This window comes from Apodemus sylvaticus, chromosome 1 (assembly GCF_947179515.1).
Source record: "Apodemus sylvaticus chromosome 1, mApoSyl1.1, whole genome shotgun sequence".
Taxonomy (NCBI): Eukaryota; Metazoa; Chordata; class Mammalia; order Rodentia; family Muridae; genus Apodemus; species Apodemus sylvaticus.
In genome coordinates, this window is record NC_067472.1 from 162,526,704 (window position 1) to 162,662,260 (window position 135,557).

A 135,557-nucleotide genomic window follows, 5' to 3' on the forward strand; every position below is an offset into this window, starting at 1 on the left:
CAATGCCATGCTGTGTCAGCTATCGGGAACACAGCGACCTGCCTTACATACTGGAGGTCTAAGCTGGAATTCTTCAAGCATGAACAGAGAGGCACACCCTACATAAACCTGTTACAGGGCTGTATTCCTTCCATGGCAGATTTCAAAGTAACACCAAAAGAGGGGAGTGAACCGAGACCTAATTTAGAGAAAAATAAATTATGTATGTGTAGCCTCCATCGACACGGCTGTTCCCGACTCTAATGTTCAGCAAGCTGATTAAACCAAGGCAGCTCTGAGCTCTGGGCTACGTGACCAGAATCCCATTAAGGGAGACTGCTTGCCAGGGAAGAAGGCTTCCGCTTCCTCCAGGCTCTTCCAGGTTCTGAGTGTTCCCTCTGTGGTTATTTGTCAGCAGAAGGGAAAGAGGCAGGGAAAAGAAAAAAGGAAAAAGAGAAAACGGGAAACGAAGCCTCTTTATGCGCCCATTTTTGCAGACATCTTCTAGAAAAATTATTGCACCTTGCCTGACAAATGCAAATAATATTTTATCCATTTACCTGATCACCATAATACTCTGGAACAGTCATTGTTTGTCAGAAAATTATATTTGGACTTCAAGAATTATCTGGTGGTTTTAATTACGTTTCTCAATTTTCACTGTTAAAAAAAGAAAATGGGTTTATGTAAGTAAAGTATAGTCTACATTTAAAGTTGAGGAGTATGTATTTCTCTGCACTGAAATGTTATTGTTTGGAAGGTGTAATACCTAAGATACTGTGTTTTTATAATTTCTCATACCCTGCCTCTGTACACTGAAACCAGGTTTGATGTTTTATCAGGGCATGTCTGTGTATGACTGAAATGAACACAAACCCCTTATGTTTATTTTTACTATTTCTAATTATATGTGATCTCTCCCCCCCCACCCCGCTTTTCCCAATCTTTCTCTCTCTCTCTTCTCTCTCTCTCTCTCTCTCTCTCTTCTCTCTCTGTCCCTCTCTGTCTCTCTGTCTCTCTGTCTCTCTCTCTCTCTCTCTCTCTCTCTCTGTGTGTGTGTGTGTGTATGTGTGTATGTGTGTGTATGTGTGTCCCTGTGGAGGTAAGCACATCTGAGTGTAAATATCCTTGAAGTCCTATGGCTTTGTAAACCCTAGGGCATGGAGTTACAAGTGTTTGAACCATCTGATATGGGAGCTGAGAATTGAGCTTGGGTCCTCTAGAAGGGCAGAAAGTACCCTTAACTGCTGGTAGTCTGTTTCCTCCTAAGTCATTGGAAAATATTGCTTCATTGATAGCACCATGCAATAACTCTAAACTATGTTTAATGAATGTCAGAAAACCTGTGAAGTATTTCAATTATTCAACTTGCCTTTGCCATCTAACAGTCCAATCAGTTCACATAAATCTTTGCAACAATTCCACAGAACAGGACTAACTGGCTGGCTGGTAGCATGTAAATGTGATGCCTTTGTCTGCCCTCATCACAAGCGATGCTGGGTCACACACAGTCTCGCCAGCCTTTCCTGTTCTACCATGTCCTTCTACATATCTTTGGGAAGGGTGTCCCTATGATCTGGTATGTGGTCTTGAGCTGTCACTCTTTATCTGTCTGTCTGTCTGTCTGATATGTGCATTGTATGATATGGGTGTGTGTGCATGCTATGTAGTTTGTGATGTGTGTGTGAGTATGTGTGTTTATGTGAGTGTGGTATGCTATGTAGTATGTGATATGTGTTTGTGATGTGAGTGTGTGATGTGTGTACTATCTAGTGTATAATATGTGTATGATGTGAGTATATATGTGTGATATGTGTGTGCAGTGTGGGTGTGTGTTATATAATGTTTGATATGTATTGTTTGTGGTGTGTGCTACATAGTAAGTGATGTGTATGTTGTGTGTGTGGCTGTATTACATGTGTCATGTGTTATGTGATATGTGCATGTACACAGATACAAATAGAACTATTCGTCCCCATAAAAAGCAAAAGGTCTTGGTTAACAGAATTATCTGGTACATTTAGTCATGGCATTGATCATGTATTTTCTCTTGGGAGGAACATACAGTACACACTACATTCTCAATCCTACACCATCCTAGGAAGCCATTTCCATGCTAAGCCTGGACCCTCCCATCTGATGAAAGGGAGAGAAAAAGTTTGTGACACCTGGAGAATGCTGGGGTAATAGGGAGTGTGTGTGTGTGTGTGTGTGTATGATTTTTCTTTGTGAACATCAATGAAGACAAAGAGTTTAATCTTCAGTTGTTCAGTATTATCTCCTCTGTTGTTCACCTTTCACGCCTCCCCCTGAGTAGTCCACACTTGTTTGTGTCTTTCACTTTTCTGGGCACTTCTTTTTTTTTTCTGGTCCTCTTTTTAAAGCCTATATTAAAATATATTTTTAAAAGATCTCCAATTCTGTCTCATAGAAGTAGTCATTCTTCATTAGAATGTAAAGTTACCAAACTATTTTTTAAATAAAGTGAGAATACTTAATTGGTTCTGAACTTAGAAATCATTTCAAAATTAAATTAAATATTAACATAAATTAGCCTTGGTTATACAACAAATGTGCCCAAGTGCCTAAACCTTTTCTGTAACTACTGATTGCTAAGAGGCAGTGATGGCAGGAAAGACTGGAGGGTAACGGTATCAGCTCTGAAGGGTATCAGACACTGAAAGTGAAGTCACACAGACCAACCAATGCCAGGAGAAGAGAGCAGAGATCCACCTCTTCAAGAAATGGCTGTCATCTCTGAATCTGAGGACCTACTTGAAACCACCACACTTCCTCTACCTCGGTGATAAGATGGAAACTTTTCCTGTTTAATGTGAACCATAACTGGGCAAGGTTGGGAATGATTATATCTCAGTTTCGTAGATAAGCAAGCTGACGTTAGAAAGCTTAAGCATCTCCCACTCCGTGTGATTACAAAGTAGCTAGGCAGAAACTAGGGACAAAATATTTTGGATCACCAAAATAAAACATTATTTTCTTTATACAGATCTTTAAAATTGTCTTTGAAATTGATAATCGATTCCTACAATATTTAGCAATTGTTTGATCAGTCATAGTAAATGTATTAGGTTGAAAATACATATTTGGATAAAGTGAAATAAAAGAATCCATGGCTTATGAGCTAGATCAATTGAAACAAGTTAATCCAATCCTGCCATGTTTTGCTGTATATGCTACATTTTCATTATGAAACAATACGTCATCCGAGAAGAATAAGTCTTAGAAAGTGGGAAATAAAAAGCATAACCACTTGACCAGCGTAGTTGAAGATTTTGGGAGATTCTAGGAGTCTTGTGTGAACATATCTTGGTACCTTTTTCACTCTACTATGTTTTTGGTGCCCTATGTTTTATTTTCAATTATCTCATGAATGTATTGAGAGCCAAAGAGTTCCATAGATGGGTAACATACTGTCTCTTCTGCCAGCAATGGCTTGAGTTGAATTTACAAAGGGGATAAAATTGCAGTTGTAGAGCAAATCCAGAAAAGGGAGACAATGTCTGAAGGCCCAGACAAGGTTTCGGTTACAAGCAGTGAAATATCAAAAAGACTTAAACAGAGAAAGAAGGGAAAGGGAGGAAGAAAAGGGAGATAGGTGCTAGGTCTCAAACTCACTTGGGACAAATGACTGACTGAGGTGCTCATTAACATATCAAAGCAGACCTGGCCACCAAGTTCTCCCAGCATCCCTTATACCCTAGCTATTACAGGGCCATCCTGGCTAGCAGACCCTGTCCCCTACCCTAAAGTTCTTCTGCCAAGGGCCTTGGGTTACCCTTTGGTTGACCTGACCCTAGCTGACCTACACAAACAATCCAGTCACTTCAGTTACAGGGTCCTTTTCTCTCTTGCCTAGTCTCTTCTTGGTCCAAGCTGCCCATCTTGCTCAGCATCTGCCCTTCTTTCTTTCCTCCCTTTCTCCTAGTCCTGGCTCAGTCTAGTCCTGTTCACTTCTGGACTTTCCCAGATGTCCCTGTCTCTGACTATGTTTCCCTTTTATCTATTTTTATCCCTTTTATTTGCAAAAACCTTTCTCCTCCACTATGCTCAGGAGCAATCACATTCTTTCCTTTTGTTTCTTTTCATTGAACAGGGAGGGTAATGCAAATGGAGAGGGCAAGGGAAGGAGGGGGATCCACTAAAACAAAAAGTGAGCCTGCCAGTGTCTGTGTGTGTAAGCTCAGATTCATGGGATGAAATGAAGAGGCCAATGTGGTAACAATACTAATGGTAACAATTCAGAGGTGATTGCATCATGCAGCAAGAGCCCTAAGAAAGGGCTTTGAGGATGGGGGGTGCATCCCAATTTTTCTACTCCTCACAAGTGAGGACACTGAGTTCACTCTGTCTAAGAGATACATTCCTGGGCATCATTTTCACGGCAGAGACACTGAACATTCACCTGAATCTGGACATCATAGTAGCTTGGTCCTGGCAATTCCCACACTCTAGAAAGGTGAAAAAAAATTACTATCAGACATTGACCAGACTCGTGAATTTTCTTAATGCAACAGTAATGGATAGGTTGTGGCTTTTAAACTGGAAGGTTTTAAAGGAGAAAGAATAATGGGGGTAAAATGGACTTTGTTTTGGGGAGAATAAGGGAGTCAGCTGTGTCCGAAAGATTGTAATCACATCTCGCTATCACACAAGAACAAGGAAACGCCTGTCCACTGGTGCTTTCATTACCAAGAGTGCTACCAACGGAGAGGTAAGAGCTGATCTGCAATGATTCTCAGAAGAACGTGTTTAGAAGGGAAGGAAGATACTGGAAGCAGAGTTCAGAACCTTTGCCATCCCATCATCCTTGGCTGCTGTAGATGGTAGATTATTTATGTTGATTTGTTGACAAAGGGAAATGTTTTACCTCGTAGGTACTAAACTCAAATTCCATCTGTGCATCTGAGGGCTAAAGACAGCACACAGGTTTATCAGACCATTGCAGTGAAGACTACGATAAATCAAGGCAAGTTTTTAGCACAGTAGTGGTGCCAACACAATTACTATTATTTTTAACTATATTGTTGACCCATGATTCCAACAAACACTGCAAAGTTAAAGATTAATATAGAGTGTAAATGATGTACACATGCTGAATCATGCACGGTACTGAGATCTTTAAATGTGCTTAATAAAAGAGACCTTAGTGATTACACTCAGATCTGCAGAAAATGCAAAATCAAGGAATGGTGGTGGACATCCCAACATTACATTTAACTGACACAGTTTGAGCTAGGACAACTAATGTCTGCATTCAAGGACAGGAAGCTGTTCTAACTGGATCAGGGTTTCACAGGGCCAGCACCAGATCTGTAAGAGCAGAGAAGACTGCTTTAAAGACTGACACTGGGTCGGGTCGGGGTTGTGGCTGGGGCAGGGCTGGGGCTGGGCTGGGCTGGGGCAGGGCTGGAGCTGGGCTAGGGCAGGGTTGGGCTGGGGCTGGGGCTCAGGCTGGGCTGGTAGGGTTGGGCTGGGGCTGGGGCTGGGCTGGAGCTGGGCTGGGCCTGGGCCTGGAGATGAGGCAGGACTAGGGTAAGGTTGAAGCTGGGGTTCTTCTTCTTCTTCTTCTTCTTCTTCTTCTTCTTCTTCTTCTTCTTCTTCTTCTTCTTCTTCTTCTTCTTCTTCCTCCTCCTCCTCCTCCTCCTCCTCCTCCTCCTCCTCCTCCTCCTCTTCTTCTTCTTCTTCTTCTTTCTTCTTCCTCCTCCTCCTTCTCCTCCTCCTCCTTCTCCTCCTCTTCCTCCTCCTCCTCTTCCTCCTCCTCCTATTCCTCCTCCTCCTCCTCCTCCTCCTCTTCTTCTTCTTCTTCTTCTTCTTCTTCTTCTTCTTCTTCTTCTTCTTCTTCTTCTTCTTCTTCAAATTGGATATTTTATTTATTTACATTTTAAATGTTATCCCCTTTCCTGAAACCCTTTATCCCATCCCCCCTCCACCTGCTTCTATGAGGGTATAGCCCCACTCACCCACACTCTCCCACCTCCCTGCCCTTGCATTCCCCTATGAATACCCAAGACACAATTCACAGACCACATGAAGCTCAAGAAGAAGGAAAACCAATTGTGGGTGCTTCAGTCCTTCTTAGAAAGGGTAACAAACTACTCACTGGAGCAAATATAGAGACAAAGTGTGGAGCAGAGACTGAAGGAAAGGCCATCCAAAGACTGCCTGACTTGGGATCTATCTCATAAACAGTCACCAAACGCAGACACTATTGTGGATGCCAAGAAGTACTTGCTGACAGGAGCCTGATATAGCTGTCTCCTGAGAGGCTCTGCCAGAACCTGACATATACAAAGGCAGATGCTCACAGCCAACCATTGAACTGATCACCGGGACCCCAATGGAGGAGTTAGAGAAAGGACTGAAGGAGCCGAATGGGTTTGCAACCCCATAGGAAGAACAACAATATCAACCAACCAGATGCCCCAGAGCTCCCAGGGACTAAACCACCAACTAAGGAGTACATATGGAAAGCCTCAGGGACCCAGGGACCCAGGGAGAAGTTTCTAACTGAGCTCCTTTCTCACTGAGGAAACCTCTACCTTTCAAGGAAGCCCCAACTCTTTGCCAGCTTTCCCTCAACCTAACTTGTACCTGGTCCCAGAGAAATCCACAGAGCAGTTCTGAATATCTAAGCTGTCCAGTATTGTGTGGTTTGCTCTACTAAAGCAACATTTGGTTTTAGTGATGTATTTTCACCTACTGAAACATTTTCCCCCACAGTTTGCTAGACTATTAAAGCCTCCTAAATAATCTCTCCATAAGTAAATAATTTCTTAAACACTTGGTTAGAGTTGACTAACTTGGAAACATTAAAGCAGTTGTCAGAATCCCTGAAAGCGTTAACTTTCAAATTAAAGTTTCATTTTTTACCTCTCAGTCACTTTTTAGCTGAATAGACTAGAAATCTGAAGTCTAATTTGATATCACACCTGGAAACTGCAGAGAGTGGCTTGCCCAGGGAGACTGAGAACACTGAGGAAAAACAGAGGTAAAAAGGTCTTTGAGGGTGCTGGGCATGGGGGCTTAGAATCTTGGAGGGCTTCAAATGAGATTTAATCAAAATGAAAAAAAATAAAATAACCCATATCTTGCAGCCATAAATAACAAAATAGCAACTACTGGTGTTTGATGTGACAGCCAGGCACAAAGAGAAGAGGGAAAAGGGGATTTTGTCTTTTCCACTTATAAATCCATTAATTTTTCATGATGTACTCAGCCTTGGAGAGATTTTATATACAAGAGGGGTTTTTATGAGTTCCCAGGAAGAATATATGGGAATCAATAAGTTGTCAAACAATTGGATGTTTCGTGTGGATGAAAACCCACTATGTTCATTCTTTAAACAAAGAAATCAGGCAGAATCTATTGTATCTTCTGTGAATGCTTTCATTCAAATCCGAGACAAAAGGCTTGCTGCTGCTAAGAGAGTCAAGGTCTAGGATAGCGATGTACCCTCTTATTATCATTCTTTTCTTTAAAATATGCATTCGTGTCCCTGGAGGAAAAGCCTTGTGTTCACCCAGCTCCAGGACCTGATTAATGTCTCAGGGTGTGATGTATATTTAAGTCAGATTTGTGGCCCATTAGCTGTACAGGCCCCATGCCTCTGCCCACTGCTCTGCTCTGCTCCGTTCTGCATTGCACAGGATTCATAAGCCTGCCTCTGTTCCCATAACACTTTATAAACACATCAGCAAATCACATGTGTATCAAGGAGAGGTAGGTAGAAGGTCATGAATTTATAACAGCCTCAGGCTATTCCGTGACAAATTAAATATCACCCTGACTACTGAGGTCCTTCCCATGCAATTGGTCAGAAGGAACTGCAGACAGATTGAAAAAAAACCTCAGTTGCTGGCCCAAATGTTATATACTGTAATCCTGAACGAAGCAGAAAATTACACAATGTGAAGCCTCTCATTTCTACAAGATTGTTGCCTGAGATTTTCATAGGAAACTGGCTTTATGCTGAGTCTTAAAAATCGTAGCCATGGATGGCTGGTGGGGTTGAGAGATGGTCAGACAGAACCGTGTCTGTATTCCCAGACCCTCACATATTTTCATTTTTATGAAGAATGGGCTTCAGATTACTTAAAAATACAAAATGGAGAAGTTGTCAGTTTGCATAAGAATTCACATCTCTTTTATTTCACTTTCTCCTCACCTGTAGAAACCCATCAGACACTAGAACAGTGGTTCTCAGCCTGTGGGTGGCAATCCCTCTGGGGTCACCTATCAGATATTCTGCATGACAGATATTTACATTATAGTTTATGACACTAGCAAAACTACAGTTAGGAGGCAGCAACAAAAATAATTTTATTGTTGGGGCATCACCACAACATAAAGAACTACAGTTCTTTATGTTAAAGGGTCACAGCATTAGGAAAGTTGAGAACCACTGCTCTAGAATGTGGGTAGAAAAGAGGTGAGAAGCACACAGGTTTTCCCAAAATGCACTGTGTTTACCCTAATTTTCAACAGGTTTTAGTTTCTTAAAAAAATCTTGTCTCCCCCTGTAATCTGAGGGATTCCAATTAAGTCTGGATTCAAAATCTACGTAGACCTGTTCAATGGTAGTTAAGTCTAGACAGGAACCCACTCTCCTGAAGGGTCCTGCAGCCAACTGTAGGATTTATCTGTTAAAGCAAGTGGCTTGTAAAATAAGGTGTTATCATTTATGTTATGTATATATACTCCCAATAAAGTAAAATAAGGCTATGCACAAGAGCAACAATATATTTTCTTTCTTACGTTAATTAAAACGGAAGTTGTTTCCTATGCTTAGATCAGTGTTGAAAGCTTTCAGAGCTGAAAGAGATCCTAGATCATGCCTATGAAGGGTATTCCAATGGTGAGGTCTACAGATAGTTTTAACAAACCAATAAGTAAGGGAGGTTTCAGAATCTTGACAGTTATTAGTTCTGTCTGGTTTTCACCACAGGTACTTCCAGGCTCCTGTTTGAGAGGCTTCTTCTACTGGACAGATTGTTCCAGTTCTAACCAGTGAGCTCAGAATCAAAATGAAAGCCATCCTGGAATGTGAATATTCCTTTCTTTCTAGACAAGTCACCTCCAATTTCCACAATGGTGTGTACTGTTATTTCTGAGTGACTGTGTAGCAAATATCCTCTTTATTGTCACGGAACCACAATAAACAGAAAGATGAGAGTGCGAGTGAGGTTTGGATGTGGTTGTTCTTGTTATGTAATCTTACACAGCCTGACTTGTTTGAAGGTCAGTTTAAAGACTACAGATGCACACGGATTTCTATACCAGGAAAACTTTCAAGGCTTGTAAGAAACTTAAATATTCAAAAGAGAGATTGTTGGGAGAGGCTTTTTCCCTTGTATCTATTTACTGCAACTGCAGAATATCAGGATGTCAAAGACTTCATTATTTCACAAGCAACTAGGGAAATAAAGGTGTGGGTTGTTTTGTCCAATTTAAGCAGTTTATAAAATACTTCAAGTTCAAAGAAAGGATGTCTTCTACAAGATTATATTCAGGTTGGTAGATAGTTATCAGCAGACATGGAAGGTATGTAGGCAAGGTAAAGTACCTACCTTCACAACTGCTTCTAGTATTGCTATTTACCACGCCTCTTATGTAAGTTTTCAAAGGATCTAGTGTAGTATTCCCTACATAGCATGAGGACCCAAGCCCAATAGCCAAGCTTGGCGACATGTACTTATAATCTCTGCTGGAGAGGCAGGTGAATGGAACTTGCAGACCAGGTAGCCTGGTCTACTAAGATGAACTTTAGGCCAGTGAGAGAGCCTGCTCCGCCCCTCCCCCCCAGGTAAATTAAATCAGGTATAAGAGGTGGAGAGGAAAGTCACTGTTTAAGAGCTCTTTGCAAAGGAATTGATTTTTGCAATAATAAATTAGAAATTTATAAATTTGTAATAAATTAAAAATAAATTTATAATAAACAAGTTAAATAAACAAGATAAAAATTCAATTACATTTTTCTTACAGAGAATTAATATAAGGAAATCATGAAACATTTCCAAGACGAAATCTGGATTCAGTGCTTTGGTTTTGATTTGGGATTGCATATTTTTTCTTTTTTTCTTTTAATTTTTTATTGCTTATTTTATTTATTTATATTTCAAGTGTTATCCCCCTTCCCAGTTTCCTCTCCACAAGCCCTCCATCCCCTCCTCCATCCCCCTGCTTCTCTAAGGGTACTCCCCTACTTGCACATCTTGGGTTGGGTGTTTTGTTGTTGTTTTTGTTTTTGTTTTCAATGTGGAAAACAAAAACAAAGAAATCTAAGAGATAACTTTGGAGCTGTAGCTCCCGGGTCTCTTCAGTAATTCCATTCCTTTTCTAAAAACTGAGAGAGAGAGAGAGAGAGAGAGAGAGAGAGAGAGAGAGAGCCTGAACTGAAAGGAAAAATGCCCAGTTGCTTGAGCTTATTTTTATGCTACAGAAGACAAGCTTGGAAGCATTTTCTTTTGATGGATGCAGACACACTGGCAGAAGTCCCACACCCCCAGCTTCACAAATCTACCACAGTGAAAGCTATGATGCCTCTGTGGCAGAGGGAGGTGGTCCTTGGGCAGTCTTTGGGTTTAAGCACAATACAATAGGAGAGGAACAAAGGCTGCTTTTCCTGTATATAAAAAAAGAAACTGAATATGGCCATACATTTCTTAATTGAGAGAATTTTCAAAATCCATTTCTTAAGGTTACTTTGGAGTCAGCTCTCTGCCTGCCCTCTGGGCTTCACTGCAGTGTAAATCATCAGGTGATGCCTTATTACAGAAAGTGCAGACAGGTGCTAACTGTGGCTACCTTAAAATGCAGCTGCGCAAAGAAGCCTTTCCAGGGCTCTAGGAAGTACCCAGATTGCATTGGGTTCCTTACCCTGGTGAAATGAGATCTTTAGTTACCAAGTAATGAAATGTGATTAAAATATAAATAATTTAAAAGATCGGGGTATTGGGCTGAACACTGGTGTGTGAATAATTTCGTGTCATGCACCAGGGAGTTTACTGGTAGGCAGGCACAGGTGGGGAGTAGAAAATGCTAAAGATTGCCTTGAGGGGATCAGATATAATGGCTATAACAGAAAAACCTCCTTTCTTTTCAGCCAAAAATCCTCCTTCAAAAGCCGGCTGCTGCTCTGCTACCTTCTGTGGAACAGATTGGCTCAAGAGAATAAGTTGCTCAGTCCAGCAAAATACCCTCTGCCTCAGCAGGCACGTGTCACTGAAGCACCAGCCTTGGAGCAGTACCCACAGAAAAAAGGACAGTGCATTGGGCTAAATAGGAATTGGAATACAGATGATCTTGAAGTATGACTGCTGTGTCAAAGGGCTCCACAGGAGATAGCGGGATGTGACAGAAGCTCCAACTAGGACTTGGATGGACGTAGACACTTGAACCTTGAAATCCACCTCTTCAGGAACATTGTTTTCCCCAGACAACTCCCTCCTACATCAAATAGAATGTCTACACTTGTTAAGGTCCATTTGTCAATAAGCAGAGAATCTCTGTTAGTTAAGCATTGTGGTCTTTGTCTCAGATGCATATAGGATTTTTCAAACATCTGTCTACGGCCCAAAGAGATGACTCAATAGTTAAGAGCATGTGCCCCTCTTTTGGAGAACCTGAGTTTGGTTCCCAGAACGCCCATCAGTGGCTCACAGCTGCATGTAAGTCCAGCTCCAGTGAGTCAAATGCCCTCTTCCTGTGTTCATAAGCACAAGTCAACCAACCAAAGCAAAACCATCTGGTTGAATCCCCCTTTCTGGCTCTCTAGTCATGTCCATACCTTGCAAGTATATTCATCTTGAAGGTCAGCATCTTTTCTTCCTTGCCATACACTTCTTTCTTATTTGCCTTTGCTCTGATTTAGTGAGTACACTCTCAAGAATGTGTTCTAGATCTGACAGCCTTTTAAAATCTTACTCCCAGAACTGTGATTCTAAAGAGAAAACAAGAGCTGTCATCATTCAGAATCATGCATCCTGAAAGGTGGTCTTCCTAAATGTCCTGTCATTGATTTGTAGGAGAACAAGAGACATCCACCTGTTAACCAAGCTGAGAGCAGAAAGTGTGGATCAATTTTCTTATGCCTTTCACTAATTAGTATAGTTTATAAACATGTTTTGGAGTCTGGTAAAGCTGAGATGTGTGTGCACATTGCAGTTTGGTGAAAGAAACAGATATTCAAACAAATATTGAAAACACAGAGCAGAAGGACAAGGGATAGAAGCAAACTCAACTGTAGAAGACAGACAGGTGAACATATGACTGACCAGGAAGATTTGCTGATGGGGTCCTGGAATTAGAGATGGAATTCCATTCATGGAAGAGAAAGGAAGCATACACACAATGGTCTGATAAAGGCATGGGTTAAGGGGGCATACCTAACCACAGAGACAGAACTAGACTAGGAAACAAGATTCTACAGGTTGCTACAGGCTGTGTTTGGGACTCTGAGGAAGCCGCATCAATAACTTCATTTGTTTTCTACATCTGCTTTGACAAATTACTACAAACATTATGGTTACAAGTAATGAGGCAGTTTCTTTCACAACTTTAGGATTGGAATCCTACAGTCAAGCTCCGATGACTAAAATGACACAGTCAAGATACAAGGGAAGCCATGATATCTCTGAGGTGTATGGAGAATAATCTCACTTTTCTTACTTTCTAGATAGTAATTCCTAGTTTGACAGCATTTCTTAGATGGTTTAAATTGTCTCCTTTTTCTGACCCCTTCATTCTGGATCTGTTTTCTCCTCTAATAATGCACAGTAATTGGGTTATGAATTCTTCTTAAAGCTATAGACACTATTTTCCAAATAGGATTCAGTTCTGAGATCTGAGGCATATGTGAATTTAGGAAAATATTATGAAAAATCAGTACAGTAATCAATGTCCATTTTGAAGCACAGAGTAGAATATCCTGATAGTGACAATTCAGGAAGCATCAGTATTGTGCATTGTCTCCAAGCTCTTAATAAGCATAGGTGCCCTGGCTACTTCAAAAGTAGCATACACTAGTGTGCAATGGTAGTTCAGGTATCAGGCAGGAGTGAGAGGAGGTGATAAAGACATGATAATGGTGGTGGTGGTAGTGTCAATGATGATAGTGATGTTGATCATGAAGATGAGAATGTTGATGAAGATGAGAATGAGGATGACTACAATGAGAATAGCGGTGATGATGATTATGATGGTGATGATGAAATTGAGCATGATGATGATGATGATGATGATCTTGGCCATCATGATAAGATCAGAATGTTCCCTTGCTTAAAGCTCTCTGATGGTCTATGCGGTCTATGCATTGCTTTTACATGGCTTACAGAATAGCCATGATGGTACAAATGTCATATTCTTTTCTCAGTGAAGCTAAAACTTCAGCTAGATTAATGTTCTCAACCTTGCTTAAATAGGCCATGCTCTCATGTCTATCATTGTAAAGACTGTATGTTCTGACCTAAATCCCACTCCTATATTATTGACCTTTTCCAAAAATTTGCAGCCAAGTTCTTAACCACCACTAACTCACCACAAGTCACATATAAACATATTCAAGCATACAGACCTTTCCTCCTGTGAATATAATTAATTTTCTGAGGAAACCTCTGCATCTAATGTTAAAGAGGAAATAACCAGCCATGTGTATTTATTTCTGTGTTAGACGTGCACCGAGGAAGATAATATAAGTCCCTGAGAAGTAGTTTCTGAGTTAAGGCTTTACTTCTTTGAACAGGCACCATGACCAAGGCAACTCTTATAAGGACAACATTTAATTGGGTCTGGCTTACAGGTTCAGAGGTTCAGTCCATTATTATCAAGGCAGGAACATAGCAGCATCCAGGCAGGCATGGTACAGGAGGAGGAACTGAGAGTTCTACATCTTCATCTGAAGGCTGCTAGCAGAATACTGCCTTCCAGGAAGCTAGGACTAAGGTATTAAAGCCCACACCCACAGTGACATATCTACTCCAAGAAGGCGACACCTCCAAATAGTGCCACTCCTTGGGTCAAGCATATGCAAACCATAACAAGTAGCATCCAAAATGTTGCATGCATTTCATAAATAGCTAATCAAAAATAAATGAATATTCCAAATGACTATGTCCATGGATGTATAAATGTTTTAAATTTGCTTTTGCAGTGGACTTTCATGACACTGCCTTGATGTAAGGATCAATGACACTTAGAGAAACTCTTGATAAATATCAAATAAAAGCATAAACTCGGGACAGCAAGGGACATTCCCAAAACTTGCAGAAGGGTTTGTACCATCTGCTCAACCAAACCCAGATGAATAAAGTCATAACCACCTTTTCAAGACTATGTGAACTTTACAGCGGCAGAAAGGTGCTTATGGCTGGCCTGCACTGTGCTAACTCTCACACACAAAATTCCCCAATGATCTGTATGAAATCAAAGTTTTGAATAGTTTAAACCAAAAACTTCCATCCATTAGCTCCCATGATGTTTTCACCAACAGTCACTCCCTCAGTCAGTAACACATTGATTTCCAAATGGTGGAGCACCCCATCTCCAAATCGCTTCATTAACCACCAAAGAAGGTGCAGGAAGGCACCAGAGCATTTCCTGTCCTTTTTTATTTAATTAATAAGTTGCTAAGCACTGAGTTCTTATGAATGTTTAGAATGAGAAACTTGTGGGTTTTTTTTTTTTCTCTTTTAAGATCACGGTCTCATCAAACTACTAAAAAATAAAAATACCTGGTGAGCAGCTTGCACTGCTGATGAGATAGTCTGTTTCAGCAAAGCTAAGCAGGACACACATCCTAATGAGCTCCCCCAGTGAATATTCTGGTTTCATGAAGATCTGCTGTATTTGAAATGAGCAAGAATAGTTCTTCAAATGGAACCTTAGGCCATAACTAGTATGGAGCACTGAAGTGAGAGAGGATCCTATACACAGATCAAGAGAGCAAAGACAGCATTTACTTTTAAAATGGATTTATTTTATTTATATGAGGACATTGTCTTTATCTTTAGACACACCAGAAAGGGGCATCGGATCCCATTACAGATGGTTATGATCCAACATGTGGTTGCTGGGAATTGAACTCAGGAGGTCTGGAAGAGCAATCAGTACTCTTAACCACTGAGCCATCTTTTCATTCCTCACAGAACATTTTTGTTTTTACATTTAGCATACAGAGAAAATAATCTTCCATTAGTCATGCACTTTGAGCACCCCAGTGAGGTAGCAGTGATCCTTATATTGTGAGTGAATGTATAGGCTACTGACAGGGTATAATGGTGGGGTAGCGGGTGACTGGGCACTGCTTTTGCTAAAACTAATTTCATGACAAATGTTAACTGGAACTGGATTATGCAGAAAGGAATGGATGAGGTGCTCACTTGTTTAGTGATTAAAATATTTTATTTAAGAAAGTAAAACCTAGTGCTAGAGAGAAGGTTCAGTAGTTAAGAACACTGGCTGCTCTTCTAGGTGACCCAGGTCTAATTCCCAGTACCCACATGGAACTTGAGAACCATTTGTTATTCCAGTACTAGGGGCTCCAGAGCCTTCTGACCTGCCCAGGCACACATGTGATACACATGCCTACATGCCAGAAAAACACGAGGGAAAAGGGGAAAAGAAAAGACAGTCCCAAAATATGATTAATTGCTAGCCTGACAAAGAAGAGATATTAACTTGATTTTAAACTTAAACAAATGTGTACTACACCACTTGGTGGGATTGCAGGGACTTTGTGCCATAACAGTTAGGAGTTGATGCTTTTCCAGAAACATTTTGCTATCATAGCTTTAAGACTGTGACAGGTGAATGCTAAATGATTCCTCCATATAAGAAGGGACCTGGTTTATTTTTATGTGGTGTGTAAATGGTAGCCTTGCTGTGGAGAGAGCATGATCCTGGATAGGACCCTATCCCCAGGACAAGGTCCCTTACTATGTAAAGCAGGCTGGCCTTAAACTTACAGGGACCCATTTTCAGATGCCTCCCACTGCTAGGATTAAAGGCCTGGCCCACCACACCTCAGAGTGTTTTTGAGACAGGACTCTGATAAGGAGCATAATTCACAGACACTAAAAACCAGTTCAGATAGGAATGATTTTAAATAGTTCCGTTACAAGGAAGTGTTTTCAAAGTTTATCTCAACAGATGACTGGATTATGAAAATCTGCTCCAAATACCATTATTTGAATATCATTTGATTCTAAAGAAAAATAAAATCACAAAATTCCAGTAAATGGGTGAACTTAGAATATGTAATAGTAAGGGTGGTCACCCACTCTTAAGAGAAAAACAAAAAAGCAAGCAAACCAACTCTATTCTCCCTAAAATGCAGAAACAAATCCACAACATAAACACGTAATCTAGTAAACAAATGTACCTGTGGCATAGAATACCATTTAGAAAGGTGTAGAAGGAGGGGTGATTTTTTTAAAAGGACAATATTCTCACTCATAGGTTCATATATATAACACACTTTCTCCAAGCCCTTTGGATGTTCTTGTAAAGTTTGTCAAATCCTCTGGGCACAATAAATCCTTAAATGGGCAGTGTTCACATGTTATTCCATGAGGAACCATTACCTTGCTGAAAAATTTGAATTTTAAGCTATGTTTTTCATTGCTTGAATATTCTGTAGGCTATAATTCTCTGCAAGTTCTATTAAAACTAGGGTAGGGTATTTATTCTTTGTGTTTGTTTATTTTTGGTTTTTTGTTTTTTGTTTTTTCGAGACAGGGTTTCTCTGTGTTGACTTTGCTGTCCTAGAACTCACTCTGTAGACCAGGCTGGCCTCGAACTCCGAAATCTGCCTGCTTCTGCCTCCCAAGTGCTGGGATTAAAGGCGTGCACCACCACCGCCCAGCTGGGTGTTTTATTCTTTAAAGATGAATTTTAGCTTTCCAAGTAACACTATGATGATTGCGATGGTAAAAATAATCATAATTTGTTGAACATTTTCTTTAGGTTCTTCTCAGCCATTTGTTATTCCTCAATTCAGAATTCTTTGATTAGCTCTGTACCCCATTTTTAAATAGGCTTATTTCTTTCATTGGAGTCTGACTTCTTGAGTTCTTTGTATATATTGGATACTAGCCATTTATCAAATGTAGGATTGGTAAAGATCTTTCCCCAAACTGTTGGTTGTCATTTTGTCCAATTGACAGTGTCTTTTGCTTTATAGAAGCTTTGCAATTTTATGACGCCCCATTTGTCAAGTCTTGATCATAGAGCATTAGCTATTGGTATCCTGTTCAGGAACTTTTTCCCTGTGCCCATGTGCTCCAGGCTCTTCCCCACTTTGTCTTCTATTAGATTCGGTGTATCTGGTATTATGTGGAGATCCTTGATCCACTTGGACTTGAGCTTTGTACAGGGAGAGAGGAATGGATCAATTTGCATTCTTCTACATCTTGACTGCCAGTTGAACCAGTACCATTTGTTGAAAATGCGGTCTTTTTTCCACTGGATGGTTTTAGCTCCCTTGTCAAAGATCAAGTGACCATAGGTGTGTGGGTTGTTCAACACCCTTAATCATCAAGGAAATGAAAATCAAAACAACCCTGAGATTCTACCTCACACAAGTCAGAATGGCTAAGATAAAAAACTCAGAGGATAGCAGATTCTGGTAAGGATGTGGAGAAAGAGGAACACTGCTTCATTGCTGGTGGGATTGCAAGCTGGTCCAAACACTCTAGAAATCAGTTGGTGGCTCCTCAGAAAATTGGACATAGTACTACCTGAGGACCCAACTATACCACTCTTGGGCATATACCCAGAAGATGCTCCAACAGGTAATAAGGGCACATGCTCCACTAAATTCATAGCAGCCTTATTTATAATAGTCAGAAGTTGGAAAAATCCCAAATGTTCCTCAACAGAGGAATGGATACATAAAATGTGGCACATTTACACAAGCTATTACTCAGCTATTAAAAACAAAGAATTCAAAAAATAAAAAAAACCCAATGAATTCGTGAAATTTGTAGGCAAATGGATGGAACTAGAAAATATCATTCTGAATAAGAACACAAAAGAATACACATGGTATGTACTCACTGTTAAGTAGATATTAGCCCAAAAGCTCGAAATACCCAAGACCACAGAAGCTCAAGAAGGAAGACCAAAGTGTGGATACTTCAGTCCTTAGAAGGGGGATCAAAATACCCATGGGAAGAGGTTGAGAGACCAAGTGTGCAGCAGAGACTGAAGGAAAGGCCATTTAGAGACTGGCCCACCTAGGGATTCATCCCATACACAGTTACCAAACTCAGATACTATTGAGGATGCCAATAAGTGCTAGCTGACAGGAACCTGATATAGCTGTACACTGAGAGGCTCTGCCAGTGCCTGACAAATACAGAAATTGATGCTCACAGCCAACCAATGAACTGAGCACAGGGTCCCCAATGGAGGAGTCAAAGAAAGAACCCATGTTGCTGAAGGGGTTTGCAGCCCTATAGGAGGAACAACAATATGAACCAGCCAGTACCCTCAGAGCTCCCAGGGATTAAACCACCAACCAAAAAATACACATGGAGGCACCTGTAGTTCCAGCTACATATGTAGTAGAGGATGGCTTTTTAGGATATCAATGAGAGGAGAGGCCATTGTCTTGTGAAGACTTGATGTCCCAGTGTAGGGGAATGCCAGGTCAGGAAAGTGGGAGTGGGTGGGTTGGTGAGCAGAGGGAGGGCAGATGGGATGGTGGATTTTGGGAGCAGAAAGGAGGAAAGGGGTTAACATTTGAAATGTAAATAAGGTAAATATCTAATAAAAATCTAAAAATAAATTCTTAATTTTAAAATTTCTGAGATGTCCTAAAATGTTGGTTTATTGTCATTGACTCTCAAAGAGGAGCATGTCAGAAATAATGGATAAACTCATTTATGTTATCAAAGTTATAATTCTTAAAGGTATCGTTGATGCTGGATAAGCATAATTAAAATTATATTAGAGTGATAATTAGTGGTGAGTCCAACAGGCCCTGGGCAGGAGCCTGCAGGTGTCTGCTTTGGGATCTGAACAGCCTGGGCCACAGCACTCAGTCTCCAGGAAGTGCAAGAAGCTGGTGTGCACCGGGAGGCAGACTGGGAGGACACAGCATGCTACAGCAGGTCGGCCCCACAGAGCTTAGGTTCCAGTCCTGAGGCCTCTGATGGGAGCCTTCAGATCTCCACTTCAAGATCCAGAACAGCCTGTGCTACAACACCACATCTCCAGGCCGTGCATGAGGCTAGAGGGGCACCCAGAAGGCTGGCTGGGAGGAGTCAGTGTGCTCTGGTGAGTCCAGCAGATCCAGGGCAGGAGCCTTCAGGTGTCTGCTTTGGGATCTGAACAGCATGGGCCACAGCACCTTGTCTCCAGGCAGTGCAGGAAGGAGGTCAGCTGTGCACCAGAGGCCAGCTGGGAAGAGGCAGCTTGCACTGGTGTGTCCAGGATTGACAACAAGACCAACTAACACCAGTGAGAACTAGATGGCAAAAGGCAAACACAGGAATGTCACTAAAAGAAATCAAGGCAATATGGCAGCATCTGAACCCAATTCTCCTTTAACAGCATGTCCTGGATACCCCATCACACCAGAAAATCAAGATTTGGATTTAAAATCACTGGTCATGATGCTGGTACATGAACACATGAAGGACATACTTAAAGAAATTTAGGAGAAAATGGATCAAAAGTTAGAAGACCTTACAAGGGAAACACAAAAATCATTGAAAGAAATTCAGGAGAATACAAAAGCCACTAAGGAGGAAACGCAAAAATCACTTAAAGAAATACAGGAGACAGGAGGCCAGCCTGGAGAAGTCAGTGCGCTCTGGTGAACACAGCGGGGCCCCAGTAGGAGCCTTCAGATGTCTGCTTTGGGATCTGAACAGCCTGGGCCACACCACTTGGTCTCCAGGAAGTGCGGGAGACCTGGTGTGCACCCGGAGGCAGTCTGGAAGCACACAGCTTGCTCTGGTGGCACAGAGCTTAGGTTCCAGCCCTGAGGCCTCTGGCGGGAGCCCTCACATCTCTCCGCTTCTGGATCCAGATCAGCCTGGGCAGCAACACCACATCTCCAGGTCCTGCAAGAGGCAAGAGGGGCTTCCGGGAGGCCAGCTGGGAGAAGTCAGTGTGCTCTGGTGAATCCAGCAGGCCCGGCAGGAGCCTTCAGGTGTCTGATTCGGGATCTGAACAGCCTGGGCCACAGCACCCTGACTCCAGGCAGTGCAGGAGGTAAGCTTTGCACCAGAGGCCACCTGGGAAGAGGCAGCTTGCACTGGTGAGTCCAGCATTGACAAGACCAACTAACACCAGTGAGAACTAGATGGCAAAAGGCAAACACAGGAATGTCACTAACAGAAATCAAGGCAATATGGCAACATCTGAACCCAATTCTTCTTTAACAGCATGTCTTGCATACCCCATCATACCAGTAAAACAAGATTTGTATTTAAAATCACTGGTCATGATGTTGGTACAGGAATACATGAAGGACATACTTAAAGAAATTCAGGAGAAAATGGATCAAAAGTTAGAAGCCCTTGCATGGGAAACACAAAAATCATTGAAAGAAATTCAGAAGAATACAAAAACCAATAAGGAGGAAACGCAAAAAACACTTAAAGAAATACAGGAGAACTTTGGAAAACAGGCTGAGGTCATGAAAGAGGAAACACAAAAATCGCTTAAAGAATTACAGGAAAGCACAAACAAGCAAGTGAAGGAGCTAAGCAAAACCATCCAGGATCTAAAATCAGAAGTAGAAACAACTAAGAAAACTCAAAGGGAGACAACTTTGGAGATAGAAAGCCTTGGGAAGAAATCAGGGGACAGAGATGCAAATATCAACAACAGAATACAAGAGATAGAAGAAAGAATCTCAGATGCTGAAGATTCCATAGAAACCATGGACTCAACAGTTAAAGAAAATGCAAAATGCAAAAAGCTTGTAACCCAAAATATCCAGGAAATCCAGGACACAATGAGAAGACCAAACCTAAGGATTATAGGCATAGATGAGAGTGAAGATTTACAACTTAAAGGGCCAGCAAATATCTTCAATAAAATTATGGAAAAAAACTTCCCTAACCTAAAGAGAGAGATGCCCATGAATATACAAGAAGCCTACAGAACTCCAAACAGACTGGACCAGAACAGAAATACTTCCTGTCAAATAATAATCAAAACACCAAATGTACTAAACAAAGAAAGAATATTAAAGGCAGTAAGAGAAAAAGGCCAAGTAATATATAAAGGAAGACCTATCAGAATCACAGCAGACTTTTCACCTGAGACTATGAAGGCTAGAAGATCCTGGGCAGATCTCATGCAGACTCTAAGAGAACACAAATGCCAGCCAAAACTACTATATCCAGCAAAACTCTCAATCACCATAGATGGAGAAACTAAGATATTCCATGACAAAACCAAGTTTACCCAATATCTATCCACAAACCCAACCCTACAAAGGATAATAGGAGGAAAACACCAATACAAGGAGGGAAACTTCACCCTGGAAAAAGCAAGATAGTAACCTTTCATCAAACCCAAAAGAAGTTAACCAATCAAATTTTAAAAATAACGTCAAAAATGACAGGAAGTAACAATCACTATTCCTTGATATCTCTTAGCATCAATGGACTCAATGCCCCAATAAAAAGACATAGACTAACTGACTGGATACGTAAACAGGACCCTACATTTTGCTGCATACAGGAAACACACCTCAGGGTCAAAGACAAACATTACCTTAGAGTAAAAGTCTGGAAGACAATTTTACAAGCAAATGGTCTCAGGAAACAAGCTGGAATAGCCATTTTAATATCAGATAAAATTGACTTTCAACCCAAAGTCATCAAAAGAGACTCTGAGGGACACTTCTTGCTGGTCAAAGGAAAAATACAACAAGAAGAACTCTCAATCCTGAACATGTATGCTCCAAATGCAAGGGCACCCTCATTCATAAAAGAAACTTTATTAAAGCTCAAAGCACACATTGTACCTAGCACAATAATTGCGGGTGACTTCAACACTGCACTTTCCTCAATGGACCGATCAGGAAAACAGAAACTAAACAGGGACACAATGAAACTAATTGAAGCTTTGGACCAATTAGATTTAGCAGATATATATAGAGAGAGAACATTCTATCCTAAAGCAAAAGAATATACCTTTTTCTCAGCACCTCATGGTACCTTCTCCAAAATCAACCATATAATTGGTCACAAGACAGACCTCAACAAATATAAGAAGATCGAACTAATCCCATGCCTCCTATCAGATCACTATGGAGTAAAAGTGGTCTTCAATAGCACCAAAACAACAGAAAACCCACATACAAGTGGAAACTGAACAATATTCTACTCAATGATACCTTGGTCAAGGAAGAAATAAAGAAAGAAATTAAAGACTTTTTAGAAAATAATGAAAATGAAGACACAATATACCCAAATCTATGGGACACAATGAAAGCAGTGCTAAGAGGAAAACTCATAGCCCTGAGTGCCTCCAAAAAGAAAATGGAGAGAGCATACACTACCAGCTTAATGACACACCTGAAAGCCCTGGAACAAAAAGAAGCTATTTCACCCAGAAGCAGTAGAAGGCAGGAAATCATCAAACTCAGGGCCGAAATCAATCAAGTAGAAACAAAGAGAACCATACAAAGAATCAACAAAACCTTGTAATTTTATGAGGTCCCATTTGTCAATTCTTGCTCTTAGAGCATACGCTATTGGTGTTCTGTTCAGAAACTTTCTCCCTGTACCGATGTCCTCAAGGGTCTTCCCCAATTTCTTTTCTATTAGCTTCAGAGTGCCTGGCTTTATGTGGAGGTTCTTGATCCATTTGGATTTGAGCTTAGTACAAGGAGACAAGAATGGATCAATTCGCATTCTTCTGCATGCTGACCTCCAGTTAAACCAGCACCATTTGTTGAAAAGGCTATGTTTTTTCCATTGGATGTTTTCAGCCTCTTTGTCGAGGATCAAGTGGCCATAGGTGTGTGGGTTCATTTCTGGATCTTCAATCCTGTTCCATTGATCCTCCTGCCTGTCACTGTACCAATACCATGCAGTTTTTAACACTATTGCTCTGTAGTATTGCTTGAGGTCAGGGATACTGATTCCCCCAGATTTTCTTTTGTTGCTGAGAATAGTTTTAGCTATCCTTGGTTTTTTGTTGTTCCAGATGAATTTGATAATTGCTCTTTCTAACTCTGTGAAGAATTGAGTTGGGATTTTGATGGGTATTGCATTGAATATGTATATTGCTTTTGGCAAAATGGCCATTTTAACTATATTGATTCTACCGATCCATGAGCATGGGAGGTTTTACCATTTTTTGAGGTCTTCTTCCATTTCCTTCTTCAGAGTCTTGAAGTTCTTGTCATACAGATCTTTCACATGTTTGGTAAGAGTCACCCCAAGGTACTTTATACTGTTTGTGGCTATTGTGAAGGGGGTCATTTCCCTAATTTCTTTCTCAGCCTGCTTATCCTTTGAGTATAGGAAGGCCACTGATTTGCTTGAGTTGATTTTATAACCTGCCACTTTGCTGAAGTTGTTTATCAGCTGTAGGAGCTCTCTAGTGGAGTTTTTTGGGTCACTTAGGTAGACTATCATGTCGTCTGCAAATAATGATAGTTTGACTTCTTCCTTTCCAATTTGTATCCCTTTGACCTCCTTATGTTGTCAAATTGCCCGAGCTAGTACCTCAAGTACAATATTGAAAAGATAAGGAGAAAGGGGGCAGCCTTGTCTGGTCCCTGATTTCAGTGGGATTGCTTCAAGTTTCTCTCCATTTAGTTTGATGCTGGCTACCAGTTTGCTGTATATTGCTTTTACTATGTTTAGGTATGGGCCTTGAATTCCTGTTCTCTCCAAGACTTTAAGCATGAAAGGATGCTGAATTTTGTCAAATGCTTTTTCAGCATCCAATGAAATGACCATGTGGTTTTGTTCTTTGAGTTTGTTTATGTAGTGGATTGTATTGATGGATTTCCGTATATTGAACCAACCCTGCATTCCCGGGATAAAGCCTACTTGATCATGGTGGCACATTTTGATGTGTTCTTGGATTCGGTTGGCAAGAATTTTATTGAGTATTTTTGCATCGATGTTCATAAGGGAAATTGGTCTGAAGTTCTCTTTCTTTGTTGGATCTTTGTGTGGCTTTGGTATCAGCGTAATTGTGGCTTCGTAGAAGGAAATGGGTAGTGTTCCTTCTGTTTCTATTTTGTGGAATAGTTTGAAGAGTATTGGTGGTAACTCTTCTTTGAAGGTCTGGTAGAATTCTGCACTGAAACCATCTGGTCCTGTGCTTTTTTTGGTTGGAAGACTTTCTATGACTCCTTCTATTTCTTTAGGCATTATGGGACTGTTTAGATGGTCTAGTTGGTACACCATCAAGAGGACAAATCGGCAACCAACAAATTGGGAAAAGATCTTCACCAATCCTACATCAGATAGAGGGCTAATATCCAATATATATAAAGAACTCAAGAAGTTAGACTCCAGAAAACCGAACAATCCTATTAAAAAATGGGGTACAGAGTTAAACAAAGAATTCTCACCTGAAGAACGTCGGATGGTGGAGAAGCATCTTAAAAAATGCTCAACTTCATTAGTCATTAGGGAAATGCAAATCAAAACAACCCTAAGATTTCATCTTACACCAGTCAGAATGGCTAAGATTAAAAATTCAGGAGACAGCAGGTGTTGGAGAGGGTGTGGAGAAAGAGGAACACTCCTCCACTGCTGGTGGGGTTGCAAATTGGTACAACCCCTCTGGAAAGCAGTTTGGCGCTTCCTCCGAAAACTGGGCACCTCACTTCCAGAAGATCCTGCTATACCACTCCTGGGCATATACCCAGAGGATTCCCATATAAAAAGGATACATGCTCTACTATGTTCATAGCAGCCCTGTTTATAATTGCCAGATGCTGGAAAGAGCCCAGGTATCCCTCGACAGAAGAGTGGTTGCAAAAAATGTGGTATATCTACACAATGGAGTACTATTCAGCCATTAGAAACAATGAATTCATGAAATTCTTAGGCAAATGGATGGAGCTAGAGAACATCATACTAAGTGAGGTAACCCAGACTCAAAAGGTGAATCATGGTATGCACTCACTAATAAGTGGTTATTAACCTAGAAAATTGGAATACCCAAAACATAATCCACACATCAAATGAGGTACAAGAAGAAAGGAGGAGTGGCCCCTGGTTCTGGAAAGACTCATTGAAACAGTATTCGGCAAAACCAGAACGGGTAAGTGCGAAGGGGTGGGTGGGAGGACAGCGGAAGAGAAGGGGGCTTACGGGACTTTCGGGGAGTGGGGGGGGCTAGAAAAGGGGAAATCATTTGAAATGTAAATAAATTATATCGAATAAAAAAATAAATAAAAAAAAAAGAATCAACAAAACCAGGAGCTGGTTCTTTGAGACAATCAACAAAATAGATAAACCCTTAGCCAGACTAACCAAAGGACACAGAGACAGTATCCAGATTAACAAACTTAGAAATGAAAAGGGAGATATAACAACAGAAACTGAAGAAATTCAAAAAAATCATTAGATCCTCCTACGAAAGCCTCTACTCAACACAACTGGAGAATCTGGAGGAAATGGACAGTTTCTGACACCAAAACTAAATCAGGATCAAATAGATCAACTAAACAGTCCCATAACACTTAAAGAAATAAAAAGGGTCATAGAAAATCTCCCAACCAAAAAAAGCACGGGACCAGATGGCTTCAATGCAGATTTCTATCAGATCTTCATAGAAGACCTAACACCAATACTCTTCAAACTATTCCACAAAATAGAAACAGAAGGAACTCTACCCAACTCGTTCTATGAAGCCACAATTACACTGATACCAAAACCACACAAAGATCCAACAAAGAAAGAGAACTTCAGGCCAATTCCTCTTATGAATATTGATGCAAAAATACTTAATAAAATTCTTGCCAACCGAATCCAAGAACACATCAAAACGATCATCCACCATGATCAAGTAGGCTTCATCCCAGGGATGCAGGGATGGTTCAATATAAGGAAGTCTATCAATGATATCCACTACATAAACAAACTCAAAGAAAAACACCATATGATCATCTCATTAGATGCAGAAAAAGCACTTGACAAAATCCAGCATCCTTTCATGCTAAAAGTCTTGGAAAGAACAGGAATTCAAGGCCTATACCTAAACATCGTTGAAGCAATATACAGCAAACTGGTAGCCAACATCAAACTAAATGGAGAGAAACTTGAAGCAATCCCACTAAAATCAGGGACTAGACAAGGCTATCCTCTCTCTCCATATCTTTTCAATATAGTACTTGAAGTTCTAGCTAGAGAAATTAGACAACATAAGGAGGTCAAGGGGATACAAATTGGAAAGGAAGAAGTCAAATTATCACTATTTGCAGATGACATGATAGTCTACTTAAGTGACCCGAAAACCTTCACCAGAGAACTCCTACAGCTGGTAAACAACTTCAGCAGAGTGGCTGGTTATAAAATCAACTCAAGCAAATCAGTTGCCTTCCTATACTCAAAGGATAAGCAGGCTGAGAAAGAAGTTAGGGAAATGACACCCTTCAAAATAGCCACAAACAATATAAAGTATCTTGGTGTGACTCTAACCAAACAAGTGAAAGATCTATAGGACAAAAACTTCAGGTCTCTGAAGAAGGAAATCGAAGAAGACCTCAGAAAATGGAAAAATTTGCCATGCTCGTGGATTGGCGGGATTAATATAGTTAAAATGGCCATCTTGCCAAAAGCGATCTACAGATTCAATGCAATCCCCATCAAAATCCCAACTCAGTTCTTCAAAGAGTGAGAAAAAGCAATTCTCAAATTCATCTGGAATAACAAGAAACCCAGGATAGCTAAAACTATTCTCAACAACAAAAGAAATTCTGGGGGAATCAGTATCCCTGACTTCAAACAATACTACAGAGCAATAGTGTTAAAAACTGCATGGTATTGGCACAGTGACAGACAAGTCGACCAGTGGAATAGAATAGAAGATCCAGTAATGAATCCACACACCTATGGTCACTTGATCTTCGACAAAGGAGCCAAAAACATCCAGTGAAAGAAAGATAGCCTTTACAACAAATGGTGCTGGTTCAATTGGAAGTCAGCATGCAGAAGAATGCGAATTGATCCATTCTTATCTCCATGTACTAAACTTCACTCCAAGTGGATCAAGGACTCCATGTAAAACCAGACACACTGAAACTAACAGAAAAGAAACTGGGGAAGACTCTTGAGGACATGGGCACAGGGGAAAAGTTCCTGAACAGAACACCTATAGCTTATGCTCTAAGATTAAGAATTGACAAATGGGACCTCATAAAATTTCAAAGTTTCTTTAAGGCAAAGGACACTGTTAAAAGGACAAAACGGCAACCATCAAATTGGGAAAGGATATTCACCAACCCTACATCTGATAGAGGGCTAGTATCCAATATATACAAAGAACTCAAGAAGTTATACCCCAGGGAACCAAATAACCCTATTAAAAATGGGGTACAGATCTAAACAAAGAATTTTCACCTGAAGAAATTCAGATGGCCGAGAGGCACCTTAAGAAATGCTCAACATCATTAGTCATTAGGGAAATGCAAATCAAAACCACCCTGAGATTTCACCTTAAACCAGTCAGAATGGCTAAGGTCAAAAACTCAGGAGAAAGCAGGTGTTGGTGAGGATGTGGAGAAAGAGGAACACTCCTCCACTGCTGGTGGGGCTGTAGGATGGTACAACCGCTTTGGAAATCAGTCTGGCGGTTCCTCAGAAAATTGGGCATGAAACTTCCGGAGGACCCTGCTATACCTCTCCTGGGCATATACCCAAAGAATTCCCCAGCATGCAATAAAGACACATGCTCCATTATGTTCATAGCAGCCTTATTTATAATAGCCAGATGTTGGAAAGAACCCAGATGTCCCTCAGTGGAGGAATGGATACAGAAAATGTGGTATATTTACACAATGGAATACTACTCAGCAATTAGAAACAATGAATTCACAACATTTTTAGGCAAATGGTTTGATCCAGAAAATAGCATCCTAAGTGAGGTAACCCAATCACAAAAGAATACACATGGAATGCAATCTCTGGTAAGTGGATATTAGTTAGCACAGTAGCTCTGAATACCCAAGGCACAAATCGCATAACAAATGACTCCTATGAAGAAGTACGGAGAGGGTCCTGATCCTGGAAAGGCTTGATCTAGCATTGGAGGGGAATATAAGGACAGAGAATAAAGAGGGAGGTGATTGGAGAATGATTGGAGATAAGAATGTTTATGGGACATATTGGGAGGGGGGATCTGGGAAAGGGGAAATCATTTGGAATATAAACAAAGAATATAGAAAATAAAAATATTTTTAAAAGAAATTCATAATTAATATTTTAGGTTGGAACTAGCTTGTTTTCTACATGTACCGTTACATAAAATGTGTTTTCTTCACATGTACGATACTGCATCAAAATTTACATGAAATGAGAAGGAAACGAAACAGTGTGAAATCGCAGTGAAAGTGATATACTGCATACTACTGAATAAAAAGCAACTGAAGAGAGGGAAAACAAACAAAAAAATTTATTCGAAAAAAAAAATAATCTGAAGACCTCAGGAGAATTATATTAAGTGCTCATCTCCTCTACTCTGGACTAGGCAGGTACTGCTGGCTTCCCCTGTGTCTCTGAGCTATGACTCCATCCACTTACCCATACTTTCCACCCCTGAAGATGAGTTCTAAACCTTGTTTTTGACAATATTTGCATTTAACAATGTGTGTTTACATCTTTGAATACATATGTTTCCTCAACACTCTGCCCATTTTACAACCCACTAATGCTCACACGGACCATGAAGTCACCCCAGTAAAATGTAATAACATGGAAAACAGTGCCCAGTTTCCCAGTTTCTGCAGGACAGAAGTCCACTTTGATGGATATCTCTCAGATTGCATAACCATGTTCTTTCATACACATGTGGAAAATTCATTGTTCAAATCTTTTACATATATATATATATATATATATATATCTTTTTTCATTTGATATATTTTTATTTACATTTCAAATGATTTCCCCTTTCCTGACTCCCCACTCCCCGAATGTCCCATAAGCCCTCATCCCTCCCCCTGTTCCCATATTCACCCCTTCCTACTTCCCTGTTCTGGTATTGCCCTACACTGCTGCACTGAGCCTTTCCAGAACCAGCGGTCACACCTCCATTCTTCTTACCTTTGGGAAAAATCACTAAGCAAATTCAGGTGACCTATGCCTTACCCTCAAACCATGTGATTTTAAACTAGGTCAGCCTCACACTCAGAATCCTCCCCAGATACTGACTCTGCAGATGAGTGTAGACTCATTTCTGGCCTCCTAATCGTCTTTGTCAACTATGTTTTACGCACCAGAGGAGTTAGTAATTTGATGATGGCTCTGAAAGTCAGTCATCTTACATAACACATTTTAGGAAGGTTTAGTATCTTTGCTACATTATTCCAAATTCCTACATTCAATGTGGTTCAGATAAAATGTTTCCTTTTGTTTGACTGATCTCCCATATTAAGAGTTTCTTGATAGAATAGCTTGTCGTGTGTGTGTGTGTGTGTGTGTGTGTGTGTGTGTGTGTAGCTCAACTTCTAGAATAATCTTTAATCTTTAATGTATGGAATTAATGGTGGTAGAGGAATGAAAGATAAACTACAGTTCTATATTGGGTCCAGACACCACCATACTGGAATGCCAAACAGTAGGCTAGTAGCTTCTTAGCATCTGATTGGTCCTGGCACTGATGAAGAACTCATCTCAAGGAAAACAGTGGGAACCCTGTTTAGCCCATGTGAACCAAACAGCTGCTTATCTTCTGAAATGCCTTTTACTCTTTGTATTGCTTTCTGGTATTTTTTTTTTTTCATCTCAAATGCTGTTATATTCATTAAGCTATGCTTTTCAGCTTTCCAACCTTATGGAATCATGTGGTAAAATACTTCATTTTCTTTTTGATAAGAGATAACACTATTTTCTGGGTCCATTGCTTAAGTTACAATTTTTTTGATTTAATATTAGGGTATAATGAGTTGCACAGCTTTCTTTAAAGGAAAGAAAATGCCCTTGGTCATTTATGACTCAAGACTTATGCACATCAGAGGAAAAAAGCTATCTCAAAGATGATAAAACACACAAATTTCACACCATATTGATGAAGTGTCCTTTTACTAACTTTGTCACCCAAATTACACAGCCTTAATCATCTCTGTGAACTTTCTATTTCCGAGTTTGAAAAGTAGCTAACTCTGATTTTTTTTCTTTCCCCTTTTTGCTTTGGCTGGTTTCTTCCTGATATTTTGGTGTCCCTTTAAATTCTGCTTTGTGTAGACACTGTTCCTGACACAAGAGTTGGGTCACTGTCTGCCCTTTCTTATCTGCCCCTATAGTCTTTGATTTGGCTTTAATATAGCAAGTATTTACAAAGGGGTCTCTGCTGCCGATGAGTCTTAGAGAATCCATAAGGACAATGAAATTAATACTAGACTTTTGCTTGCTTTCCCTACTTCATTGACATTTGTGTCAGCAACGCAACTGTTGAAAAGACTATGGACACCTCAGAAGGAATCAAAACATCAACACCAAAGTCTGCAGGGTCCCTGAATTCTCTACCCAGCAGAAACAGGATAAAAAGCAAAAATGAAATAACCACAAAACAGCCATGGGAGAAGGTCTTGAATGAAACAGCAGAAGGTTTTAATGTTATTAAGTATTCAAACATGCTCATGTAAGTCTTCAATGTTCTATGTGATGAGTCAACCAGACCACACCAAGAACATGTCACTGTACACATCGAATGGGAAGTATAGCAAAGAAATACCTTCCTATGACTGAGAATTTAATCTGCCATTTTAAAATGGAATGGCAGGTTATTTAAAGGAACAACAGAGTAACATCTGTTTAGGAAGCATTTTTCTTTTAAAAAAAAACACAGCAGGACTATTACATTAAGTAAAACAAATGATGGTGCTTTTTCCCAAATGATAAAATTTTGAGTTTGTGAATAAGATTAGAATTTTGAAAAATGAGTATGTTTTCCTGGTAGTTCTATGGACATGTTTGTGTGTTTTGATATCATATAAATAAATACTTCAATGTGTAAAATATATATAAACTGAAGAAATAGTATTTTATAAATGACTAGTGTATGGTGTTATAAAATGATGATTCCTTGGAAGATCCATTGATGCTGAGAGGAACAGATTGCTGGCTTGTGATTTAATAGATTATGAAGTTCAATCATATGGTTTTAAATTTTAAATTATTCACTACAATTAATGATTGAGAAACTTCCACTTGTCAAGTTTCTCATATAGTATCAAAAGGCAACCACAATTATGTGAAAGGTCTCCAGGCATAGCCTTCCTTTCCATCTTCACTCATCCTTTTGTGCCCATGGAAGAATAGTTATAGAACACTCTTCCCACATACATAAGAAGCCCACTGACACTCAAGACCCTGCTCTGAAGTGGTAGAGTATCTATATACAAACCACACACATCCCCCCAGTAGATTAACTCATTCCCAGATTACTTTGTGTTAATAATTCCTAATACTGGTAAATGTAAGCTGTGGAATCTAGTGTTCAGAGAGTAATGGGGATGGAAATGAATCCCTGTGAGGCATACACAAAGCAGACATGCCTTTGTAAGACTTCTGCTGTGGACTTGTTTAAGTCTGTAAACTCAGAATTCTGGGATAGAAAGGCTTTAGTGTACTCACCTGGTGATGCTATTCTTCAAACAAAAGCATGTCCCAACAAATTGAATGAAGAGACAAACAAGAGATTCCAACCATGTTCATTCACTGGTATATCAAAGAGATTAGCAAAAGGGTACCATGAGGTCATTCTTCAATTTATTTTTCCATTCAAAGATGTAGCCATTTTAATAAACTATTTTAACATTTATATGTCTCAATACAATGAATGTTATTTTTAGATAAAATAAGATGGAATTTTGTTGTTACTTCTTAAAATAACACTATCAAGAGATATGGTACATGTAACTAAACATTTTTAGTTATTCTATGATATGATATTTTTAAAGAATCCCAAAACAAAGAAAGTTGTTTACCCATGCTTAATAGCATCTATTTCAAGTTTTAATATCTATTTATTTTAATGTTTACTGTTTATCTTACTGTTTTGTCATTAGTGACAAAAAGAGCATGAAACAGTTACTGCCATATATTAGACAGTTAATAAACATTTGAGCACATGAACAAATCCATCATAGATGACAAAACCAAGTTTTATGCCAAAGGTCACATAGCTCTCAGTAGGTCAGCCAAGACTCAAATTGAGCACCAGATAATTTCATAGTTTATTTATTCTAGACAGTTGTCTCTGCAGCAAGGATTTGGAAGGGGTCTAGTCAAAGCCACCTTCTGTTTTATTATCAAGAATCTCTGAGCTTTCCAGTGCATTAGGATACTCTGGATTTGAGAAAATATTGGTTTAGAAATACAGAGAACCATACAGGATATTCAAGTTCAACTTCTTTGAGCCTTGCCCATGGTCATAGAGTTGATTATTCAAAAAGCTGAGTTGCTGACCCCTGCCTGGGCTTCCATCACTTCTATCTGGGTACATGAACCCAATACTGTGAGGGTCACACAAAATGATTTTCATTTTTTCTGTCTCACCCCAGACCAGAGATGATGAAGAAAGATATGAAAGATATGAACCCCATCATGTTAAGTGGAAGGGTTTGACTTCTGACCATAGTAGGTCTATTTTCCTATCACTAATGCCTAGCCTACACATTGTTTAAGGGTGTGCCCTGTTGAATGACACCCAGGCACACACAGGAGTCCCTTCCAACCTGCAATCTGCAGAACTTGAAACACATTCTAGTCATTTTGCTAGGTACCTAGCAAGTCCAGTGAGAAATCCTGGACCTTTTGAAATCCTTGTGCTAAATCTCTGTGATGATTTACATCTTTACATTTGTCACTTAGCCATCAAAGTGAGGCTGAGTGCTGCAGCGGGAAGATCGGAAGTAGGGGCACAATTAATGAGAAGAAACATGTTCAAGCAGGCAGTGGTGGCCCATGCCTTTAGTGCCAGCACTCAGGAGTCAAGAGACAGGCAGCAGTCTGTGTTTGAGGTTAGCCTGGTCTACAGAGAGAGTCTAGGACAGTCAGAACTACACAGAAAAAAAAATTGTCTTGAAAAACAAAACAAAACTAACAGTAACAACAAAAACATGTTCATGTGTGTATTCACATGAATCATAGCCAAGAAAATGAAGAATAAAGAATGAGCCCACACCTGCACATTGAACTAAGAAAGTTCAGAAAGATGCCTGTCTCCCATTGGTTCCAGTGCTCAGAGAAATAGCAGTGATCAATGCTGGACTTAAGCACTGAGTGGCTTCTTAGGGATATAAGCTCCCCGGCTTCTGGCACACAGCAGATGATCAATACCTGATCATTGAATGACTAATTTTTCCCAGTCCTGTACATATATCATCCAATTCACCATAGGTATTCTTTCTCTAATCTGGATATACTAAAAACTAAGCCAATCCTGCTGTGTGTGGCAGATGAGCTTAACTTTGAAAATTATAGAGATCTGGGTACTTCTTCTTGGAAGATTATGTATTATCCACAGACAGGCTTAAATCTAGATCACAGCTAGCAAATGAAAAATATTTATCCAGCTTATAGCCTTACTATAAATTGTGAAATATTAGCACTTTGAAAACTGTAGACATTATCATTGGGATATTGTAGAAGAGAGATTTAAAGATCCTAGATTCAAAGTTATTAAGTTTTTATTTTTTATAAAAAGAACATTTAAACCTTTCCTAAGTGCTGTGGTCTGAATGTGTGATCCCAGTCCTGTTACTATGGTAACCACAGTCACCAGTGTAGTTTCAGGAGACCAATCAAATCACCAGGACAGAACCCTACTGTACCTTCAAAAGAGATGCCCAGAAATCTACCTGGCCCAGCCACATTTGGACAGTAAGGGTCCGGGAAGCAGCTCACAGACACTGAACTGACTTGTACATGTTCTTCGATTTGGACCACTGTGAGAAATAAAAGTATGTATAAGGCACTCTGTGTATAGCTCTTTGATGTAGAATCCTGAATGACATCTGCAAACTCTTTTTTGTACCGTAGATATTAATCCTTTAATTTCCGAGTTTTAACCCAACTAACATCCAGACAATCTACATGCTTGCATTTTTTTATTTTTGCTGACTTGATTTAACATAATTCTTTGTTGTCTGAAAATACTAGATGGAAAATTCCAGATCCAAACAGCAGTGTAAAGTCATGCATCCTTCTTAGTAGCACTTTAAACCTTCATGCTGTCCTTCTATCCTCCTCAGGATGTGAATCACATCCTGCACAGGGTTTTCACACTGATGACAACACACACTCATTACTCTGTACCTTCTTCATCATGGCCAACTGCTGTGAGTAACAGGGCTGGTGTTAACTAGCAGGAAACATTAGCTTACACTGTGTCACGATGGTAACACTATACGCCTACACTTCTTATCTCATCTTGAAACCATAGATCACATCACATCGCCACAATAAAGAGTGGGCAGTACTGAGAAAGAGGAGGAGAGAGTAGGTCGGTAACTATAATTACAGTATTTTATTACATTAATTGTTCTTAATAGCTTACTTATTAATAATTACTTAAGAATGCTTAGCTGATACATTTTTACCGTAAGCACATAATATAGAAAGCACTCATTGCTCTCTATGTACTTAGGATTTCAGGTATTAGTGAAGTCCACAAAGCCATCTGCATTTGATGAGAGAAGACTATAAAACAAATCTGTTCTCAAAGTGATGATCAAGTGAGACCTGGAGGGAGTGATGTGTTGAAGAAACGCCAACATTTTACAAGGACCAAATCTCAATACCTTAAGATTTTGTAATTGGTTGTTAAATATAAATATTATTAAAAATTAAGTTTTAAAATGTACAATTATACACATTATGTTGAAAATGAAAATAACAACACTCAAAACCCACCCCTTCTAGCCTTCTGTTGTGATGACAAAAAGAGAAAGAGGTAGGAGAATATGGTATATGGTGGTGTGGGGGAAGGGGGTACCTCAGCAGGCCCATGCTGAGGCATCCCTTCTGCCTGAGGGACCAGACAAACGCTGGTATAGTATAGAATAGAGTTTATTCAGGGCATGGGGATGGGAGTTAAGGGGGTAGTAGAGACAGAGAAAGGCAGAGAGGGGGAGAGAGTAGAGAAACAGAGGCTGGCCATGACCACATGGAGGGGGGAGGTGAGGAGAGCCCAAGAGAGGGCAAGAAGCTGAGAGTGAGAGAATAAGAGATGCAAGAGAGAGGAGGGGTTGAGCAGCCAGCCCCTTTTATAGTAGACCAGACATACCTGGCTGTTTCCAGGTAACTGTCAGGAGGAGTGTACCTGGCTGTTGCCAGGTAACTGTGGGGTGGAGCTTCGATAGAATCCTAACACCTACATTTTGATGTTGCCCATGCTTTTGAGTTCATTGAATCTCTCCTATTTGTTTGGCAGAAGGACAGCAGAAGCAATTGCTGCTACTAGACTGTCACCATCTTTGATTGTCACCTATATTGGAAGTATTGATACCAGAGACATTGCAAATGATGCTTTTGAGACCCATGGATGGGGGAAAATAGAACATTCACCCTCACATGTGAGGGTTCTAGAGCATTTTCTAGTGTTCCACCAGTTCTGTAGTGGGAGAGAGAGAGACAGACAGAAAGAGAGGGGGGAGGGAGGGAGAGGGAGGGAGGGAGAGAGAGAAAAAGAGAGAGAGTGATTATGGATTGTGTCCTCTGTTTTTGAGGCCTTGAGGAATTAATTCTTGACCTCTTTACTTGCATGAGTCAGTGCTAAATCTCTTGGTCCCAGTGTCTGTTTTTAGCTTTTAGATTCTACAGCTATGGCAGTGATAAATGATCTTTGCTCCCTGTTTAAAGGAAATAAAAGTAAGCTGGTTGTATTTATGTCTTTAGGAATATATATGTACATATATATATGCATGTAACAACAAGTAATGAAAAAAGGGACCATGAATTTAAAAGAGTAAGGAGAGTTATATGGGATGGTTGGGGGAGAAGTGACAGGAATGGGAAAGGTATCATTATATTATAACCTCATAAAGAATAGTTTTTAAAAAATATATGCCTTATTTCTTATGTCACTAACAATCCACTTCACTGTATTAATGATCTTTTCTAAAGACCTCCTTTCAAGTTTTAATATCCAATGACATCATTGTAATTACAGTAGCCAGTGTTTTCAATCATTCAAAGGTCAGGACAGTTTCTGTTTTAGACTAAACATCTAGGCTTGTAGCAGACACTCAAACACAAGCTAACAAAAGTCATGGAGGGTCACCCATCCATCAGGTAAAAACCCAAGTGCTCAAAGCAGTGATGAGACAGAATTTAATCAACTGAACCATTACCAGGCCTGCTCTGCACCCCCTGCCTCCCAGAGTGAAGACAGCAATGTGTGATTTATGGCCCACACAGACATGGAGGATTAGGTTAGTGTGAATGACTATTCGGATTGTCAGAGTTGGTTTTGTTTGTTTGTTTGTTTGGTTTGTTGTTGTTGTTGTTGGCAGTGGTGGTGGTGGCGAATTTTGTTTTTTGTGAGAGGGACCATTTATGTAGTCCAGGCTGACCTCAAACTCAGTACATTCTCCCCACCTCAGCATCCAGAGTGCTGGGATGACAAGCCAGAGCCACCAAACAAACTGCCTCTGTTTTGACTTGCCCAACCACTGGGAGAAAATGCAAATGGGATATAGCAGGAAAGACCTTCACTGCCTCAACCAGCAGCCTTCCTGTGCACCTCGTTTGTGTCTCCTGCCCTCATGTAACCCGAAGGCCCTAGGGAGACAGAATAAGCTCTCTTATTCCAGCTGACTCCCCAAAGCACTGCAAGCTGGATGGAGCCTGTAGGGCCACAGATGGACACTGGGCCACCCCTCTTGGTTCTGAGCTTGTTCACAAGGCCAAGGCCAGGTCACTTTTACATTCCCCTGCTTCTCCGCAGAAGGTTACCTCAGCCTGACTTCTTGTATGTGGCCCTCCTCGCCATGGCAACCTCCGTCTTCAGGTGGTCTTTATAGAACACACAAGGGCACTGCCTTCAGCTTGTTACCATAGGATTTCATGAGGTTTTTTGAGCTGTAGACTACTTCCATAGATTAGAAACAGACAAAACAAAAGAAAAGTCTCACGAGAGCTCCCCTCCATTCCTGGGGGTCAAATGTCCAGGGATCCTATTCTCTTCTTCCAACCATGTGCCATAGAACAAACTGGAAGGAAGAAAAGTCTGACTGCCACCCCTGTTTATAGACAGCACTGCCACACCCGGATGCCGAGAGATCTCCCTTTCCTCGCTGTAAAGCACAAACACAGCCAGCAGGTAATATCTTGCTCATAAATGCTACATATGAGGAAACTGGTACGATTTTCCAGGAGGTAAGATTTTAAAGAAATGATAACAGGTTTGACCAAAACACACTTGTGGATTTTATCACAGCACCATTATGCATTCTTTTGCTCATTTGTTTGTCTTTTCATCATGTTAAATACAAAAAGAGTGGAGTAGCTAGTAATATCAGTTCAGGGAACCTCAGGCAGTGTGACTCGGCCTGTAATTTCAGTCTACAAGAAACTGAGGCAGAAGGATTATCATATATTTTAAACCAACAGGGTTAGATTACAGTGTTAGAACCACAGGGTTAGAGCCACAGTGAGGGTGGGGCTGCCTTGGTCAGAGGATGAGGCATTGCCCTACCAACAATAAAGAAACCAGTGCAGTGATATTTTTGTAAAGTTTTATTTATTCTTTGATAAATTTATATGCATATGCACTGGTCATATCTACCCCAAGTACATCCTCTTCTTTCTGAAGGCACCCTCCAACTCTCAGCACAGCCCACCTTCCACCTTCATGCTTTCTTCCTTTGTCCCCTTTTCTTCTTCCTCTATATCTATGTATGTGTATGTATATATGCATGTATGTATGTATGTATGTATGTATGTATGTATGTATGTATGTATGTATCTGTGCGTGTATCTGTGTATGTATATATCTATCTTCATCATCATCACCATCATTATCTATCTATCTATCTATCTATCTATCTATCTATCTATCTATCTATCTATCTACTTAGTCTATCTAGTCTATCCATCCATCTATTCATCTGTCTATCTATCTCTAGTTCTAGCTCTAGTGATGTGGAAATTTCTGGTTTCTTAAAAAACTCAGTTGTGTCACATGATATTTTTCTGGAATCTGTCTTGTGAGAGGGCATGTGATGTTTTGCTGAAAACAAACACCTGAGAAGGCGTGTGATATTTAGAAAGAATATATATAATAAGCCACAAATAGTGAGAGAATACTCTTGCACTGTTAACTGTTATGCTAGGTGAGCTTCCCCTCTTTGCTGGTCTTTGTTGATCTGTGCTAACTTTGTTGCTCTTCACTTTGTAGAAAGAAATGCCAAAGAACTTTGTAGTATTCCAGCAGATTCTGATTGCTCTTGCTGACTCATGCTGATTCAGCAGAGCCTTGCTGTTTCTCCTGGATTGTGCCACCTCTGCTGATTTGTGTTTTGTGTTTGCTATTGAACTAGACTACTAATATCCTGACAACAAAAAGTGGAATCGCCCAAGTAACAACTTTTAAACAGGTCCACAACACACTTTCCTATTAATCTTCTTTCCCTCTATCTGGTAAGTTTGTTAGAAGAGAGGTTGAAGAGTTTAAGAACCCTAAATAAAGTGGGTTTTAAAAAAATCTAAACCTACACTCTAGCCCTAACTCTCACTCTCTTTTTGTAGCACATTGAGTCCAATTAGTATTGCCTGCTGGAATGCTATTCTTTCTTATTGGCTTTGTCTCATCCCAGTAACCATAGCTGTAGTGAGTTCATGGGCACAGTGGCCAAGTCATGTCCAGAAAACAGCATTTCAACACACCCCTTCCCATCTGCCAACTCTTAGATTCTTTCCACCCTTCTTTTGAATGTTCCCTGAGTGTAGTGTTTCTGAGGTAGAGGAGTGATTCCGATGCCTCATTTAGTGTTGAGAACTCGACACTCATTAATTCTCAGTGCTTGGACCAGTTATGAGCCTTTATACTAACTGCTGCCCATTACAGAAGATGCTTCTCTGACCAAGATTGAAAGCAACACAAATCTATAGATATGCATATGATGTAAATATTTTTGACAGTCTGATAACATGTCCATTTAGCAAAACAGCAGTAGTAGGTTCCCCCACTCCTAGAGCCTGTGACTTCCCCAGCTGTGGGTTTTTGTCCAGGTTTGCTGTACAGGGCATGAATTTTCCTCCAGTAGAGTGGGTCTCAGGAATTGATTGATTACTCACATATTTTGATTCCACTACTGCATCAGTGGGCACACTTGCCTGGAAGGTTAGCACTGCATGGTTCAGACTTCCCCATGGGTAATACTCACTGGCCTGCATAGCACCTTCCAGAGATATGAAGACTAGATGGGAGTGATGGGGCTTTCAGGTCAGTCCCAGCTTGCTTTCTCTCCATCTTGCAACTAAAGGATGTTGTGTGTTCAGCAGCACATTATGGTAAGCAACCAATATCATAGGCAACAGTCTGTGTTGTTTTACAGACCTCTCATAGTTTCTAGTGTACTAAAACATGTTTTGTTTCTATTATGTCACTTGGTTTAAAGTATTTCATAAATAAATGTAACTATAGCAATATTACCACCATCCGTTTACAGACAGACTTCAATTAAATATATTTTCCAAAGGAAAATGGAAATGTTCACAAGGAGGAACTATGCTTAACTTGAGTTATTTACAATTACTATTTGTCTCCTTCCAATGTCAAAGTATATGAATCAAGTTTGGAAGGAATAGTTTTTTTAAAAAAAATCTATTCTATACCATAGGAAATGAAATGTTTCTCTTAAAATAAAAACATTAATATCAAATCTTTTTAGTATCCCAAGACTATAGTAAAGATTAGGATATTCATCTTGGTCTGTACCCTGGATGTAAAATTTGAAATTGAAGAGTAATTGTTGTATTGAAATGAAGGAAAATGTGAGGAAAGGCCTGGTTCTAACATCAGACTTTGAAAAAAGGAAATCAATACTCCCTTTCCGTGGCCTCTGTATCTGGACTTCAGAACAGTGGAGAATGAATACTAACTGCTTGAGCCTCACATGAACCACCATCTTTCATAAAATTAGGTGTGGTCCAGAAGCTTTTCACAATCGCTCATTATCAAGAAGGAAACCCCTGATTCTAAGCAAGGGTCAGGTTGAGAGATTCTTGAGCAGTAGTAGCCTAATGAAATCCAACAATGCTTTTAAATATTCAAGAACTTGCTTTCAGTTACCATATAGGGGTAAAAATAGGTAAATATGTATAGATTATCTAAAAAAATTAATGTAGATTTTCACATTATTTTATAACAGTAAAATGAAGAGCCCATATAAATGTCTGAGAGCTAGAGAAATTATGTTGCAGCTGGCTGATTAAAAAAGCAAAAAGCTGCTATAGCTGTTGAAACTGAAGATGTGCAATGTCCCATCATAGCAGAAGTGTTCATATGACAGGTGTGGTAAAAATAGATGGGAGGAATGACCCAGTTTCTGTAAAATAACTTTTATTGTATACAATATTTAATACATTACATACAGAACTGAAAATTTACAATCCAGAATTACAGCTTGCTGGTTAGTGTTTTATTTTAACTACTCTATAAATCTATTTATTATGAGATAGTTATTAATAAAGCATCTACAAAGGATATTTATTTGGTCAGTATCTAGGTCAAAGTTCTCCATGTTGTGATCAGTTTTGAGGCATGTGGATTGTAGCTAACTTGAATCATTTTCTTTCTGTTTTGAAATTCAATCTATTTTATGTGTATTGGTGCATTCCTAAGCATATGTCTCTGCATCATGTACATGTCCAGTGCTTGTGGGGGCCATAACATCAGAGCCCGTTGAAACTGGAGATACAGTTGATTATGAGCTGCCATGCTGTTCCTGGGAACTGAACTATGGTCTTCTGAAGAAGCAATGAGAACTCTTAAACTCTGAGTCATCTCTACAGATCGTCAAATCCCTTTACAGCATGTATCTTGTTAATTCCAGTGATTAAAAGATGATAGATTACCTGAGTCCACTCACCCACTCTACATCTGAACTTGGACCTCATGTTTCTTCCACACCTGGTTTTCAGAGCACATTGAATTTACCTGAAAGTGTCTATGTGCTTGGAATGGAGGTTTGAGTTTTCATAGATTCCCCCATCTATAAATGGTGAAAGAGTTGTTAAAATGATTTGAAAAGACACAGGGATTATCCTCTTGGAGTAGATACCCATTGGTTTTGTCATACCTTTGTGTGAAATTTATTGCCAAATCCATCCTAACTCACTGGTGCTATGAACCACAGTACTGATTTCTCATTTATCTCCTGTAGTTGACTATTGTGCCCCTGCAACAGTGACTGCAGACAGTCTTTGTATGCGGTAGAGGCTGTGATACCTCCTTAATTCATTGATATGGCTAACATCACTCTGATATTCTTTTTTGATAGAGAAATTAACGTAGAAATTTCTGGTTTCTTTGGAGAACTGGTTGTGTCATGTAATGTTTTTCTGGAACCTGTTTTATCAAAGGATGTTTTTGTTGAAGCAGACATGTGGGGAGACATTTTGCCAATTTTCTAGAGGCAGCCTAGACAACGGGCATATGATGTTTTGCTATAATAGATACTTGAGAGAATATGAGATGTTTGGAAAAGACATACATATAGTCCAATGGGCATTGGACAATGCTGGGTGGTATTGATTTGCCATGCCATTCTTTGCTGATCATCGTTGGGCTTTGTTGAGGCTGGGCTTCAGTGATTGATGACCCTGGGTGCTATTCATACACATTACTGTCCTTTGTTAGTCATCGTTTGTCATGATTTCATAGAGAAAAACACACTGAAAAGCTTATGGTGGTGTTCCAGTGGTTTCTTGCCATTTCCAACTTGGGCCAATTGGCAGAGCCTTTCAGTTTCTTTTAGATTGACCTGCTGTTGTTAATTCTTGAATGGATTTTGCAAGTCCAGCAGTTGCTGATTCGTGAATGGTGTTTGCAAATGAATCAAGGTGTCGATGCTGATTTGTGTGAACTGAACTGTTGATATCCTGACAACACAGATTGGATTTACTCCAAAGAACTATTTCTAAACAGGTCCACATCCTTCTTTGCTCTATTAACCTTTCCTTCCTACTACCTCTGGTGGGTGATGAAACAGAAAAGACATTAAAACATTTAAAAAGCCTTATCAAAAGTAGGTTTTTAAAAATCTAAGCCTACAAGAAATACAATGAAGTCCACACATTTAAGCAATCTAATCTTGAGTTCCTATTATGTACAATTAATAAACTCTTGGCTTTGAACCCAGGAATCATGGCTATAACTCTTACTGTTGCAGGTGATTAAAATCTTTCATCATTGTTGCAATGACCTTTTTGATTTAGATTAGATTCTTCTCTGTAGAAGGTCCCTTCTTTCTGCCAAATTTTGAATCTTCTTTCAAAACCCAGATGTAATGCACCCTCTCAATCATCATAGGCAAGTGCAAGGATTATCTGTTATTTTATGTCTCTTGATGGTACTCTTGGGACATAATTAACCATTTTCAGCCTCCACCAGTAATCTGTGAGCTTGAAAAATCCATGTTAGATGTCTGTTTCTTTTCATGCATCCATTGCCCAGATCAATGTTGGAAACACACAGCGTACTTGTGAGTATAAGTGTGAACATACATTTCTGTTTACTCATGATTACTGGGTGTGGCATTGACACTAGCCCACCGCTGGATGAAGTGTCACAGGTGGCTACACTTGATAAGTGGCCAGATGACCTCTTATAATGTGAGCTCAGCTACTACAGGGCATTTATTTTTTCTTTCCAAATTCCGGTTAAATGTGGAGTGAATGTTAGGAGGATGGATGAAAATGTTATCAGGAATTAATTATTATGGTTTTCCTGTCAGTCTAGTCAGAAAAAAAAAAGAAAAAGAAAAGAAAAGCCAAAAGGTCAGCCATAGAATGGCTAAATTTAAGAAAAAGGTGGGAGCTCCATAGAGGAACAAACAAGGAGATAGCTTGGCGCTCTTTGGTCAGCAATCATAAAAGGAAGCTGAGACATCTCCTAAGGTAGTCCCCTCTGTCTCTCCCACCTCACAAATGCCATCAGTACAGGCCTGGTGGTAAGAATATAAGCCAGTGTTGTTGAAAAATAAGATCTTACTCTGCTCTTCTGAGTCAGTGTACTAGCTGGATTGATAGAAGTGATGGAAGGACCTGGTATTCATGCAATAAAATGAATACATGATAAATATTTAACAGAGGTATACCAATATACCTCACTCTTAATGTTTGCCTCACCACATTGCTGTCTCTGCATTTTTATTTCATTTTCTCCAAATGTGTTTTTGGAAAAGCTTCAAATAAGCAAATGTATAAGATGAAAATCAGCATGCTTCAAAGCTTTGGTTTAAGCTAGCTTTGGGTCTTTGCTTTACTTGTAGCCACATTTCTAGGGGAGTCTAAACTATCCACACAGATGCCAAATGCTTTGAAGGTCAGGGTTAACATCCCAGAGACCACCCCCCCGCCCCATCCCTCATTTGGAAAGAAATACAACCAATTTTGTGCTAACATATTTGCTACATTCTAGTTACAAAAATCGAAATTTGGCTATTTAAAGATTCATTTGGCTGCTGCTGAGGACATCTGCATTGTGGGACTGGCACAGGTTTGGGGGATCACTCTGAAGGCCACAACATTCTCATGGCTGTTTAGTGATTCCTTGTTGTGTTTCTCTCCACATAAGTAACAATTCCTCATAGAGTTAACTCATGCAATCAGAGTTGCAACCAACTTGAGTTACCTCACTCATTCCATGAATCCATTCACCTATACTGAATAAATTCTTGGATCTCATGTTTCTTCCACAAATGATTCAGAGCACATAGAATTTGTGGAGTGTCTGTGTGGAGGTTAGGGTCTCCAGGTATTTATAAATGGTGGAAGAGTTGTTCAAGTACTTCTATAATGGAGAACACACAGGGATTATCTTTTTAGAGCAGACAGCCAAGGCTTCCATTACATCTTTTCATGGCATTTACTGGCAAATCCCTCCTAACTCACAGGGGCTGTGTAGCCTGCTTTCTCATCTCTTCTAGTTGTCTACCATACATCTCCAGCAGTGACTGCAGATGAGATCTTTGTACATGCTAGAGGTTGTGATACCTGCTTAGCCCAACATGGTTAAGCTTCACTCTGACATCCTGTTTTGATAAATAATATGAAGTACAAACATTTAAGCAACCCAACCCTACAGTTAATAAGCATTTGGATGTGAACATGTATCATGGCTTCCCTTGTTCTGGAAAGACTCAGTGAAGAAGTATAGGGCAAAACCAGAACGGGGAAGTGGGAAGGGGTGGGTGGGAGGATAGGGGGAGAGAAGGTGGCTTATGGGACTTTCGGGGAGTGGGGGACTAGAAAAGGGAAAATCATTTGAAATGTAAATAAAAAATATATCGAATAAAAAAAAATAAAAACAATAAAAACAAAAAAAAGAAATTGAAATTAGGTCTTAAAATAAAGATGACATTATTAACGATCAAAAAAAAATGTCGCAGAGCATGCTATGGCTTTAACAGCTTTCATATGTATGAAACATAAGAGCTTTAGAACCATTTAATAAAGAAATCTTAGGAGAACATCCCATGCCAAGGTCTTATTACATAGTGGTTGCTCCTATTATTCTAAATTTTCACCTAAAATTGTTTCCAAAAGTTGAGAAAAAACTTGGTTTACTCAGGAATTTATTGGATATCTTTATCTCCTGATGCTATATCTTACTACATTAAACTTAATAAGCATTTCATCAGTAGTAGCGGTGTTCAGGTCAAAAGTTCATGTCTGGAGATGGTTACAGCCAAATAACTCCTGGTTATATTTTTGATATAAAAATCTTGAGTTTCCAAATGGGCTTCCCTTTGCCTTGTTTACTCCAGAGCATTCTTCAGAAAATACAAGGTAAAGGAATAAGACAGGCATTGAATTGAAATATATAACTAACTCCTTGTCATCATAGGAAGTCAGTTGTGTTCTGACTGTCTTTGAATGGCAAATAATTCGTAGTTAACTGTGTAGGAAAAGTTGTAGTTCCAGGATTTTCTGACTCTTAATCATTACCTTTGGATATTTGTACATGAACTGGTCTGGCAGATAGGCTGTGTGTCTTTAAATAATACCAGTAGGTTGGTAGGATGGCTTATACCTGAAATTTCAGGTTTCAGGAGCTTGACACAGGAAGATCACAAATTAGAGACCAGAAGCTGTTTCATTTTCATCTCCATTTAGTTTGAAAGTGAAAACTGAATGAATAAACAAAGAAATGAAGAAGGAAGAAGGGAAATAATATCTTTAAAATTTGTTAGATGAAAAACTATCTCCTAAAAAATGTAAATATGCATACATGTTAACTCATGTTTGAGAAGGATTATAATAGAATTCAAAATATCTGTGTGAGCTAAAAGGAAGGTACTTATCTGGATTTCCTTGAAGGAACAGCTGGAAGAATTTAGGATGGTCTGTTTATATAAAATGCAATGATATATTCATATGTGGAACTGCACCATGCAAACTAATATATCTTAGCAGAAAACATAGGTATTGTAGGTCTTTTGTGAAACTACCCACGTGAGTATTATGAGCTTAGGGAGTCAAGTGTGAATTTCCCTTCCTCAGTTTTTCCACATAGCTTATCTGTAGTAATTTCTTTTATATGACTATAAAAAAGCTATAGAAAGTATCAAATATCAAGACATATATGGAAGATACTTTAAGAGTTGAACTATTATTTGACTTAAAATAAAACACATTTCCCTTTTGGAAAGCTTGGTGTCAAAATGTCTGTGCCCACATCCCATAACCAGCGTCTATAACAACTAGTAATACTTGTTGCTCTGCCCTAAAATGAGCATGAAGTTGAAACGATGGTTTAAATCAGAGGAAAACTGAGACATGAGTATTTCCAAAACAAGCAAATCCAAGGATTGATGTAAATGCAGGATGTGCCTGTTTCTTCACAGGACTGTGCTCATCGCCCATTCATTAAACTGGTGCCTAATTTGAAGCATATTTTCCTTCAAAGAAATGACTGTTTACGAAAGGAAACAATCCCTTAGTCCCTCTGTGCAAATCAAAAGAGAAGCCCAAGTCCTTGTGTGGTTTATACTTGAGATTTTGATTAAAAGGTACAATGAAAATCCCAGGAGAACTTAGCTCATGCAGAGGATTTGAATTGAGCATATTGAAAAAAGATTGGGAAAAGTCTCAAAATGCATTTGGCAACCAGATCTTTTTTCAATATGTGACCATGAACCATCTTTTCTTTCTGAGTCATGGAATAAACAATCCCCATGAATGTAAAAACCAGAAATTTTCTAAGCAAAGGCCACATCTGTTTTCCGCTCGAAGTTAAACTTCATCTCTGGGTTTGGCAGCTGATATAGTCTCAGGTTGGAAGGAAATTTAGTCCAATTCCCTGATACGGCATGCAAGGAAAGTAAGACACGGGGACTCCTCTTTAATTGTCTCTACCAATTTTTCCAGATCTGTTGGAAATGAGACCTTGTTGAGGTCTCATTTCCCTTCCACTTAGTGAAAAATGTTCCCTTACTACAGAGATTTCCTTGATAGAACTTAATGTAACTTTTGCTTATGTAATTAAAAATTTTGGCTTTTTGAATTAGTGTTTGTTCTGCAGACAGAACCCTGATTAGATCTATGCTTAAAGTTCTTACTGAATAACATGGGTGTGCCAGGCATATATATGGAGTATGTATGTTTACATGTGATATATATGTGTGTGTGTGTGTGTGTATGTGTGTGTGTGATTCCAATATGTATACCAATGAATAGCTAATGAGTCAGTGTTTTGAAAACATGTAATTGCACATATATGTGTATTATTTCATTTATAAATGAAAGGTCACAATTTCGCAGATATCAGACAGCATATATGTTATTCTATGGTATCTACTTACTATTCATGTGACTGTGTCATGTCCCATTACATTTGAAAGTATTCAGCAAATGGAGACTAGAGCAGAAGAGGTGAAATGTTTGCCATAGTTGTAAACAATGGCACTTTACGCTCTAGGGTTTGTAGGTTGAGCAGACATTTGATCATTGCAAGTTACAAGCCAAATACACAAAACAGCTGCAATTGTGGAACTAAGGTGTCTTGTCTGGTAGTGTGGAAATAGCAGATATATTTGGCATTTTGATAAGGATGCATGTTCCCAGGGATAATGTTCTGAATCAGGCGATCAAGTAGACATTGTCACTCAGCTGTAAACAGAGGCCACTTTTCCTTTTGACCTACAGAGAAACTTGACTCCCGGTGATGGCATAGAATTCAGATGAGGTCTTAGAAGGAATATAATGTGGGGTGGCTTGCATTCATTTTTCCCTATTCGGGGAAACCCACTTGTTTCTCACATGTAAAATAATGTGTTTGTTTTTTTTTTGGTTTTTTGTTTGTTTGTTTGTTAAATTTTAGGACATAATTCTTTGGGCATGCCCCTCCCACCCTTTGACCCTCTAATGAATAATAAACACATACAAGAGTGTAAGAGAGAAAAAAAGTAAGAATTGTCTGATTTCTTAAAACTTTCAAAACAAGATAGATAAATACAAGGACCTTATAAATGCTCCACAGGTGCTCCAAGTTAGAAATATGTCTGTTAGAGTCTTTACGTTAAATCTACTCATTCCAACAATAATCAAGCAACATTGAGAAGATATAAATTCTGGGTATTATACTGTTGTTTCTGCTCTGAATAAGTACATGATCATATAGAGACTGTAGCAGTAACCATTCATTTAAGAGCTATCAGCTTATTTTATAATCATATGTTATTAGAGCATTGGGCCAAGAAGAGAATTCAAGATGCACACCAGACTCCATTCCATATTAGCTGGTGGACCATCTGGCCAAATTCATCATACTTATGTAAGCTAGCCATTTTGTAGAGTCCATTTGTCTGTTGCGTTCCAGTGAATGACCATTTCTTTCTTTCATTCACTCATGTATTTTGTAACATATTTACTTCTTTAAGGGGCGGGGAAGATAGTTCAGAGCATTAGCATTTATATTAAAAAGAAAAATATCTGCATGTTGTGGGAATTGGTATGCTTATAACCACAAGACTGAGATGATAGAGACAGGAGGATCCATGCTACTAGGTTATCAGACAGCCCGGCTGAGTCACTCAGCCTTGAGTCTCAGTGAAAATCCCATCTCGAAAACTAAACACAGACACATTAGAGTTCTCAAGAGAAACAGCACGAGTTTGAAATCTGGCCTCCATGTGCATCCCATGAATAATTTCTAGTGTACTTGCCACAAGAGAGCTCTGTTACTTGGCATGTTGTGGATGTTGCCATGAAGTGGTCTTGTAGATGCCAGCTAATATTTGTAGTCAAATAACTTTAAGTAAAGGAGATTTCCCTCAAAACCCCAAAGCTTACTGGAGAGGGACTGTGGAGTAGAAGTCCCCACCTACACCCGTATCCCTTACCCTGCACCTGAAGCCTGGACTAGAGTCGTCACATAGAAAACTAAAACACTTTCCACAGAACTTCTGGCCATTTCATATTTTATTTGACAAAATGTTTATTGAGGTCATTTTCCCATATTTAAAATTTGGTTATTTAAAAACTCAGGAAACAGCAGGTGTTGGCAAGGATGTGGAGAAAGAGGAACACTCCTTCACTGCTGGTGGGATTGTAAGATGGTACAACCACTCTGGAAATCAGTCTGGCGGTTCCTAAGAAAACTGGACATGACACTTCTGGAGGTATCTCCTGGGCATATACCCAAAGGACTCGCCAGCATGAAATAAGGACACATGCTCCACTATGTTCATAGCAGCCTTATTTATAATAGCCAGAAGCTGAAAAGAACCCAGATATCCCTTAATGGAGGAATGGATACAGAAAATGTGGTATGTATACACAATGGAGTACTATTCAGCAATTAAAAACAATGAATTCATGAATTTTTTAGACAAATGGATGGAACTGGAAAATATCATCCTAAGCGAGGTAACACAATCACAAAAGAATACACATGGAATGAAATCATTGATAAGTGGATATTAATTAGCCTTGAAGCTCTGAATACTGAAGATACAATTAGCATATCAAATGATTCCCATGAAGAAGGAAGAAGAGGGCCCTAATCCTGGAAAGGCTTGATCCAGCATTGTAGGGGAGTACCAGGACAGAGAAAAGGGAGGGGGAAAGATAGGAGAATGGATGGAGAGAAGAGGACTTATGGGACATATGGGGGGGGGACTGGGAAAGGGGAAAGCTTTTAGAATGTAAACAAAGAATATAGAAAATAAATTTAAAAAAAAAGAAACTGAAAAAATATTTGGTTATTTCTCTTGACTTTTCAGTTTTACACATTTCTTATCTATTTCAGATATTAAGCCCTTGTCATGTGTATTGGGTACAAATATTTTTAACAATGTCTCAAAATTATTTTGATTCTTTTGTTTCCTTTGACTCAAATATGGCTTTCTGTCTTCTTGTTGCTAATTTTCACTTGTTGTCTGTGTGTTTAGTGTAGGTTCCAAAACAGTCACCACCAGGAACACCTCATATGTGTATTCTTATAAAGACATGACTTCAGAGCTGATATTGGGTTTTTGACAGGTGTAGAGTCCAGTTTTGTTTCACATGGAAGCACAAGTCCCACAACAGTATTTAGTGAAGGCTCTCCCTCTTCCTTGTGTGTAGTACATTTTCTAAGGTTCATTACAGGTTCCCACTTGAGTTGTTTGTATGCTCTCTGCTGAACTGCTCTGTTGTCAATGGCCCTGAGACATTTTGCCTAACACAGCTTGGTAATATACGTTGAAGTCAGGAAGTATGAGGCCTCCAACTCAATTCTCTCAAGACCAATTTAGGCATCCAGTGTCTTTTGTGATTCCATAGCGAGTTGGGTGTTAACATTGTTTACAGTCAGAGAAATAAAACCAAACCACTATTAGACAGACACTACCACATACTTGTTCCAATGACTTCTACTGAAAAGAAACAGCAAGTGTCACTAAGAGTATGGAGAAACAGAAACCTTTGGAGTTTGTAAGAATTTAAGTTTATTATGAATATCACTGTGGAGGTTATAAAAAAGTAAAGGAATATAGAACTTCTGAATGTAAAAGGACAGTCCCTTTTCTGTATATGTGTCCAAATAAAATGAGATAAAGACTTTGTAGAGATAACCACATAGACACATTCACTAAAGTGTTATTCACATTAATGCATGCCCATTGGTGGATAAATGACTAGGTATACTAGTGTGTGGTGTATGTGCATGGGTATGTATGTGCTCATGCATGTGTGTGCACATTTGTATGTGTATTCATGTGTGTACATGTGTGTATGTATGTTGTGTGCATGTGTGTGTGACTAATATACAACAGTTTAATATGACATCCTAACATTTGCAATGACATGGATAAAACTGGAAGCTATTGTTAAATGCAATAAACCAAAGAAAGAATGAAGAAAATATTCTTCCATGTTGAATGTTTTAAAAATTGAACACACATGAAAAAGAATAGAACAGTGGTAACCAGGGGACACAGAGTGTGCTGGGAAGACATGAGCCAAACGTACAAAGCTGTGAGCACATTTCAGAGTCAGTGTTGGGATTTCAGGAGCAGTGTCATGGCTAGGGCTGATAATTTTGGATTGCAAATTTGATATTTTGAAGAAGAGTACATTTCATATATTTATATTGCACAAATATACCATCACATTTCCCAAAAGTGCCTCTGTGAGGGAGCTGGCATCTATACTTTTGAATATTCACAACCACTTTGCAGTGCATATGCATATAAGCACATGATGTTTTAGATTCTAGATGTAGGTAGTGTTTGTAACTCTGCAGTGTCCAAGCTTTCTTGAGACTTTAGCTCGCTGCTCTACCTTACAGGCTTTGAACTTGCTGAGCTTCCTAAACCTACGAACACTAAAAAACTCCATCTCTACCTCTCCGTTTGTTATCAGACACTTTGCCTTGTCTATCTATTTAATACACTCTTTAACCTGTAACTAGAGGTAGATCCAGGGATCATCAGTCTTAATGATAACTATGGGGAACTTCCTGAGAAATGAGATATGATGCAGTAACAGAATTATGCTGACTGTGGGAGAAATGTGCACAGGAGGCAGTGGAACCAGCTTCTTCACTACAATATGCAAATGCCTTAGTTTTTGTAACCATCTGTCGGATACTCACTGTTTTTCCTTTTTCTCAGAAGAGTGGCTTGTTTCCTGTTTCAGGCTCAGAGTATACTAGGAAAACTCCAGGATACATTACCATCCATAGTAGAGAATTAAAGCACTTTATGAATGTATATGAGTAACTTTTTAAGCAGGAAGCTCCTCGATTTGATTTAATGTGATTTCAAGGAATGTGTGCCTTTCAGTTAGATACGTCTTTTTAATTTTCAGCTGCACAGTGCACCGTCACACACTTTTACCAGGAAGAAAATATAAAGAAACAGTGTAAAGTGCATTGTACCACGAGACAGTTTGTCATGGTACTGATGAGCCAAGTCTACATGAGCAGCATAGTAATGTTCACTAAAAAGAAATGGGGACTGGGAGATGGTCCAGTCAGGAAAGGGCATGCCTATGAGCACGCATACCTGAGATGGTTTTCCTGAGCTTACATAAAATCAGAAAGATGGTCACAGTGCCACATTCTTGTGATCCCAACACAGGAGTGTCAGAAACAAGTAGGTGCCTGGGCTTCGCTGGCTAAGTAGTCTAGCCTCCTTAGTGAGTTCTGAGCCAATGAGAGACCTTGCCTCAAAGAAAAAATGTGGGTGCCTCTTGAGGAAGAATACCTGAGATTTCTTCTCTGTCCTCCATGTGCACATACATACACACATACATAATTGCATTTGTATACACACACACACACACACACACACACACACACTCAAAATAACTAGACCAACAAAAAGAAAGCAAAATTTAAAAAAAAAAAACAACACAAGAAATAGCAAATTGGAGTATCTTGGTACTTTGAGAAGTTGCTTTCCTTTCCTTTAGCTTCATTATCAAGCAAATGTTCTACCATATCTTCAAGATATTTAGCTTTATGATTCTACTGTCCTCATAGTCAATTTTAAATGTTAATGTGTTTATTTATTTCAAAATTTTAACATAAATGCCATGCATAGAAATTAAGTTCTCCTTGTGTCTTCTCTTTAGTTGTAGTTAGCTAAGCCTTAATAATTACTCTGTTGGTTCGGGGATGAATAAACTAGTGCATAAGTGAATCCAGATGTGATCACACATGTGTCTACCATCTTGTCACTTTCTTCTTAAATAAGTCAAAAGTACTTCTATCCTTCACACTACTGAAGCTGAAACACATGAAGCATGTACATTTGGTGTATTTGATGAAGAAGGGTAAAGTGGATGTTTTTATTTTTTCAGAAATTCAAAGACTCGCATCAGATGATGCAAGTGATTATTGGTGAGTGTATTAGTAGGGAACCTGCTCAGACTTGGTATATTTCTTTCTCTGGGATTACTGTATGGGCACTAAATACATGGTATCTTGAAGATAAAATATGTTGTCAGAATCTCTCCGCATCCATTTTTAGCACCATAGAACCGCTTCTCTTTCATTTCTGCTGAGATCTACATGCTTAGGTGGACTGGACCACCAAGGGTTATGAAAAAATCAGCATGCACTTGTGAAACTCACTTTTTTAGCATGAAAGGTGTGATGTTTTGTACTCTGTGGGGGGAAAGGAGGATAATATAGATGTGGGGAAGTGAATTACATCAAAGGTTTGTGACCTACAACATCTAAAGAATCCCTGTCTTTGAGTTTAGCTCTGGCTCATGAAGCCAGAATTCAAGTTCAAGGCAGAATTGCTTGCAACTCTTGTCTGCTCTTAACTCCACAGGGAGACAAGAATGGGTCCTATTCACCTTTCAGGGCTAGGATTCTGGCATCCAGAGAAGTCTACTGACAAAAAAAATTAACCAAGTTAAATGCCAGTAAGAATCAGTATTTCCAACTTTAAGCAGCAAGCCTACTTGACTTCCTAAGCTTCCCATTGTACTAGTTCTGTAATGTATGTGTAAATGATGTGTTTCTTCATATGTGATACGGAATTGTTGTAACTCTTCAGTTACACAACTGGATATTGTGTAGAAGGCTTTGTGTGTGTGGTTGAATATCTCTCACAATTCAGAAACTTTTTAAAGAACCATGATCTAGCCCTTCTAAAAACTACTGCTCACCAGTCTTGACAGAGCTGTTGTGTGGGTGTGTTACAATCTTACTCTGGCCACAGCTACTGGTACAAGGATCAACCCTGAGACTTTGGGAACAACAACTGAAGAAGGCAAACTGTCTTTGAGTACTTTCTAGTCAAAGATACAAAATGCAGAAGCAAACTCTTTGGCGAGTAGGACCATCTCATCTGGGAGTATACAGGAAGATGCCATCATGCCCACAGAAGTAAGCATGAGCCTCAGTGGTGTTCAGATTGGATTTGGATGTCTGGTTTCCTTTGGTGCAGACATAGGTCCATGTCTGCATATCCTAGGCCTTTACATTCTGTGTTGCTTTTCAATTGCTTCCCAATACACAGCCTGTTACACTAAGACTGGTGGGTTTAGGGCTCCTGTTTCTTCATAATTTCAGTGTCATTTGCCACATGGTTTCTCTCTTTTCAGCAATGGCAAACCTTGTCACCCTCACCTTCAAGATAAAGAAGCTGACATTCAAACATGACCAGTGTCTGCCCAAGTCAAAACACTGATAAACTTGCAAACCAGCATAGGATATGGGTGTGGCCATTAATATCTCTTTTCAGCCAAACATCCTGCCTTTTGCTTTTCTCTTTCTTCCCTTTCAGCTAACTCTCATGGAATTTCAGTCAGTCTGTCATCAAGCAAGTTTCAGGACACTTTCCTTGACTCCAAAAATAAAATCGTTGTGCCTTTCCTAAACCAAGCGGTCTTGTTCTATACTGACAGAAAGAAACATACCATTCCTTTGCTAAGCTCTCCAGCAGAGTCCCCTCCCAATTCCCAGGAGTAGTAGCTCTGCTCTAACTTAAGGAGTGAAATGGAAAAAGACAAATGAGCTAGACACAGTTTAGACACTGGTGAATCACATACCTATTCTGCAGTGTGGAAAATAATGACTTTCATGAAATTCGTGGTTTTCAATTTAATCAGCCTGCCCTTGAACTCACCGGGATAAAGTGCTATTATTTTTACTTTTACCTTATAACTTATTTTTATTTTTTTTAGTTTTTGTAGTTCATTCTTCATGCCCAAAAAATATAAACACAAAGAGATATGCATAAGAAAGTATGCATAGTTTATAGCAAATAATTTTATCTAAAGTAATATTTTTAATATTCTTCAAAATTGAAAGGATTAGAAAGAAAAAAACAGAAGCTATAATATTTTAAAAGTTACATTTTGACTAATTCATCTTGAAGTAGACCAAATTGAATGCATTTTAAAAGATACATCTGTTTGGTTTTGTATGGACACATATTTGTTGCATGTACATCTGTACACAACATCTGTGCACAGAAGACGGGATTGGATTCCCTGGAACTAAAGTTATGAATGGTCATGGGCTACAGTGTGGATGCTAGGAACTGCACTGTGTCGTTCGCAAGACCATCAAGTTCTCTTAACCACTGAGACATTCTTCCAGACCCCAAATTACATGAATGTTTTGACAATGGGAAGTTTAAAAAAATTATACATTTTATAATATAATCTAACACACATATCTACTGCTTCACATACTAATTTTAAAAAGAAATAGTCGATGCTTTTTAATTTTAAATAATACACTTTAGTCACGATAATCAATATGTTGCATAGTAGATTTCTTGAGCATATTCCTAGCATATCATTAAAATATGGTAGCCATTGATCCTGCCTTTTTCCTGTAAAAATTGTTTCAGGATGCTGGTAGCTCACTGATTTCCCTTGGGGTTCTATGGGATTAACTCACACAGCATTTGAGTTACTGAAAATCCAACTTATTTCATGCAACATAATGTGCATAATGTATTCATGTAGAAGCTATGGTATCATGAATGACAGGGTTTCTTGGGGTTTTTTTTGGGGGGGGAGGAGTTAAGTATATATAGACATACACACAGACATGTGTCCTGGGTCTGCAAACAATGCTGATTTTGTCCATTGAAGCACTGACAAAGTGCTAAGGCTTTGTCCATATCTTGGCTGTAGTGGACAGTGCTAGAGTGAGCAAAGCAATGCAGGTATCTCTTTGACATACTATTTAAATTTCATCTAAACATACAGCCAATAGTAAGGCAGCTGTATTATATGGCATCCTTATTACACATTTATGTTTGATGTGTACTGAAGCACTTGTTTACTAGTATGGAGCCTGTGTGGAGCCTAGAGCATGGTATCAGTTGTCTTCCCCAATCACTCTCCACCTTAAATTTTTTTTTTGCGAGATTATTTTTTATTCGATATATTTTTTATTTACATTCAAATGATTTCCCCTTTTCTAGACCCCCACTCCCCGAAAGTCCCATCAGCCCTCTTCCCTCACCCTGTTTTCCCACCCAAACCTTCCCACTTCCCTGTTCTGGTTTTGCCCTATACTGCTTCACTAAGTCTTTCCAGAACAAGGGGCCACTCCTCCGTTCTTCTTGTACCTCATTTGATGTGTGGATTATGTTTTGGGTGTTCCAGTTTTCTAGGTTAATATCCACTTATTAGTGAGTGCATACATGATTCATCTTTTGAGTATGGGTTACCTCACTTAGTATGACGTTCCCAAGCTCCATCCATTTGCCTAAGAATTTCATTAATTCATTGTTTCTAATGGCTGAATAGTACTCCATTGTGTAGATATACCACATTTTTTGCATCCACTCTTCTGTTGAGGGATACCTGGGTTCTTTCCAGCTTCTGGCAATTATAAATAGGGCTGCTATGAACATAGTGGAGCATGTATCCTTATTACATGCTGGGGAATCTTCTGGGTATATGCCCAGGAGTGGTATAGCAGGATCTTCTGGAAGTGAGGTGCCCAGTTTTCTGAGGAACTGCCAGACTGATTTCCAGAGTGGTTGTACCAATTTGCAACCCCATCAGCAGTGGAGGAGTGTTCCTCTTTCTCCACGTCCTCTCCAACACTTGCTGTCTCCTGAATTTTTAATCTTAGCCATTCTGACTAGTGTAAGGTGAAATCTCAGGGTTGTTTTGATTTGCATTTCCCTAATGACTAATGAAGTTGAGCATTTTTTAAGATGCTTCTCTGCCATCCAAAGTTCTTCAGGTGAAAATTCTTCATTTAACTCTGTACTCCATTTTTTAATAGGGTTATTTGGTTTTCTGGAGTCTAACTTCTTGAGTTCTTTATATATATTGGATATTAGCCCTCTCTCTGATGTAGGGTTGGTGAAGCTCTTTTCCCAATTAGTTGGTTGCCGATATGTCCTTTTGATGGTATCCTTTGCCTTACAGAAACATTGTAATTTTATGAGGTCCCATTTGTCAATTCTTGATCTTAGAGCATACGGTATTGGTGATCTGTTCAGAAACTTTCCCCCTGTACCAATGTCCTCAAGGGTCTTCCCCAGTTTCTTTTCTATTAGCTTTAGAGTATCTGGCTTTATGTGGAGGTCCTTGATCCATTTGGAGCTGAGCTTAGTACAAGGAGACAAGGATGGATCAATTCCCATTCTTCTGCATGCTGACCTCCAGTTGAACCAGCACCATTTGTTGAAAAGGCTATCTTTTTTCCATTGAGAGTGAAGATTCTCCACCTTAAATTTTAAGACAGGTTCTCTTCGGGATTTGGAGCTCACTGGTAGCTAGATTGGTTGTCAGTTTGTTCTACTATACCAGAAATTTATGTGCATGGACTTAAACATCACCCTTACATGGTAAGTGCATAACCAACCAAGCCATCTCCCAGCCCTCATCTTTGTAGGCATGAGTTCAGTTTTCACTCCTCTGATCATTTTTGTGCTTACTTTTTCATGCCTGTTATCTATTTGTAACTATTTCCTGAGATACCTATTTAAGCTCTGTCCCTTTCTCACTTGTTTTCTCGCTACTGTGCTGTTTGAGCTCCTTGTGGACATCAGTGACTCACGAGAGAGTTAATTGCTTATCAGGTACAATATTTGAAACTACTTTCACCTTCTATAGAATGTCTCTCTTCTCTGGAGGTTTCCTCCTTGGCTGCATAGATGCTTTTCATCTGATATAATCCATTTGCCTGTGTGTGCTTTGTTATGTGTGAGGTTAGGATCCAGAAGGAAAAGGACTTTCTGTTTTCTACAATTTTTCAAGTCTTCTTTAGTCTTTAATATTTGTTATGTTGAAGTTTGCATATAATGTGAGACACTGGCCTAATTTTGCCTCGTGTATGGGTGTATTTCTTTTTACATAATTTATCAAAGAGACTTTCATTTTCCTACTCTATGTCTTGGCATATTTGCTGAAATTCAGTTGACCATAAATTTATGAGTTTACTCTTCTGGGTCTCTTCTATTCTGCTATATCCTCTTTGATGATTTTCACTTCACAGCAGACTTTTCACTTCACAGCAGAGTTTTGAAGTAACACTGTATGCTCCCTGTAGCCTTATTCTTTTTTTCTATATATGTTCTTGATGATTCAGGATTTTTTGTAGTTCCATATATAATTTACCAATTAGTATGTTTTATTTTTTGTGATAAATTATTTTCAGATTACAATAGACTTGCATTGGGTTTGTAGGTTGCTTTGCATGGTCTAGATATGTCATAGTGTCACTTCTAATTCCTAAACATGAGACATATTTTTTATTTCTAACTCTTTAAAAATTTGCTATCAGTATATAGTGTAGTTCTTCAGTTTTTCTAAGTATTTGTTAACCATGTGAGTGGGATTTTTTTTATTGACTTCTTTCAAGAATGGGTTGTTCTGAGTGTATTCATAAAATGGCAGCTGACATTTGTATGCAGTTATGATATTCCTCAACTTTATAGAATTTTAGAGATGTTGAGGTTTCTACATATAAGCATGTCACCTACAAATGGTTCAGCTTCTTCCTCTGCCTGTTTAGATGGTTTCTACTTCCTGTCTGTGCTATGTAGAAGTGAGAATAATGACACCTGTGTTGCATTGCTGAACCTGAAGCACTTTCCATTTTAACCTTTGAACCTGATACTAAACATGACCCAACAGTAGTCAAATTCTATTGGCATTTTCTTTCTATACCCAGTTTACCTAAGGTATGTTTTTCTTTTTCTCATGAACACATGATGAGTTTTTTCATATGCCTTTTGGAATCAAATGATATAAGCAATTAATTATTGCTGGTGTTATTTCTATGAGTTGAAAAAGTATTGAACCATCTTTGAATGCCAATGATAAAATCTATTTGACCATGGTAAATGATCCCCTTCATGTGTTGTTTATCTTGGTTTGCTTGTATTTTATTGCTAGTCTATTTGTATATATGCCCATCAGGGATATTGACCTACTCTTGTATTGTCCTTATTCAGCTTTTGTATATGGGCAAAATTAGCCTCATGATGCATCATTATCAGCATTGTCTCTTCATCACTTCTTTGGGAGAGCTTAAATAGGTGTGTCCTACTTTTTTAAGTATTGGGTACACAGCCCAGAAATCATCTGATCTGGATTTGTCTCTTATGGATGGAGTAGGTTTTACACAACTGACTCAGTCTCTCCTCTCATTATCTATCTATCCATGTTTGATTTAGTCTTAATAGATCAGGATAGGCTGCCTGTGTACCCATTTGTATGTTTCTTCTAAGCAACAACTCTAACAGGAACTTAAAATATTTTCTCATCATCCTTTGTATTTTTGTTATATGTTGTCATTCTTCTTTTTCATATTTGATTTTATATGAATCTTTCAAAAATGTTAGAATATCTAAACTTCTGTTGCTTTATCTTTTTAAAATAAAATTATTAGTTTTATTAACCTTTTCCATTGTCTTCCTGGCCTTTATTTCTTCTATTTTTGACATACTCTTTGCTATTTCTGTCTTTCTACCAATTTTGAACTTAACTTTCTATCTTTTTCTACTTCTTTGAACCATAGTGATGAGTTGTGTATTTGAAAGTTATTTTTTGTTTTTAATGAAGGTGTTTATTGTCATGAACATCTCTCAAAACTGTTCCAGATATAACATTTTAGTATAGTCTTTATTCATTCTGTTTTAGGATATTTCTCAGTCCTCTCTAGTACTCCCTCCTTTAACTTATTGCTCAGGTTCCTCTGTTTGTTTCCCTGTAATTACTGATTTTCTAAAGTTATTTTCCTCATTTCTTGTTCACTTTAGTAAGATAATTTTAATTTTTTAATTGTAATGACTTGTTTGATTTCTTATACATCATCTATCCTGGAAAAAGAATGTTATGCTTTGTAGAAGCTTGTGTGTCCTACTACTGCTAAATGGTGTACACATGAGTCTTTTGGCCTCTGTTCTATAGGATACGCTTAGGTCAAGGTTTCCTTCTTGATTTTCTGTCCATTGATAGAAGCAGAATGGTGAGGGACTACTCTGCCCTGGCCACCCCTATTCTCCATTGATTTGTTTTTTTGTTTTAGGTGTTCCAGTGTTGGGTACACATATTTATAATAGTTCCATCATGATGAAAGGTAAACATTCTTATTACAGGATGCTCTTCTTTGTTTCCATTTTTTTTTATATTAGCACATAGTGTATTTAACCTGAGATTTTTTTTTATTCTTTTTCATTGGCTTGTTTCCACTTGTTTAGAAAATCTTTTCCATGTTTTCATTTGCACTAGTTTCTGTCTAGAGGCATAATGTGTCTCTTATAGGCAACATACTGGGTACTGCATCTTAATATGTTTCATTCACCTATTTTATTAAATTTTGAATCCATTTGCCTGTAAAGAAGTTTTTGAAAGGTGATAACTTACGACTGCTGATTTAGTAATTGCTTTTTGCTTGTTTGTAGTAATCACTTTTGCTTTCCTCTTCTCGTGCCTGTCTTTTCTATAGCTATGCACTTTGACCCTTACTTTAAGAATTCTTTGCATATCTTCTGTAGATTTTGCTCTTCCACAAGGCTTATGTAAAAATGATACAGTCCTGTCCTTCTTTTTCACCCAAACATGACTTAACCACATCCATCTTACAACAATGCAACACTTTGTCTCCACGTTGTTGCTTCAGTTTCATGCTTTTGACTTTGTAATCTGTAGACATCTGTCCAGTATACTGATAAGTAGTTAAAATAGCTTTTGACATATTGAATAATTTTGTCTTTTTTTCATCTATATGAAACATATAAATGATTTATAAACCCCATCAATTGAATATTGGAAATTTGACATGTAATTACTTTTACCCATGAGTTTTTTTTTAACTTTAAGAAAATTCATTTTTAATGAGTATAGTCTGAATCTAATTAGCCTTTCTGCACAGAAAAACGCTCAAGCAAAGGTATAACCCCTGGGATCTATACTGCAAAATGACTTAGCAGATATGAGGTTTTTTTTTTAAATGTATGTGGTCAATTTGGTGTGCCTTGCCTCTCAGCTGGATCGGAAAGAAAAGTGTATCTTTTTGTATGAAGCCCAGACTGAGGTGCATTTGAATTATGAGCTGTCTGGCAAACTGTGCCGATTTTAGACATGACACTGTTCTAAAGCTGTGAGTTGGCCACCATCCTCATTAAAAAAGAAAAAAATCGTGAAAAATCAAATCATCATACAGTTTTGGACCAGAAATTTTCAAACAGCTGCTGAGCAGCAAGGGGTCTACTTTGTGGCCAACAGCTACCCAAGTTGCTCTTTGAAAGCATTGTCTCCTTACCAAATGCAGGGAAAGCATAAGAGCTCTTCAGCACTGCATAGACACAGCAAACAAAAGCATGCAGGGAGAGAGCTTTTAGGGCAGTGCTGCTTGGCTCAGGATATAGAGGAGCTGAGAGCCTGGGGAAACTATAGAAGCCCAGAGAATTAGCATAAATAAACCAAGGCCTGATGATTGGGAAATTGAATTTGATCAATTTGATCAAGGAAACAGTATCCCTCAATCACAGCCGCGGTACTTGAAATCTTCCCCACACTGTACTCACCATCTACTGTCCACGTTTCTTTTTAAAATTAAATTTCTATTTTTAAGCACTGATGTGTTCAAAGGATCTGTTTGAGTGTAGCTCTTCATTTGCTGAGCCTAACAAGGAAATGGTTAAAACTACAATTTATCTCAAAGGTGCTAACTACAACGGATAAATTGAATGGATGTTTGTATTTATTACCATGAAGATGAAAAGAGTTACGTGGAAATAAGCTGCAAACCTGCTCCCCAATCAAAAGCAAGTGAAAATCAATAATTCATCATCCTATGTCTTCCTGCCCTTGGCTGGCAACGCAGACAAAATTAACAGCAAGCTTGACAACTGAAAGGGATGACTGTACTGCACTGTGCTCCCTGGGACGGGGAGGAGGCACCATTTCCATCTGAGCAGCACAGTCTCCCCATTTATTATACTCTTTACTCTGGGAATGGATGACTCAGATATTCATTCTGAATTAGCTTAATCTGTAATCTATGTAGCTGCTGTTGGGTTATAACCTGAATTACACGCTGTTTCTTTTGGCAAGAATAGGTCAACCCTTGAATATACATGCACTGAGCTGTGGGAAAGAAGTATCAATACCTTGAAGGGTTTATGGGCCATGGTAGAGGAGTGGCCACTGAGCATCATAATTAGAGATCATTTTGTTGTTGGGATCTAAACACGTTGGGACACGTTGGGAAAGGTTAATAGTAAAGCTATAGATGTACTCTCACAAGCATCTAGGGATACTGGAGAGATGACTCAAAGGCTAAGAGCACTTGCTGTTCTTGCAGAGGCCTATGTTCAGCTCTCTGCACCTCTGGGTGTCTCACAACCATCTGAAGATCCAGGTTTCAGCACACTCTCTGGATTCTGGAAGCACACATAGACTTAAGTAAATAATACCATCTTCTTTTAAAAAAATAAATGATGTGTAGGAACTGTTTACAGCAAAGCAATGTTATATAAAAATGTAAAATTGAGCTCCTCATAGCCACCCCCTGGAGAAGAATGGGTTTCCTATCCAAAATTTGGTTCAGGTATTTAGACTGATAATACAATAGGAAGCATATAGCAAGAAATGAGCAAAACATTAGTTTACAAAATAAAACTTTCTGATAGTAATGTAGGCTCTTCCAGTATTTCTAGAATGGCTTGAGAAAGTTGAGAAATCTTAGTAGGGTGGGGCTGAGGCCATGTTTTCTTTCTCAGATGGAGACTACTTGCCTGCTCTGAATTCCTCCGAGTGTTCTCAGCATGGGAATATGGGATATTTTTGTCAGCCTGCTAATATGTATGGGCAAAATGAAAAGGGTAGCAATGGGACTTGAAAGCTGTCACCTTCTAATCTTCAGTTTAGCTATACTCTTTGACATATTCTTTTTCTCTAACTTGGACCAAGTCCTCTGTGATATTGGGTTATCTCTGTGCATTGTTTCCTTTTTCTGTGTAAAGATACAGTCTGTAAGTTCCTTATGTCTGCTATCCTATAGGGCAATATATTCAGTCTGGATGCTTATATCTATCCATGTAGATAAGGTCATATGGTCCAGATACAGAAGCAAAGTCATGGCCTCTCTTTCTAAAGTGGTTGAGGTCATATCCAGTAAAGGGGATGCCAAGAGCAAGACTCTGCAGAATCATTGTCCATGAATCCATGTCAAGAGCTGCAGAACTAGATCAAACTGAAGGGTCATTATATAATCATTAATCAAAGAAAGTGGAAAAATGGGATGCGGTGTGATCACGAGAGCAAGTCCATATTACTATGGTGTCACACTTAAGCTCTGGCTTACCTTGTAGAAGGTGTTCAAAGTATATATAGTTAGTGCATAAGCTCAAATATCAATTACCATCTTTTTCTAATGAGTAGTCAGGGACAACACTAAGGTAAAAACTATCCTATTTATGTGGGGTCTGGATTTTTCTCTTTTTATTCTTGCTTTGTTTGTTTAGAAAGGTCAAGACAGTCCGTGAGATTTAGAACTCATTGTGAGACTTCTCTCGAATGTGATTTTACAGGATATATCATTCACATCAAGTGGGCTTGAGAAATGGATGAACTTTAAACCACCTGTCTTAATTATGCCTTTAAGTACAGGCTCTTCTGTATTTAAACAACACACCACTGTGGTCCTAAGCTTATCAAAAGGTCACACTGAGATGAATTATATGTGGAAGAGGAGGAAATGACATAGGAAAGGAGTGAGCATTTATCCCAGAGGGAAATGCCAGGCCCAGTGCTGAAGGCATTTCTCAGTAAGAGGCAGAGCTGACAATTACAAGGTAAGTAATCTAGTTTGTATAAATGACCATATTTGTGGGAGTGAAAAGAGCAAATTCTATGCCTAACCCCTCCAGCTGAAGATTTTCTGAGAGACCCATCTATAGCATTCTGGATCTTCTTATCTGGCCTGGCAATGCATCCTGTGCTGAAAACTGCTTCTCAGTGGGCAGGAGAGTTGGAGTAGGGCCAGAATCTGGGGAGCAATTGTTGGGGCATTGGAAATCTCTGAAGCCATGAGTGGGAGTCAAGTTTTCCCATCCCTGTTACAAAATATCTAATACAGATACTTTATAACAGGGATGGGAAACCAACAAACACATTATCAAAAGTGTAAATAATAATAATAATAATAATAACAATAATAAAAGTTTGCTGAAAGAATCAGTAAAAAGGAAAAGCAGGAAAAGTAACCCATGTGAGCAGAAAAATAATGAGTAAAATACCAAAATAGGCCTGGTATGGACAGGACAAAATCCCAAAGTCGAGTTAATTCCAGATTCTAAGAACAATGAACATCTGTCATGGCGTCCTTTAAGCACACCTGATCTAACTTCACCAATCGAAAGGGGTAACCCCTATACTGTCATGCAAACAAAGCCACACCACATACATTTCTGTGAGGGCCAGGTTTATCTGGGGGATATCAAAAACTAAAAGAAAACTTGCAGGATGGTCTATCTTAACTGAAGCAGAGATTGCGTATAAAGTTGGTAAGAAAACCCAGAGATTCCCCAGGGACAGGTTGGGAAAAGCATACCAAGAAAGGTTCAAAGGAACAAGGGGAAGACAAGGGAGGAAAATGGTGGAGACTTCAGCCACAGTATATTGTATATATGCAATAAAATGTCAAAATAAATTCTTAAAAGAATTTAAGGAAAATAAAAATAAAAAAGTTGAATATGTTTATAATGTTGAGTCTTGTGTGTTGATCTTGTTCAATGCATCATTTGCACAAAATCTTTGTGCTCTGTCAACATTTATTTGACCATATTCCTGTGCTGGGAACTCGTTAAAGAGGAGTAGCAATCCTCTAAAGTAACTAAGTTTTTAGTTTTTATGGTATTTGGTACTAAAGATATATAGGTATACCAAAGTTAAATTATGGCTTTCCTTTTATTTTTTAAATGTTTTTACATTGATATATTAATTATGTCCAAGTTTGTAGCCGCCAGCAGCTACATGTAAACCGGGTTACCTGTTGAGAGAATTTTGGGGTCATAGGGAAGAGCGGCGAAAAGAAAGTACGGCTAAGTCAATGTTCACTGATCAAAGCCGTAAACTTTAATGGCGCCAGACCTTATAACAGTTCGGGCAAACCCTTCCCCCCAGACTCCAGGCTGAGTTCCGGTGGAAGTTGTCTAGCTTCTCTTGGAGGTCTTCGTCTTGACTGCTCCGGCAGCTGGGTGGGTCACCTGTTTAATTCAGGAATCCCTATGCCTGGAAGAACAATGAACTTAACCTTTACTACGTGCACTCCACCCTAGGTGGAGCAGGATCCTGGCTAACTGGGAGAAGTTAACCTTGACCAAAGTCAAACTCTGACCAAGTGCAAGACTGCCCCAATATGGCTCTGTACATGTCCTCCCTTTTTTTATTAATTTGAACACGAGGAGGTAGAAAACAAGTGGATAAATATCCTTCATAAGAAGGCGGGCCTTAACCAGGAGGGGAAGCATTGACCGTAATTCCTCTTAAATATTGTATAACGTCTTTTTCAGAGGAGGGGTAATAGGCTCCCTTATTATTTTAAGGACAGCCTCTCGACGTTAACCCCTATGCAATTAGGTGTACTTCCTGGGGACTCAGAAGCAGAAATTCACCTCCCCATGCAGTGCTTTGCCTCGCACGTCTCGCTGGTACCCATGTTTGTTCAAAAACAAACACACATAGATCTGAGTTCTATGTGGCTCCCTCTTTGGAGATCCACTTGTGTAAGTTTTGAAGCCAGGGGGGTCTGCAAGTGTCTTTAACAGACATGTAATCTCTCCATCCAGGTGAGCCTGGGTGGAGACAGCCAGTCTGCTTAACAGACAAGGTCAAGAGTTAAAGGTGGAATAGGATTAACTTGTCCCAGAAGTATCCAATTCAGTTGTAAATTAACAACTTTAAGGACCCAAGGCTTGGCCTCTGAGGTGGGAGAGGTAGCCTTGTGAATCAAGAATTAAGCTGTTACTTCTCAGGAAAAGTGGAGACTATATGTTAAATTAACACAGCTGGCTGAAGATTGTTAGCCATCTTCAAAATTGGAATCTTCAATATTGGGATTATTTCTAGACTAGTCTATGGTTAAGTCAGCTGAACACAATAAGGAGAAGAGTCATTTTAACTCTTCTTTAGATTAATTTTTCCTAAGCTAGCTTAACAGTCTCCATGTTCTGTCCCACAAAGTCTAAAAGCTTGAAGCTAGGCAATTTATCTAACCTGGGACATTTAACAATTGAGGTAAGTCAAGAACATATACCCAATATAGCTCTTATGTTACCATGGTCTGGGCATTCAGCAAGCACACTGTCAGCATATCTTCTGTCGCATTCTGTGGAAAAAACAGAGGACATGCCTTCTCCCCCAATATTAAATCAGGATCATGGCATATGTTAGTAAGTGAATTCCTTCATTTCACCTAGACATCAATATGCCTAATTACAAGATGTCATATACATTTAGCAAGGAGTTTCTTGGCATCCAATTTTAAAATTTTTTTTTTTTTAAAAACATGCAAGCATAATTTAAATTATATGTACAGGGACACAATTTCCCCTCTCTTCTTTCTTCCAAGAAGATATTGTTTTATTAATTTAAGTTGGAACACAAAGTATAAACCATAACATAGGCAATAACTATGTAATTATATAAAATATAGTTGCTTTTTCTGTTAGAGCAGTTGCAACTAGACAGCCTAAAAATGAATCATTAGTCACATGTACATATTTTTTTAATCTTTTAAATTAGAAATATGAATATCATTTATCTGTAATAACTAAGTCCTCTAGGATTAACACCATTACCTGATAGAGGTAGAAATTGAGGACATCAAGAACAAATCTTTATAATTTGATGTGCACAAAATATAAAATTATTTCAAATACCTAAAGGACAGTCATTTAGAGAACATATCCTTTGTTCTTAGAAATTTGAATCACATTTGTATAAACTGTAGAAATTAAGAATTAGCAGTATTAAAAATGGACCAATTTTAAGCAATTATAAACCATGAGCTATGTATATCTACTATTATTAAAAGCTTGACCTTTAACATCTTAAAAATAGCTGCTATAGCACCCAATTCAGGTATCTGTGTTGAAGCAGGGAGAAACTTAAAGGAATAAACATGTGATCTGATAGTACAAATTATCTTTTGGATAACAATTATTAATTTTGCCTAAAAATGCTTACCATGTAATAGACCAACCATTAATAATAAATTTGATTGTTGCTTGAAGCAAGGAACAAACGTTTCCTACCTTGAAAACAGAGGTTTAAGACCTTCTGTGGCAAGCTTAAAATGAGGTAAATAAGATAAAGCCAATTAATATATCCTAACAACCTTTGAAAGCCATTTACCTAAAAATTCTAAAAGTCTATAGGAGCAAGGGCCTGTAACAAACATTCTATGAACATTATACACTGAAAATTTTAAGATCTTAACTTCTAGTATTGAAACAGAGACAAAACACTTTTTCTCACAAGACATAAGGCGGTTAGCCATTCCCTGAGGCAAAACTTTCTAATGAAATTGTTTTGTTGTCTCTTTAAAATTAGAAGCAAATGCTTTTATAATTATCAGAATGTAAAGCAAAAAACCAACCCTTTAAATTTACAATAATTTTGTAGGGAGTAGACAGGCCAAATGTTAATGCTTTTATAGCCTCCTTGACCTTTCATAGATTTGAACTGCATTTTAACCCACACCTGGATAAGTCAAAAACTTTTTTTTTTTTTTTTTTTTTTTTTTAAGCCAAACACTCCCTAGGTGGGGCCTGTAAGGCAGAAACAATTTCTCAAAACTTCCTCACTAGCTTCCCCTGAGGCAACTCTAAGCTTTGCATTAACTCAAATGTAAATTTTTTTATCTGCCCTAGGATTCACCTTGAGTCCTTGGCAAGGACATTGTATGAGATTCCTCAAATGTAAATATCTTCTAATCTGAGCCTTTTATCTAAGACCAGACCCAAACCTACAAGGACAATTTAAGGATTAAACAAAAGAAACCTGTAATTTCATGGTCAAAGGAACCTACTTGATATCAAATACATTTCCACTGAGATCTCCTTTTTAATCTTGGAGACAGCTGTATCACTCTTAAAATTATCTTAATTACAAGATGTTAAGAATTATGAGCCTGCAAACTGAAAACTGTAGCCAATGACACACTGATTTTTATTGTAACTCAATGTTTTCTTGCAATATTAGAGCACAATTGTAATTTTGGAAGCAAATCTCAATTTTAAACAATCTATTTTCTTTAAAATTAATGGCAAACACATATTTACAGCACAAGGTTTGTATGCCAGTTCTTATGTTCAAGTGTATAACAGTGTAACTTATTAAAGAGACAATATTTTAAATCTTAATCTTCATTAAGTCTAATCTCCAGGCCAAGATTCACATGAAACACCATGCCAATTTAGGAGCGTCCCAAAGGCCTGTATTTCCTGGATTGCGTCATGCCACGTGGTGTTCAAAATGGCGACTACCCTAAACTACCAGCCTTAATCGTCATGCCACGTGTTCAAAATGGCGACTACCCTAAACTACCAGCCTTAACCTAACTTTTGTTAATAACATTATACCTTTTAAATCATGTGCAGTGACTTAAGCCAATACTCTATAGTCAAGACATGTAAAATATACCTTTAAATCCAATTATAAACAAGAACAAGGCATGAGTGGCGTTAGGCCACGTGTAGTTAGTTAAGATAGCTCTAACACTGAATCACCAGTTTTAAACTAACCTTTTCTTAATAACACTATACCTTTTACATAATAACCAATTAATTTATAACTCTTTAGTCAAGAAATGTAAAGCCTTATATCATTAAAACCAATTAGAAACAAGTATAAAGCGACTAGATGAATTTCACAAGCCAAACCAAGGTCTTCCCAAATCTCGAGGTTTCTGGGCTTTAAGAGCGGCTTTTTCCCCAGCCATGCTTGCCTCTTGGGTGAGTGAGCTACGCTGCTGCAGCGTGGCTTTGAATCAATCCCCACACAAACTGTGGCTAGCTCAAAAGGTTACCAGCAGATGTAATCTTTACCAATTTTTCCTTTTTAACATGAAACAGTCATTCACACAACGACACAGAGAGGACATAAACATACACATAGACAGACAGTCGGTGCACCGGGACAAACACGGAAAGATACACAGAAAGTTAAGCGTGCTTGTTAAGCAATTGCATCCATTTTCCTCTTTAAACAGCTCTTAGAAGCTGTGGACATATGCCTATTTTTAAAAACCCCTTTCTTTTCGCCGAAATCAGCTCTTACGAGCTTTGGGCAAATGCCTACCAAATTCCTTCCCCATATTTCCCTATCTTATCAACCCAAGCAGTCCTGCGCTGGGTCCACGCAGTATGCTTGAAAAACTGTATCCATTCCTGCACTCACAACCATAGACACGAATTCACTAGCGCTAGTTTTGCCCTCTATGTTGCTTACCGTGCGGACACCATTAATTTTCACCTTTTCCACGAAGCTTCGCTGGATAGGGCTACCTCAAGAAATTCTCTCGTGCCAGGTCGTCCCACGTTCAGGCGCCACTATGTAGCCGCCAGCAGCTACATGTAAACCGGGTTACCTGTTGAGAGAATTTTGGGGTCATAGGGAAGAGCGGCGAAAAGAAAGTACGGCTAAGTCAATGTTCACTGATCAAAGCCGTAAACTTTAATGGCGCCAGACCTTATAACAGTTCGGGCAAACCCTTCCCCCCAGACTCCAGGCTGAGTTCCGGTGGAAGTTGTCTAGCTTCTCTTGGAGGTCTTCGTCTTGACTGCTCCGGCAGCTGGGTGGGTCACCTGTTTAATTCAGGAATCCCTATGCCTGGAAGAACAATGAACTTAACCTTTACTACGTGCACTCCACCCTAGGTGGAGCAGGATCCTGGCTAACTGGGAGAAGTTAACCTTGACCAAAGTCAAACTCTGACCAAGTGCAAGACTGCCCCAATATGGCTCTGTACACAAGTTCCCATAACCATATGCACAAGTGTAGGTCCACTAACCTACAACCTGGGTGACTCAGTTCTCTCCTTCTACCATGTCGACCATAGAGATCTAACCCAGACAGGCTTGGCAGCAAGTGCTTGTACTAGCATTGCTTTCATACTGTTCTGTCTTTACTTCCCTAAGTAGAAACAACAATAACAACAAATACCAAAAGTAATCTTTAAAAAACAAAAAACCAACCAAACAAAAATATTTAGTAAAGCAAAATATATTACCTTGCTATTTTAGGGCTTAGTAAAGTTATTTTGAAATTATTGGTATGTTTTACATTTTATTTATATGTATGGGCACCACATGTGTGCCTTGTACCCTCAGAAGTCAGAAGAGGACATCAGATGCCCTAGAACTTGAGCTACAGTTGCCGTAGTCTGCCACAAGGGTGCTGGAAACTGAACTCCAATTTTCTGCAAGAGCATCCAGTGTCCTTAACTGGTCTCCTGCCCAGAGTTTTATCCATGTGTGTATTTCTAGATGAACTCAAAATAATTCATAGTCTCTTATGATATGCACATTCATGGATTAGTAGAAGTTTATGAATTTTTCAGAACAATTATTTTTCTTTTTTATTATAATCAATGAACAATATTAGAAGTTTGGGTATAATATAAAACTAGAGGTGAATACTTAATGACAAAAAGATTTAGTGACATTAAAATCTTTTGGAAAGTTAAATTATATATACCTGTGGGTAAATGTGCATGGTATATTTATATTCACAAAATGGTCTTCCAGATTAGATAAATGGTTTGAAAAACCAACAAAGAAATTATTAGGTCTAGAAAACAGGAAGAGATGTGGCCACTTCTCAAGTTCTATGCATTTCATTCTATTGACTGGAATGAATTGTGTCAAGAAGCTACTTATCAGCTGTTCACAAATAACCCCAAAAGAATAGGACAGTAGAGGATTCAAGATTAGCTTTAGAATCAAATGCATTATTTAGCTTAAACATATTTATGACTCCATAAACATATTTTTAGCTATCTTTAATAATGAGACTTTGTTTTCGGTTTTACATAAACTCACACTTATTTATGCAAAGGTAGAATGTGCCATTTGTAGTCTGTACTTGTGAGGATTCCCTGGTTCTGATCTGGAGAGTTATGAACCTCAGACAGCAGGACAGTCTATACTATGCTCCTTATACTATATGCAAAATACAGTAATCTATACTGTAATATAGACAGACTCCTATTCTCCTTCCATGTATTTTGTGACCCATTTGTGGTAAGCCATTTCCCATTTTAAGGAACTGTTTTTACTTTTATGTATGTGCATATGTTTATGCATGTGTATGTGGGTGTCAGTGCCCACAGGGTTGGATTGTAGACACTCATGAGTCACCCAGTATGGATGTTGGGAACTGAATTCCAGTTTTCTATAAAAGCTCAAATACTGAGCCACCTCACCAACCCTAGCACCATTTCATGATTCTTGGAAAACCACATAGTGGGTCATTTACTTCTGCAGGTTCAGACACTAAAATCAGAAAGAGAAGTGTCACAAAAGCTGAGGAGTTTAAGTGCTAAACACTTTGTGATGTGCTAATGTGAATCTGTGTGGATGTTGGGCAGAAGTATATATTAGAATAGTGTTTCTTTCAGAAAAGACATAATTCCAACGTTTGCATTTAGATATGTGTTAGTTCCTTTTCTGTTGCTGTGATAAAACACACTATTATAAAAAGCAACTTAAGGGAGGAGGGTTTATTGGGGCTCGCAGTTCTAGAGAGAAAGAGCTGATTATAGGTGGGAAAGGAAAGCATGGTAGCAAGTGCATGAAGTTGGCTGATCACACTGCTTCTGTACGAAGGAAGCAGCAGCAAGTGAAGACAGGCTGCTGAAAGCCACAGCCCACTGTAGCCACCATCATCGACAAGGCTATGTCTCCTAAAGTGAAGGACTAGCTTAGGACAAAGAGTTCAGACCTGAGTCTATGGGGGGACGGTTCACATCCAAGTGGTATGCCTCTAGAACACTGACAGTCTTGAGTGGCACTATGAGCTTCCTCTGGACTACATTGTCAAGAGAGAAACAGTCAAGGTCATTGACACAAGAACACTGCAAAATTCAAGCATTGGCTTCTGCCCTCCTCCAAACAACTTTCAGTATCATCAAATACAGTGTTCCCAATTGCTCTCCTGAAATAACTCCTAAATCTGCATCAGCTACAAAGACACAGACTGACAGTTTATAAACACTCCTAAGTCTAACTTAAAAAAGTAAGGTGTGTTGCATTAAGCACATAAGGAAAGTTGAGGAACAACCTAAGCTGGCAGGGATAGTATTGGATCTGGGTACTATTTCCATAGGCCCTGCCATCTACAAGTCAGCTTCCCCCATAAGTGTGTTTGTAAAAGCTACAAAGTAGCTTACAATCATCTCTGGGAAAAGCTGTTTCCTCTGTTAATCAGCAAGAAGAAACAACTTTTGTTTGACAAAGGAAACTAAATTGCTTGTTTCACATTGACTGGTACAGACTAGAATAGTATCCTGTTGTAAAGAAAATTATTTATTGGTGTCAGCCAAGGCTACAAAGTCAAGTATTTATAATCAGAAATGATCGGTTCATATTAATTGGGGTCTTTCCTGGAGATGAAAGGACTCAGCTCCTATATCATGAACAAAGGCCAAAAGGGAAGATATTTAGTCAGTCCAGGTTGACCACTACCAACCCACCCCTGTGTGTGTGTGTGTGTGTGTGTGTGTGTGTGTGTGTGTGTGTGTGTGTGTTCATGACTGGCTCCCTTCTTCTCTCTAAGTTGTGCTGAGTCCCAGTCTTTTCTCACTTTTCTGTAAATATCCTGACATGTCTCCCTAGCTCCCATAACCTTAAGTATTATCAACTAGAAGATGGTTCTCAAAATAATTCCTGTGCCCTGATGTCCTCACTGAGACTCCATCTCATTTAGCCAGCTTAAGTACTGTACTTACATGCCAAATAAACAAAGACACCTTAGTACATACAAATATAACCCTAATCCTAACCCTAACCCTAACCCTAACCTAAACCTAACCCTAACCCCACATTTGAGCCCCTGTTCCTATCCTCTTTATGATCTCAAGATTTCCAATTGTAGTGTCATCCACACAGATTTCAAAATCCAGGAAGCTCTCCTTGGCTTCTTCTGCCTTCATAGCCTCACCATAAAATGTATCATGATACTTGCTCAGCATTTTCTTCAAAGTATGACCTGACATACTGGTCATCTGGAATTCATGTTTCTTCCTTCTTGCACCACATAGTGCACACCCATGCAAATTTGCCAACAGGTAGTGTGGGGTACAGTGCAGAGCAGTTTTAGATCAACAAGTAGACAAGCTTTCTTCCAAGACTTGGCTTTCTCAGAGCTGACCCCTGAAGTGGAAAGATTTTATTTTTAATAATATAATTTTTTTCTAAGCCAATAAGAAAAACAGGTGAGCTGTGCCCCTGGGGAGTTAACCTTGGACCTCACTGTAAAATCAGACTGACATTTATAAAAGATGCCTGAGGGAAGTCTAGGAATAGCCTTTAAAATAACCAACCAAGAGCTTTCTAAGTGCTGGTCTGAGGTGGGGCTTGTCCTTGAGGCACTCGGCTCATTTCCTGCTAAATTTTCTTTGCACAGCAATATCAAAAAGACAGCAAATGTCAAACAAATAATTTGGTTCGGGGTCTCCATGGGAAATAATTAATAGTATCATGCATACACGACTATGATGTGCTAGAACCAAGGAGCCGGATACTGCTTCACTTGAGTGTGTGTTTTTCTCCTTGTTATACCCTCCATCAAGGGTTATTTTGTACAGTAAACTTGTTTTATATGACCCTTCACATTCACAATCCCCATACTGATAAGTTGGAAGTTGCTTACACAACTAGATGCTTTCTGTCACTACCATTATTTTAGTTAGAGTTGCTGTGATGAAACACTATGACCAAAAGCAATGTAAGAGGAAGAGGTTTATTCTACTCAGGGTTTCATATAGCCAGTCATCATTGAAAGTAGTGAGGGCAAGAACTGGATACAGGAATTAATACAGAGGCCATTAAGAAGTCTAGGGATGGCCTCATCCACGTTGGGCTGCCCACCACACCCTCATCAATAACTAACTGAGAAAATGCCCTATAGGCCTATCTGTATCATGGAGACGATTTCTCAACTGTGTTCTCTCCTTTCATTTAATTCTAGTTTGTGTCAAGTTGACATGAAAACTAGCCCCATACTTCTTGTCTTGCACTCCACTGTGAGTAACTAAAGATTATAAGAAATCTCCCCATACCTCTGTGCAAAATGATGCCTTTGCAAAATCCCAGAAGGCTGAGGCCTTCTTGAACTCTGTGTGGTAAGCAGTGTGGCCCGCAGCAAAGCAGCTTTAGCCAGAGGAAAGGTCTCTTCATCCAACCTCTTCCCTCCTCTTTGTAAGCCCTTTGCCAATAGTCATATGTAGAAAGTGTGTTGATGGGAGGACAATAAATCCCAGAGCACCATGGGAGATGAAGTGAATACCCACTGTGACTTTTTACAGTGGCACCGGCAGTGCCCTTGGGTGGATCAGCTCTCTAGCACCTAACAGGGCAAAGGCACCAAGAGTGAATATTTATGGTTTTACTTGGTTTCCAGTTTTCTACACTTTGCTGATCTTAAATAAGGGTGTTTATAGGGTTGTTGATTCTTAATAAACACATTACCTCACATAAAAGCTGTATCTTTCATAATAACTGAAGTTGCTAATTATCCTGAATGCCGTCACTGACCTCTTTAAGTAATGTTAGGTATAGTAACAATCTCCAAGCGCTGGGTATCAGACTTCGAGTGATTTGAGATTCAAGTCATACCTCCAGGAAGACTTGTTTTAGGCCATGCTCATCTTCTTGCTTGCCCTTTGATACAATATTTCTGCCATCTGATCCTTGTGGGAATCAACAGCATGTCTTGTCAGGCAGGCTTCTTGTCAGCAGGAGGAACTCAGCTCAGCGTCTCTCTGATGTCTTCTTTGTCTTCTTTTCTACGCAGCATCTGTGTTCACTTGGCCATTGCTGACCAGCACTCCACATGCTCCATTCCAGACAGGGCTAATAGTGGGTTCAAATGGTCATGTTCCTTAGACATTGTTCTGGGAAAACAATGCCCATACTTAACCAACTCAGACTGCTGGCTAAGAATCTCATTGCCCTTAGTAAAGGGAAGTGGGAGGCTGACATTAAGACTCATTGCTTTGTGACTGGAGAGATGTCTCTATAAGTAATAATATGCACTACTCTTAGAGAGAGTTCACTTCCTCATACTCATGTGTGGCAGCTCCCACTACTTATATCTCCAGCTCCATGGGATCCAATGCCCTCTTCTGGCCTCCATGGTACTTGGACTCACATGCGTGTACCCACACACTGACACACACAAATACCCTTATTTAAAAATAAAATAAAACGATCTTTTTTTTAAAGAGCAGCTGTTTTGTGAACATAAATTAATAAGTAATAATAATAATAATTTAAAACCTGAGAGCCTGGTGATTTCTGAGACCATAGCAAAGATAAGTTAAATGTGTTTACCTATGTCTCCCATAAATTTTTATGTTGGAGAATTATTGCTTTAGAATGGAGAAGTGGTCATTGCTGAAAATAATTAGCTTATCTGAGGTCATAGTAGAGTAAACTTACATCATACTCAAGTACAATTTGTGTCTCTGTAAAAAGAAAGCCACGTGTAGAGACTCACAGGGTGAATTCAGCACCAAGACTGGAGTTGTAGGGGCTGAGGAGATGCTCAGTGGCGAAAAGGTTCTCATGAAAGTGTGTTGACCAGAGTTCAGATCGCCAGACAACCCCATAAGGGTTGGGAGGACTTTGCAGCCTGGCTGTAATCCTAGCCTCAGAATGCAGAGTTGGGAGATCACCAGAGCAAGCTGACTAGCTAGACAAGCCAATGAATGAGCTCTGTGTTTGATTGAGAGACCTTGCCTCAATGAATAAAGTTGAGCATTGACCCAAGGTGACTCTTGAGATCTACCTTAGGCCTTTGCATGTATGCTGTAGATTGAGTGTACACTACTCCATTCCTGTCAATTGTGAAAATTTCTTGGTGAAAGCGTAAGAGGAAACATAAACATAATTTCTAGCTTTAGCAACCTTGCTGCTCCACACACTGCTTGTGATTTTTGTCTTGGGGTTATGTAATTTGTAGGTGTCTTAGTCAGGGTTTATATTCCTGCACAAACATCATGACCAAGAAGCAAGTTGGAGAGGAAAGGGTTTATTCAGCTTATACTTCCACATTGCAGTTCATCACAAAAGGAAGTCAGGACTAGAACTCAAGCAGGTTAGGAAGCAGAAGCTGATGTAGAGGCCACAGAGAGATGTTCCTTACTGGCTTGCTTCACCTGGCTTGCTCAGCCTGCTCTCTTAGAGAACCCAAGAATACCAACCCAGAGATGGTACCACCCACAAGGGCCCCTCCTCCCTTGATCAATAATTGAGAAAATGCCCCACAGATGGATCTCATGGAGGCACTTCCCCAACTGAAGCTCCTTTCTCTGTGGTAACTCCAGCCTGTGTCAAGTTGTCACACAAAACCAGTCAGTACAGTAGGTTAAAAAAAAAAAAAAACTTATCCAAGAACCATGAATTTGCATTAATGCTATTTCTGGGTTCTAGTTTTAAATATCTGAAAGATATAGTAAGGTAACCGAGAGAGGTGTAGAACTTGAGAGCTTTCCTGTGATGTGTAGAGTTTCCATAGACAATTCTACCTCAATCATAAGGAACCATGCTCTGTCCAGAGGAGAGAAAGCAATCAACTGAGAAAACACGATACACTAGGGAGGTTCCCAACTGGACACCATTTGCTCCCTTCTGGTTTTCTTGGTTGTTTTAGAAAATAAACAACAGCATCTATCTGTGAATAGCATGGTCTTAGATCTGACAATCTTGGTTCTACTTAAAACTATTATAATTTTACATCCTACATCTAAAAGACTGCATGTTGGGCTTATCTTGTCTAGCTTCTTACCTGCCCCGAAGAGCACTTGGACTGATTACTCTCCAAAGACATGTTAGTCAGCACACTTATCACATGTTCCTAATGTTGCCTGGTTGTTGCCTCTCCTTCATCTACAAGGTGTGCAGGGACTTGCTCCACCTGCAAATTCAGCTCCACCCTGTCTATCTTCCTCAAGCCTCTTTCAGGAACACAAATTTCCCATGCAGGAAAGTGGTGCTACCCCTGCACAATCTGTGTATTAAGGATTTGTTAAGTTCCTGAATTATATCAGGCCTTGGGTGTGAAACCACTAACATCTTGTGCCTTTTACATGTTAGTGGAAGAAATATCTCATTGGTAGTTGCTGTGAAGAGAACATAGAAGGGTTAAAAAGGATTTAATAGTATAATTGTATGAGAAATGTTTGTAGTTTTCCAGGATATGAAGAGTTTGTTGTCCAAGTATAAGATTCTGAATTTGCAAAGTTCCCTCTGTTTGGTCTGGCAGATCCTAATACTGCCTGAGTTTACTTACTTCTCTTACATTAGACGTTTTAGAGATGAGAACAATTCCTATTCATTCTCCTTAATTGTTACAATGCAACTATAGACATCAATGATTGAAGGGAGCAAGGAACTGAATAGACAAAGAGTATGCCTTTGGAAAGATGTATTAAGTGTTCTACGGTAAAACTTAGTAGATCTGCTTTTTTCTACTTATCAAATGACCCCTACATCTTTGTGTAATTGTAACACTGAAAATATTAAACACACACCAATATTTTCCATCCTGGGTCTTCTGCACTGCTATCTTCTATGATGTTTGCTTCCTGCCAGGCTCTACCAGGCTAACCAGCTCACTCACTTTGATGTGAATGCTGCCTACCACATCGCTGAGTTAGTTTCTCAAGCAGTCACTTTCCTCTTCTTGCCCCAAGTCTCAATCTGCTTCCTGTTTCAAGTTTGATAGGACTTGGGAAATGCTCTACATGTCCCAGTTATTCATGTCCTGTCATTAGAATGTGCAGATGTGTTCTGTCATGATGGCATTCCACCCCACTGCATGACATCAGAGAGGAAATGGCTTTATGAATTCTACATTGAAACATTGTTGAACAATGCTTTATTCCCTCAGCAGAATTATAAATAAGAATCATACAAAATAGCCTAGCGGGACAAAGATGTCCTTCCTCTGTGATGCCCATCCTACTAGGGATAAAAAATGGTTGGCTACTGATTTTACTATCATGGGAATGTAGACAGAAAATAAACATACAGGTTAATCTTTCATGGAATTCTAGGAATAACTGAGAAGATTATTTTGAGAACCTCCTTAATTTATCAGAAACAACAGAATGAAATAAATGGAACTAAGAATACTTTACAATCAATTTTGTAAACACTTTTAGAAGTCATTAAGACTATTCAATTTTTTTTTTTTACAGTTCAGGTTTGGGGACCTGAGTGCAAGCAACTTAACATGGCTTATATGGGAGTGTGTAAAACAAGGAAAACATCACACTGAGGCTCACAGACAAAGTTTTTACTTTCTCTGTTAATCCATTGCAATTAGAGTCGAGCGCCACTATATTTTTACATTAATGTTGATGAACTAATTTGATTGATTGGTTGGTTGGTTGGTTGGTTGGTTGTTATCGTTGTTGTTACGAGAAAGGTGTCCTCATGTAGCTCCTGCTAGGCTGAGACTCATAGTGATTTGCCTGCCTTTGCCTCTTGGGTGCTGGGATTAAAGGCTACTACATACTAATGTGTATGCTATAGTCTCATAATAGACATGCGACTCATAATATCATCATAGGCATCTCTTTATTGTCAAGTCTTTGCAGAGCAATCTTCAGACTTGATGAGGCCTTCTGGAACAATAGCCTTCACCAGTGACATTGACTCATACATGCATTGATTGGCTTTGTGCTGAAGAATTTTAGAAATGTGTGCAATCTCTCCTTTGCCTTGACTTTATTAACCAAAAGCATTCCCCAAGAGTGATTGAATTAAATGTTTTAAGATTTAGAAAAGTGTCAAGTGTCCTTGAAGAACATGACTGTCTCCATTGGCAACTCAGAGATAAAAATAAATCAGGAAAAGGACTGGAGTGTAATAAGGGTATTTTTTTTTGAGAGTAAAATGTCATATCTAACTAGATAATTCTTATTTATACAATTTTTAGTCAAAAATATAATTGAAATCTTCATGTGAATTCCCAGGATAAATACCGATACTGTGTCATATTTATTGTAGGTCAAATAAAAAATGCCAAAGTTAAACTTTGATTCATGCCCTGTCTTCCTTCTCTGCAGATGCAATTATGAATATCTGAAAGTTACTGCTCTGCCTTCTTCCTGCACAGTGTGAATGATGGCTTAGTACATATTTAGTATTTGGCATCAGTCATATTTTTGACTTATATATTGGTACATGTGCAGATGCCAGAAAACAAGTTGAGATATTCAGTTCTCCTTCTGTTGTGGGATTCCTTGTATTGGGTAGAGCTTATTTCTTGACTCAGTTCAGAAAACTAGGACCTCAGACTTAAAGTCATCCCCCTGCCTCAGATTCTCAAAGGCTTGACTAACTACTTTTTAACAATGACTTCTACATAAGGGAGCTTCTGGTCTTGTAATGGATTTATAGTAAAAATGGCAACACGGGGACTTGAATGGTAAAAGGAAGGTTTTTGCAGGACCAGTCTGGAGTCTATTCTGCAGAGTCTTCAAGAAGTTAAGTACAACAGTAGTAATGATTACTTACTTAGGAAATAGAAATACTAACAACAGCAGCAGCAGCAGCAGCAGCCATGACAACAAAAGCCTTTCAGTTTTAGAAATAAATATGAGAAAAAAACAAGGGAAGATATGAGAAAATAGGTCAGAAATGCAAAGTAGCAGATATACATCATGGTGACAAGGAGGATAAAGGAAGCCAGGGACTGTCTGACCATGATGAGAGAAATGAAGGGGACATTGGTGTCACTGAGCTGGAGACAGCACTGAAACAATATAATTAGAAAAAATGCAAGGTCTGTGCAGTGGAATTGGGTGAGTGTATGGTGCTAGCTGTCTTTGAGGTATAAAGGGACAGCAGGTGAGCTATCCTAAGCACCTAGCTGGGTCTGGTGCCTGTCTCCTCAGACAGATGATGATGATGATGATGATGATGATGATGATGATTGATAATGATGATGCTATTATGATGGTGATGGGGGGAAATCTATATTCCTTCACTTGTAACTAGATTTGGTGGTTTTTCAGATAGTGTTTGAACTGAGAAGTACCTATTTAATTAATTTGTTCAAAGAAAGTCTGGTAAAAAAAAAGTCATAGCTCACCAAATTATAATTTATTTCAAAACTAAAAACTTGTAGCAATAGCTGTGTTGCCTTGACCAGGTCTGCTCCTCCCTACAGATCTCCAGTGTCCTCAGCTATTAAACAAGAGTGTCAACTAATACATCACACAAGTCCTTTGAGCAGTACAGTATCGGGAGTCTGATTTTATGGTCGTTTCACACACAGATTCTAAATATTTGATTAAGATTGTGTGTGTGTGTGTGTGTGTTTGTATGCCTCTGTATGTGTGTGTGTGTGTATGTGTGTGTGTGTGTATTTGTGTGAGCAAGCACACCTGACATGTCAGAGCAGTGCCTACAGATTCCAAAAGAGGTTGGGTTGCCACATCCCCTGGATTGCAGATGATTGTGAGCCACTCAATGCGAGTACTTAGAACAGCACTCTGGTCCTTTGGGAGAGCATGATGCGCTCTTAGGCACTCAACCATCTCTCCAGCTCCCCAACTCCCACCTGACTCTCACTAGGTTCTATATAGATTATGAGTCATAGCACAGGGTTATGTTTTCACAACTGTAAAACAAAGACTGAGCTCTGACTGCGTTTCAGGTGATATACATATTCCATCAGATGTCTTGCTCACTGTAAAATAGTTTGCCTAACACATTTTAACATTGCAGTTGTACTTTATTTTTGCAAAATTAGACTTTCCCAGCTTCTCTGTGTTTATTCTTTCTAAACTGGGAATACATGGATAACTGCTTTTGAGAGCCTCTGTGGGTTTACATAACATTAGGGACAGTCACTGAAAGTGACTGGCCGTACCTAGTCCAGGCTCCATGGCCAATGAAAATGAGGTGGTAGTATTGAACTGACAAGTTGAGGCTTTTTTTCCAAAGTTTGATTTAAATTTAGCAGCAGTTATGATGACACAGTTATTGAAAGATAAGAGTTTGACCCATAGTCTAATTTCTGAGCTTAAACTCTCCCTGTATAATCAGGTCTCCCATTTGAAAAAAAAGAATATTAAATCCCAAGGCACTAACTAGCAAGTCTGTTAGTGTTGAGCCTATATTTGGCACCACTGGAACATCTTTAAGATAATTTAAGATAATTTACAAACAAGAGGCTAGTGTTAAAGCCACAAGCCAAACCACACCGAAATAATGTACTGATTTTACAAAAGGGTAAATAGAACATTTTATTAACACTTGCTTTGCAGCAACAAAATGACAGTTCACATCTTTTTACTCAGCACAGCAAAGGTTATGGTCACATGGTAGTACTTTCAGACACAAAGCAGAGAGGGACTTTAGTTTCTTAAGGTCAGGAGTGGTTTGCATTTAAAAACAAACTTCACATTTTATATTTGCAGTAGCAGGGCCTCCAGTCAAGAGCACAGGACACCGGACAGATCAAATACCCAAAACAGACAGGTAAACACACCAGGTGACACTTTGCGTCAAATTGGGATATGCATTCTCATCAGCGCAAAACATTATAAAGAGCTCCGATGTTAATTTTTTTTAAAAGAAAGAAATCACTGCTACCACAAGCAACATGGGGATAATTTACAAACAGGAGGGTTTATGCTTTGCACTTATTGCTTGGTACACAAATGTTGCAGTTCCTGTTGAATTATATTAAGAAATGACGAGCAAAATGCTTTTTTTCCCATCTAAAATTCTATGACTCTATGAAAGTAGAAATTGCAATCCCCAAACCCAACATTAGGTGTATGCTTGTTTTTGGTTTTGTGTGAAAAGTATTTGTGATGTTTGTGTGAGTAGATATGAATAAGATATACAGGGATGTAGAGATAATTTTAATATATCTTGTACTATATATTCAAGACAAATATCTCTTATATGGGACATTAGGTAATAAAATTGTCTACATATAGAATCTCTATTGTTTATCTTTTCATATTATATATAGCTCTGTGGCATGAGTTTCATATAATCTCTAGTTATCAAGGAAGATTATCTAAATTTTCTATTTATTTTGCTGTTAATATTGCATTTTAAGGGCTATATCTTCTCAGTAAATTTTTATTAGATTCTTTATGATTATACATATATTAATCATTTTTTCCTAATGTAAGTTACAACCAGTACAAAGTTGTAATAAAAAATACATTGAAGTCTATTTCTTCTTATATTTTTTGCAAAAAAAGTTATGTGATATGTTACATGAAGGTTGGATTTTATTGAAATGTGAAGGGTTTGATACTGTCAGGTAGTGAATGGGAGAGCATGGAGCATACTCCTCCCTTTACAAGCTCTCATTCATAAAAATAAGTGTTTGTGCCCAAGCATTTCACAAAACACTGCAAGATAAGCTTTTGGAAGATCACAAAATATCACACACTGTGCACTCCTAGTGATAATTCAATACAATTTGCTAGCTACACAATATAGTTCTTCAATTAAAAGATATAACCACTCCATGATATACACATAATGATTATAGTCAATACCCGATCTAGCCATCTTTCCTGTTCCACTATGTCTCTAGACAGGATTTCCCTGGGATAGTTTGCAGTCCAGTGTAATAAATGAATAAGTGCAGTTTGCATGATCCAGTAGCTTTGGCTTCCTAACTTCTGTAGGATGACATGTGCCAACTATTGTAGTTGTGCTCTCTAACATGGTGATGGGTCCAACAAATACCTACTTATTTCTACAGGAAACCTTTAAATCACAAACGAAAGGACGAATGGCCTGAATGGAAACGGCATAACGTGACAGCCGCCACAGATTGCACTTGATGGGAATCTCACGGTCTGTTTTGAATTCAAATTTTTTTTTGAACAGCAAGACTTGCTTGGTTGATAGGTTTACATGTTCACGCCACATTTTTAAATTATTTTGTGCAATCACAATTAATTGAATCACAAACACTACAAACGAATCCAGCAACTAGCATCGTTATGAATAATCATCTCGGTCCTTATAGGTGTACGCATCTTGTGCACCTTCTTGCACAAATTCTTCCTTTTTCTCCCAGCCATTAGGCCAGCCTCCATTCTCCTGTGAGGTGGCACCATAAGATTTGGTGGTACCATAATTTATGTAATTCTGAGTGATGTCCCCCGTTTCTTCATCCAGTTCATCTTCGTGAATGAAGCCACATTTTTCTTCGCTGGTCTCCTCAGGGTCTGCCCAAGGTTGTTTCTCTCCTGAGGCAAATATTGCATAAAATATGACTCCACCGTAGTGGACGAGTGCAGCAATGAGGAAGACATACTGCCATTCTTCGCGGGACTGTGGTGAGAAAAGCAAAGCTGACTGAGCAACTCTCCAAACCAAACAGCCACCCCGCGAGCACTCTGCCAGCGTGCCTTTCATGAGGCGCAATCTTTGGGATTATCCATGTCATGCCAACACTTCAAAATAAAACTACTTGCTCTATTATTTTGCATTTTTAGATCAGGTTTGAAAATAACATTTTAAATACACCTACAGTCTGCGGAGTTTAAGAATATTCCCTTTTACACTTTTTAATTATTCTCTAGATTTGTAACTGAGCTGCTGGTCTTGAACTGAGAATTCTCCTCTTTCTCCTCAAGGCCTAAGGGATAGCCATGTGCCACCTCAGCCAGCTCACCATTGGTTTGCCTTTCTCATTCATTTTCTTCATTTCCATCTGTCTTCAAGACAATAATAACCTCGCTCATAAAATTACCATGGGATCTGAATTGAGGTTAACAAATAAAGCTGTTTATCTATTTTATAACATGGGGCAAAGGTTTGCAGAGCTTGGGAGTGATATTCTTGTCACAATAGGAACACCATAAAAAGACCCTATATTTTGTATAAGGCCCTAGACTGGCTAATTAACACATCTAACCAAATAAATAGTAGATATTGGAAAAGCCTGAGAAACAGCTTGCTTAATGGTTGTGGAAGTGCATCACATTAGAACTACTATAGAGATTTGTCCCTCTAAGCTTCATTTGTCCTTCTTACTGAAAAGTGGAGTGAATACCACCCCAAAGAAAACACGAAAGCTACGTGCCAGCTATAAGAGAGAACCTTTGGCTATGGAAGCAGTCTTGCCCTACCTTATTCTTCGTCATTGCACCAACAATGATGGGGCAGACCATCCCCGACAATGTGCCAACTCCATTTGAAATGCCCATTAAGATACTGGCATATCTTGGGGCAATATCCAAGTGGTTAACATTGAAACCTGAAATATACACAGAAATTTTGGATCAAGGCAACATAAATGTCTAAGAAGCAAGTACCTGATACAGAACGTCAGATCACATCTTCCCAAAAGATACTGACTACATACTATAGGCTGAACAGTCAGCTTTTCACAACTCTGTTCAAGGAAACCTTGAGAAGGAAAGGATGTGCATTTTCTTCTCCAATACTTAACATGACTCACTGCAAACATTCTCTTAACAAATGAATCAAATACAGCAAAGAAAGAAAAGGTTAGTGTGGAGAAAGGTGAACAGTAATAAAGCTAAGTGATGTTTCTAAATGTCATAAATGTTGTCCAGCATGTGGATAATAACTAGCAAAGATCAAGATGTTACATAGAAAGACAGAAAAGGAAGTGCCTTACCAGAGATAGCAAATCCACTAAATCCCACTGCAAGCACCAAGAAGGAGATGGCCACCCCTCTAGTATGAGAGTAGCCAACAACCAGAAGCAGCGTGGCTTCCATGCCAAAACCTTTGAAGGCAAACATAAAAGAGTATTGCAGAAATATCTGTAACCATTTATAGAAATTCTTATTTAGTTCTTTGAGATTTTCTTACAATGTGTTTTGATCATATTCATCTTCTCCCCCAGTCTTTCCAAAACCATCCCCCACTTTCTTACCAACCCACTGTGTGTGTGTGTGTGTGTATGTGTGTTAACCTCTGAGGTCATATTTGTGGTGCCCATATATTATTGGGTATGTGGCACTCCACTGGAGCCTGGTCAACTTATTAAGAGTTATATTCTTTGATAAAACTGACTCTCCTTCCAGTGGCTATCAATGGCACTATCTCCTTAGCTGGGGTGGGACTGAGTGCCTTCCCCCTTGGAGTGCAATAGAGCCATAAATGTAATGTGATTAAAAACCATTATCAGGCCAAGAATCTTCTACTATTAACTTTGCTAAATCAACATATTATTAAACCAACTCCTGATGACTTATCGGTAAGCCCACTTATTAACTTATCTCTGTGGGCAGAGAAGCTTCTGCTTACAGTAAATGTTGATCAATATAGAGACCCAAAATGGGTCAAGGTACAAGAAATAAGAGACTGCAGAATCTCTGCACTAAACAAAACATATACTGTATACACACACACACACACACACACATAAACACACACCTCTTCAAATCCTCAGAGATCATTGTGGAAGAGGTCTCAGAAAGATGATAAGAAATGGAGGCAGTGGAAGACTACAGAGTTTCTTCTAGACACAGAAGGGCAGCTACACATGTGAACCCAGTCACTGTGGCAATAAGCAGAAAACCTGTACAGGCCTAAGTCAGACTAAACGCAAGAATAACATTACTAGTGAAACAAAGAATACTAACAATTCCTATTCATATCAATTTGGAAGTCTACCTCAGAGAGACATAGTGTTAATAATTTATGCCACAGATTATTACAGCATCAATCATGTACTTTCAAATCCAAATTGACCTAAGGTTTTAGTACTCAAAGGTTTAGTTACAATATATTCAAATGACATTGTTAAACAGTGTCTTATAATGAGTTTTGAAAAATGTGGCCATGGGAAAATGGCTGGAAATGAACTATGAGGGTACATCTAACTGACATGAAGTAGTCTGGCCCACATAGAAAATCATGTTTGTGTATGTGGATTACAGCACCCCAAAAGAGCAATGTATGCTTACCAGTCCACACGCACTTACCCCCACAATTCATGATCTTTCTCACTGTAGTTGTTGAAAGAATTTGCTTGCTCCTTAGAAAATCTGCAATTTGACCCCCGATAGGCACAATGATTGTCATGACAAGGTGAGGGACCGCAGACAACATGCCAACCTGACAAAACCCAGAGAGAAGAAAAGTAGTAGAAAATGAGGGATGCAGGAATTGAATGACCCTCCCTTTCTGTAGCTGTCTTCATCCACTACTATGACAAAACACTGTCTCCCGGTGAACACTGTCTCTCCTAGAACAAGCAGTAATGTCTACAGAACAAACCATGAAAGCTAAGTAAATTTACTTTGATTTTTTTTTTGTATTCTCACAGAAGAACATTTTTTTTATTGCTACATTATGATTCAGTGCACTCTAAGTTTATGAATCAACCCTCCTGAATCTTGTCAGTGAGTGAGTCACACTGGTTTTTCTAGTTCATATTTTTAAGTGTATTTGCATAAATGCATCATTAGTGAGAGGAAGAAGGTGGTGTGTGGGGGAGGGGAGGGGAGATCTTCAAGGAAAAGATGCCTTTGCCCTTCAAAAGGGTACATTGAAATTTCTATTTTCTTGAAAAGGTGAAAGACTACATATTTAAATTTAAGACATCTCTTCCAAATTTTAAAGCATAGGTTTCATTTATGTTAAATGAATTGCACACAAGTTCTTCAGTTTGAGTCATTGGCCACCAAATGTGGTCACATTGTCATACCATGGTATGCAGTCTCTAAACTGATTTCATAGAAATTAGGACCATCTCAAATCTAGCATGCTTTCAATATAATTTTTAGCAATTTATTATGAACAAGAGGCAGTTCCCTAGATATTGGGGGGCCATATACAAAACACATTATAAATGGGCTATTACCATATCAATGGATTTTCTCACTTGAAAATATTTTGAAGCACAGCTTTTGGCAAGGAAAAGACTGTGAGTTTTGTGTATGTGTGTGTGTGTGTGTGTGTGTGTTTGTGTGTCTGTGTGTGTGTGTGTGTAACTTTCTGCTGGATTATTGGAGATATGAGATGTATATTCTGATTTTATTTTACAGTACCACACAGCATGTGATTAACACTCACAAATGGGGGTTGTGGTCATGACTAATGGGGAGAAGTGTTCTAAGACAAACAAAATGTTTCAATTGTTGAGGTTTGTTTTCTCCCTGGGGTGGAAGTTTCTGGTATTCTATTATTGAATGAGGAAGCTGAAGTTGAAAAGGACAAGTTTTAAACAGTTCTATCAACACTCAAAGACTGAGGTTGTATCACATGTGCTTAAAATCTATGCCACCACCTAAGAAAGAAAAGGAGATTTACATAGGATAGTGTGTGAGTGTGCTTGTTTGCTTAAAAGTGGATATTCAGTAAGTGACATAAATAAAAATATCAGGCAAACTGAGTATATGCCAAGTATTACTGGTTCGAGAATAACATCTGGATCACAGTAGATATCCATCAAAATTCAATGTAAATCTGGAAGATGCTGAGGAAAACACACACAAAGTTTTTCCAGACTCCTGCCATCCTTTCATTTTACAAATGCAGACTCCCTGCTTGTGAGGAGTGACATTTCCTGTGTCCACTTAAAGTGTTTTACATCTGAAAAAAGTCTTACACCGGTCAGCCTCAGCAGCTATGTACTATTCATTTGAATGAATGTCTTTATTACTTGGTGTCAGCAAAGAGCAAAATTAAAAACAGTTATTTATTACTCTTTCTTCAGGGTCAGGAACAGCAATGCAAACTGGTACATTTTGATCCCTGCTTCAGTACTTGGAAGAATGGAATCTTCTATTTTCTTAGGCAAAAATTCCTGAAAATTGTCCTTGTCTTTGTCTTCTCAGCTCTAGTGTCTTATTATGAATAATTAGTGCACACAATTTCTGACCGACCCATCCCCTCTAGGATTGTCTTTAGTTGGCTCATTGTTTTTAAAGTTTTCAGAGTGTCATCTGGCTAATAAGAATCTATAACCCATTCTTCTTAGTAACCCGAGGTTCTCTGACACTAGTTCTCCTTCTTGTATATCTCTCTGATCACATTTGGATGGCAACTCTATCTAAACCACATTTTGAAACTGTCAGGAGGCAGAGCATTAAGCATAACCTCTCTAACTATGGAGCTCAAAGGAAAAAAATGTCTCCTTTCATTTTAAACCCTATATTCTGAGGTTTAAAGGTGCTCACTAAATTCCTAGAATTGACTTTGCCCTAATTTACCATTCTCAAAGGAGCTGAAAGTCTTTACATACTAGCATAGGGAAACACACACACACACACACACAGAGAGAGACAGAGAGAGAGAGAGAGAGAGAGAGAGAGAGAGAGAGAGAGAGAGAGAGAGAATATAGTTCACTTATGTGTATGCATTCATTAGGTACTATATATGACACTGTGAGTGGTGGTGGTCATGTGCTACATAAGCTCATTTGGAATAAAAATTAAGGTGTTCCCTGTGTTGTTCAAGCTATATTATATTTAGTGTAATGAGATTTTGGAAAGCCACCTTCTATGTAAGAATTTTATTTGTATAATATCTGCTTCACTTCTAAATGAAATGATATTACAGTTCTCACCTTTAGATAAGAAAATGAAGGATGATAATTATTCAAAACTCCACCCCAAGTTGTAGGCTAATATTTCATTATAAAACTTAGGTTCAAAGCCACATTACCTAGACACACCTGGATTTTCTACCATGCCCTCCTCCAAATTTTTTTCAGGTAAATTGGAAAATTTGAAACAATTTTGATCAGCATAATATAAATCAGCATAAAATAAACACATGCAGTCCACACTGCATAGAGAATGTATCCACAATTTTTACTTTAAAATAGCAAGTTAATTAACCCACCCGTGTGTTCATTTAGTTTTTGCAAACTTCCCGATTTTATTTAATGTTTTCAGTTAATTGGAGACACAAGCCCAGGAAGATCACTTCATTATCATCAGTTGGCACCTCTCCCTGCCCCAACGAGTCCTGGCTTTATTAATAGCCTTTGCGTGTCACATTTGTCCTAGATTATGAAAATGGACTCACACCTCCAACAGTCTTTGTTGAGAGGTGTGATACTCTCAGAGGTCTCCAGGCTGCCCTGTAATGTTTGATCAGCTCCAGGGAGAAGAGGCTGGTCTACAGCAGCCATTCTTCCCAGTGAGAGAGGAACTGTTTCCTTAGAAACAGCCGCTTCAAAAGAGCTCTTAGGCCAGCAACTGCCGGGCTCAGGCTTTCTCTAGCCTAGCTCTCAGATAGCCTTTCAAGTAGAGACACAATGTGAACAGCCCAAGCCCAGCTGGACTTATGTAACAACATAAGGAGAACTGGAAAGACCATTGCCAGCAAAGATAAATGAATTTGAGACTCAGCAGAGAGCTCAGAGCTGGCACTCACCACCGACCTGCTAAGTATGTGATGAGATATACAGGTCACTCGTTATATGACCCTAATGGGAATTGAAACAGAAATGGAGTATCTATGTCCTAAGCTTGTAGTTAGTTAGTATAGCATTAGGTGATTTCAATAATTACCCTCAGTTCTGTTTTACCATCAGTCAAACAGAAATGATGATAACTATCCATCTGATCTACCAGATGAGAATATTCATGAATATGAAAAAAAACCTTCCAGAATTCTGTCCCCTTATACAAAAGGAGTAATTAAAGTCAAGTTCTCCCTATAGAAAATCTGGAAATGTTTTTATTTCTATGTCTATTAACATATGCCTCTCACACCTTGCACATGTGAATTGGTAACACAAGAGTTCTGTCTCCTACTACAAAGCTGCAAACATTTGGAAAGGAGAAGTCATGTTTTATTACCGAATAAAACAAAGTGTCCTATAATAAACTCTGCAAATGCTTGTTAGAGTAAATTGGATCAACAAAGCACTAGGACATTTTCAGACTTTGGATTTGCTAAATGTATCTTTCAATTGGACAGATCTCTGAGGACATGTGAGAGGAGATTGGTAGTAGCCTAAACACAGTTCCATTAGGATGAGTGCCCTTTCTTGTTAGCAGTTAGCTTGCCTTGGACTAAAGGCTGTTGTATTTGTTTGTTCGGGAAACATTGCATTGATGTTCGGATCCATCAAAATGGAAGCTACATGAAGGGAGAGACAAGATTCTTTTTGCCTGGATCCCAAGAACTAGAGAGATATTTCCAGTGGCAACAGAATAGAGTAGGATGGGGGATACACACACACACACACACATGCACACACATACACACACATACACATATATACACATACACACACACATGCACACACACACATACACACATACACACACACACACACACACACACACACATGCACACTTACTTCCTGGCAGTAAATCAAGAAGTTTAGAAGACAAACTTTTGGCTAAAGAGAGGAATATTCATTTGATTGCAAATATGATCCAATATTTTAATAAGGGTGAATTTGTACATACCTTGCTGATTTCAAATCCAAAAACCTCCTCAAAATAAGCTGGTTGACTGATGAGCAGTAAATAGAAAGTCCAACTCCTGCAGAAGTTTGCAACAATTATCGCATAGACAGGCATGGATGTGAAAAACTTCCTCCATGGGGTCTTGAATTTCTGAAAGCCCCAAACAAGAGTTTTTCTGTTTCAGCATTTTCTTACTTAAATTGGTGCTGTCTGTTTTCAGGCTCATAGGATAGAACACTAGTATGAGATAATTAATTGGCAGCTACAGCATCCCAGTTAACCTTAGGTGTGCAAATAATCATTAAAAGAAGAAACAAAATCCCCTGATTCAATCTAGTTGTTTAAATATGCAAATTCATGTTCTTAGAAAATAATTTCCAAAACCATGTCTCCTAATTTCTAAGAGTTTAAAGCAGCTTCCCCCAACTGTCAGCAAAATACTGCCAAGTGAGTGGCTTTGTGATATCTTAGCTGTTGAACATTCAATGTACTTGGACAAGAAAAAGAAAATAAGATCAGGTTATCGCCCACCTCTTTGAAGTCAGCTAAGCCATCATCTCTCTGTGAATTCCCTTTACAGTGAGTGAAGATCAATATATTTATGACACTGAGGTACAAGTTCCTGAAATAGCCCCGTGGTGCTAACTACAGCCTAGGATATCATTACCAGCTATTTCCAATTGAGTCTTTTCAAAACAAAACCGAAAAGTGCCTAGAGAAAACTGCTGTGATTATAACACCATTATAATTTAAACCTCCTACAATTTAATATTTTAAATGTCAAACTATTTCTCATAGTCACAAATACTAATCTTGAAGACTATCTTGAAGACCAAAATACACCTGCCAGAGAGATAATCTTCTAAAATAACCTCAATCAGTGTTTTAAGGTGTCCCTGACGTGATAAAAATGATCCAAACAGGAAGCAAAACTTCTTGATACAGATTTAGTAATTCTTCCTAAGTGTTGAGTCCCATGATGGTTGTCAGGAAACTTTCTGAACTCAGAGTTGCAAAAATCACTTCAAATGTAGAATAATAAGAAATCATGTGGTTGTGATCAGAAATATATGTAATACCAAAAAAGAGAAAAAATAACATACCAATAATATATTAATCACTGTAGTTTTTTGGTAAATACTTGTGAGAATGTGATAGGTAAGCTCCAAGGTTTAGGAATTTTCTCTTTAATCCTACATGTCACAAATGATGAATCTACTTCACAGATAAATAAGAATGCCCAAAGATAAGAGTGCATATACTATGATACCTCTGTGTGTGGAAGGGACATAACTGAATTAATTGTTAAGTGGAAACAACTTTTTTCCTGCTGGGAGAATATTGCTTTGCTCATGTCAGAGTTATCTTTCCTGAGAACTACCTTCTTCATGTTGCTAAAACACTTACCCAACAGGAAGAGAAAACTGTCAGTGCTTATAAGATTCATTTATTTTATCTTGTATGCATGCATATTTTGCTTCAGTGTATGTATGTATACCATATGTGTGCCTGATTACCACAGATGACAGAAGAGGACGTCAGATCCCCTGGAACTGGAGTTTCAAGTGATTGTGAATTGCCATGTGGGTGTTAGAAATTGAACCTTAGTTCTCTGGAAGAACAGTGAATGTTCTTTTTTAACATTCCAAGTCATTTCTCCTCTTGCATACCCGAGTTTGCACGCCTCTTGGTTACTTTAAGAACATTGGACTGGTATTCCTGGTATACAGTATGCTTCTTCCCTTTTTCTTTCTTTCTCTGGAGTATTTTGGGTGCCCTCTGTGAGAATTCCCTGGCCACATATTTTTGGTGCAGTGCAACTTATGTCAGAGAGCCATTGTTGATTGTATTAGTGGTGTTCTGACAAAACAATCTGATACTATGCTGCCTGATTTGTTGTATGCAGAATTCGGTCCAAAACCAAAAATGCTTAAAAGAACTTGAAACACAAGTTCTACTTCCATTTGATCTTATTTTTAAATTTATTTTGAAGTGACAGAAACAAATGGAACCTTGTAAGGCAAGAAATACAGTGCTTTTAAAAGGAAATGAGATACAGGAAGTGGAAAGCCAGAAACTGTGCTGTTCCTCTAACCCAGTGCTCAGTGGTTCTTAACCTTCCTAATGCTACAACCCTTTAATACAGTTTCTCATTTGTAGTGATCCCCTCAACTATAAAATTATTTTTGCTGCTACTTCATGACTGTATTTGCTACCAATCTGAATGGTAATGTAAATATTTTTGGAGATAGAGGTTTGCCAAAGGAAATCGAAGCCTACAAGTTGAGCTTCCTACAAGGACCAACGCTTAACCCATCTACTTTTTATTTGAAAAGAAGGTAGTAATTACTCCTGATGTAAGCTAGAGTCTAGGGAGAATGGATTGAGAGAGGGAGGGAGGGAAGGACGGGGAGTGAGTCAGAGAGAGAGACAGACAGAGACAGAGACAGAGACAGAGAGACAGTCAGAGAGAGAGACACAGAGAAAGTGACAGAGATAGACAGAGAGAGATAGAGACAGACAGACAGAGAGAGAAAGAGAGAGAGAGAGAGAGAGAGAGAGAGAGAGAGAGAGAGAGAAGCTTAGAGAAAGTCTAGTGCTGGACTACTTTTATTTAATAAGGACCTGTAACACAGTCCAGGAAGGTAAGATGAACAATAAAAATAGTTATAGACACCATAAAGAAATGCTTACTTCCATTGCACCTAACAGATTTGCGCTCTCTCCAATGCTTTCTTCTATGTACCTACGTTCTTCATCTGTAATGGTAGGATGCTTTGCAGGACTCTCATAAGATACCAGAAGCCAGAACATATACCAGACCATGCCAAAGCTTCCTGCAAGAAAGGGTTAATAAGGAGACCAAAGACAGTAATCAGAAATGCAGTTGACAGTGAAAGGTTGACGACAAATAATAATGTCAATGAGAACCATTTGATGTGGTGTGGGCACTGACTTAAGCCACTACTTCCTGCCCTCAGCCTCTGGACGTCAGAGTTCTCAAAGACTGATGCCAAGGTTTGAATCTTTGACTCTAATTGAGCAGCCCTCATATACAGAAGACTTACAAACTACTGAATGATATCATTGGGAAATTTAGTCACACAGCTCATATTCCATTCTTGAGCTGTTCCAGAACAGACACAATACCATACAACAGAAGAATATTGAACAAGAATATTCTCCACATTCTTATGTTTGGAGAATTTCATGGAATGAGGGATGAATATATTTCTTATTTGCTGACTTTCAATATATATAAAAGTGGTTTACATTTCCAGAGACTGAGAAATGTCTGCTCCCATCTCTAACTAGACCATAAACAGTTTTGGAGTAAAATAACAAAGACTTTGCCAGGCAAAACAACTGTATTTGATGAACAAAATCCCAATTAACATGGAAGCACCTTCATGTGATGTGACAATACACTGTATATCCTAGTTCAGACATTGCTGTTCATTCTTGGGGACTGACAGAAATTATATCCCTAGGCCAGAAACTGTCTTCTCTCCCTTCCAATCCTCATCTTTATTTATCATTCTCGCCATGTACACATATTCTTGCTGTGCATTATAAATCTCTAAGCCCAACAGGAGGAGGAATTCCAAGTGATTTATTCTGCTCTCCCCCACTGCTAGCAGGCCTTTTTATTTTTCTTTCAGACTTTTCTCTTCATCCCTTGAGTATCAATCTAAATGCTCCCGAGCTCACTAATGTTTCATGTTTCTCTATTTACTCTCAAAGACAACTTTCCTAACACCATACATAGCTGCTTATGCACCGTCTTCCCTTTAATTGCTGAACATGGAAGTAGATGTGATTTGAGGCCAGATGTTCTGTGAAACACACACACACACACAAAACACACCCCTCTGCAGGATTTTCATAAATTTAAATCCTAACCATGTTGTTGGTTATATGATTCAATGAGCAATAGAATCATTCCAAACCTACACTACAAAATGGAAAAGGGCTTTGTTTTTTTGACGCAAGGTCCTGTTATATGCCCTAGCATGCATGACCTCTAAATCAGAATCCTCTTTACTTAGCTTACTAAGTGCTGGGATTTCAGTGTATACAAAGGCTGGGTTGAAAAGTAATTGATCTATAATTTCTTGGCAAAAACATAAGTAGGAAAAGGAGAGATGATTATATCGCACAGAGCAGGGGGGGATCACATCTGAGCATCTGATAACCAAGAATTCTGTAATTTGGTGAGGATTAGCAGAGTGCCTCTGATGCCTCTAACTGTTCATCATGCTCACTAGCTGGACTCATCAACTGTACCCTGCACCACTCTGTCCATTGCTATCACGAGTTAAATGCATGTACTGGGACCTGGGCCCACTGGGTGTTTTATATCTTTTACCTTCTTCCATTTGCTCTGCTGTCCAAATTTCATCACATTAATTTTTAAAACAAAAACTGATGCTATTCAAGATCCAGTTTGTTGTAGACAGAAAGTAAATATTTTTGATTGCTTTTTTCAAATATCTACTGCATATCCTTTGATTTAGAGTAAATGATAAGTGTTAAATGAGATTCAAGAAGATGTAATGATATATTTAAATTGTCATTCCTTTTCTTTTTAAAATATATATTCCTATTGAAAATAAATTTTCCTTACGTTTTCTGATCACAGTTTCTACTCCCCCAACTCCTTCCAGATTATCCCCACCTTCCCTCCCACCCAACTCCATAAGCTTTCTTTCTTTCTTTTTTTTTCTAGAAACAATCAATGTTTTAGATGTGTATATAAGAGTCCTATCAAATCTTCAAGTAAGTAATAAACCAAGCCAAAATAAGGTAGCAACTAGCCATACTAAGTACAAACTGTGGAGAATCACACACTTGTGAACACCAAATCGAAAAACAGGACTTAAAATCTGATTTTTAAAATTCTCTCTAGAGATCCTCTGAGATGGTTCAGCAGGTAAGGACACTATCTATCAAATCTGAGTTCCATTCTCAGAACCCAGATGGTGGAAAGGGAGAACTGACTCCTACACATTGTCCTCTGCCCTCTGTACACATACCATGGCATGCATGCAGTGCATCCATACTCATACAGAGAGAAAGAGAGACTAAGATGGAGGCAGAGATAGAGAGACACAGAAAGACAGAGACATGCAGGAACATGTATGGCTTACAGTGTAGAATATTCACTGATCCAAAAATCTGTTTAATGGGCTCTTCGTTATTCAAAGAACCCTAGTTATAAAGCAGTATTTATCAGAATTCTCTAGGAAGATGCACTTCCCATTTTAAGAATATTTCAAAGTAAGAACAAATAAATGTAGCCAAATGCAGAGGCAGCCAGACACTGCTCTGTAGCACCATGTGCTTACTGTAATCCTCCAGATGCATGTGCCCACACCTAGCAATGATATTAGACACCTTGAAAAGGGAACCTCCAGGGCAATCTGGAAAGCAGTCAGCTTCTTATTAGCATATTTGAAGTAGGGTTTCATCTTTATTTCAATGGGATAGCTCAGTGAACTTTAATCTCTGCTTCTGCTTCTGTGACTGGTTATTATTAACCAGTTACAAAAGTTAGTGTAACTGGTTATTAATATTATTATTTTTTTAATAATAAGGTTATTACTATTATTATTCTGTGACTGTATCAAAACTGATGAATTGGCAGGACAACCATCCTCCTGCCACCCACAACCCAATCAGTTTGAGGAGGTAAAGTCAGGAAAATGGACAGGAAACAATAGCAGAAAAGTGAGGGGAGTTGGGGCTAGCATTTTAATCCCCAGCAACATTTAATCAGGAGCACCTTATTATCCTCACTGTCAGAAGCATATCACTTAATACAGTTTTGCAAAGTCACCATAAGCAACAGAGTTTCTCTTTAAGGCAAGAAAGAGCAATGAAGGAATAGGAATGGGCAAAAGCTTTTCTTCTCTCTCCTTTCAGAATATAAAGCTCTTATTTTTAAAGATGAGAAAGTAAGGAAATAATTGCGAGTTGTGTACTACCACATTTATCTTAGCCTATGCATAACTCTACTGTAAGTAAATGTGACCTACCATACACATAAAATACTGAAGACCATCCAGTGTACTGCACGAGGATACCAGCTAAGGGCATTGCAATGACTGCTCCAGCATAGGAACCTGGAGGGGGAGGAGTGAAGGAGGAAAGTAAGTGAGAGCAATAGTGGGTTTTTCCTCGGATACTCTAGGGTTGGCTCGCACAAAAACATACAACAGTTGCACACACACACACACACACACACACACACACACACCACTCCATCAAACACATGCTCACTCTACATCCTTACACAAAACCACAAGACCATACTGAGAATCAAACCTAGGCAGCAGGACATAACAGAGATTTGAACAACTGTAGCAAGAGTGTGGCCTGCAGAGATGGGTAAGAGCATTTGATGCTCTTGCAGAGGGCACGTGTTCTGTTTTCAGAATACACAAAATATCTCTCAACCATCCATAACTACAGGTCCAAGAGCTTTGATACTTTTTTTCTGGCCTTCAAGGGTGTGATATACATTCCCAATTGTCCATGTGGCTATTTTTGGAATGAACTACAATCCAGAAATGGAGGGTACACTTGTGTTCCATATCTTGAGGCTGGAAGACACACACTTTTGATCCAGATCTTGAGGTATAGTAGCCATGAAAAGTTTAGGCCCAGGGAAGATGGTTGACACCTTTAATCTCAGGAATCAGAGACAAACAGATTTCTGAGTTCAAGACCATCCTGGGACAGAGTATGTTCCAAGTAAGAACAACTTAGATCCAGGTATAGTAGTACACACAGTTAATCTGGGATATACCTTCTGCTAGAGGAGGCTGACATAAGGGCAATGGAAGAAGGAAGGCTTCTTTCTTCTTTGCCTGTTTGCACTTACTTGCCAGAACATCTGTTGGAGCCTACTTCTTCAAGATTCCAGCTTATATAGAAGGCCAGCTGAAACACCTAGCCTCATGCGACTGAGAAACTACTAAATTCTTGGACTTCCCATTCACAGTTACTGATTGTTGAGCTAGTTAGATTGCAGACTGTAAGTCATTCTAATAATTTTCTTTAATATAGAGAGACATTCCGTAAGTTGTGTAACGCTAGAGAACCCTGAATAACACCGAGGACACTGGGCATACAGATGATGCACTAACATACGTGCAAACAAACACTCAAACAGATAAGGAAATAAACAAATCTTTTTAGAAAGAGATGCTTTACTTTGCATGATCTTTTCTACTTTCATTTTAAAATGTATCAAAAATGATTGTAAAAATAGTATCTCAGATTCAGAGACAAAAGCTGCAATATGTAAAGCTTCTGGTCTACCTTAATGCTTACAAATGCAACATCTATAGGTAATAACATTGTTCGTAATTTATTAGTATTGGACTTTTACAACAGCTCTGAATTTTAAAGTGAATTTTTATTGTCTCTTGTTATGATTTAGGAATGGAACTTTTCTTGCCTATTTGGGACTCCCCCCAAAAATTTTAAGGTTTCCTGTCACAGTGGTGCATGCCTTTAATCTCAGCACTCAAGAGGCAGAGGCAGGAAGAGTTCTGTGAATTCTAGGCCAGCCTGATATGCATACGGAGTTTCAAGCTAATTCATGCCACATAGCTATCTCAAAAATAAAAAAATAAACAAATAAAAATAAAACTGCCAGTTAACATATTTGAGAATGTTTCAATTCCCAAAACAATACAAAACATAAAGCAAATCTGGTTTAAAGATGCCAATGAAAATTAAAATAGTGGTCCAAAAGCAGATACTTTGTAAATGTGTTTATTAAATTTCGAGTTATTACCTGTGTCTTCCCTAACCATTTGCCTACCAGAGCTGCACAGGAGCACAATGCTCACTTACCACAAAAGGAGGTGGTAGCCAGCCTACTCCTTTCCAAAGGAGGGGCCCACTTGCTCCATATCCCATGACAGGCTGGGTAGGTGACACCCTGTGGTGAGAAAACAGACAGGCATTTAAGATACAGAGACACTAAAGGTAGCACACCCCCTCCACTGAGTCTGTTTCTAATCTAATGGCTCTTACTGAACCCATAGAATCCCATTTGAAAAGCTCCATACTCAGATGCTCCCACCCATCAGGGTTTTCTCTCATCCTAATTTTCTTATTAAGTTGAAAGATAATACTGTGTGATAATCAGTTTACCCATGAGTCTAAACATTTTGTGAAATTTGGACACCTTTTTGTAAGGTGCTGCATTGAGTGATTCCCAAATACCAGGACTCTAAAAGGAGTTCAGCCACCTAGATGTTGACATTAAAAATAACTAGCCCTTTCTATAATTCTGATTCTATTATATTGTTTGCCGTTTTGGGAGAAAGAGTCATGTCAGTGTTTTTATATTCACATTATTTGTCTATTTTTGTCATACTTCATGTAGAGAAAGGACTGTTCACACTTGGGTTTTTAAATGGCAGTCTTTCAAAGTTTTCTGGATACTACATCAAGATCCAATTATATAACCACATGGCTAAGAAAATGCTAAACAAAACATTTCAGTGTGTTAAAGAAAAACAGAAACTTAGGATAAATCTCTTAAGAGGGATGGAGAGATGCCTAGCAGTTAAGTTGAACCCAAGTTTGGTTCTTTTCACCTATCTGCAATTTGTCTGTAACTCCAGGAGATCCAGAGCCTCTGGCCTCCTTTGGTACCTACACTCACATGTACATATACATATGCAGAAATACACACCTATATATAAGTGAAAAATAATTTAAAGATCAATCTTTTTAAAAATGCATTCAAGTCCAAGGGATGTAGCTCAGGGGTACGGGAACACTTGCTTGTCAAGCATACATGCATGGAGCTCTGAGTTTGAGGACCAAGTACATTGATCACCTTATATTTCCAATGCTTCATTTATTCAATTTTAACATTATGAAATACAGTTCGTATCTACTTATTCATAAAGACAAAAGTGCACATGTAGCTTTCAGTTGCACCCAAATTTGAATTGATGCCACCCTGTAGTTCCTACCTCCACAAGTCCTTGCAATATTCTAACAAAGATGACGCATCCATAATGCACTCTGGCTGCGGATGGGATCAGCATATTGAGGGTAGAGGTGAGCAGTATTGCAGCCCCAAAGACCCTGGAAGACAGAGATGGGAAGATGTGAGTCAACATGACTCAGACTGCTCAAAGCTCCTCAGGCCGATTTAAATGGTTGAGAAAAACCAGTTTTGAGTATTCCAAGCTTCTGGGTTAATATCCACCTATCAGTGAGTGCATACCATGTGTGTTCTTTTATGATTGGGTTACCTCACTCAGGATGATATTTTTCTAGTTCCATCCATTTGCCTAAGAATTTCATTGTTTTTAATAGCTGAAGAGTACTCCATTGTGTAAATGTACCACATTTTCTGTATCCATTCCTCTGTTGAAGGACATCTGGGTTCTTTTCAGCTTTTGGCTATTATAAATAAGGCTGCTATGAGCATGGTGGAGCATGTTTTCTTATTACATGTCGGAGAATCCTCTGGGGAGAATCCCCAGAAGTGGTATAGCAGGGTTCTCCAGTAGTATTATGCCCAATTTTTTGAGGAACCACCAAACTGATTTCCAGAGTGGTTGTACCATCTTGCAATCCCATCAGCAGTGGAGGAGTATTCCTCTTTCTCCACATTCTCGCCATCACCTACTGTGTCCTACGTTTTGGATCTTAGCCATTTTGACTGGTGTGAGGTGAAATTTCAGGGTTGTTTTGATTTGCATTTCCCTGATGACTAAGGATGTTGAACATTTCTTTAGGTGCTTCTCAGCCATTTTATATTCCTCAGTTGAAAATTCTTTGTCTCTGTACCCCATTTCTTCATAGGGTTATTTGGTTCTCTGTAGTCTAACTTCTTGAGTTCTTTGTATATATTGGATATTAACCCTCTGTCAGATGTAGGGTTGCTAAAGATCTTTGCCCAATTTGTTAGTTGATGTTTTGACCTATTGACAGTGTTCTTTGCCTTACAGAAACTTTGTAATTTTATGAGATCCCATTTGTCAATTCTTGATCTTAGAGCATAAGCTATTTGTGTTCTGTTCAGGAAATTTTCCCCTGTGCCAGTGTGTTCGAGGCTCTTCCCCATGTTCTTTTCTATTAGTTTCAGTATGTCTGGTTTTATATGGAGATTCTTGATCCATTTGGACTTGAGCTTTGTACAATTCACAGATCAAATGAAGCTCAAGAAGAAGGAAGAACAAAGTATGGATACTCTGGTCCTTCTTAGAATGGGGAGCAAATTACCCACAGGAGGAGAGAAAGTGTGCAGCAGAGACTGAGGTAACGACCATCCCGAGACTGCCCCACTTAGGGATCCATTCCATATACAGCTACAAAACCCAGACACTATCATGGATACCAACAAGTGCTTGCTGAGAGGAGCCTGATATAGCTGTCACCTGGGAGGCTCTGCCAGTGCATGACAAATACAGAGGGGGATACTCTCAGCCAACCATTGAACTGAGCACAGGGTCCCCAATGGAGGAGCTAGAGAAAGGACCCACTGAGCTGAAGGGGTTTGCAGTGTCATAAGAGGAACAATATGAACCACCCATTACCCTCCAGAGCTCCCAGGGATTAAACCATCAACACATGGAGGGACCCATGGCTCCAGATGCATATGCAGCAGAGGATGGCCTTGTTGGATATCAAAGGGAGGAGAGGCCCTTGGTCCTGAGAAGGCAAGATGTCCCAGTATAGGGGAATGCCAGGACAGGGAAGTGGGAGTGGGTAGATTGCTTAGCAGGGGCAGGGGGGATGGGTTAGGGGATTTCGGTGGGAAAATCAGGAAAGGGGACAACATTTGAAATGTAAATAAAGACTATATCTAATAAAAAAAACCTATTTCAAAAAAAAGAAAGAAAGAAAGAAAAACCAGTTTTAAAGTAGATATTTTCTTCCTAAATGAATAAAATAATTTGTATGTGGATCATCCAACTGTAATAAATGTATCTAAAAATTATAAGTTATTTGATGTGCAAGAAACAAAAGAGTGGGCCAAAGCAATCACATTTCAATGCTCCAGACATCCCAGAGATAGATCTCACAGATGTTTTTCTTACTGAGTGTACCAATGTTAATTCCCTTTTTGTTCTTCATTGTGGGATACAGAGGTAGACAAATTTTGTCTGAAGTACACCCACAAGATCATATATCCACAACAAGTTAAGAAAGAAGAAAGAATTGGAAGAACAATGTTAAAGATTTCTTTTTGCAAGTAAAATTCTTATTTAATTTAATTATTTTTGAAAGCTTGCATAATTTTTACACTAATGAATAAAACACATCCTCAATGAAAATGACAGAACCAATCCATTACAGAGAAGTCTATTTTAGGAAAAGATCATTCCCCAGGAGCCAACCCAAAGTGTTACTAAGTTGTACTTTGACCTTTATTTCAGCTGGGATTGGGTGCATCGTAGATGTTCCAATTTTTACAGAGATGTATTAAATATCACAGTTAACAACCTGAATTTCTGAAGGGCACATAATGATGATTAACCTGCTACTGAAATTTAATAAATAAGTTCATGAAGGGCTGAAAAAGAGCTTCCTTCATGTCAGTCAAAGATTGGGGCCGATAATTTTCTTGAAAGGTCAGCAGCCACATCTGCCTTTCTTTCCTCCCTAGTGGAGATGGTTTGACCCACCTCATATAAACACTCTATGTCCCCTCTTTGTTTCTGACATGACTGCTGAATAGGGATGTTCCATTAGGAGTCAGAGATGACATAGTGTGATAAAATTCAAGGGGGATAAACTATGTTATCTGGCTTGTCCAACACATGTGTCTTCTTGTTGTTATTGTGGGGGTAACTTGGATTAAATTTACTTTCTAGGAATGTATCTTCCTGCCATGAGCTTCTTTCTGTAAGAGTTTTTAGGGTGGCGCTGTCATTAAATTGGATGAAAAGAAGTCAAGTTTTGTGTGCTTCATTCGTTTGAGTTTCCATCACTAAACCACCACCATTTTATAGGGATAATCCTCAGTTGTGGAGTGCTGGCTTGTGCATGAAATGATGGTTAGTTTCATCCTCGAACTTTACCCCACAGATATCAATGGCATTCTCCCTCTCAACCCCAACAGAAAATGCCTGCAGAAATTACCAGATACCACAAAATATTAGGGAACAAACTGGCCCCACCGTGAAATCACAGATGAACTATTCGTTGAGCACCGACCATAACCACAATCATAGCTAACTCTGAAGAAGTCTTATTTAGGGGAAACCATGCTCAGACCTCATAGGCTGTAACTTCACAACCACTAAAGGACCCATCAGCACAGGTATTGCTTGACCCATACTTTACATAAAAACATGATCCTTGCTCAAGCACTTTACTGCAGAGTTTACCTTATGACAGTTCCTGACTGCTTCTAAGTTATTAATTCTCCCAGCTTTTATTCTAAGCATTACCATGGCTTCTGAAAGTACGTTGACTTTATTCTAACCAATTAGGAATGAAGTCTATTGAACTTTGCATAAAGTTTGAAGGTAGATGAGTTTGGGATCTTATTTAATTTTAGACATTTGCTATACAAATGAGTACCAGAGAAATTAAATTTTGAAGCATCAGGATTATTTCCCTGTGTGGAAAGTCTTTATGCTTTCTTTTGCTATACCATCAGGACTAATAAGCTTTTCTATTGACAGTTCACCTGTAAATACTAACTTCAAACTTTGTGAGGCTGGACGACTGTGCTCAGATAGGGAAAGAAGATTTTCACATCACTTACTATACCACCTCCAACCACTTGAGCTCAGTTAATCTTCCAAGAAACTATCTGGCTGGGTTAGATTTTTCTTTTCATATTCTTGTTTTACAAATAAGGAAACTGCCTCAAAATGACTGGTCAAAAAAACAGCAAGTAACAGAGCTGATATTTGAACCTATGTCCTTGCTCTTCTGTTATTAGGATAATGCCAGTATTAAAAAAGCATGAGGATGGCCCATAGTACACCAGGAAAGGGAGAGAGAAAATACAAGAAGTCCAGAAGCCTAACAGAAATACAAGTGGAGGGAATAGCCTACTAAGGTTGACCAGGAAGCCAAGATTTTGAGCCAGGTCTTGGTGATTAATGCATCAAAGACAAAAGAAATTCTAAAAGGAAGGCATGAACCACAATTGTTCAAAACTGGAAGTGGTTGCAATATGGACAACTGTACCTAATGCATTATGTATGTATTATGTGGTGCCTGACTTAGCAGCTGCCATCTGGGAACTGCATAATTTGGCAATACTATCCTACAAACACAGAGCATGTCTGCACAGATGAAGAATGGCTAAATATCTAGGCACTATAACCTAAGAGTAGGTAGTCCATCTTTAACTGAAACGTCACTATTGGACATATGGTTAGACCAGAAAACATGGCATTGTTGAAGATGACTCACCATGTAATGTTGGGGAATGAAGAAAAATAAAAGAGATGAATGAAGAGGCTTGAATGACATGGATAGGGCAGAGGCTTAGGATGTGGTCCAGGCTATCACATCAAAAAATGATACATCTTGGGATGATCATACAGAGGCTTAATCATCTTGTGATGATTAAGGTGAAGTGAGTATACAGTTTACTAAACTTAAAGGGCAGGAGATCTATGGTTCAGGAGGACAAAAATGATCAGATTTACATTTCATAGAAGGAAATGGCTGAACCCACTGATGGCCACTGATAGGGGAAGGAATTAATGCTGGCAAACATATGGTACATAAATGTGTGTAATGTTTTGTCTTTATCACGTAATAAGTCTGTGACAGGCAAGAACCTTCTGGCTTCTAAGGATCTTGTCTATCACACGAATTGAACCTCATACCACTTCCAGCCATAGACTTGAAGGAAATGTTGGCAGAACACAAAGTGATCCTGCAAACATGAATTTATCATAACTATTCCAAAGAGCCAAAATTCAGAATTAGTCTACCTGTTCATCAACAAAAGCAAAGTGAAAGAAAATATGGTCTTTACACAGTGGAATATTACTCAGCCATAAATAAAATCACAATCATGTCACTTGTAGGAAAATAGATGAAAATGCAAGAGAAAGAAATAAGGCAGACATAGAGAAGCATGTGAAAACAAAACATTTTTAAAGATGCACTGTCATGGGTGAACCACAAAGAAACTATGGATAATTACACCTATGAACTCACAGCAATTGTGACAACATGTACAAGATCTGTGCAAACTCAAGACAGATATAATTCCAGCATGGGGTTGGGGTTGGTCATGAATCCTCTCTCTTAATAGAGGAGCTACTGGCATTTGGTAGCTTCTGAAGATGAAGAGTCAGTTTTCTTTAAAGATGTGGCCCCTGGTAGGTTGGCCACACTCTAGTGGAAGGTCACATATACATGGGTATATGTCCAGTAGCACATGTTGGTCTCAATGGGTTGGAGTGAAAAATAAAAAAACTGGGTAGGTAATGGATCTGGGAAGGAATTGAGAGGAAAGATAAATATGATTGAAGTACACTGTACAAAATTCTCAAAAACTATGAAGAAATAAAAATAAATGTAGAGTTGATATCACTAAAAAAAATCATTATTTTCAGCTTACTCTGTTGATTAACTTGGGAGCTGTCGAGGCTCCCTGTGTAGTAGCTATAGCATTCTGGCAGCAGTGATAGTAGCAGCTTTCTTAAAAAAACAAAAATAAAACAAAAAGCCTGATTCTTTATTTGTGGAGGAGTGTACCATGGTACACATGTGAAAAATCAGAGTACAACTTATGAAATTCAGTTCTCTCTTTCCACCATGGGCCTCTCAGGAGTTAAAGTCAGGTCCTCAGGCTTACAGCAAGTGCCTTTACCCACTGAACTATCTCTACGGCCCTAGTAGTAGCTTTTTAATGCCATTGCAATGGTTACATGACAATCTAGAGCTGATTCACACATGCTCTTCAATAACTGACTGGCCAAAACAATATGAGGGCCTGACTTTAACTCCTGAGAGGCCCATGGTGGAAAGAGAGAACTGAATTTCATAAGTTGTACTCTGATTTTTCACATGTGTACCATGGTACACTCCTCTGCAAATAAAGAATCAGGCTTTTTGTTTTATTTTGTTTTTTAAGAAAGCTGCTACTATCTCTGCTGCCCAAATGCTATAGCTACTACACAGGGAGCCTCGACAGCTCCCAAGTTAATCAACAGAGTAAGCTGAGAATAATGGTTTATACTCACTGGGTCTGGCTATAGGATTCAGATAGCCTAGCACTAAACTGTGTCAGAAGAACAGCAACCATACACTAATATGAAAAATGCCAGAAGGAGCAGAGAAATTAGCAAAAACCTTTGAAAAACAACAACCATATTGAGAAATAGATAGTAGCAGGTGGTGGGGCGTGAGAATGAGAAAGGAGCTTATGACCCCATACACCCCAACCCCCACTCAAGGTCCTGGCCTTGTTAGACACCAAAGACTTGATGCCTTAGTGTAGAGGAATACTGGGAGGGGGGAGGGTTGATTGGGGAAGGGGAGATGGCTTATGGGATTTTCAGGGGAGGGGACAAGGAAAGGGAACAACATTTGAAATGTAAATAAAGAATATATCTAATAAAAAATTAGGTACAAAGGAAAAAGTAAAGAAATGGCAGCTGTAATGCTGAGTGGGAAATTAAGTTACAAACCACAGAACAGGTTAGCACTGTAGAGTCTACATACACTACACCAAGCATAACGACGAGTGAACTGCTGGTTATAATAGAGTCTGGGGCTCAGAGTTCCAGACTCCTTGGAATTGTGTCGACCTGGGAACTGTATCTCTCACAATTCCAGTGATCCTGCTCCTCTGTTCTGGGATACACTGGCTTAGCAATATTGGGTATTACTTAAGTCATCACATAAAGTAGGTCATATAGTGGAAGATCTACAATATGGGGCTTTCTTTCTTCACAGAGGGTAGAAGCAAGTGAAAATAGAAGCATACACTGGCTTAGCAATATTGGGTATTACCTAAGTCATCACATAAAGTAGGTCATATAGTGGAAGATCTACAATATGGAACTTTCTTTCTTCACAGAGGACAGGAGCAAGTGAAAATAGAAGCACACACTGCAATGAAAGGTGTCATGCTTGTGTGTGTTTGTGCGCCTGTGAGTCCCTGTGCATGCAGATGTATGTTGTTATAGGGTCCAGAGAACAAATTTGTATGTCCTTGATGCAGGAGTCATCATGAGATAGAAATAGCCCAGGAACTCATCATGTAGGCTAAACTACACCTACCCTTTTTTACATGTGCGCTAAGAATCAAACAGATATTTCTTGGTGCATGCAGCAAGCATTTGACAATTTGAACTATCTTCCAGATGCAAATTTAACCTAAAGCAAAAGTGGATCAAGAACCAAAATTTTCATCCTGCTTTTGCTGATGCTGCTGGTCAGAATGGCTAAACAGCAAGCCTGTTATGCTCAAGGGCATTTATATACTCTGACATTGTAGCAATTAAGAATGGACCCGGACACACAACTCAGTGGTAAAAAGCACTTGCTGTTTTCACAGAGGACATGAGTTTAGTACCCAGCATCTATCTTGGTGCTCACAAGCACTGTAACTCCAGTTTCTGGGGATCTGATAGCATTTCTAACCTATGTAGGACTGAATGTGCACACGACCACACACACAAATAAAAACTTATCTTTTTAAAAGAGCATCAATTTGATAGTGACAGTGAGATAAGTTATATACAAACTTCTTTCCTCCGGAGGATGCCCTTGGGTGAGTGATCATTACTTGCATTTCTAGGTCTCACCTTTCCCATCTGTAAATGCCAATGTTAAAACTTCATGAGAGTACTGTGAAGATAAAATGAATAGGTTAGGGACCATGCTTGCATCACAGTGAGAAGTTGTGAATATCGTCATTAATATAGGAGTGCCTTAACCTCAGATAGAGTGTTCAGAGAATTATCAGTCCTCCACCTGTTCTTTCCATAACAATGTTACCCAATTAGATAATGGTATTATTTTATGACTGCAAATGCACAGTGGTTTCAGGTCATACTGAGGTTCTAGAAACCTAAAGCGCATGAAACGAATGTGGTGGGAATACTATTTCCCATTAAGTAACACTGGATTGATTGAGATCCATTAGTCTCTTAATCTGTGCCTCATGGTATCCCTCAAAGATACAGGATGAAAAATAAATAGTGGTATTAGAAAATGGAGAGCTCTCTGTAACCCTCACCTGTCTTATTCCTTTATTCTCTCTCTCTCTCTCTCTCTCTCTCTCTCTCTCTCTCTCTCTCTCTCTCTCTCTCACACACACACACACACACACACACACACACACTTTGATTTCCAGTTGGTCTCCTTTGAAAGATGTCCTTAAAGTGCTTAAGCAATACTTTGTTTGTTTATTTGTTTGTTTGTTTGTTGATGTTTTGAGACATGGCTTCTCTGCATAGCCCTGGCCATCCTGGAACTCTCTTCCTAGACCAGGCTGTCTTCCAACTCAGAGATCTTCCTGCCTCTGCCTCCTGAGTGCTGGCATTAAAGGCTTGAGCCACTGACCAGCCAAGCTCCTTTCTTTCATGAGGGAAGTGTGAAGAAGCTCAGCTTAGCAAGCCAAGTGAGGAAGGAAAGCAAGAACACAGACAATGGTGTGAGATGCATGCTGCTTGCTGCCTCTAACCTTATATCCTCCTCTTGGGGAGAAGCAATGCAAGTAGAAAGGTGTTTTGCAAACAACATTCTTTTCCCTTCTTACCCTCCTACAACCTTTCTACATAGAAGGCAAGCCCCACTGGTAAACAGCCAGTCACATGTCTGCAAAGCTACCACAAGCACACTTCCTTCTGCTTGGCAAAGCTGCTGTGCTTCTACTCAGAGGTGCTCACTTCCCCTCAGCTTGCCTCTGGCTAAAAGCTAGATTGTTTTCAAGGGCATGTCCCCACAGAAGGCTATGCACATGACATGTGTGCAGGAGCCCTTAGAGGCAGAAAAAGCTTGTCAGATCTCCTGAAGCTGGAATTACAGGCCACCTTGATATGCTCAGAGTGGGTGCCGGGAACCAAACCCAGGCACTCGGCTGGCAGGCACAGTAAGTGCTTCCAACTTCTGAGGCTCCCCCCTTACCCCCGCAGGTTCCTAAAATCTAGATTCTTATTTATATTTTGTGACATACTATGTTGACCAAGAAGTCTCTTTCCTTCTTCATTGTTTACGGGAAGTGATGTAACTGCTGAGAACCCTCAGGCTTCAGTATGGATTTGTGGTGCTGACAGACTGATTCATAATCCTGGTGTGTTAAAATTTCTCTAAGATGTACTTTCAATGTTTTTCAATAGATCCATGTATATAATTACATGAAAATAAGGTAGTCTATCTGAGAACCTTTTAATGAATTTGTGATACGGTAGTGTTCTAAGGTAATTTGACTAACCAATTATATATTTACAAAATTAATCTTTGGATTTGGATTTATATAAAACATCTTAGTTCTCCGTTTTGTTGTGCTTTTTGTTTGCAGTCCCCTTTTAGCAAAGAATTAATTTAAAGTCAATATTTTTTCCTGTAAGGATGAGGAATAAGCAGGAAAAGAAATACTCAAGTTCATATTAAACGTATTTTTTAAGTGAGAAAATTTACCCAAAATAAATCTTTGCTAATTTAGTCAAGTTTTTAATTGCAAAACTTATTCTCCATAGCATTGCAAAAGCATTTATGTTATAATCATAAATCATATATATATATGTATATATATGCTGGAATATCAAAGGTATAAATAAAAGCTTCCAATAAATTACACACTTCAACAATGAACTAAAACATGTTCTTTGCTTGATAATACAAAATACTGAGATGGATCTAAAGTAGGCCGATATTTAATCTTGTTTAAACTTCCTTTTGATAGCTGGTAGCTAATTTATAACACAAGAACCCACACTTGTATGACTGTGAGTCTGATAAAGATGGAGAAAGCAGAGTGGAGACAAAATGAAATGAAATTTTCCAACTAATGTATAATGTACTATTTTCTTTGCTCTACAAAGCATTAGAAACATATAGCTCTTAATTTTTCAAAGAGCAAGGTGAGAAATTATGACATAAAATGATGGGCATTTGCTTATTGAGATCATTTTTCAAAATAATAAATGATATGAAAATGACTTAAATTTGGTTCCCTCATTGTTTCCTTAGCTCAAATAACACAGACCAAATGAATCCTTTGGATTTTTTTCAAGTGAAGGACTAATTTCTATTGTTTTTCACTTTCAAGGTACACATGTGAACACAAATACACACATGCCCCCACATACAGAAACACACACACACACTGACTTTCTTTCTCTTTTCTAAATAATATATTAATTTTTGAGAATTTCATACCAAGCATTCTGATCATATTCCTCCCCATCCCCCAACTCCTCCAGCCCCTTCCCCATGTTCTACTTTCTCCTATTCATGAAATGATCATACATTCTACAATCATGTGCAGGACTGGCTTGTGAATAAAGTGCTTCTCAGGAGGATGGAAACACTGGAATATGCAGACAATACCTACACCATACATGACCCATGCATGATTAACTTGCATTGCGGTTGTCAGCAGGGAGATGTGCAATTTTCAGTTATGCACATTTCTTTAATCCCCTGACCCCAACACCCTGGAGAATTGCCTGCACCCCAGAAATATTTGTCCTGCAGACAGAAGCTGGTGGCTTGTCACCCATGCAGAGGACAGGACGTTCATCTTCCCTAAGTCAATCAACTTGCTGCCATTTGGGCAAGGCTTGTCACTTAAAGAGAAGACTCTTGTTCTCACCGCAGGTGTGGGACTAATCCCCCCCTGCAGAGTGTGCAAGAATAGACTGATTCAGGCAGTTTTAATCTATTTAATCTAATCAAATCAGGGCCCAGGCACCTCCCTTTGTCACATCTGATGCCTGTCCCCATATTAAAAAAAAAAAAAAAAGGATTGCACAGGCTGGAGGCAGTCCTCTGGGTCCCTTGGTACATCATTAAGTTGTAAAAATGACTTCATCACTCACGGCAGAGAAATTAGACTGCCCCAATGGTGGCATAAGGCAACCGGAGAATTATCCTACCAGCTGCCTACCTGACTTATTTGCAAAACCCTTCCTGCTACCCCCACCCAGAACTGCAGTGTACTGGCAGAATAGTGATGTAGAAATGAGAGCAGGGAGGGGGTGAGGGGTTTGTAGAATCGAGAGAGAAAGAAAGCCTCTGTCAGCAAAGCAGGAGCGGGTGTGGGTCCTTGGAGACTCCTCCCCCTCCAGCCTATCTTTTCATCATTCATCCTGAGGAAAAGGGTATTTTCTTTTGTTAGAAAAAATAATAAAAGGTTCCATTACCCCAGATACCTAACCTATCGGGCCCACAATGGCAAAGCAGCTAGATGTTTGATAGGCTACTAGGTGAATGGGATAGAAAAGACAACCTCTGGCCCCCAAAGACTGGATACCTAGAAACCACTTTCACCACCAAGGATGGGGGTCCCTCCCCTGCAGCAAGCTTTATGCTTGGAATATGAAAAATTTTCTAATGCAGAAGAGATTGAAAATATTTCTCACTGAGGGCTAAGAAACTGCATCTGGAGGTGGGCATTGCCATGAAAAGGTAAGTAGAGATGGAGAAAGAAAGAGACAGATAAATGATAAACATATGGCGTGTTGATATTGATGGAGTGATTGTAGGTAATAGATAGATGGGCGAAAGACAGAAATGGCCAATGGAAAAGAACATAGAAATCAGAAAATGCATATGGAGATAGATACATAGGTTACAGTGAGTGCGTATGTTTGGTGTCAGAACCCTGGAGCTCATTTGCAGAGGTCACTAGGATTTGTTAATTGAATATATTAACACACCTTTGTGATTAATTCCTTAGAAGCAGGAAGAACTAACAAATTGTTTAGTTCTAGATCTGAAACAACATGAAGCTGTTAATGCTAAAAATGTCATTCTTCTCTTTCTAAAAATCAAACTAACCAAACATTTTTTTTTGTTATGATCAGGGAAGCCAACAATTTTACCTAAAGTATTTTGCTTTTATAAAGAAAAATGCACATTAGTAAAGAGTTTTAAAACATAGATTTGGGTGTTTCAGTTTTAGGTACATGTTACTGTATATTTTACACTAGGAAAATGAATTGAGTTATATTAGAATCCCAAGGAAGGATTCTTCCTTTTTTGCATACAAAAGGTCAAAATTTCTTGCAGTCATTCTGCAGTCTTCCTGGAGCCCAGACAGACAAGGGCATGAGTGGGGATCAAAAACTAAATGCCTCTTTTTTTTCCTGGAAAATTTCAACTCTCTTCTGAGTCATTGTCAAGCATGAAGTCCATCTCTCCAAAGAAAAGAACAGAATTACATTGCTGCAAATGAGTTTAGAATCTAAGACACCCAAACACACCACACACCACACACACACACACACACACACACACAGAGAGAGAGAGAGAGAGAGAGAGAGAAAGAGAGAGAGAGAGAGAGAGAGAGAGACAGAAAGAGATACAGAGAGAGAGACTGAGACAGAGAGACAGAGACAGAGTCAGATTCTAGAGACCCATAGAGAGACACAGACAGACACATATAAACAGATATGCACAAAGACACAGAAATACAAACACACACACACACCACACGAGCACATGCACACACACATACCACACATACACACACACACACACACAAACACACACACAGAGTGTTTCCTCTGAAAGAGAAAAAAGACAAATCTAATGGTCTCTTGGGCTTGTGATGCCTAATTCATGGATTTGTCCCCTGGATTTGAGGCATGACAGACAGATTGGAGTCCTTCATGCAGGGAGCAGATGATTCAGCCTGCTGCTGTCCTTGAGCTTCACAGTGGAGCACACAGTGGCATGCAGAATATTATACTCCTTGTAGAATTAGCTTGTAGTCCTCCACTACAGGAGTCTGAGCTCTAAATGAGGTCCCTTTGCAACCTGGGGAATATCCCACCTCTCTGAGTTTGTATTTCTGGTAGTATCTGTCTGTGAGATGGGAGAGTTGGGCCAGATGACACCAGGCCAGCTTTAACAGGGTTCCTATCAAAGGAGACTATGCTACAAATATGTATGGTTCGCAATCTCTTAGCCAAGTGAATATTTTAAAAATTAAAACTTCTTTTTTTTCTCTATCAAAAGTCAGTTATTAAGACAAGAAGTCCCAAAAATAAAAATTAAAATAATGTCCTGTGGATCGCTCATTATTAGCTAGACAGGAAAAGGAAGAAATGCTTGCAGCCTTCAACATGGAAGTCCAGCCTTGAACTTGAGTTTCTCCAGATGTGTTTACCAGGCTAGAGCTCAAAGCTAACACACAACAGATCCCCAGCATGCTCTACACACTTGGCCAAAACTTCCATTTTAAAAATAGTGATTTTAAAGCTTTCAAATGAGGTTTGTATAATTTTAGTGAACAACAATTTAATTCTAAATTATTAGTTTGGAAAAATTAGTTCTTAATGCAGGAATACAACATAACACAGGAGCACGGATGTTACTATCACAGTGGAAATGATTCATCTACCTTGCTAAAAGTGAATTTTAAGATGAGTAACATCATGATCATAAAGTATTTCTTTCATTTTTTTTAATTTCAGACTGTATCAATAACAAATGGCATAAGCCAACAATTGCATAGTTCCAGACACTTTCTTATATCCATATGTAGCCTCTGTGTAGCTATCAGGACAGCAAAATGAAGTAGGCTCTTTTCTTTAGACAAGAAGGCCAAGGAGGAAAAATTTTTGTGCCCCAAAAGTTATAAAGTAACATATTCAGGATTTTGAAGTCATAAGGTTTTGCTTTGGAGACTAAAACTTCTTGTTTTATTTTTTTAGTCAAATATGTATCATGGCCAGGTAATATTCAGGATGGTAGCAATGTCACCATGAAAATATAAACAAACAAGCAAACAAAAAAGAAGCACAGATAAGACTGTTGCAGCTCACACCTCTCAGAAAATGAAGTCATTAGACAAGAGAAAACTAAGATAGTTCTTGTGATCATGCTGATTGGTATGGTGCATTGAGAAATCAGGAAGATAGGGGCAGCTAGGAGAACGTGCAACAAATGTTTAAATTATATTGGCACATACATTGCTATACATTGAAAATAAATCTACTACATTTCCTTGGCCTTATTTATGTCTTGCAAAAAATAATTCAATTATGTCCCTGTAATTAAGCTCTTGCCAATTAAACTATTGCCCTTACAATAACCCAGATGTAGGGCAAACACAGTGCTGGGTAACTCTACATGTGTAAGTATCTAAACTGCTCTGAGTCTCATGTGTCCTGTACTGCTTAAGAGAAAATTAACTTGCTCCAACATTTTTATCACTGTTCTAAATACATCATCATCTTAGAACACTACAGCTTTGAAAAGGAATCGTCCTCTGAAATCCCTTATGCCCCTCCACAGAGGTGACTACTTCCTCCCATAAGACTTAATGACTGCTTAAGGAAAAATAAAGGAAGGGGGATAAGAGGCATTCTGGTGAATTGAATGTTCACCATCACCACCACCACCACCACCACCACCACCCTCTGACTCCCTCAGCAACTCCTCTTAAGGAACAGGAAAGATAAATGCTTATAATTTGATTAATAAAATGAACCAGAGTCTGAATCCTGACTAAGAGTAAAGCTGTCTTGACATATCAAGAAAGTGGAGAAAGTCCAATGTGCTTTTTATTTCCCATGGAGAAATCAGCAAAGAGCATAGCTAGGATCCCTTCTCCTGCTAGGAACTATCTCCACACCTCCTTCCTCCCCAAGAGCAAACACAACCCTGTTTGTTCCTAAGAGCAAGATGGAAGAGAACTCCCAGGATTCTGCCCCAGGGAAATCTTAGCCTACAAGGAGGAGTGCTGTGAATGAACAGACAGGCAAGTCTCTAGGGCAGAGACCTGCCCTGAATGTTCTACTATTTCTAGAAAAAAAGAAGATAACAGGACATATTCATTGTTCATCAATCATTTCTACAGGAGTCTTAGGTATGCATGTGCAGGAAGCTTTCATGGACAAAAGTCCTGAGTGCATTTTCTAGCACCATCTGAACATTCAAAACATGTTAAAAAACAAACACATCTGGCTGACTGAATTATTTATAATTATGGTCATCTCTCCTTAGCATTGTGCCCCCCCACCATTGAGCAAGAAAGGCTTTTTTATAAGCAGAAAAGAAAATGTCCACATACTTTGACCTATTTTCATAGAAAACTCATGTGTGCTTAGAAGGTTTTTTTTTTTTTTAATATAAAACTGAAGCAAAGAGTTCTAAACTCTGAGAGGTGCCTCTCTAAACCTATATTTTCACATTACTTTAATACATTTATCAACTTTCTCAGTCTGGTAGAAGTTAAAATATCATGTTTGGGGGTATTGAGTCTCTTTCTTTTGAAACTATGTTTAAAGGTAAAAAGTATTCGAGTGCAAATTAGAATTCTAAAGCTTTGAAGATTTTCCTTTGAAGAAAGCAACTCAGCTACCTAGTCAGCCATTCATCCTTGTTCAACGGGATACCAAAAATCTCAATAAGCTTTAAAAAAAATCAGGAAAATCTGTTTTTCTGACTCCCTGCTGTCACAAAGAGGTAAGACTGCGATCCTTGGTGTTCTGTTCCTGGCAGGAGCCCTGTTAGCAGTTTAACTCTTGGCAAGCAGAGCTTTTTGCCGTCGCAACTCTTAAAGGCAAGACTGTCGTAATTATGACATCGAGTTCAGATTTTCGATATCATTTGGAATTAATTGTTGGTGAATCCTCTGTTGATTTTTCGCTCATTTAAAAATACTTTATATATGTATATTTAAAGTATCTTTTGGGAAAATCTATCTGTTTTTAAGCATTAATTTTCGGGAAAAACATAAAACAAAAGAAACCATTTATTAGAGATTTGAAAACCAAGAATGTTGCTATGTGTTATTAATCACCAAGTGTCAACGAAGTTAATGTTTTCTTTAAAAAAAAAACCATTATGTCTCCTAATATTAAATTTTTCCTTATCACTTCCATAAAACTGGCTTTTATTTTATGGAAGAAAGCCACCTGCTTGGTCAGAGTGCTAGATGTTCTTACCCCTTGGTGTAGATATCCTAAGCTACCTTTTGTGCTTTCCTACATATTTTGATCAGCTTCCCTGAAATCTCCAATATTCGATCTAAACGCCTGAGATAAAATTCCAAGAATTCTTCTGGGAACCTGGAGACCTGTCAGCCTCGCCCTGCAGGACCCGAGGATAAGCCAGGGCATGGGACTGGAAGATGCAAGTGAGCGCTAAGAAGAAAGATTGAAAACCGGCCTCGGAGCTGACCTGATGGAGCCCGTCGCCCTCTAGTCTCAAAAAAACGTTTGCTAGCACGACGGAGGAGGGGAGAGGTTACACGTCTGAAGTCTGAAGACCCCTAGTCTTTATTTGGGATCTGTAAGCCGTGGGGTCGGAAGGAAGGGATGAATGTTCAGCCTTGGTTCAGACTCCAATAGGTCGGGTTAGCTTTGTTGATTTTCATTAAAGTGAACTCAATGAAGCAAACAGAAATCTCTTGTCCTCCAGTAGCCATGGCTCTTTCCAAAGTATAGCCACCACAAGTATTTATGCTTCTCGGTGTCTCTGTATGTGTACTTTGGGGGAGGGGTGTCCCCCAGAAAGCAGCCGCTAGGACGTCGGCTCCAGCCACTGCGGCAAGACTGCAGGTCGGAGGCCAAGGGGACGCAGCTGAACCGCTCAGCTCATCCCCGCCCCACTAAACACAGAGCTTATTAACAGGTGGAATCGCACCCGGAGAGCCCTAGATTCCGCCTGCGTCCTAAGAAACAAATCCTTCAGGCTCACAATACCATCTGGGTTAGCTCAGGGGCTAGCCTTTGACGCGTCCTTGATCTGCACCACCGGGCATCTATTCCGGCACTCCCTTTCTTTCTGACACCTTACAGTACTGCCCCATCTTCGCAGCATCCAACACAGACACCAGCACTCCCTTCCCCCATCCCCGCCCTACTGGAAGGCACTGAGGCGGCGTCTCTAACAAGCTTGATTAGAATGGCCTAGCGTGGCGGACTCCTTTGAACAAATCTTGGAGCACCTGAGCCCTTTCTGCTACTGAAGGCTCGGTGGTCAGGTCTGAGGCCTGGAAGGCGTGCCCAGCTACAAGGAAACGCCCTCGGGGAGTTTCCAAATTCCCCAGGGCCGTCCAGAACCGGCACAAACAAGAGCGGGGAGCCCCAAGCACACACACAAGATTACCGGTTAGCGGCCAGCCGCGATGCGATATATCCTCCCGGAATCTGGGTGATGATATAGCCCCAGAAGAACGATCCGTGAATCATCCCCACGGTCTCGGGGTCCCAGTTAAATTTGGCTTTCTATAAGAATAGAGGGAAAACACAAAGAAACAGCCTGTCAGGAGTTGGGTATGACACAATCATTGCACACAATTCACTTTCAGTGGTCTGTGGGCCAGGACCTTTAAACACGCAGAACATTTTCTGCAATACTGAAGCCAGGACCTTAATTTTCGTTTCATAAAAATTGCTTCTGACCAGAGGGACTCTTTAAAAGGGCGTTGTAGTTCTCAATGAAGCATGGGCTCCCAGGCTTTCTTGCGGATTGTACCGCAGTCAGCGAACCTGGGAACTTCTCACTTGGTGGAGGAATTTTATATGCCCCATCTAAGAATTCGGACTCTCGGAAAAGAATATTGGTTAAGGTTCTTTTAACTGTTGAAGGCGTTAAAAATGGTGTCTTCCTTAAATCTGAATGGGCAGAGCAAAAAGGTTTAGGGACAGTCTCCCTAAAGAATTTGGAGAAGTTATATGGTGGAGGGGGGGGGAGGGCAGTTTAAGATTCTGTTAAGAGCTGTATAAAAACCATCAAGGCCTTGCTGCCTAGAATACACTGGGCCACAACACAGGATATTATTCCTTTCAAGAAAAGGGAGACAAATACCTGCAAGTTACTGGAAAATACCAAGCTTTTGCCTTGCCCAGGATACTGAGAATACTATTTTTCTCTCTTGCAATGACAATTTCCTGGGTATCTTGGGCTCCAGAAGGCTCAGGAGCGTCGGTTCGGCTCTCCAGAGCGTTCCCAAATCCTGTGACCAAATCAAGCAGCTCTACTACATTCCCCGGAAAGATTTCTGTGCCCTTCAGCTCACCTTCGCCCAGGAGGCGTCACTGCGGAACACATTCTGTAAAGTTACCGCGGCGCGCACCCGAGTGAAAGCGACTCCCCTACTCCGCAGCTTCTCTTCCAGCCTGCCGTTCTACACCTTCCAAAAGGCCTCTTAGTCAAACCTGATATGTACACGCTGATTTGATTGCGGGGTTTTCTGCTTGTTTGTATGTTCTGATAAATAAAGACGTTTCTTAGAGGGGGCAGGCTAGGGTGGGAGGATCTGGAGAAATCCAGTGTGTGTGTGTGTGTGTGTGTGTGTGTGTGTGTGTGTGTGTGTGTTACTCCTTTTTAGTACTAGGAAAATGTTTCGTTTTAGATTTAGCAGACTTTGCTAGCTCTCGGCTGCCTTTCTTTACAAGTCAAAAGAGTCAGACACTGTTTTATGCCTTGCAAACGAGGGAGGAAAGGCCTGGATCAGAGCAGGGAAAGGGAGATGCTAGCACTCTGGTTGTCCGTGTTCTAGGATGACAGGACTGGGGGTAAGGCTTCGCAAGCCTTCCTCTTTAGGTAGGGAAATTGAGCATAGGTGAGTGGCTGCGAGTCAGCCAGACAAGGGAGTTCCCTTTCGAGCTCCGTCAGTGCCCACCTCCTTGATAACTTTGCCTCCGCGGTGGATGGTGCTGTTGTTGACCATGTCCACGATGGCCACGCCCAGGTTACAGCGGATGCCAAAGGAGATGCAGAAGCCGAGGCCGCTCATGATGGCTATGATGTAGCGGCGCGGCAGGCCGAAGCATGTGCAGTCGCACAGCGGAGCCTTCTTCTCAGGCACCTCCAGGGGTTTGCCATCCTCTGTCAGCTCGATGGTTTCTCGGTTGTCCTGCTTCTTCTCCAGCACCCTGTGTCAGATTGAGGAGAAGAGACGCCTATGGTCAGGCACTTCTCACTCTGCCCTCAGCCCAGACATTTGGTTTCCTCAACCCTTAGGCTCTGGGGATTGGGCTCTGACCTCATTTTTTTCAGAAGAGTTAAGAGTGCGAGCAAAATAGAACTTATACCCTCTTCTATTGTGTGAAATTCTATACCCTACTCCCTAGGCAGCAGCGACTTCACCTTTTTACCCTCAGGCCTAACTCAGTGAACCCCAGTTCTGGCACTTTAATATGTCTTAATTACATGCAGGTTCTCTAGACCTAACGTTTAGGGTCATTAGGATGCTAGGGACAGTGTTGGGAGAGGAATTCCTTTTGCAGGATGCCATTCTGATTCCTAGGTGCTGTACTCCAGGTTACTGAGGGTCCTTTCCAACACCTCAGTCTACCAAGGGCTTGAGAAGGACTTCACAGGACCAGAGGCAGCTGCTCGGAGACCACCATCTCTATCCACCCCCTCACTAGACCTCAGTGTGCAATGGCAGTGTCTTTCCTCACCCTGCCAAACACTTCCCAATCTTCTATCTTCTATATTGGGGTGCCATTTCAACACTCCCTCCCCCATTTCTGTCTCTCTCTTTCCTTCCCTCTTTCTCTCTCCCTCTCCATTTCTCCCTCTTCCTCTCTCAATCCCTCCTCTCTTTACTCCTGTTAGACACAAAGGCATATGGCTGACACCTCAGCTTCCTTCCTACAACATGAATAATTAATCATTCACAATCTTGCGTCATTACTATCTCAGTTACAGCACACTGAAAAATATCGCTGGCCCACTTCCAGACACAGAAAATAAGATTTCTGGATTTACCAAGGGGCACCCATAGGACCATCTGTACCACTAAGAGGAAGATCTCATTTTTAAAATCCTAAAATTTGACTCTTCTCAAGCAATTCCCTTTAGGCTCTCGTCATTGAGGGAGTAGGGAAGGAAGAGATTTGGAATGAAAGAATGGACTTGAAAAACGGTAGTGCTGTTCTCATACTAGTACACCCATAAAATGTCTATTTTTATAAAAGAACGGGATAGAAGATATTAGCTACCTTTTAACAAGACTCATATGTTTTGATATGTAAACAGTGTCTTTACTTACAATAGACAAACATTTTCTCAATGCATGTTGTAGTGTACATACCATTAAATGCCACACAATGGCTTATACACGCGCGCGCGCGCGCGCGCACACACACACACACACACACACACACACACACACACACGGGTGAAGCCTATGGAATTTTAACATCAGTTCAAAGCATCTATAACATGGAATATGGCTACCAAGAAACGTGAATCTATCTTCCAAATTCTCTCAAATTCTACTGCAGATTAAGTCACTAAAGTGTGTCTATGCTTTGTGTATGTTTATCACAGATATACAACCCAAGTACTAGGGGTTTTCTTTCTGCAGTGATTTTCTTTTTTCTTGCAAGGAATAAAGTAACCAATTTGATCATTTTTGCCTTGGCTTTATAGACCTGAATTTGTGAAGTTGAACTGTGCACCTGAGTTCCCTACCCCACAGCCACCTCTAAGCAGCTGCAGGACTGCAGGGTGTTTGCTGCAGCGTCCTTTGCCGCAGAGGTGCGTGATGGTGTCTACTGAAGCCCACCAGAACCAAGGAACTTGAAAAAAAGAGATGAACACTGGCCATTTTGTTTACAGCTCTCATGGATAGCCAAGGCTTCAGTTTCCAAATGTGAAAATGAATGGTTTTATTTCAAAATCCATTTTCCTATTGTGTTTGCTGTCTCTTTGATTTTGCATGTATCATTGACAAAAAATACTATTAATAAGAGACTTAATACATCTGTCAGGACCTGAATTCATGCAAAGCATAGTATGCTCAGTGTAGCAATTACAAGAAGGACAGCATTTGCATTTTCTATTACTTTTACAGTAATTTTACAGTTTACTATTCCGATTCTTAAAGCACTGTGACATTTCCCACACAAGAGACAGGCTCATAAAAAATAGCATTCAGATAAAAATACATATACAATGTTTTAGGTTCAACAGAGGAACATCAATGATCAATTATTGATATATTTTGATACTGTTTCATTCAATACAGAATTTCCCACGAGACAGTTCTTCACATGTTCTTACAGCTGAGATCTAGATTTCTTTTTTGCCATTAATCTTTGGAATTTATTTTTAAAAAGGATTTTGGCTTTTGTTATTCACTTGTTTGAATAAAAGGCATTTTATTTGGGAAATGTATAAGAAAAAAAGACAGACTTTATGAACAGGTGCTGAACGAATAGTTTGGAATTGCAAAGAAGGATTAAGAGCTGAACTGGAACACATGAGAATCCCCAGGTAATGGAACAAAATCACACACACACACACACACACACACACACACCAGACAGGTCCATTTAGTGCTACATTCCTGCATTCATAAGCAGGTTTCCAGTGGAACCTAGCTTCAGCAATGAACAACAAAAAAGACTTTCCACCCTGTTACCATCTTTCTATGTAATCAGGCTTTACAGAAATGGCTCTGCAGATTCTGTCATGGTGAGCCCCAGGTAAGCATGGGGTTGCTTTCTCTTACCTGTAGATCTGTCCAAGCGATTTTCCAGCAAAATTCTTTATCCCCTCTTTCCCTGGGGCCAAAATCCTTTGTTTTACCGACTCCATTCTTGTAAAGACTGGTGTCCAGTCTTACTAGGTTTAAATTGTAGTGGCTATGAAAGGCGAGTTCTGCGCATAGTCTTAATCGGTTAAGGTAGAGCTTTTTCTTCTCAGCAGAGGTGAGCTTTCCAGCAAGGCTGTGAGTTGGAGAGGGGAGGGAGAGCGAGAAAGAGTACAACAGAATAGCTGCATGCAGCCCACGGGTTTCCTAATAGGAGAATTGGTATACACAGTCACAAAGTCTCATTGGAAGGGGAGGATCCGGTGGCCGAGGGCGCGCGCAGTGCCGTGGTATTTGGGCGGGTGCTGATGAGTCCCTGTTCTGGAAGTCACCTCACCGAAAAATAACGTAAATTCCCGGTTTTGAAGTCTTATCGCAATCAAATCCGCTGTCTTTAAATCAGATTGACCAGAAACGTCATCTAACCCTTGTGTAAGGGAAAAAGCAAAAGAACCCCACTGTCTAAAATGGTGACTTTACTGATCAGAGCTCATAGCTTCCCAGAACCCTTGGGAGCTTCCCAGGCCTCAGGTGAGCGGCTGCTGTTAGCTTCCTGCCTTAACATGGTCTCCTCCCATCGCGCCGGCGTAATTGTGCTCTGCAGCAGAGTGGAATTAAGACTGAGAACGTTAGCTGCACTTTGCGAACGTGAGTGAATAACAGACACACAGCGGTGGTTTAGGCAGCGTCAGGGGAGACCTTCCATAAAACCTGACCGCTCCCGTCCGTGCGCGGGTCGCAGTGTAGCATTTCAGCACCACGGACAGAGGAAGCGGAGGCAACTCGGATGCTGCTTTTGGCTAACCAGCTATCCAACTTCCTAGGGGAGCTGGGCGGATCGCCCTGACCAAGGGCCTTTCTAGGGCTCTTCAGGAATGGATGCTATGGAAACCAAGTGGGGAGATGTCGTCGTCTGCAGAGTTCTCAGGAGGAAAGCTGCATTCGGCTCTGCAAGGGAGGAGGGCTTTGTTAAACATTGACAAGTTACTCTGCTTGGCCACCCGTTGCCCAGCATATGTATACCAACTCTGACAGCACGGTGAGAAAGCGACACTGCAGAAGCTTCTACTTTAGGTGTGTGATATCCAGGTGAACACCTGGTTCCCCTCTGATATAAAGCATATGTTTACGGGATGCATAATAATACTGCTTGTGCGTTTGATTCAACCCCTATGACGAACAAGAAAGGATGCAGAGAGAGAAATGGAGGGAGACAAAAGAAGAGGTAGGACGGAGAAGGAGGAGAAAACGACAGCTGTAACATTAGTGCACTTTCCAAATAAAGGACAGGCAGTCTGATATGAATTCTTTGAAATGCTAAGCTTCTTAAATTGACTAATGCACCACACGATACTGAATTATTTCTAATTGCAGGCAAAATTTGTACCTATAGCTAAGCTTGTTAGCAAATAGTAATTGATAATGTTTTAAAATTTTATTTCAATATATTTACACCACTTAAATCTTACTCCCCTTTCCCCTTATGACACCTTTTCCCAAGAGGGAGGTTATTTTTGCTGTTGTTGCTTGTTTGTTTTGAGAGATGGTTACACAAGGTTTTCCATCTTAGTTGTGTATACCATCAGTGAACTTATTTCATTAAGCAAAACAATTAAATTGTGCTGAATTAATGTGAATTATTAATGTCTTTCACATGGGCCACAACCCTCTTAGATGCAGTCCAGGCAAGTGCTTACGAAAAAGACTGGCCTTGAGCTACATCCCCAAGGTTAAGCCTTGGATGCTAGCTACACCAACAGGGAGTGGGCTCTACACACAGGAACTATCGGATTACATCCCAGAGGTACATGCAGCATCAAATAAGAACATTCTCTGACTATTTCAAATGATATGTGGAGAAATTTTCCTACAATAGAGAGATGAAAACAAAAAAAAACCCCACAAATAGCTAAAACCCTTTTGCAATTGTTTAATCCAGTAACTATAAAATTGTATTTCATTAGGAAGTATGGTGGAGGAAGAATACCAGGAGCACATTTCTGTTATTCGGAGACATAAACATTATGTTTATGCTATATTAAAGATATATTTTAAAAACCAGGAAGCCATCTTCAAAAATAACCCTGGAAAGTCACAAAACTGTATTTGCTTTCATAGGAGATAGGGTATAAAGGAAAAACTCTTATCAAATTGTTTCATCACAAAATTTCAAGCCCCTTAGGATTTGTTTCACTAGGGCATTTTTAATTGGTTATTTTATTTATTTACATTTCAAATGTTATCTCTTCCCAGTTCCCCTCCACAATGCTCCTATACCCTCGCCCTTCCCCATCCCTCTTGAAGGTGTTTCCCCACCCACCCAATCCTGCCTCAGAGCCCTAGCATTCCCCTACCCTGAGTCATTGAGCCTCCACAGGACCAAAGGGCTCCCCTACCAGATATGCCTGACAAGGCCATCCTCTGCTACACATCCAGCTGGAGCCATGGCTCCCCCCCCCCCCCCATGTGTACTCTTTGGTTGGGAGCTTGGGGTAGGGCACAAGGGCATTTTTTAAAAATACAGGTTTCACAGGTTTCCTTGGCTACTCAAATCAATGAAATGAATTCACTTAGGAATATCAATGATTTTTTTTTCCATTGTGGAAGTTTAGGTAAAACTGGAAGTTACATTCAGTATCTGAGTCTGAGATGATAATGATGCAAAAAATGATTCTCCTAAGCATTTCTTCTTAAGTTCCATTCCAGTTGACTAGAAGTCAAAACCACCGACAACCAAGATGGCTGCATCATTCATATACATTCCATGTAATAGTGCTCTGGTACAAAGATATTGCTTTTAGAATAAGTAACTGCATCCATCTGCAGTGAGAAATACTATCCAGCTTTCCTCCCTTTCCCAGTAACAGTCTGAGTGTCTGAATGGAAATAAGAGCTAATATTGATTTACTCACTCTAAAAATATTTGTTGAGAGTCGAGAAATGTACTAGGTCTGGAAACAATCCCTTGAAAGATTTCACAAGTCACAGGGTAGATACATATAAACATCCATAGAAATAATTATAGATGAAATTAGAGATGATAAGAAGAAGCCCTGTCTCTGTGTAAACGTGTACAGGAAGCATTTTAGGAGGTAATTTAATATTTTCAAAGAAATTTAAGCCTAGAAAATGATGACAGCCCAGCAGGTGGGGAGGGGAGGTGGGTTGTACAAAGAGAGATTGTGATACTTTGAGAGCATTCCCATCAGTGCCCCAATGAAGCATAGTCATGAATAAGAGGAAATTCTGAACATGGAAAATTATGGGAATTGCTACTCTGCCCCCAGAGACTTGGTGGTGTCATAAGGCTCTGCCTATATGAGTAGCTAGTCTCACCATAGCACACCTATTTAACCAACCCAACAGATTTTCTTCAGCCTTCTTAATGTGGTCCAAAATCTCAAATACAGACCACAAACTCCTTGGGCCCTAGGTAATTCATTAGATTTATCTTTAGGCAAACATATGGTAATAATTCTGAATATCACTTAGACATGAATGTAAAAGCCTTGATTTCTATGGGAAAATCTCCTTTTCCCTATAATTAAATAGTCTATCTAATTTTATCCATCTCCTCTCTTCCACCATTAGACAGCTTTCCCTCGGAAAGCATGGTCCGTTTTCCTAATAGGGTTTCATTCATATTACTCACGTGCATAATAGATTACAGCTTATGAATGAGTCATACTCAGGTGACCTCATTCATCCCTAGCAGTTCTCTGAATTGAGATGGTTTTATTTCCATTTTCTAGAGAAGATTGAGTTCTACACATTGCAGTAAACTTTGTACCTGGTAATGAGGATGAGGAAGCAGAATGAGATGGAGTACTTGCCCCAAGGCAGAGATCCTGTTACATTAGAAAATAATTCAAGAGGTCCAGACAGAGCCCCAGGAGAGGCAAACTTACCAAGTTTCCAGGACATATTTTTGCCTAGATCACACTTGGTACACCAGTAGCTTGGAGGATGTAGCTGAGATCAGCTGGTTTGGGGTTGGCTCAGACTGTATTACTGTCATAACAGGCTCAATGACTTTACATGAATAAATTTCCATTTTCTCATTGGTACAAAGAGTGCTTCATAGTAGGTTATTTCTAACATATCTTCCATTTGCAAAATCACACAGACTCTATTTTTCATTGATAGGAATCTTTTCTTTTTGTTTCCTTCAGAATTAAGGTGTTTTCAATACTTAAGCTTAATGTTAATAATAGAATAGAGAGAGGGGTGCAAAAAAAGCTTTCAAAAGCAGGTTTCCTTTTGAAAAGTCTGTCTTCTTATATAGATTCACGGTTTTTATGACTAGATAAGCATTTTATATGTAATTGCTCAAATATCCATATGCATGGATACCTTGATATTTACATAAGGGATTACCTACAGCAATGAGGCCAATTTGTATTTGTTTATGTGAGGAAATACTTCGAAGGATTGTTTAAATGTCTTGCAAATGTTGCCCTCTGGTGGAAGGTTTAAAAAGAATTTTAACCCTTAATTATGTAATTTAAGCTACTGGTTTTTGTGTGTTTATTTGTTTTTTTTTTTCTTAGCCCTTTCTTTGATAGTATCAGTTAAAATAAAATCTATACCTAAAAGCATAAAGTTTCTCTTGTGGGCAATGTGTATGCAATTGTCAAATGGATTACAAAATTTCTGTTATAGACTTACTGATTGCCTGAGAATCTACTTGAACACAAAAGAAATTTCACTATGCTGAGGTTTAGAAATGCCAGCTAACCATACAGGGGTGTTGTTTCGAATTTGACTCCACAGTAGATTAATTTACAATTCTCTTGTAAACTGAGCTTCTTTCCATATCATTGTACACACATTTCTGTGGGTGTGTGTCTGACTATATGACTGTCCTCCCTCTCCGTGTGTGTGTGTGTGTGTGTGTGTGTGTGTGTGTGAGACTGTTTGTCTTCTCTCTCTCTCAGTGTGTGTCTGACTGTTCTCTTCCTCCCCCTTCTCTCTCTCTGTGTGATTGTCTGTTATCTCTCTGAGTTTATGTGCCTGATTCTCATTCTCTCTCTCTCTCTCTCTCTCTCTCTCTCTCTCTCTCTCTCTCTCTGTGTGTGTGTGTGTGTGTGTGTGTATGTGTGTTTGTGTATTATAGGCATCATACTGAAAGTCATACATATATTTTCCCTAGTGTTGCTATCACAAGTCAAAATTATCAATTCTCTAACTATCTGGAACATCTTGTCTGTTGTAGACTTTTGGCCCTTCTCTGGCTTCACCCTTTGCTGGGTCACAGGAAACTCTGGATTCAGTGAGAACAGCACAAAGGACATATTCTCAAAGAGCAAAATGTATTCCAGTGCTTTCTGATAGTATTTCTTTATTTACCTCTGGATGCTTAAATAAATGTTCACTGTAATAACCCCACACATCTTTCAGGTTTAGGCCAAGTAAGCTCTAGGATTCATTTTGACACTTTCCTTATCAAGGGTTTGGACAGTTTTTAGTTAAGCTTTATTTGATTTTTACTTTGCAGTGTTATCCTCAGAGACTTTTTAAATAAATTACCATTATACAATTTTTTTGAGTGACAGAAATAAAAGATATAATTCATTTTGAGTTCCATGTAAAGAACTCAACTATGCTGCTGTGTTTTATGGCCTAAGAAATAATCTCTTATTTCTTGGTCATCTGCCTAAGAAAAAGTATGTACACAGGGAGTGTTAGGTAAGTATATATTCTTGGGACTGGAGAGGATGGCACAGTAGAGACCTTGCTGCTCTTTAGAGAGCCAGAGTTCAGTTCCCAGCACCTACACTAGGCATCCAACAACCAAGCACCTAGGGGTCTGACATCACCTTCTGATCTCTACAGGAATCTGCATGCACATGATATATACACATGTATAATTTTTAAAGATTTATTTTTATTATGTGTGTGTCTGTGTGTAGAGATTCATGTAGAAAGTGAATTGCCAAAAATGTGCTGGGGTTTGAGCATGCTTTTCTCTCTCTCTCTGGATTCTATCATGATCCTGTTCTTTTTCTGTCCTGGGTTATTACATCATTTTCTTCTTCACTATGTATTACCATCACATACTGATAGGCACAATTTTCCCTGAAAGAAGTTATCCAACATTATTGAAAACTCCCACCTGTCAGTCAACAGCTTATAATTTTACTCTACCTTCTACATTATTTCTACAACAGCAACTGACTACAGAGTGGGCAACTGGTGCATCTGCAACTCAACCCCTACCCCCAGGTTATTGTAGTGGAACACTGTGGAAAGGACAGCAGGAAGATGGTAAGAGTCAGAGCACCAAGATGTCTCTTGTGAGTCAGTATCTCCTATATATGTCAGGGAAGCTGCATCTGTGAATATTTCAATATGACTATCAAGCCAAGACCTGAACATTAAGAATACCAGTGACATACAAATATGGATGTGTAAATCAGAGAAGGTCTCACCCCTACATGAAGAACCACAGGAAATCAGTGGCTGATACACAAGAGAGAAAGAGTCCTCTCCATGGTGCACCTTAATATGTTATGCAGTCTCAAATGGCCAACTCTAAACATATATACATGCATATGAGCAACACTACATGGACTCAGTAGTTTACACGTACACATACACACACACACACACACACACACGCACACACACACACACACACACTTACCTCAATAATTAAAGATGTCATGAATTTGAAAATAAGTTGGGAGGACACATAAAGAGTTTAAAGGTAGAGAGAAAGGGGTGTAAGCCATGTAAATACAACACTCATATAGGAAATTTTCAAAAAAGATCAAACCATCAAAATAAATAAATGGATGTACTATCAAAAGCAGAGTGATGGCAATCCCAGTTTATAATAATTATCGTGATGTTTCCCAAGCCAAAGATCCACATACATGGTTTTATTATAGAACAGACAATGCTTAACCATGCTTAAGCCTTCTCTAACTACACCTGGAAATGGGAAAACAGGGTCTCCAGAGATGTAAGCAACGGTCATGTTTCTCTAGTGGCTGCCCTCTAGTGGCAGTAATAAAGATTACTTTGGCTTTAAAAGTAAAGTTACTTGAAAGTAATGGTTGAGCAAGTTCCCAGGGATGCTAACATTTTATGCAGGATTTTATCCTTAAAACACGAATATGCACATCAATAAGTCACAACGAATAAGGTGAGACTCTTCTGGGATACTATCTTCCCATGGAACAAATGTGCCAGCTTTGAAGACTGAAGTAACTGGAGATGCGCTAGAACAATTTTGATAAGGAGTGACAGCCTGTTGGTCATTTATGATGCAGGAGCAGAGGTAGAGGTCTGATCAAGCCATGCTGAAATGCGATCGTTAACTGGACAAAGACAATGAGTTTCTTTTAATTAGTACTTTATTTTGGTTGAGTTAGATTCCCCTTACTGGTAGGGCATCCTGATAGATTAGTTTTTATTAACTGGTTAGTTTTTATTATTAACTTGAACTAAACTAGAGACACCTGCTACATTTCGTGTAGAAGACTGTGTGTGTATGCATATGTACATATGTACATTTATATGTTTGTATGTTTGTGCTTGTATATAGATACATATGTGTATTTACTTGTGCATGTGTTTGTGTGTCTGTGTCTCTGTGTAAGTATATACATATGTATATACATGTGTATACTTCTGTTTGTATATGTGTATATGTATATGTTTGTACATGTGTATTGTATCTCTGACTATATGTATATATGTGTGTGCTTGGATATATGCATATGTGTGTATATGTGTATGTTTATATATGTATATTCATGTTTGTGTATGTATGTAGGTATATAAGTGTGTCTTTGTGTATACATGCACATGTAAATGTGTGTTTGTGTATATGTATATGTTGATGTGTATATGGGTGTGGTACAATATAAATCAGTCTGTAACAGAATAAGTACCATATAAGTCAGTTATATGATAGCTACATTTGGCTGGCTTTCAATATTTGATGATTCTGTACTTGCTCCTCTGAAAGATGCATGTAAATCTCTTTCTGCCCCTCTCTTCTCTCTGTCTCTGTCTGCATCTTTTCCTCTCTTCATATACACACATTTTTTATGTCCTACACTCTATTGACTAGAACAATTAATGCTACACTTCTCTCAAGGTCACGATTCCATGGTAGAATTACAATTCCAAGCCCTGCAAAGCCCTCACTGCTCACCACCTCAGCTGACTGCTTGCTAAGGTCACTCAGTTGCCACTTCTCTTATACAGTGTTTTTTCTTCCCTGGGCTTCATGACATGCTTCTGCTGGTGTTTTATAGCATTTTAGTGTGCCCTCATCCTCCAAACACTCCACTAGAACATTAGGATTTCCCCAGTGTGGTCAGACTTGATACTCTCAGCTCCATGGGGGCCACTGGATTCTTTCCTCTGGCTGCTCTTCTCTTGTGCTTTAATACAAATCAAACACTCAATAGTTGGGGTACACAGCTACATATTTGGGATCCCTAGTCATTGCCAATCTTTAGGAGACCACACACCTCCTTTTTGAATCAACTCCTTATAACCTGTTGACTACACGTTTCCTTAATGGCATTTTTGCTAGTTTCTGGAACAAGGAATTGGGCCAGATGGAGGGTAAATTATTGGGAACTTGTGTATCTGAAAATTTATTGTTTTTCTGCTTCCACACTTAGTTTCCTTGTGTTTGTAAGTGTCAAGCTCGGTATTTTTCTGGTAACTTGTGGCCTCTTTCCTTCACTTTCTACTCTGTTGTTGGCAGTAACCTCACTACTATGATTTCTGAGATAGTATAAAACATGCCATGGTTTCATAAAATTCACAAAACTATTGAAAAGATCCTTTCCTTTTTGAGTCTCTGCTTGTTACTCTGTGGCAAGTTGCTTCCTCTCCTTCACATCTCAGATATTTGCATTAATCTGTCCTAGTTACGGCTTTACTGCTGTGAACAGATACCATGACCATGGCAACTCTGATAAAGACAACATTTAATTGGGGCTGGCTTACAAGTTTAGATGTTCAGGCCATTATCATTAACATGGGAACGTGGTAATATCCAGGCAGGCATGGTGCAGGAGGAGCTGAGAATTTGACCTCTTCATCTGAAGGCTGCTAGATGAATACTGCTTCCAGGCAGCTAGGATGAAGGTCTTAAGCTGACACCCACAGTGACACATCTACTCCAACAGGGCCACACCTTCTAGTCGCGCCATTCCCTGGACCAAGCATATAACCATCACAATCTCTTTTATAGTTTCCTTTACTCTGACTTCCTCATTCTTTCTTAAAGTTCTGTGTGTTGGCCATTAGCCACACTAAATTGATCTTCAGCTTAAATGATCATTTTCTTTTCGATGTGTTTATCCTGATTTTTATTTTTTGATAGGCATCTATTTTTTCTTTTCAGGTTCATTGATTTTTAAGGTCTATGTGTTTATATTTTAAGATCTCCTCACTCTTTGAACCTACGTATTACTCTTGTTTGAAGGAGATACTACCTTCTCTTCTTTCTATGAAAAATTTAAAAGTTGTTGCTATAATTTTGACTTATTCTTAAGCCTCCATTTCCACTGATCTCACCTTGTATTATTTTAGATTATTCCAGGATCTTTAAAAAAAACCATACATCTAGTAGTTATTAGTTGTTCACTTTGTCTATTTTGATAAGGGCAAGGTTGGCCTGTAACACTTGTCAGCCAGGTTGTTCCTACAGCCCTTCGAGCAGGCCCCAGAGGGTAACAGTGGGTGAATGCCCCTGTGCTTTCAGTGATAAGCTTCCCTCTCTACAGATCTTCCAGACCTTTCCATGGAGAGAATTAGACTATAGGGAAGCATCTTTCTGGAAGCTAAACGGGAAAAGGACTGGGGACCAGTTCTTGCTATACATTCCTATTTTTATGTTCAGTTCATTATTTCCTTCAGGGCTCTCATTCTAGATCCCTGTGTGCCTGCTAGTGTTGAGGCTCACAGTCATCTGTACATACTGCCAAGTGTATGCATGTTCATTGCCTACCACGAGGGGGAGGTACATTTTTCCGGTTGTATAGGTTGGGTAAGAGCTAAGTATTCATTATAGAGACATGAAAGTTGAGTGTGGTAGCCTAATCCCATCTTATCAGCACTCAACAGCAGATATACATGCAGGCAAAACACCAGGGGATTGTTGAACAGGTAGAGACAGGTAGAGGGCAGGTATCTGTTCTGCTCCACACAGCCCAGAATATCAGACTGAAGAGCAGTGCTCTCAGACAGGAAAAGGTTAATTACTCTAAAACTGGTCCTTTTTTTATTTTTTTATTTTATTTTTTATTTTTCTTATCTATCTATCTATCTATCTATCTATCTATCTATCTATCTATTTATTTATTTATTTATTTATTTATTTATTTATTTATTTTTGGCTATAGCTCCCCCTTCCTTTTGTTCTTTTTCAAGAGGTTTACAGAACTGAGAGCAGGGATGACCTCATGTGGGGTTCATATGGCCTCTATAAACATGACTTTCTAGAACAGTATCTGTCACATAAGAATGCCTGAGTGTGATATGGCATTGAATTGGGATTTCCAGAATGTAGAGGAAACAAATGTTATATAGAATTATGGAAAGTTGTCCTTTGTGTTATTACGGGAACACAAGTCAAGTTACTAAGAACTCCACTTCAGATAGTGGGAAAGTCTCACCAGCAGTATGTGAGAAAGGAAAGATAGATTTATTCTACCCAGATAATGACACAAATCAAGTAAAAAAATAATAATAGCAAAAGTGCCCATGCAAACAAGACTCGGTGCTTGTGAAGGAAACACATATAGATTCACATGTGTTCTTGCAATTGACCATGTTAGTGGACTCTTCCAGGGACATTCTCAACTTACTTCTCTCATGAGTTCTATTTTTTCTGTACAGACTAACATCATTAAAGCATAACTCATCGTTCTAGACCCTTCATTAGGCTGAACTGGGCAGAAGTGCTTCTCAAGAAATCTAGACTGCAGAGAAGCATGCATCAAACAGAAAGTGGCAAGGAAAATTGTCACTGTACCCTCTTTCTGAGGAGAAAATGCACATTAAGCATCTGGGTATCCATGGCATTTTGAACTGCCTAGGGAGAAGTCAGGGCCACAACACTAAGTCTTCCCATCTAAGACCATCTTTCAAATATACTTCATGAAAAAGACACAGGAGTAAGTGTTCTTAGGAAAAAGGTGATGGAGTGTTGTGAAAAGCCCAGAAATACGTATGGTGCTAAGCTCTGGGGAGTGTTAGTACTTCCATGAAGGTGGGAAGAAGGGACCAGTGGTTCATCTTGTTTGTTTTTTGGTTGGTTTGTTTTTGTAGAGGTGATTCCTATTTTATCATTGGAACTGTCATGTCCCTAGAAAGCTCTGTAACCTCAGAGAGGCATGGATATTTGGTTAACTACAGGTAGGGTGACATCCTGAAGTAAGTCTGATAATAAACAATCTTCAGTCCATTCCAGTCCACTTTCTCTCCTTATGAAAACATATTATCACAGAAAGACAGAAATAGAGTTTGTTCTGTTCCAAATTTGAAAGGCTGCCTTCTTTAAGGCAGAGTCATGACTGTGTTGAAGGCACAGCAGGTTAGGAGATGAAACTGGGAAGATACCTGTCCAATAGATAACTTAGGTCTTTCCAACCATTAATTGCATGAATTGATCAACTCATTCATGAAGGCAGAGCCCAAAAGCCCCCTAAAGATCCCCCTGGCCCCTCTCTATCACTCATGATGAAGTTTCCCTTTCAACATGCACTTCAGATACAAAATCCAGTAACATAATCCAGTATTTAATATTATAGCACTGCAGAAACAGGTCCCTGGATTTCAGGGCATGAAGCATCAGTGCTTCATGATGACAGTGAGAACAAATTTTACATTATTACAGTTAGTACAGTTTGGGGTGGATATGGCTATGTCCTCCCAGAAGCTGAGCTTTGTATCTTTCTCCCATGTTTCCAGTCATTTCATGAGTTGACCAATAGCAGCACTTTTAGGCATACAGCCTGATGCTTCTAACCTAATGCTTCTAACTGATACATTATCTTTCGCCCCCAGTCCATTCTTGATTCCTGAAGTTGGGGTAGTCATATGTGACATCAAATGATATAAAAGGAAGGTGAGCTGGGTGGTGGTGTCACATGTCTTTAACCCCAAGGGTCTGGGGGCAGAGGTGGGCAGATCTCTATGTTCAAGGGCAGGCTAATCAAAAAAGAAAGTTCCAGGACAGCCAAGGTTACACAGAGAAAACCTTCTCAAAGACAAAACAAAATAACAAAAAAATAATAAATGAAAAACCAAACCAAAATAAAAAATTGCCGGTGAAAATCAACACATAACGAAAACCAAGTGAAAAGAAGCTATGAGCTGTGCTATTTCTGGATGTATTAGTTGGTTTCCATTGTTGTTGTAAAACACCATCATCACTCTACAAAGAAACTTGTAAAGGGAAGAGTTTATTTTTGCTTACGGCCCTCTAGTTAACTCTCCACCACTGAGGGAAGTTAGCCATGAAGGAACCTGAGGTATGAATGAGAGCAGAAGCCATGAAGGAGTGCATGCTGCTCACTGACTTTCTCTCTATTGCTCATTTTGATTTCTTACATATCTCAGGACCACCGGCCCAGAGGTGACTCTACCCACAGTGAACCGGGTTCTCCCATATCAATCCCTAATTAAGACAACATCCCACTGACTGGGCTACATCCAGATTTAATGGGTATATTTTCTCAACTAAGGCAATCTCTTCTCAGACAGCCCTGGCTTGTGTCCAGTTGACTAAAAGCCAACCAACACAGAAACAACGTTGAAGCAACGAATGAGTCCAAGCATTGCCTGTCTCTGACTTCTCTTAATCTAAGAAAATACATCATTGGATATGGTTTTAGGAAAACAGCCAAGAGGTTTTAAGCTCTCTCAAATCATGCTGGCTCAAGTTAAGCAACCATGCTGTGACCTGCATTTTTTCATCACTTAGTAGTATTCAGTTTTGTCCTTTTCTGCCAAGGGTGTCACTGATGGCTTCTAGGAAGGCAAACCCATCATTTCCCTACACATCTATCCTAATTCTTCTGTGTTTTGAAGAATTTTCTAATCTTTTCATGTATCATAGAAGTTACTGGATAAAATGTGAGAATAGAGTTTAGTGGTAAAGCTTACTGTGTCAAGCCTGCTAGGAAGCTTTTTCTGCTTTCTACGAAAGCTCATCGTTACTATGAACTTGGTAATTACTTCACTTCTTTCTTGTTTAGGATTCTTTCTTGTTTATGGTCCCAGAAAAGACAGTCAGAATATCATGTTAAAAACCTCTTCCAAACAGGAGAAAATATAGTTTTCAGTTGGTTGAAGTTTTACTGGCTCAGATGATCGAGAGAGAATGGGTGAAGAACTAAAGAAATGGATGAAGAAGAAAAGAATTGGCACCAATAGCGAAGGGAAAGCAATGACAAAGAAAAGAAATGAAGTTCTCAGATCACAGGCAGGCATCCCAGAGCAGCCTGTGACTTGGGGGTGAGCCTTGACCCTACTTGTCGGCTTATTCTTTTAGAAAGTCTTTTCATTTGCTTTATTGTTTCTTCCCTTCAGCTCAGTGACTCTGTAAAATGCAAGGTGACCTCTGTGTTCTAAGAAAGAACGTTTTGTCAAGGGAAGATGCTGTTCTCAGGACACAGTGCTTCTGGCCAAGTTTCCTTTAGCTTGAAATCCATCTTCAGAAATGGTAAAGTAGATGACATGGTCTACCTGCTAGCCCTGCTCTCCTGGGATCGTTGTCTATCATACATTTGCAATAGGGTTCTGCTGGGAAGGAGGTAAAGTTTGTCATCTAGCACTGGGACTGAAGCCACCTTCACTATCCACAGGCTCTTTCTGGTATGTCTACTTCCTTCTCAGCTGGCTTTCTGCATCCCATCTCTTCATCGTGTAGTGTTTGTCAGAACTCAGAATGGCAAACACACACCACCCATCCCTGAGAGCAGCCTTCATGAGTAGTTAGCCCAGGGTTGGAAATCACAGCCATGGAAGCTACTTCTAGAGAATAGCTACTTGGTTCTATTGTTGAGCAATTTTTAAAATAGAAATTGTTTATCATATGTTAACATACTATTATCCAAAATAGCAATAGTTAATTTGTGTATCTGAAGCCTTATTCAAAGACTCATACACTACAAGGTTGGTGAAGGATGCAACAAACACAGACTGTAAAAGTCTTAAGAAGAAAGCATGGTGAACATATTGTAATTCCTCCATTAGCCTTTCCATTACTCTCCACTCCACACCCCATGCATGCTCTCTCTCTGTATGTCTCTCTCTCTCTGTGTCTCTGTCTCTCTCTGTCTCTCTTTTTCTCTCAGGTAGTGTCCATTTCATGCTATCTTTACTTCCTTGTAGAACTATCAGTGGAGACATGGGTAGTCCCTTAGGG

General features: G+C 39.3%; 1 protein-coding gene across 1 annotated transcript; it reads right to left on the bottom strand.

Annotated features, from left to right (window-relative positions):
* Positions 1–83,032: 83,032 nt before the first annotated feature.
* On the bottom strand, positions 83,033–121,155 carry Slc17a6 (solute carrier family 17 member 6). Its single transcript, XM_052178562.1, has 12 exons — positions 121,070–121,155; positions 118,226–118,478; positions 116,707–116,825; positions 99,450–99,564; positions 98,314–98,401; positions 96,486–96,572; positions 93,142–93,284; positions 90,448–90,597; positions 85,999–86,131; positions 84,684–84,794; positions 84,169–84,296; positions 83,033–83,368 (listed from the first exon to the last, which is right to left on the bottom strand). Exons 1-12 carry the CDS (start codon positions 121,153–121,155, stop codon positions 83,033–83,035), a joined length of 1,749 nt encoding a protein of 582 aa, XP_052034522.1.
* Positions 121,156–135,557: the final 14,402 nt, after the last annotated feature.

Excerpts from the sequence above, each read along its gene's own strand:
- Slc17a6 (XM_052178562.1), bottom strand. The coding sequence starts at position 121,155 with ATGGAGTCGGTAAAACAAAGGATTTTGGCCCCAGGGAAAGAGGGGATA. Across the intron at positions 96,573-98,313 it reads GGCTACCACCTCCTTTTGTG|GTTCCTATGCTGGAGCAGTC; the intron begins GTAAGTGAGCAT and ends CTCCCCCTCCAG. Across the intron at positions 83,369-84,168 it reads GTGCAATGACGAAGAATAAG|TCCCGCGAAGAATGGCAGTA; the intron begins GTAGGGCAAGAC and ends TTCTCACCACAG.